The 120,000-nt window shown below is 44.1% G+C and overlaps 1 protein-coding gene across 2 annotated transcripts; it reads right to left on the bottom strand.

The window, feature by feature from the left end:
* Nucleotides 1-33,408: 33,408 nt before the first annotated feature.
* SNX19 (sorting nexin 19) lies at nucleotides 33,409-97,784 on the bottom strand. 2 transcript variants are annotated; one of them, XM_058194534.1, is made up of 11 exons: nucleotides 95,286-97,783; nucleotides 94,493-94,631; nucleotides 91,535-91,635; nucleotides 89,664-89,783; nucleotides 87,336-87,466; nucleotides 84,023-84,110; nucleotides 83,747-83,924; nucleotides 80,492-80,621; nucleotides 43,648-43,832; nucleotides 40,102-40,189; nucleotides 33,409-34,418 (listed from the first exon to the last, which is right to left on the bottom strand). In XM_058194534.1, the coding sequence occupies exons 1-11, from the start codon at nucleotides 96,942-96,944 to the stop codon at nucleotides 34,283-34,285; spliced, it is 2,955 nt and encodes a 984-aa protein (XP_058050517.1). In that variant the 5' UTR covers nucleotides 96,945-97,783; the 3' UTR covers nucleotides 33,409-34,282. The 2 variants fall into 2 exon arrangements, 1 of the variants encoding a protein (XP_058050517.1); XR_009156491.1 differs by having other exon boundaries at nucleotides 34,368-34,418; nucleotides 43,644-43,832; nucleotides 95,286-97,784.
* Between the last annotated feature and the right edge of the window lie 22,216 nt (nucleotides 97,785-120,000).

Genomic DNA, 120,000 nt, shown 5'->3' with positions numbered 1-120,000 from the left:
TTCTTTGTGGCAACCCCTGAGATATTGGAACACTGCTATCATGTCTCCCCTAGTCCTTCTTTTTATTCAACTTTTCGTTGAATTTTTATTTCAACTTTTATTCAACATTTCGTCGCGAACTAAAAACACATCTTTTTATCCGCGCGGGGCTGGCTCAAATTAGTTTTAAGGGAAATTTTATTAATTTTAAATGGGGTTTTTAGTATGGAAAATTTTAATTTCAGGCTAATTTAATAAGTTTTTAAATGGTATTTTAATTTGTATATTGTGTTGTTCTTATACATATAGTCCTTAGAAAATATAAAAATTAAATAAAATAAATAAATAAATAAACTAGACATACCCAGTTCCTGCAACCGTTCTTCATATGTTTTAGCCTCCAGTCCCCTAATCATCTTTGTTGCTCTTCTCTGCACTCTTTCTAGAGTCGCAGTATCTTTTTTATATAGTCAGTATATAATCAGTATTGTTAAGTAAATGAAATACCAAGACCACACGGTGTTTATTAAGAAATGTAATTAATGAATAAAATTTGGTAGAAGAAGTTTCTCCTAGTTGTTACGGCTACAGAAACTTCAAGGTAAACGGTTAAATCAAACATTAATTTCTAGACTGAAGGTTTTATTTTGTCTGACTCGTACATGCTGTAAAGCTGTAATGGTGGGACTCAGACCAGAACTAAATTAGATTCCATTTTATTTGCTCATAATTCAATAAAGTTAGTTAACATGATTATTCCCCCGTTGCGGGTTTCGTAATTTTCCTCTTTTGTCACATGAAATGTGACAATTCAGGAATATATTTCTGAGGCTTTGTGGGGTGTCTGCATGCAATCATTAAAAAGCTCAAAAGAATCAAGCAATTTGGTTCTTGCGCAACCACTGGAAAACATGACTGCTTGTCCCAGAACCACTATCAATCAAACGCTACTTTTAAACAAGCCAGGTTTTTCTTCGGGTTGGGTTCTAAATCCTGCAGTTTAGTGTTTTATAATTATTATTTGTGTGTGTCTGTGTCTGTGTGTGTGTGTGTTAGCTGCTAGATAGATATTTATTTTAACTGGAAAACTGTTCGGAGTCACATCTTTATATTTATCCCTAGCCCACTCCCCAAATTTGGCCTAACAATTTTTTTTGATCTTTTCCCTTTTCCAGATCCTTGTAATGGGAAGTAAGCAAAAGACTTCTTTTTATGATAATCCACCTGCCCTTGGCAGATCAAACCATGGACCCTGCAATGTTGATCAGCAACTTTTTACTTTCACTTTCTCCACATACGGTGACATAGAGCGAATTATGTACTGGATGACTATAGCCCCATTACTTGTCTTTTTCTCCTCCTCCTCCTCCTCCTCCTCCTCTTCTTTTTCCACTCCTCTTCTTCTTTTTCTTCCTCCTCTTCTTCTTCCTCTTCCTCCTCTTTTTCCTCCTCCTCCTCCTCCTCCTCCTCCTCCCCCTCCTCCTCCTCCTCCTCCTCCTCCTCTACCACACTTTGTCCTTCCCCTTCTCCTCCTCTCTCTTCCTCCACTTTCTTCTTCTTCTTCTTCTTCTTCTTCTTCTTCTTCTTCTTCTTCTTCTTCTTCTTCTTCTTCTTCTTCTTCTTCTTCTTCTCCTCCTCCTCCTCCTCCTCATCCTCCTCCTCCTCTTCTTTTCCTCCTCCTCTTCTTCTTCCTCCTCTTCTTCTTCCTCTTCCTCCTTTTCTTCTTTTTCCTCCTCCTCCTCCTGTTCTTGTCCTTTGTCCTTCTCCTTCTCCTCCTCTCTCCACCTCCACTTTTTTCTTCTTCTTCTTCTTCTTCTTCTTCTTCTTCTTCTTCTTCTTCTTCTTCTTCTTCTTCTTCTTCTTCTTCTTCTTCTTCTTCTTCTTCTTCTTCTTCCTCCTCCTCCTCCTCCTCCTCCTCCTCCTCCTCCTCCTCCTCCTCTAGTTAATCTAGCTGTAATTGCCAGCTTTTGTTCTTTGGTCCCCTAGATTTCCACAGCCTCCAGGCTCAAAGATTTGGCTTAGCAAGGAGACAATTTCTTACGCTTGGTTCCTTTATTGTTTCTGGGTGAAATCCAGTGTCAAGTGAGTGGAAGACTGCTTACAGGACGGAATGCTTCTCCCTCCTTCCTCTCCATCAGCTCGCACTACAGGGCCTCCAAATCTCTGGGACAATTTGTTGTAGGTGAAAATATTAGCAGTGTACAGACATTCATTGGTAAAGCACAGAAGAAAAAAGAAAGGAAGGAAGGAAGGAAGGAAGGAAGGAAGGAAGGAAGGAAGGAAGGAAGGAATCAAAGTACAATTTTATGATTGCTAACTTGAAGACAGTAACAGAGTTGGAAGGGACCTTGGAGGTCATCTAGTCCAACCCCCCAAGCCACGCCCACAGAACTGGTAGTAAAAAAAATGTGAAACCCACCACTGGATCACACAGGGCTGACTGATCACCAGCCAAAGAGATCTCTTGAGTGATCATGACCTGATGTGTGCCTAGTTGCTCATAAATAAGAAAAATATCCCGCCCCCTCTTCAAGCATGCACAAACACGCTCATAAATAAGAAAAATATCCTCCCCCCTCCCCATCTTTAAGCATGTTTAAGCACAAATTATCTCTCCCCCCTCTTCTATTTGTTTTGGCGGTCCAGGGTTTTGGCTGTCGACTTTGTCCAAAAGATATCGGAACCGCGATAACTGGAAGACAGCTGTTGAAGGCCAGCATATTTCAATGTGAGGAACAGCTGTTCGGATCCGAGGAATAAGGGTACCGTGTCCATTCCATTCCCTCTTCAAACACAGTGCAAAAGGAGATTTTACATGGAGAGTTTATTTCTTGGGTGACACAGGATAGATATTTGCAAAAAACAAACAAACCCCAAAACTCCTACTCTTCCTTCTTTCCGCTTGAATAAGATAGAGGCAAAAGGTTTCCATTGATTAGGCTTGTAATAGGAAAAATAGACATGGGAATAACTGTCTTGTTTGATTCATCTGCAAATGTTTTAATCTGGACAGTCAGTCACCGAAGACATGTTTAGATGCAACAAAAGATGGCCTTAATTCAATCGCAGCTGAATAATCCTTTTACCTATGGACTTGTCAGCATATTTTTCGGACTATAAGACGTTCTGGACTATAAGACACACCTACCTTTTTTTGGTGAGGAAAAGAAGAAAAAGAAATCTGCCTCTGCCATCCAGCAATTTTGCCTCCTTGCAGCAAACAGCCTGCTTTAGTTTCACTTTCATTTTCAGCATAGCTTGATTAGCACAAGAAAAAAAAAATCTGCTCCCAGCAATTTACCTCTGTGCAGCAATAGGCCATGGCGATCCCTGTAGCCTGAAACAGCTGAGAGTTGGGAGGCCAATCAACTTGTGCTAATCAGGCTGTGCTGTAGCTGAAATGGGCTGTTTCTTCTTGCGGCTTGCTGCAAGGAGGTAAATTGCTGGAAGGAGAGGCCAAAGGGTGTGGGCCAGTGGGTGGGTGAGGCTACATTCCATGTATTTAATCAGAATAGAGGTGAAGATGCACCTAAATTTTCACCCTCTTTTAGGGGGGGGGGAAAGGTGCATTTTATACTGCAAAAAATACGGTAATTTTCCCTGCCTTCTAACCACCATTTATTTTTTTCCTTTCTAGAACTTCTTTGCTTTTTTGCTGCTATTATTATACAAAATGACAGCATACACAGCAAACGAGATAACTATGCTGGATTTCGTATCAAAGATCACTAGTCGAACACTTCCCAAGCATTTAGGACTGCGTGATGTATCGGCAAATTATGCGAGCAGATCCCAGTAAGGTGGCCTTCTGCAGCTGACCAATGGTGATCTTGTCAGCGCCAATCGCTTTTAAGTGCTTTCCTAGGTCTTTAGGCACAGCTCCCAGTGTGCCGAGTACCACTGGAACCACCTGCACTGGTTTATGCCAGAGTCTCTGCAATTCAATTCTCAAATCTTGATATCTGGTGACTTTTTCAAGTTGTTTATCATCAATTCTGCTGTCACCAGGTATAGCAATGTCGAATATCCACACTTTTTTCTTTTCCACAATTTATTTATTTATTTATTTATTTTATTTAATTTTTATACCGCCCTTCTCCCGAAGGACTCAGGGCGGTGTACAGGCAAAAATAAAACAATACAATATACAGATTAAAATACCATTTAAAAAACTTATTTAAATTAGCCTAAGATTAAAAAATTTCCATACTAAAAACCCCATTTAAAATTAATAAAATTTCCCCTTAAAACTAATTTAAGCCAGCCCCGCGTGGATAAAAAGATGTGTTTTTAGTTCGCGACGAAATGTCCGAAGGTCAGGTATTTGACGTAAACAATCGTGATATCCGGGGTATTGTGTTCCAAAACTTTTATCAGTCTGTATTCGGAAATCCCACAGTAGTTTTGCATGCTCATTTTCAACCACTTTTTCAGGCTTATGATCCCACCAGTTCTTTGCTACAGGCAGATGGTAGTTGTGACACAAGTTCCAGTGGACCATCTGAGCGACTGTGTTGGGACGTTGTTTGTAGTCGGTCTGAGCTATTGTCTTACAACAGCTCAGTATGTGATCAATGGTTTCATCTGCTTCTTTGCAGAGTCTGCATTTGGGATCATCAGCTGATGATGATGATGGTGATGATGGTGATGATTGCCGTGCGCTGTTCTCTGCATCAGGAGTTTATACAGTTGTTCTCTTTTGAAAAGAAGGTTGCATTAATTGATTGCAGCAACGTTCAAGGAGCTGAGGTTCTTAAGAGACAATCAATGGAAACCGTGCTTCAACTTGGGTGGGTTCCAGATGTAAGGAACTCAACTCCTCCAATTCTCAGCGCTGGCTCTGTTGGATGGATGGATCCTTTGATATGATGCATGGTTCACAGTTCACACATTTTGAGCACATCCAAGGTAGGTGAGGCTGATTTTTTTTTTTACAAAATTTTTTATTTTCCATAATAGTTCCCACAGTTTAACCAGTGTACAATACAATCACTTATACAACAATCGATCCTATACTCAAATTATGCTCAATCTGGGCTGCTCGACCGCCACTCCCTCCCTTAATCCTTTCTACCCTTCTCATCCTTTCAACTTTCCCCACCATCCTTCTCCTTACTTTTCTATTTCCCCTCCTCTTCCCCACTTCTCACTACCATCCTTTCTAACCCTCTATCTTCTCCTCCTTCTTCTCCTCCTATCCTTTCTTCTCCCTCCCTTCTTTCCTACCTACCTACCTACCTACCTACTTTCTTCCTTCTTTACTCCTCTTTCCTTACCCTTTCCCTTCAGTAGTGGTTACCGAGCAGCCCTGACTTTACACCATTCCAGCTTGTTTAATTCTACCATTATTTCTGTACAATGGCAGTCAATCAATTTATAATCTTCCCCTCCCCCCTCCCCCATTTCCCCCCCTCCCCCCCCCGAGACTTCCCAGAACAGAATAAAGGGTATTGTAACTAACAAACATAATCTAAAATATAACATAGAACATATTCCATTTCACACCATTACACCATCACACTATCGATTCCCTTCTTTCTTAAACTCTAATACATGTAAATTCCTAACTTCACTCAAAAACTAATTGATATTTTTTAATCTGATACCTATTTTGAATATAATCAATCCACTTTTTCCATTCCAAAATATATTTTTCTTGTGTACAATCTTTCAAATAGGCAGAAATTTTTGCCATTTCTGCTAAATTTGATACTTTACTAATCCATTCTCCAATTGTCAGTAAGTCTTCTTTCTTCCAATATTGTGCAATCAATAGTCTTGCCGCAGTTATTAAATTCAAAATCAGTTTTGTCTCTATAACAGTGCACTCTGGAGTTATTCCTAATAAAAAGAACTGTGGAACAAACTTGATCTTCTTTTTCAAAATGTTCTGCATAATCCACCATATTTTAATCCAAAAGGCTTTAACTTTTTTGCAAGTCCACCATATATGATAATAGGTAGCATCCTCACAATCACATCTCCAACATTTTGCTTTCACATTTGGATACATACATGACAGTTTTTTAGGATCTAAATGCCATCTATAAAACATTTTATAAAAATTTTCTCTTAAATTTTGTGCTTGCGTGAATTTAACATTCCTCACCCAAATTTTTCCCCATGTTTCTAACATTATAGGTTGTTGAAAATTTTGTGCCCATTTTACCATACAATCTTTAACCAACTCCATTTCTGAATCAATTTCTACTAATACATTATATAATCTCTTTATATGCTGTTGACCTTGATCTTTTATTTGTTTTACCAAATTATCATCACTTTGCCTAATACCAATTTTCTGATCTATTTTCCATCTAGATTGCAATTGTCCATACTGGAACCATGTATAATCTCTCCCTTCATCCCTCAATTTATCCCTAGATTTTAGCTGTAATTCCCCTTTTTCCATAGTCAAAAGCTCTTTGTAAGTGATAACCTCCATTTTTTGTAATATATTTATATTCTCTATCATATGTCTGGGGATGGTCCATATTGGTATCTTTCCATCTAACTTATATTGATATTTTTTCCAAACCTTCAACAACGCACTTCTGACCATATTAATATGGTGAGGCTGATTTTTGAAGTGCAATCCATTAAGTAAATGTGAAGCTAATAAAATTCAGTCGCCATCAGAAGTAGGTGCTTTGTTTTTTTTTTAAATCCGCCTTTCTGCCTTGCATGGCAAGGGTTTGTTGCCTGTGATTGGTCAAGTGTATACTAGACTGTGAGTTCTAGTCCTGCCTTCGACATGAAAACCAGCTGGGTGACTCAGGAGTGGGGAGGGAATGGAGATTTTGCAATATCCTTCCCTCAGGAGTGGGAAGGGAATGGAGATTTTGCAATATCCTTCCCTCAGGAGTGGGGAGAGAATGGAGATTTTGCAATATCCTTCCCTCAGGAGTGGGGAGAGAATGGAGATTTTGCAGTATCCTTCCCTCAGGAGTGGGGAGGGAATGGAGATTTTGCAATAGCCTTCCCTCAGGAGTTGGAAGGAATGGAGATTTTGCAATATCCTTCCCTCAGGAGTGGGGAGGGAATGGAGATTTTACAATATCCTTCCCTCAGGAGTGTGGAGAGAATGGAGATTTTGCAGTATCCTTCCCTCAGGAGTGGGAAGGGAATGGAGATTTTGCAATATCCTTCCCTCAGGAGTGGGGAGGGAATGGAGATTTTGCAATAGCCTTCCCTCAGAAGTGTGGAGAGAATGGAGATTTTGCAGTATCCTTCCCTCAGGAGTGGGGAGGGAATGGAGATTTTGCAATATCCTTCCTTCAGGAGTGGGGAGGGAACGGAGATTTTGCAGTATCCTTCCCTCAGGAGTGGGAAGGGAATGGGGATTTTGCAATAGCCTTCCCCCAGGAGTGGGGAGGGAATGGGGGTTTTGCAGTATCCTTCCCCTGGAGTGGGAAGGGAATGGGGATTTTGCAATAGCCTTCCCTCAGGAGTGGGGAGGGAATGGGGATTTTGCAGTATCCTTCCCCTGCTATGCCCACCAAGCCACGTCCACAGAACTGGTAGTAAAAAAAAAATTGAATGTCACCACTGGGTGCATTATGTCAATTCCTGGCTTCCATTTATCCATTTCATCTTGCATTGTCTTGTCATTAAGTTGGTTTGATCACGGCTGGCTAAAGATTAACCACTAACCTATTCCTCGAAAAGAACGGGTGCAACGAATGTGACTCCACAAAATATTAAAACTTGGGTTGTTGTTGAACTTTACCAGCTGTGTGTCTGTTTTCCATGAAGCTCAGGGTGACACCACAAAGGGTTCACTAACCCAAAAGGAAAAAAAAAAAAATTCCAGTTTCACAGTTGCGGCAAAATATGGGCGTGTTTATCATACAGATGTGAGGTGCGAGTCGGAATTTTTGTGCATCGTGAGCGCTTGCAAACATATTTATGCACTGTTCGTTTTTGCAACCTTTGACAAGGCTGTTTCTATTTATTTATTTATTTATTTTATTTTGTCACAACAATATATGTAGGTATCATACAAAAGATTATATAGTATATAAACACATATATGAGTAAATATAAGGAGGTATAAACATATATATAGGAAGAAGAAAAGAAAAACAATAGGACAGGAACGGTAGGCATGTTTGTGCGCTTATGCACGCCCCTTATGGTCCTCTTAGGAATGCGGTGAGGTCAATAGTAGAAAGTTTTTGGATAAAACTTTTAGGATTGTGGGAAGAGACAACAGAGTCAGGTAAAGTATTCCAAGCACTGATGATTCTGTTACAGAAGTCATATTTTCTGCAATCTAGATTAAAGCGGTTGACATTAAGTTTAAATCTATTAGTTGCTCTAGTATTATTGCAATTAAAGCTGAAGTAGTCTTTAACAGGAAGGACATTACAATAGATGATTCTGTGAGTTAAGCTTAGGTCATGTCGAAGGCGATGGAATTCCAAGTTTTCTAAGCCTAGGATTTCAAGTCTGGTGGGATAGGATATTTTATTGTTTTCAGAGGAATGGAGAACTCTTCTTGTAAAATATTTCTGGACACGTTCAATTGTATTGATGTCAGAGATGTGGTGAGGGTTCCAAACAGGCGAGCTGTATTCTAGAATTGGTCTAGCAAATGTTTTATATGCTCTGGTTAGTAGTGTGGTGTTTTTGGAAAAGAAGCTACGCAAAATTAGGTTTACAACTCTTAGAGCCTTTTTTTGCTATGTAGTTGCAGTGGGCTTTGGCACTTAGATCATTTGACATGAAAACTCCAAGGTCTTTGACGGGATGGGGGTCGTTTGTAAGGTAATGTCCATCTAGTATGTACTTAGTGTTTGGGTTTTTTTTTCCTATATGTAAGACTGAGCATTTGCTGGTTGAAATTTGGAGCTGCCAATTTTTAGACCAAGCGGTTAGATGATCAAGGTTGTTTTGAATGATAGAAGTATTGTCTGTGGTGTTCTAGGGTTGCTGTTTTCTCCCCCCAGACAAGCCAGGCCTTCGAGATATGCGAATCATTCCTGCTGGGGCCGGCTGAATCTTGTCTTTTGATTCCCCCTTTCTCCCAACCGCCCACGTTTTAGCAGCCCACTCATCCTTCCTGGCAGCGTGCGAGATAAATCGCCCGGGCATGTCATAGTGGGCAGTCACTGGCATTGCATAAAAGCCTTGGAGAGTGTTGGAGATTGGAACACAGCCTGTTCACACCAACCTCTCTACTCAAGGCACACCTTCAAAGCAAATTCCGGACCACCACGGCTTGAAACCTGCTAAGGAGACGACTGAAGTCGAGCCTTGCCCATTTCAACCTTGCCACTAGCTGGATGGGTGGCTGCCATATTTTTCTCCAGCTACTCCATGTGACTTCTTGAAAACATATTAGTACAATGTAATAGGAGAGGCTAAAGTGATGCTTATTATTTATAAGCTTGCATCCACCTTTATCACTTTATCAGTAACTGAAGTGGCAAACTTATACCATACTCCCTCCTCCTCCTATTTTTTCCACAACAACAACAACAACAAACCTATAAAATGAGTTGGACTGAGAGAAGTGACTGGCCCAAAGTCATCCAGCTGGCTTTCATTGCTAAGGCGGTACTAGAACTCACAGTCTAGTGCGGATAAGGTCAAAGTCAGAGGAGGGTTTCAGCAGGTTCTGACCAGTTCTAGAGAACCTGTAGCGGAAATTTTGAGTGGTTCGGAGAACCAGTAAATACCACCTCTGACTGGCCCTGCACCCATCTATTCTCTGCCTCCCAAGTTCCAGCTGATTGGGAGGAGATGGAGATTTTTCAGTATTCTTCCCCTGCCATGCCCATCAAGCTACGCCCACCAAGCCATGTCACCCCCACCAAGCCACACCCACAGAACCAGTAGTAAAAAAATTTGAAACCCACCACTGGTCAAAGTTAACCGGATGGCTTTCATGCTTAAGATGGGACTAGAACTCACCATCTCCTGGTTTCTAGGACAGCACCTGAACCACTACACCAAACTGCTCAGAGCTGAATTAATGGAATGTGTCACATATCGAAACTCTGGCATGCCTCCTGCCAGAAAACATTACATGGTATTCTCATAGGTTATATTCCCAGCCCTCAACTTACAACTATTTGTTTGGTGACCATTCAAAGTCATAACAGCACTGAAAAATGTGACTTTTCTCACACTTATGACCGATGCAGCATTCCCATGAGATCGAAACACTTGTCGACTGGCATGAGTTCATGGTGTCTATGACAATTCGTCACAGCCAACTCACCACAGCCAAATCATCATGGCCAACTCACTATGGCCAACTCATTATGGCCAACTCACCACAGCCAAATCATCATGGCCAGTTCACCACAGTCAACTTACCATGGCCAACTCATTGTGGGACAACTCACCATGGCCAATTCATTGTGGGACAACTTGCCAATTCACCACAGTCAACTTGCCATGGCCAAATTGCTGTGGGCCAAATCGCTGCAGGACAAGAGTTACATTAACATTAAAGAAATGGTGGAATAGAATCATTAAAGAATGGATGGAAAAGGAGGGACAGAATGAAATGTGAATGACAAAAATTAAAGTAGGCCATGGCGAGTTGTCCCACAATGAGTTGGCTGTGGTGAATTGGCCAACAATGGCTTTGGCCATGGTGAGTTGGCCATGGCGAGTTGTCCCACAATGTGTTAGCCATGGCAAGTTGGCCCACCATGGGTTGGCCATGGCGAGTTGGCCCACAATGAGTTGTCTGTGGTGAGTTGGCTGTAGTGAGATGTCCCATTCCTGTGTTTATGATAGTTACAGTGTCTGGCAATTGCCATTTGTGACCTTCCCAGCTGGCTTCTGCCGAGTAAAGTCAATGGAGGGAAGCTGGATTCTGATTAACAGCCACGTAACTCACTTTAACAACTGCCATGATTCGTAAATTGAGGACTACCTGCATGCATACCGATTTCAGAAAGAGGCCTGCTCTGACTTCAATAAGAGCAGCCCAGTGAAATAAATCAAGTAACACCACTGGAAATGGAGGAACATGAAGCAGAACAACATGAGTGCCAGTGTGGTTAAGATCCCAATCTCAAAAAAGAAACTAGATACTCCGAGTTAAAAGACCGTTTTGGCTGCCCTTAAAGCATCACTGAAAAGAGGAGACTGGGAAGTGTTTATTAGCGGGCATAATCTTAATCAAGTAACACTCAGAGAAATATAAAGAAACCTTTTTCTCCGCGAGCACAGCCTTCAAAGCCAAATAAAGAAGGAAATGGAACTTCTTTCAAGATTCTTGAAGGTCACTGTTTGGGGTTCTAAAAATACCCTTAATTCTTGAGAAGCTGCCAAACATTTCAAGTATGAAGTGGAAAGAGTCATCAGATGTTTTCTCTCTCGCAACGGACACAACCTGTGGCTGGAGAAAAAGAAATTCCCATCATGCATCATGGATACCTGCCCAAGGCTATGTGATTTGGAAGCTTTCAGCGATCCTGTTTGAACCTCCCAGAAGTGTGCAGAAAGACGAAAAAATCTTCCCTAATTTTGAGGCGGTGGTTCTGGAGGAATCAAAGCTGAATGTAGGACCTTGAGCAGTGGTGGGTTTCACATTATTGTTCTGTCTCCTTCCCCACTTCAGACCCACGAGCTGGCCTTCAGCCAGTGGATTCATGGCTCTTATCAGTCCTGGCAGAGAAATCGCAGCTGCCTGCCAAAGTTCAAACAAATGACTCACGTAGAAGACTTTCAGCTCTTTTTGAAACGGTTCAGCTAAACTTTTGCTTCCCATGGAGTGAGAGCAGTCCCAAAGCTCCTTATATATCCTGTGGGGTGAGGCTCCTGCCCCACCCTTCCTTTTGATGATGCAGCCTCTCTAATCTTCTGAAGCGCGGGTCAAGCCAAGCTTGATTATTATTATTATCAGCTGGGTCTGAAGGCATAGCCTGGGGAAGGGAGGAATCAGGGGATGACGGCCTCATTACGTCCTCAGATTGGTCTGGTTCTGGCTCCTGGAGCTGAGCCAAAGGAATCGGTGCTCCCGAGGTAAGCCTTACCGGCCCTTCCTCCTCACTCTCAGAGTCACTTTCGGGCATGGGGCCAGATTCGGGGGCTGGAGTCACAACAATTATGTTACTACTGGTTCGCCCTGTGCGCACAGGCAATGTGATGAAGCTCCCACAACTTCCAAAAGCAACTTCTGTTCCACTGGTTGATTGCTCTCACTGTCAGGAAATTCCTCCTTAATTTCTAGGTCGAATCTCTCCTTGTTCAGTTTCCAGCCATTATTCCTTGTCCGGCCTTTAGGTGCCTTGGAAAATAGTTTGACCTCTTTCTGTCTGTGGCAGCCCCTCAAATATTGGAAGACTGCTATCTTATCTCCCCTGGTCCTTCTCTTCACTAGACTAGCCATGCCCAGTTCCTTCAACTGTTCATCATATGTTTTAGCCTCCAGTCCCCTAATCATCCTGGCTGCTCTTCTCTGCACTTTTTCTAGAGTCTCAACATCTTTTTTATAGTGTGGTGACCAAAACTGGATGCAGTACTTTAGGTGTGGTCTTACTAAGGCTTTATAGAGTGGTATTAGTATCTCACTTGATCTTGATTGTATCTCTCTGTTAGTTTCCTATCTATCTCCAGGATGTGGGCCTATCCTGGTAAAGTGCCACCTGAACGAGCTCTTTTGCAAAATATTAGGTTTCATACTCAACCTCTGCGGAAATGATTTGTGCTTCCTTGTGTGAAAATTAATAATGACAATCTCTCTGAGTTCACCCCACGTTGCCGAGCTAAAACAAAACAAGCCATATGAGGAAGTCCTTTTATTTTCCATCTCCCTCCTTCCCCCACCGATCTTCCGATATAGCAACCCTTTGTGTGTGTGTGTTTGTGTATTCTACAAAAGCACAACTGAAAGCAGGGGAAAAGAACAGAACTTGATCCGAGAGGTGTGTGCAACTAATCGCCGTACTAATTTTCTCTGGCACGGAAGGATGTTCAGCCAAAGGATTTTTTATTTATTTATTTATTTTGTAATTCAGGCGTGCAATTCTATGGGTAATTTAAGCTTTGAGGAAATGGTCAAAAGAGGAATCAAGATTCCTATCGAGATTTTCCGTTTTCAAAAGATGGGGTTCCTTCAAGCCAAAATCTCCAACAGCCTCCCGGACGTAACAGCCAAAACTCACCTAGCCCGCAGTGGGAGTAGCTAAACTTTTTTTTTTTTTAATTTGAATTTATATCCCGCCCTTCTCCGAAGACTCAGGGCGGCTTACATTGTGTAAGGCAATAGTCTCATCCTATTTGTATATTTATATACAAAGTCAACTTATTGCCCCACCCCCCAAACAATCTGGGTCCTCATTTTACCTACCTTATAAAGGATGGAAGGCTGAGTCAACCTTGGGCCTGGTGAGACTCGAGCCTGCAGTAATTGTAATTGCAGGCAGCTGTGTGTTAATAACAGGCTGCATTAGCCTGGTGAGCCACTTCCCAGCCCTTAACTTTAACTTAATTTTACCCACCAAACACCAAACATCCCAGAGAGAAACAAGTGAGCCACCAGACGAACGAGAATTTAGAGCAATTTTTAAAAATGAAATACCAGGGAAGTGCCTATTACAGATCCTTTCCAAGGAGAAGATCTCAGTGTCAGTCTCCATGGGTAGCAAGCGATAGGTCATCTCTGCCAAAGATCCCCCACAGTTGTTGCCAATCAGATAAACACTTCTAGAGGGACTCCTCAGGGTGCCGTCCGCCAAACAATGTCGGCTGGCAGCCCCCAGAAGTAGGACTTTCTCTGTGGGGGCTCCCACCCTTTGGAACGAGCTTCCCCCAGGACTTCGTCAACTTCCGGACCTTCGAACCTTCCGCCGTGAGCTGAAGACATATTTGTTTATCCGCGCAGGTCCGGCATAGGGTTTTAGATATCGTTTGGTTTTAATTGAAGGGCCGTGATAGCTCAGGCTGTTAGAAGCCTGTTATTAGAACACAGCAGCCTGCAATTACTGCAGGTTCAAGTCCCACCAGGCCCGAGGTTGACTCAGCCTTCCATCCTTTATAAGGTAGGTAAAATGAGGACCCAGATTGTTGGGGGGGGCAATAAGTTGACTTTGTAAATATACAAATAGAATGAGACTATTGCCTTATACACTGTAAGCCGCCCTGAGTCTTCGGAGAAGGGCGGGATATAAATGTAAATAAATAAAAAAAAATTATAGTGGGTTTTATTCTTTTAGTGATATTTTAACTTGGGCCAAATTGAATCAGTTTTTTTTAAGTCGTATTTTATTCTGTATTTATTTTGTTTGCTCTTTTATTTGGCTGTAAACCGCCCTGAGTCCTTCGGGAGAAGGGCGGTATAAAAATTTGATTAATAAATAAATAAATAAATAAATAAATAAATAGTCAAGGAGAATATTTGTAGCTCAGGGTTGAAATGAGAGGGTCCTTGCTGCTCCCTGAGGTTGGTTGTTTTCTTGCAGACATTTCAATACCCAAACTAGGGAACATCATCAGTGTTAGGAGGAGGAGGGGAGGAGGAGGGGGACTGTGGGGTTTTTGATGCTCTCCGAGCTTGGTTGTTTTCTTGCAGACGCTTCATTACTCAAACTAGGTAACAACTTCAGTGCACGGATGATGTTACCTAGTTTGGTAATGAAACATCTGCAGGAACACAACCAAGCTCAGAGGGCACCAGGGGGCCCTTCAAATATTACTACATTAGTCCTATGGATAAGTTTTTCCATTTTTTTTTCCTTTTAAATCTGCAAGGTTCTCTGGGAGTTATAGAGTTATTTCTGTGGCACTGCTTTTGGGCCATCGGATGGCATGGTTGAAGAGAGCAGATTTTAACCATCGTAATGTCTTCGATGGCTCAGTGGTTAAAGACGTTGAGCTTGCCAGCTGGAAAGCTGACAGCCCGGGTTCGAGACCCAAGCACCTTTCAACAGGGTGAGCACCCATTCTTGCCCCAGCTCCAGAGGTGGTATTCAGCCAGTTCAGACCTGTTCACCCAAACCGGTAGGGGAAATGGCAGGTGTGCCCGCCCCAGCTCTATGCCATCCTATTCAGGCACATTTTTGAGGCCGGCCCTATGCACAGAAGGCTGGGCACATGCATGGATGTGGGCGTGCGCGCACTCACATTGTAAACCAGTAGGGAAAGTAAGTGAATACCACCCCTGCCCAGCCGTTCGAAAGCATGCAAATGCAAGTAGATCAATAGGTACCACTTCGCTGGGAAAGCAACAGCCTTCCTTGCACCTTTGGCATATAGTCATGCTGGCCACATGACCATGGAAAATGTTTTCAGACAACATTGGCTCCTTTGGCTAGGAAACAGAGGTGGGCATTGTCCCCCAGAGTCAGACACAACTGGAAAAAGGGGAAACCTTTACTTTTACCTTTAATGTCCTTGCTGTGTCTCGTCCGATCTCACCACAGCCGGGGCCTTCTTATCTGCTTCTGAACATGGAGGAATGTCCTAGTATGCCTCCCGGCCCCAGCCCTGGCTCCATGCCCAGACAGTCTGAAGAGGAGGAAGTATCTCCAGCCCCCAGCTCTGGCTCCATGCCCAGGCAAACGGAGCAACTAGACCCCTCCCCCTCCTCCACAGCATGTGAGCCTGAGGGAGGTCAATTGCCAACAGCTGCAGACTGGAGTGACCCTCGCGTCAGAAGACTTGATAGACGGAGGCAACAGAAGGAAGGGAGGGGCAGGCCTGGATAAGTGCTGAGTCATGGAGCCACACCCCATGGCCTATATAAAGGATCTGCTTTCTGGCATTCTCTGAGTCAGGCAAAGTCTAAACATACCTTGCTGAAGTCACTTTCTGGTCTCCTGCCTGCCTTGAGGACTTTGCTAGGACTTTGGCAGAGCTGCAGAGGCACGCCTGATTCGGATTTCCCTGACCCGGCCGTCAGCGGAGGAGTGGGATACGACAGTCCTCAAATATAGTCTCACATCCCTTGCCATATCAAAAGGAGGTGAGAACTCAAGTGTTCAGAGATCTCAGGCAGGTGCAGAGATTGTATCTTAATGCATGGCCCACCTTTTCATTTAAGAACTTTCTTGAGTCCCATCCATCTTCTTCCTTTAGATGTTTCTTAGATTTACCTTCTCCCCAAAATGGCAAAATTAAGTCGGGGTACTGATACTTGAAACTGCAAACAAAAGCTACCATGTTTCTCCCAAAACACGACCCACCCCAATAATAAGCCCAAGCTAATTTTGGGGGAGATGGGGCTAATATTACCCCTACCCTGAAAATAAGCTTGGGGAATGGGTGTGGCCAGCATGAGTGGTGGTGGTGGCACGGGTGTGCGGGGGGTGGGGGGTGGGAGCAACTGTCCGGCTGCAGCTCCAGTCCGCTGGTCCCTTGGGGCAGTGCAAATACCGCTTTTGCCCTTCTCTTTCTGAGCGCAGCGCTTCTGCTTTTTGGGCCGTTTCCACAAAGTCAACAGCTCTGCGGCCAGCTGCTTTGCTTTTTGCTTCTTTTGGGGAGGCACACGGGAGGCTTTTTGGCGAATGGGAGGAAAATGGGGATTTTCCTGCCTGTCATCTATTCCTCAGGCTAAGTGCAGACTGAGAGAAGGATGGCAGGCAGAAAAATTCCCTCTCCCCATTTTCCTCCCGTTCGCCAAAAAACCTCCATCCTGAACGCTGAAGGTTCAGAATGGATGCGACGGTGCGTCCATGGCCTGCCGCGCCTCAAAAAAAGTAAGACCGCCTCAAAAATAAGCCCAAGTGTTTATTTTCCAAGTCTAAAAGAAAATAAGACTCTGTCTTATTTTCTGAGAAACATGGTACTCGTAACGCATGTTCTTTGCATGCAGAATTCCTTGCCTATAGAACAAATAGTGAAGCACGGCTGGGAAGCATGTTTAGCCAAGAATCGATGAGACTGGTGAGATACGAAGTGCAAAAAAATCAAGAGGGCTTCAGATTCCGGGTTTATTACTAATCGTATTTCTTTTTCACCTTACCATTGCTGGAAGGCAAGGCAGTTCAGTGTTTAGGGATGCCCTGCTGTGCTATCATGTCTCAATCCAAACAACGTGGTAAGCCATAATGTGGTTTCCTTGGTTTGGACTTCATACCCTGTGTGAGCCCAGCCAAGGGTGTTAAGCCAACAAACAATGGTTAAACAAATAATGGCTTAGCTTGATGTGCGTAAGCCCATCCAAGCTAAAAATTGTGGAGGTCAAAACTGTCAGATCTGAGAATTAGTCATTCCAGGATAGACAAATATGTGGATAAAAGGATTTTTTTTAAAAAAAAAATGCTTGGACTAAAGAGCAAAAAAATATATACCCTTCTATTTAAAGTTGGCCCGTTTTCTCACCAGAGAAAAGAAAAGCTCTAAAGCAGGGATGTACAACCTTGGTAACTTTAAGACTTGTGGACTTCATCTTCCAGAATCCCACAGCCGGCATATTTTAAATTGGATATGTCTAGTTTGATGAAAAGAAGGACTAAGGGTGACATGATAGCAGTCTTCCAATATCTCAGGGGCTGCCACAAAGAAGAGGGAGTCAAGCTATTCTCCAAAGCACCTGAAGGCAGGACAAGAAGCAATGGATGGAAACTAATCAGGGAGAGAAGCAACCTAGAACTAAGGAGAAATTTCCTGCCAGTGTGAACAATTAGTCAGTGGGACAACTTTCCTCCAGAAATTGTGAATGCTTCAACACTGAAAGTTTTTAAGAAGATGTTGGATAACCATTTGTCTGAAGTGGTGTAAGGTTTTCCTGCCTAAGCAGGGGGTTGGGCTAAAAGACCTCTAACCGTAACCCTTCAAGGTCCCTTCCAACTCTCTATTCTAATTCTAATTCTAGAATAAGGAGAAATTTCCTGACAGTTAGAACAATTAATGAGTGGAGAAACTTGCCTCCAGAAGTTGTGAATGCTCCAACATTGGAAGTTTTTAAGAAGATGTTGGATAACTATTTGTCTGAAGGGGTGTAGGGTTTTTTGTCTAAGCAGAGGGTTGGACTAGAAGACCTCCAAGATCCCTTCCAACTCTGTTATTCTATCTTCTAAAGAAAGATGTCACCACGGTGTGAGTCTCTTTAATTCCTTAACTTTACTCCCGAACAGAATTAGCTCCGGTCTAACAGAAAGAGCAACTCTGAATGTCCAGGATCAATCAAACATCTAGATCAGGACGAGCATCTTTTAAAAACAAGGAAGAAGTGTTTGGCTGCTTTGCAAATCTGTATTCCCATGTACAAAGAAGTCTGTAGAATGGATTCTTCCTGGGCGGTCTAACATTGACATCAAACGTGCACATCCCATCCCTTGGAGGCTGGAATTGACAAGAAAAACGAGAAGGAGCAGAGATCAGCAATTACTGCCAACAGCTGAAGGCAGGTGCTCTTTCTTCGCTGGCAAGACAGTTTCTGGAGATGAATAATCGGTGCATCACATTCCAGGAAAGGAACACAAAATGCACACAGGCTGTTACTGCTATTAGGGGTAAGGAACAAATAAACCCAAACACCTCCGTAAGCTTTAAAGCTTTACAAAGCGGTCCATGCAAAGTTCATTCTGCCTTTGGGAAATCTGCAATCTTGGGCAATAGCATTTAGGGAGGTATTTGGGCTCCTTTAGCCCTACATCAGTGGTGGCATTCAGCCAGTTTGGAATGGTTTGAACAAACCGATAGCAAAGATCGCGGGTGGGCCTGCCCACCTGCCCTGCTGGTATGCTGTCCTATTTAGCCACATTTTTGAGGCCGGGCGCATGTGCGGAGGGCATGCACGTGAGCAAAATGTATGTCGTGTCCCCCTCCCCCTCCGACGACCGGGTCTAGGAAGTCCGTATCAGGCGTGGCAACGAAGCCTCTGCAGCTTTGCCAAATTTCTTCGAGGTTTCTCAGGGCAGGCAGGAGTCCAAGTTGTGACTTCAGCAAACTAGATGAGACTTTGCTTGACTCAAGGTTGGAATGCCACAAACAGGTCCTTTATATAGGCTGTGGGGTGTGGCTCCATGACTCAGCATTTATCCAGGCCTGCCCCTCCCTTCCTTCTGCTGGCGTCACCTCTCAGATCTCCGGAAGCGAGGATCCTCCCACTTTGAATTGTCTTCTGCTGTTTGAGAAAGGGAGGGGTCAGAAGGAGTAGGCCCGAGTAATTCCAATCCGTGGCTGACTTCCTCTGATGGCTGAGCTAAAGGAACACACGCCGTATGAGTGAGGTTTGGTTGTTCATTCCTGACATTCTGTCCGGGCATGGTGGCAGGGCCGGAGGCTGGAGGCATGACAGGCCATTCATCTTCATTATCAGACTCTGAGTCTGATAGCAGGCCCGGGAGGAGTCGGGAGGGGCCCGGCTGAGGAGAGGAGGGAGGACGAGGCACAACACTGTATGTGTGGAAGGCCGGGTGCATACACGGAAGGCACGCGTGCAGCGAGCAGGTGCAGAAGTTGTGCGCAAAGCAAGAGTGCATGTGCACGAGGCAAACAGGTGGTAAAATTAAGAGAAACCCACTTCTGCAATACGCATGTTCATCGCAGCTGGAACACGAACCCCAAGCCAAAATGTGGCATAAAACACAATGCCAAGGAAAACCAATTTGTATGACAGTTGTTACGTCAGTCCTGGGGAGTCATGGGGAGTTGTGCGGTGGCCTAGAGGCAGAGCTCTCACCTCACAATCAGGAGGCTGTGAGTTCGATCCTAGGTAGAGGAAGATATTTCTCTCTCTGAGCACACTGAGAATATATTTGCTGAACAAAACTTTGCGTTGCTGACAGGAAAGGCATCCGGCCAATAAATACTCAGCTCCATTCAGTTGTCCAGACTCCACCCCACAAAAGATTATGGGGTCGTTAAAAGAGGATGATTGTTAAGTCAGTCACAGCAGTCGTTCAGTAAGTCACAAGGTCGTAAGTCTGAATCCAGCTTACCCAATGAACATTTTTAGTTGGGAAAAGGCAAAGTTATATAGGTAAACGTAAAGGTTCCTCTCACACATCTGTGCTAGTCATTCCCGACTCTAGGGGGCGGTACTCATTTCTGTTTCAAAGCCGAAGAGCCAGCACCGTCCGAGGACGTCTCCATGGTCATGTGACCGGCATGACTCAACGCCAAAGGCTCACGGAACGCTGTTACCTTCCCACCAAAGGTGGTCCCTATTTTTCTACCTGCATTTTTTACGTACTTTCGAACTGCTAGGTTGGCAGAAGCTGGGACAAGTCACAGAAGCTCACCCCGTTACACGGCACTAGGGATTCAAACCGCTGAACTGCCAACCTTTCGATCGACAAGCTCAGCGACTTAGCCACTGAGCCACCGCACCCCCTCTGTTATTAAAGTTATATATTAATATATATTATATAATACATTAATATATATTATATATTAATTAAAGTTATATATTAATGTATAAAAGCAAAAAGTTGAGGTTGGAGTGTTTTTGTTTTGTACTGTGCTAAGCAGAGTGAGAAGTCAGTGCCTTTTTTGTTTCTTTTCCTCTTGTATCTCTCATCCCCTTTTCCCCGCTCCTTTTCCTTCCCTTAATTTCCTATTTTTATTTATTTTTCTTTGTATTTTATATAATAAAACAAAGAAATATTTGCACCATAAAAAAAAGAGGCAAAAGGCAAAAATGAAAAAAACCCACAAAACGCACTCCATGTGACCATGGAATACTGCAACCAATCGTAAATGGGTCAGAAGTTGTGGGAGCTTCATCACTGGAGGCTTTCAAGAAGAGACTGCCATTTGTCAGAAATGGTGTAGGGTCTCCTGCTTGGGCGGGGGGTTGAACTAGATGACCTACAAGCAGTGGTGGGATTCAGCCAGTTCGCACCACTTCGGGAGAACCAGTTGTTAACTTTCTGAGCAGTTTGGTAAACTGGTTGTTGGAAGAAATTGTTAGGGCACAGAACCGGTTGTTAAATTACTTGAATCCCACCACTGCCTACAAGGTCCCTTCCAACTCTGTTAATCTGTAATCCGTAAGTGCGAGCAGGTTACCAAATGCCAAAATGCGGTCACTTGACCGCAGGAGACGTGTGATGCTTAAACTAAGGAAATTTATTCAAGTCCATCGTAACTTTAAACGTTCTGGGCCAACTCAGGAAGCTCAAACTACCCAAGGAGCTGCTGATCCAGTTCTACAGAGGAATGATTGAGTCTATCATTTGCACCTCTATAATTGTCTGGTTTGGTTCTGCAACAAGACAGACACAGACTTCAGAAGATAATTAGAACTGCAGAAAAAACAATGGCTACCAACCTGCCTTCCATTGAGGACCTGTATACTGCACGAGTCAAAAAGAGGGCTGTGAAATATTTACAGACCGCTCGCATCCTGGACATGAACTGTTTCAACTCCTACTCTCAAAACAATGCTACAGAGCACTGAACACCAGAAGAACTAGACACAAGAGCAGTTTCTTCCCGAACGCCATCACTCTGCTAAACAAATAATTCCCTCAACGCTGTCAAACTATTCACTGAATCTGCAGTACTATTAATCTTCTCAACATTCCCACCACCCATCTCTTTCCACTTATGACTGTATGACTGTAACTTTGTTGCTTGTATCTTTACGATTTATATTGATATTGTTTCCAGATTGCTTATTTGTACCCTATCACTATCATTAAGTGTTGTACCTTAGAATTCTTGTTGAACGTATCTTTTCTTTTATGTACACTGAGAGCATACGCATCAAGACAAGTTCCTTGTGTGTCCAATCACACTTGGCCAATAAAAAATTCTATTCTATTCTATTTAAGTGACCAGTTGTAAATCAAGGACTTACAGTTACAGCCCAGTGATTGTAAGTAACTAATAGTTACAGCCCAGTGAAAAGCTGTGTGTTTTTCTTGGTTGTTTACTCTTGAAAGACCTTTATGTACTGATGCGACATGTGAATAACAGTACTGAGAATTGTGTAACATTTTTGTTTGTTTTGAATAAACCAGGTTAAAACATATTGAAGACCATCAACATCAAGGGAGCTTGAAAGTTGCGGTGGGAAAAAAGATAGACGTATATTAAAACCAGGAAAAGATGTGGAAAAAGCCATCTTGACTGACTGATGATGATGATGATGATAAAATGATCCTAAACAGCATGACTGTTCTAATAGATGAGGAAAGATCGCCCCCTTGTGGTTATATCTACTGTCTGGCGCTTTTGCATAAGAAGTCAAAGTGCTCCCTCTAGTGGTTCACATTGGGAAGAGCGGACAATGATTTTTTTTCCCCCCTACCCAAGAGAAATTATTTCTGCCCTACGTCTATTTTCATTTAACTCCCTGCAAAGGTCTTGAGGTCCAACCCATAAGAAGGAGAAGGCGCCTTTAGGAAGCTAGCTTGATTTGGTTTTGAAAGTCTCATGTTGGACACTCAAAACACCAACTAACATGGAACGTGAGCAGAAGTCGTATTCAGCCGGTTCGGACCGGTTCGCCAAAACCGGTAGCGGAAATCAATCACAGGTGGTGGGTCCACCCACCCACTTGCCCTGGCTCTATGCCATCCTATTTAGACATGTTTTTGAGGCTGGGCTCATGCGTGGAAGGCACACGCATGGGCAAAGCTTCCATGCATGTTGGGAGCATGCGTGGAGAGCAGGTGCGCGCACACGAACTGGGCGAACCGGTAGTAACATAATGTGAAGCCCATCCCTGAACGTAAGCCTGCTTCATTATTAAAGGCACGGTTCCCATCGCAAGGAATTGAGGGAACAGGAATGTCCTCTGATTACTTGTTTCCCTGCGAGAAGAGAGGTTTATTTTCCATTGTAGAGATCATTTACTATAAAAGGAAGGCTTTTTCCATCTCTTTGGTCCTCTTATGGTTCGTTTATTTGGTACCAGGTATTGCTCAAGAGAACAGCAGATGGAGAATCGACTAAACCTTTCTCTCTCCGGTTGGTTTCAGCTTTATTGTCTTGCTTCACTTGCAAGTTTGATTATTTTTGTAAAATATCCCTCCTCCTCCTCCTCCTCCTCCTGCTGCTTTTAAAATACTTTAGAAGAAAATTAGCGTGGTCTTTTTCAAGGTCCAGGAAATACAGTCAATCCTTGTGGAATTCATCTCATTGTTGACTATAAGTACCATTAGTGGGGTTTGGGCATCAGACTAAGCCATTAACATGGTTTATAACCCACAAGGATTCTAGACAGCATATTAAACCCAAATCAAAACACTCTCTTGGTGGATTAAATATGAGGTATGACACATGATTCCGTAAACCAGGACTTAATCTTAGATTCACTGGTTCCCTTTCTTTCATCCTTCCATGCGATTTTTTTTTTCCCTAGCTCCTTTTGGCTCGTCTTGGTCCAGGGAAATTGCTAAAATGTTCGTCCAGTTGTAAAATATTTACAAAACATTTCCAGGGATTAAGCAAATAAATCCTGAAACCAGCAAGGGTGAAATTATTTAGGAATAGCTTTATAGAGATCTCCTCTCTCTTGCTGTCTCTTTCTCTCTCTCCCTCTCTCTTTTTCCCTCCCGCTGTCTTTTCTCTCTCTCTCTCTCTCTCTTCCTCTCCCTCCCTCTCCCGCTCTCCTCCTCCTCCCTTCCTCTCTCTCTTTCCCTCCTTCCCTTTCTCTCTCTTCATCTCCCTCCCTCTCCCTCTGTCCGCCTCCTCCCTCCCTCTCCCTCTCTCTTTTCCCTTCTTCCCTCTGTCTTTCTCTCCCTTTCCCTCCTTCCCTTTCTCTCTCTCTCTTCCTCCCTCTCCCTCTGTCTTCCTCCTCCCTTCCTCTTTCTCTCTCTCTCTTTCCTTCCTCCCCCCTCTCTTTCTTTCTCTCTCTCTCTTTCCTGGCCTTTGGTAATGTCTGTGTTTGTGTGTGTGTATCCCTTATACTTAATTGCGGAGGTGGGTAAGGTCTGACCAACTGGTATTAGCATTTTGCATTTTGTTCATCTGATGGGTGAGCTATCAACCATGAAAGTGTATGCCAGAATTAATCAGATCATCTTTAAGATGGCACAAAACTCTCTTGCAATTGAGCAAGATAATTAATCCTCTGGCATCTGATGAAGACATAAAAAAAAAAGTCCAAATAATTGAGCACAAATTGCTCAGACAGGATTTTAAATCAAAAGGCCCTTCTTTTGATATCCCTCTGAGATGAAAACAATGTCATACCATCCCAACATGTGGGTCACCTGTTCCTAACCCCCCTGCCAGCAAAGGGGGGAAAAAAAGTCCTGCAGAATTCAGCATCTGCAAAAAAGGAAATGAATAATACAGTTTCCCCGAAAATAAAACCTATCCTGAAAATAAGCACTAGCATGTTTTTATGTATGCGCTTCATATAAGCCAGGGGTGAAATGCTCCCGGTTCGGACCAGATCGCTCGATCCGGTAGTGATGGCGGCGGGTGGTTCAGAGAACTGGTAGCAAAAATCCCTGTGTTCCCCACGCCCCCACCCCAGCTGAACTATGCGATCACTAGAGGGTTTTTTTTTCTTTTAAAAGCATTTTTTCTTCAGCTGAAAAAATGCTTTTAAAACTACAAAAAAAAAAAAAAAAGCCTGCGCAGGTCAGCTGGGATCTTCAGAACCCTTTAAAAGCATTTTTTCTACAACCTCTTTGGCCAAAGAGATTGTTTAAAAAATGCTTTTAAAAGGTTCTGGCGATCAGGCAACTCAGCTGGGATTTGTTTAGCTACCACTCTGCTAAACAAATAATTTCCTCAACACTGTCAAACTATTTACTAAATCTGCACTACTATTAATCTTCTCATCGTTCCCATCACCCATCTGCTTCCACTTATGACTGTATGACTGTAACTTTGTTGTTTGTATCCTTACGGTTTATATTGATATTGATTGTTTCCTGATTGCTTATTTTTACCCTATGACTACCATTAAGTGTTGTATCTTATGATTCTTGATGAATGTAATAATAATAATAATATCAGAGTTGGAAGGGACCTTGGAGGTCTTCTAGTCCAACCCCCTGCCCAGGTAGGAAACCCTACACCATTTCAGACAAATGGCTATCCAACATTTTCTTAAAAATTTCCAGTGTTGGAGCATTTACAACTTCTGCAGGCAAGTTGTTCCATTGATTAATTGTTCTAACTGTCAGGAAATTTCTCCTTAGTTCTAAGTTGCTTCTCTCCTTGATTAGTTTCCACCCATTGCTTCTTGTTCTACCCTCAGATGCATTGGAGAATAGCTTGACTCCCTCTTCTTTGTGGCAACCCCTGAGATATTGGAACACTGCTATGTATCTTTTCTTTTATGTACACATATTCCTTGTGTGTCCAATCACACTTGCCCAATTAAAAATTCTATTCTATTCTATTCTATTCTATTCTATTCTATTCTATTCTATTCTATTCTATTCTATTCTATAGTCTGGGAAACACCACCGAAAATTGCTTTCTGGGTGCATCTACTCATCATAAAAATAGAAAAGGAAAAAAAGTATATAGAGAGGCAATCTTGTGTTGCTCAAACTTTTAAATTGGAAGGACTACAACACAGCTCTATCGTATGTCTCATTATTGTCTGATTTACTCCAGTGTGGTCTCTATCAGTAGAATCCTACTGTTAGGTACCAAGTAATGCACCCATTATAAATCAAACTCCATTTACAGCATATTATTTCCAAAATCCCCATCACACTTTTTTTTGGTATCTTAATTTCATTTATTTTCATAATTAAACCTAATTGCCACTTCATACTTCATCTGCTGTTCCATTTTACAATATACATCATCATATTTAGTTTTTACATGCACAATGTAAATGAGGAAACAAAATAATTAATTGATGCTATAATGGAAGTTAGGAAGTGAGGGTGGATAGTGATATTGCTATCACTATCATTATTATTATTTATATATTATTATTAATAATAATAATTATATTATTATTGTTATTAATAACAACAACAACAACAACAGAGTTGGAAGGGACCTTGGAGGCCTTCTAGTCCAACCCCCTGCCCAGGCAGGAAACCCTACACCATCTCAGACAGATGGTTATCCAACATTTTCTTAAAAATTTCCAGTGTTGGAGCATTCACAACTTCTGCAGGCAAGGCAATTAAGAAGAGATAAAGTGTGGAAGATCAATCAAGTTATAGGGTTTCAATGTAAGGATTGAAGTTTATTGTTTGTAACCAAAAACTGTGATGGGGATTACAAGAAATATACTTTATAAATGGAGAAACAAGATAATTAATTGAAGCAATGCTAAGAAATTAGGATTTGAAGGGTGGATGGTGATACTGTTTATACATTATGCATTAAGAAGAGTTTGAGATAAAAAAAAGTAGAGAAAAAGAATATCATGGCAGAAAAGGAAATATGTAAATCGTATTTGGAAAAAGCAAAAAAGAAGATTGGAATAGATCATAAAAATTAACATATAATTATGTCATAAGTCGTAAAAGATGTTCATAAAATATGTATGTAAAAGAAAAGTTTAATAAAACTTGTCTTAAAAACTCCCAAAACAAATTGAACTCCGAGGCATTGTCTTTCCTCAAAGAACAAATTTATTTAGATACATTAACTTGGCACTAACTGGTGAAAAGCCAGTACTGAAGTTCCTGGGCTTTTCACCCCAATATTAGTTTCAGTTTCTTAAGTTCCCAAAACGAACTGTCCCATTGTCCAACCAAGATGGGAACTGTTTGCTTGGAGTTCACTGCTCCTCCTCCGGTCAACCAGCCATTGGAATGTGGTTGACTCATCGGCTAGGAATGACGTTTTGACTGAAGGCTCCATCCTCCTTCAACTTCAAAATGTGTCAAACTGAATTCATGTCAGAATACCCAATGATACAAACAATCCCACACCCCAATCAAATTCAGGCTTGACACCTACTGCTAAAGAGATCTCAGATCTCATTGGGATGCTAAATTGTGCAGTACCCAACTAACTAGATCACTCTAATTCTTTTCTTTGATTTAAAGCACGGGTATCCAGCCTTGGCAACTTTAAGATCTTTGGACTTCAACTGCCAGAATTCCCTAGCTGGCCAATTTGCTAAGGTTGGATACTCCTGATTAAAAGCTTCCATATTGGAAAGAAATGATCGTTAACTAATGGCACTCTTCTTCTTTTAGCAAACCTTAATTAAGTCCCATTCAAGATGCTCCCTGCTATTCTGAGTCAGCTTCAAATTTTGCTGTAAGACACAACAAAGTTTTACTTCTTGAAATTCTGGAGAAGTCCCTGAGTCTTGGTGGAGAACCAAGAATCATCATGTTTAGTCTGCGCGAAGATTTGATTCAGAGATTCAGTTCAAAAGCAATTTCATCCAAGGCAGGACTCAAATCGACTTTTGGAATTGGATCAATATTTGAGATGCAGAATGGAAGTATTCATGTTGACTGGGCTATCCAGAAGTCTTTTGTGCCTGTGCAAAACTCATTCTTTTATAGAGCCATCTGGATAGTCAAACCAACGCTAGTGTCAGGGTTCCAAGTAACACCCCCAACGAAAGAAAACTCTGAGGCTTTTGTTTCCTCAAAGTTACATTTTATTAGAGATGTCATATTGGCACATCTGGGAAAACCCGAATCTGAAAGCTTCCAGGTTTTCCCAACCCAAAGGAAAGGCCAAGTCCTTGCCCAACACCCACAAGTCCATCACATGGCCCAATCAAAGCACCATCCCAACTGGAGATTGATTCCCAGTTTCCAGCCTTCCAGGTGCAGGGCAAGATGTCCTTGAATTTCTGGGAAAAGAATGTTATTATGACTATATATCACCTTGGCTCCATACAATCCTCCCTCCCAATTTCCCACAGTTGTAAATGTGGCAGGTCTGAAAGCCCAATGCAAAAGATGGCTTCCAGGCCTGCCACAGGATCTCTGTCACAGTTTGATCCAGATTTGAAATAAATGAACCACATCAAAATGAAAATTTGGGTGAAGCGAGCACTCCCTTCTATGCTAATAAACGAGCACAATTAAATATCATGGCAGTCTTGGCCGAAGATCTTAAAATTAGGCAGGATTGAGTCTGATTATTTCTTGAAAAAGAGACTCCAAACCTGTAGGCTAGACTGGATAATTTTCCAAACGTCTCAGAAGAAGTTAAGGACAAACCACTTCCACCTTGCTGCCAAGAAAACTTCATGGACTTTTATCATGAAGTCATCAGGAATCAACCTTGACTTCAAGGAAGTCTTCCTTTTTCTTTCTCAGAAAGTTGACATTTCCAATCAACCCTCTGTTGCTTTCTCCTTTTTTTTTTACACACCATTAACTAAGGCCTTTCCCCACCAAGTGGGGGATCTCCCCACCGATCCCCCCCCACCCCTGGCTCTGCTCCCCCCCCCCCGTTCCAGGATTAGAATTAAAGACATAATATTAGGTCTTTTAACCAGAAGAGGAGGACAATGGGAACAAGAACAAGAGAGAGAGGCCCTTGTCCCAACCCAAACTTCTGCCTGTGGAGAATCTGGAGGCCCCTGTACCCCAGCAACCAGAAGGTGCAAGCTGGTTATGTGTTTTTTCTAGGTAGGCCGTAGCGACTTATGGTGACATTTTGTATTTCAGATTAGACAGACAGATTTAAAACACATTAAAGTCTTAGGTTCTGTGGTTGCTGGGGAGACACATACTTCATCCAGCCGCAGGGCTGAAGGCAACCTGCTGGATCTATGAAAACAGTCCCTCAGTGGGGCCTTAATAGTCAATTCTTTTTTTTTTCCAGATTAAGGTTATTAAGGCGGACTCCCCTACTATCTCTATAATATCCCAGTTTTCTCACACGGGAGCCCAGACCTGACAAGAGAGTGAAGTCTACCCCTTCGATTATCTCTACTGGAGAAGGGAACTCCTAGCTGGCTTTTGTGCTTGGTTGATTTTTCATTATAAATATCCCACCCACCCCCTCATAATGTGAACATGCGAATGAGTAGAAGAGGATGGGGGGGGGGAGGAGGAGATGATTGAAGCCCACACAGGGAGGGGAAAAAAAAGCCCTTGTCAAAATCCATCACGGCAAAAACCTTCGTTTCTATGGCTGAGGTACAGAAAAGGTGCCCATCACTTTGGCTATCTTCTGCTTTATCTTCACCTTGGTCATTCTGGAAATCTGAGCGAGTCAGCATGTCATGAATCTTAGGATGGGATGCAGACAAACATGTCAAGATTAAGAGCAACCCAAAGGCCGCTTGAAGGAATCAGAAAGGATTCTATACTTCTTGTAGAGTTCCTTGGCAGTTGTTTGAATATCACCATAAGGCATAATTCCGAATTATACCATGAACATAATCAGACCCACTTGATCATCTACTGAATGAATCCACAAATTTTGGAAGTTCCTCTTGTGATATTACGTTTTGCCATCATGTGGAACCCCAAATTCTTGGCCTCTCCCAAATAAATCAAGAATTGGAAGCCAAAGCAAGCTACGGCTTGTTGCTGCAGCACACATTCCTACTTATAAAATAATTGCAAAAATAGCTAAACTACTTTTTAAATTCAGATTTGAATAAAGTTTTCACCAAAATGGGGAAATGATGACCCCGCCGCGCCAGCACAAGGTTTGAAAATGTATTGTGATTTGAGCCATTTCCCCCCTGACATTCTAAGGACAAAATGTGGTATTTATTACCAGACGAGATAAGCTACAATGTGTAGTTCAATGTGGAACAATTCTTTAGCTTTAACCACTATTCCTGACAGCCATCATCTGGGCAAGCAGGCCACAGGACTGAGCAAACAGCACCTTCTTTCTTTTCTATGTCATGAGTAGCTGGGCTGTGAATCAATTCTTTCTGTTGTGAATGCTTTTTAAGTTTTCCAACCCGATCTAAAATCTGCTTTCATTCTGAAAACATATGTTTTCCTCATGTTTTGGGAAATATGCTTCAGAGGTCCTGGCTGATGCTGAAGCCTCATTTCTGGAAGTGAATATGAAATTCTGCACCATCAGTGTACCAACAGAGTCACGTAGGCTTGTAAATATTAAATTTGAAGGCAAGTTCACCGGCCAGAAGTTGAGAATAGAGAATAGTAGAGTTGGAATCAATCACCAACTCTATTAGCAACATATTTGCTTCAAATATGATTTTGCTAAGCGATGAGATAGAGAATAGCCAAGAAAAGACACATCTTTAGCACTGACCCCTCTTAACCTTGAGGATCCAATACTTTAGTAGCAGTGATGAGATCCTCCCGGTTGAACAACCGGTTCGGTGATCGCGCGCGTGCACAGTTTGAAGAAATCTACATTTCCTGGTTTCTTCGGAGGAGTAACACAGCTGATTCGCGCGGCAATCCGCTCTACCACGCAAATCAGCTGAGAAGATAGATAGGAAAATAGCATGGGTGGGTCCATCTGATCGTCGGAACAAACCGGTTCACTCCCAGCTGATCATTGGAGCTACCGGTTCGCCTGAACCGGTAGAATCCTACCCCTGTGTAGTAGCTTTCCTCAAACTGATAGCACCAGATGAGTCGATGGTGAAGCATCAGGCATTGTGTGCATCTAGGAATACCGAAGAGAAAAGCTAGAAATATGGACAGGACACGTATAGAATCTTCTAAATCGACCGAGAGACTTCTCCAGGCTTTTTCCACAAAGCAGAAAGCTGACCTTCCTAAAAGATCACCCTTCCTAATTTCATCAACTGTTAAGTAAAATGCAGGGGGAGCAACTGTTCAGCGGTAACAGACACTGAGCTTATCAGCTGCAAAGGTTCCAGACCTGAAGACTGTGCAACAGGATGTTCCTTGCTCCAGCTCCTGCCCATTTAATAATTTAATAAATAAATAAATAAATAAATAAACTTAGCAATTCAAAAGTATGCAAATGCGAATAGATAAATAGGTACCACGGTATGAGCCATGGTGGCGCAGTGGTTAGAGTGCAGTACTGCAGGCTACTTCTGCTGACTGCCGGCTGCCTGAAATTTGGCAGTTCGAATCTCACCAGGCTCAAGGTTGACTCAGCCTTCTATCCTTCCGAGGTGGGCGAAATGAGGACCCAGATTGCTGCGGGCAATGTGCTGACTCTGTAAACTGCTTAGGGAGGGCTGTAAAAGCACCATGAAGCAGTATATAAGTCTAAGTGCTATTGTTACTGTTATTGTTACCACTTTGGTGGGAAGGTTAGTGTTCCATGCATATTTGGCATATAGCCATGCTCCCTACATGACAACGGAAATGATTTCGGACAATCCTGGCTCCCTCGACCAAGAAACAGAGATGAGCACCGTGCCCTCGTGTTGGACACAACTGGACAGGAAAACATTTACCTTCCTAAAGTAAGACGCTTATTTGAAATGTTTACTCTGGATCCTACAGTTGCACACATTTATCAACTGCTGAATACTTGTCACCTCCAGTCCCCTCATCTGCACTTCTATAACTGTCTGGTTTGGTTCTGCAACCCAACAAGATAGACACAAGACTTCAGAGGATAATTAGAACTGCAGAAAAAACAATGGCTACCAACCTGCCTTCCATTGAGGACCTGTATACTGCACGAGTCAAAAAGAGGGTTGTGAAAATATTTACAGATCCCTCACATCCTGGACATAAACTGTTTCAACTCCTACCCTCAAAAAGACGCTACAGAGCACTGCACACCAGAACAACTAGACACAAGAAGTTTCTTCCCGAACGCCATCACTCTGCTAAACAAATAACTCCCTCAACTATCAAACTAGTTACTAACTAGTTAGTAGTGCAGATGTCAAACTAGTTACTAAGTAGTTAGTAGTGCAGATGACTACTAATAGTAGACATCTGCACTACTATTAATCTTCTCATCGTTCCCATCACCCATCTCCTTCCACTTATGACTGTATGATTGGAAATTTGTTGCTTGTATCCTTAGGATTTATATTGATATTGTTTCCCGATTGCTTATTTGTACCGTATGACTATCATTAAGTGTTGAAAGTGTTGTACCTTGATGAATGTATCTTTTCTTTTATGTACACTGAGAGCATATGAACCAAGACAAATTCCTTGTGTGTCCAATCACATTTGGCCAATAAAAAATTCTATTCTATTCTATTCAATTCATCATCTTGGTTGCTCTTCTCTGCACTCTTTCTAGAGTCTCATGAAATAAGTTAGATTTATTTTATTTTATTTTATTTTATTTGAATTTATATCCGGCCCTTCTCCGAAGACTCAGGGCGGCTTACATTGTGTAAGGCAATAGTCTCATCCTATTTGTATATTTATATACAAAGTCAACTTATTGCCCCCCTCCCCCAATAATCTGGGTCTTCATTTTACCTACCTTATAAAGGATGGAAGGCTGAGTCAACCTTGGACCTGGTGGGACTCAAACCTGCAGTAATTGTAACTGCAGGCAGCTGTGTGTTAATAACAGGCTGTATTAGCCTGGTGAGCCACTTCCCAGCCCAGATGAAATAAGTCTTTCTCCCAGATCTAAACAAGTACATAAAAGAACTAAATCAGGGATAGTGTGAATAGAGAATTTTAAAATGTTCCAAAATAAAGGAAAATTGAGTTGCATTAACATGCATCGGAGATGATGTTGCAGAGGGGGGGGGGAAATTCCATATTCAGAAAGCGTTATTTCTTTTTCTTTTTTTACCATACAAACACATTTCTGTGATCTTTGTTTTAAGATAACTATATTTCCTGAGCTCTCTAAAGGTCCAGGAGGTACTTTCAGCACTTGGGAAAAAAATGTGTATACTTCACTAAGTCTTTTCTTTGCTTTGCAAAGGGTCTTAAAGATCTTAAATTTGAAGGACTTTGAACCTCATTGCTTCCGAATCCTTCAGAATTATTCACCCAGTACACCTCTTGACCATTTGATCCACAAATATCTTAAGAACAGGAAGGAAACCCTGTGTCAAGTGATATTTAGCTTAAAAAAAAAACCTCGGCTTTGAAAAGAAGAGAGGAACAAAGAACTCCTTGGAGGCCAATTTTGCTCTAGTAATTCTCAACTTCAGCTGCAGAAGTGCACGAAGGTCAAGGCTCAAGGCTGGATATTATGAGAAACCTTGTTTTAAACCATGATGGCTGGGCTCACCTATTAATGCTAATGCTTTAATTGTATATATTTTGTTTTATCGTTGGCTGTGCACCGCCCTGAGTCCTTCGGGAGAAGGGCGGTATAAAAATTTAATAAATAAATAAATAAATCGTCATTTGTAGTTTTAAAAATGACAATGCTTAGGCTCTTACGTTAACTCAAAAAAAAAATTAAAAAAAAATCGAAGAATCTAAATTTTAGTTTCATGTGTTTAACGAACTCAAGGCAACATAGGGAGTGAACTTTCTTGGACATTTCTTATTTGCAACCAGGCCATTCCTTGTGGGTCAGTAGTGGGTCGTGACCCGGGATTGGGGACCTCTGACCTGCATGGCTGAGAATCTCCATAGACATTAACTCCTAAGTGTTTTTCTATCTTTCCAAACATGAACGTATCTTTTCTTTTATGTACACTGAGAGCATATGCACCAAGACAAATTCCTTGTGTGTCCAATCACACTTGGCCAATAAAAAATTCTATTCTATTCTATGTCAACAGAAAATTAGCTCAAGATATAGCCAAATAACAACTTTAATTTTGACGTGTATTCAATTCAGGGGCTCCCTCCCCTGCAAACATACTTAAATGTAGGCTGACAAACAAAGGAAGCACTCCACCCTTGGTTAGAGGCATCTATATATGGCTGATGTAGACTCATCCAATTTGGTTTGGCCTTTGCAGCAAGTCCATCATCGAAGAATGCAAACCATCCCAGTGATCTAAATGAGTAATAGCATCCTAGATGGTTAAACAAATAGCTATAAACTTCTTCAAAGCAGCTGATGAACAGCAAAAGTTGGGTTCTGTCGTCTCTTCGGACAACAAGTTGACTTGAGCCAATTGCATCAATTTTGGAAAGCAGTCAAACCCTTTGCTTGGTAGTTCTAAAATTCCAGGAATACTGTTAGGTTTCAAGGACAAATACATGATGTACGGAATAAGAAGCAAAAACAGGGATTAATTTGTCGTTTGCTGCTTATTGGAGTGGTTTTGTTGGGAAAGAAAAACAGAGAGGTCCTATTATGGAATGCCCATATAAAGTACTTTTGGGAGCACCAAAGCTTCCGGTAAATTAAAACAAAACATGCAGAAAGCAAAATTACATCTATCCAGGAATGTAGCTTATGTCTTATCCTATTCTGCAGATTATTCACATTTAAGAGGTTATTTCTTCTCATTCTGAACTCCTTGGCAATTCTTCCAGGTTCTTGAACCGAGACTATTTTATGGTGCAGAAACAGCTCTGGAACATCCTTTTACAGTAGTCACTGGACTCTACCAGAAGTCTATCTATTGGTCCTTCTTCAACAGATCCTGGATCAGACCAACAGCAATGTATCGTATGAGCTCATGTCTAGTGGGGGGTTCTCTTTGCCTCACAGTTATGGATTAACGCGTTGAAGTACTAGCTCTCTCAGGGGCTCCATAGACTGAAGTCATTACTGATGTTGTTTGGGGCGCCTCCATCGGGGAATCGGGGATCAAAAACTCCAACAGGATGTCCATGAGCGAGTAAACGATGTGCCTGAAAAGAAAGACGGATTTTGAATCAATGTGACAGCAGATTCCAATATCCAAGGAGATGAACACTCTAGTATCGTGATGGCGAACCTATGGCATGCGTAGCCATATCAGTGGGCACCCCAGCTCAGCACCACAGGGCATGTGCATGCCAGCCAGCTGATTTTCGGGCCTTCTGGGCCCGACCAGTAGGGAAACAGGCTGTTTCCTGACTCTGGAGGGCCTGTGGGGGGAATGGGGATGGCCTGTTTTTCTCTCTCCCCAGGCTCCAGAGCCTTTCTATGCATCTAGGGAGGGTGAAAACAGCCTTCCCCGGGCCCGCTGGAGGCCCAAAACGGCCCGTTTCCCAACTTCCGGTTGGACAGGAAGTGACATTTTTTGCTGTCCCCAGCCTCCAGAGAAGCTCTGGAGGCTGGGGACAGCAAAAAAGTCATTTCCTGTCCAATGGGAAGTTGGGAAATGGGCCATTTTGGGCCTATGGAGGGCCTCCGAGGGGTTGGGGAAGGCTGTTTATGCCGTCCCCAGATGCACAGGGAAGACCTGGAGTCAGGTGAGAAAGAAAAATGGGCCTACTGGGCCATTGTGTGCCAGGAGCGAGGGGGAGGAGGGAGGGCAGTTGGCCATGTATGCGCAGGGCGGGGAGCATAGAATTAGGGGTGTGGGCACGCACGTGCGCGAACCTTACTCCCACCCTCCCATCCTGGCACGCGATGGCAAAAAGGTTAGCCATCACTGCTCTAGTACCATGACGGCGAACCTATGGCACAATGCCCGAGGTGGCACGCAGAGCCATCTTTCCAGGCACGCGAGCTGTTGCCAACTCACCTGCAGCTGTGCATGCGCATGTGCCCCAGCGGGTGTTCAGGGCCTCGGTGTGCACGTGTGCACCATCTGCACATGCACACAGGTTTTGTGCGGCTCTCCCTGTGCGCTGTGCATGCAGTCACATGTGCAACGCAGGCATCTGCGCACGCACGGGCTGTGCGCAAGTACTCGTGCAATTCCGGGGACCCAGCTGGCCTTCGGCGCTGTCCTGCACATGTGTGTGCACGAGTACTTGCACACAGCACATGCATGCACAGATGCCATTTGCGTGAGCATTGCATGCGGAAAAAACCACACACGTGTGCAGATGGTGTGATTGCGCATTCAGTGCACGACGGAGCCGCACAAAAGTCACACGCATGTGCAGATGGTGTGGTTGTGTGTGCAGCGCACAGGGGCGTGCACGAAAGCCGTGCGCATGTGCAGACGGTGCAGTTGTGCATGCAGCGCACGGGGAGGAGCGCGCGATAGCGCGGATCTCACGCGCGTGCGCGAAGTGCCTACCTGTTCGGCACTTGGTGAGTACAAGGTTCGCCACGGCTACTCTAATAGTAGAAATGGTTTAACGGTGCGGTTTGTTGAATAATAAAGTCAAGACATCATGCAGTAAACCTATGTAGTTTTCTTGGCAGCCATACGGAGGTTGTCTCCTTCCACAATGGTTTCGGTTTCCTATCTAAAGACTAACTCCAAGGAATAAATAGATCTCAACTCGCTTTGCTTTTTCAAGACCGGCCAAAGCCTGCTAGATACTGCCAACCGTTTATATGAGCCCCCGCTAATCTCATGCATAACGAGATGTTAGGATTTTAACACATTGTATTAACAGCCAGCGTCAAGCTGGGGAGTGATATTTTAAAGTGTCACTTTATTTAGACCGAGCAGAATCACGACGGGAAAAGAACTTACCGACGGGAGAAAAATATGGGATGGCTTAAACAGGAAGCCCACCCTCTGTAGCTCTTCCTTATCCTACTAAAAACTAGCATTCCGTTTTATCTCTCAAGATCCTGTGCTAGAGGTAGTCCTCACCTTCTGAACAATTTGTTTAGCGACTGTTCGAAAGTAAGGTGGCACTGGACCAACGATGGGTCCTTGCACTTATAACCATCCAAGCTTCCCATGATCAAAAAAATCAGATACTTGGCAAATGGCATTGGGTTTATAAGGGTTGCAGCATCTCAGGGTCATGTATTGACCCATTTTCCAAAGGACCAGAAGTCAAGACAAGAACCCATGGATGGAAACTGATCAAAGAGAGAGGGCATTAAAACTAGACATTTCCCAATGGTGAGAACGGTCAACCAGTGGAATGGCTTGCCTCCAGAGATGATGGGTGCCCCATCACTAGGGGTTTAGACCCCAGAAAGAGTTTGGACAGCCATTTATCTGAATACGCGCCTCGAGCAGGCGCGTATAGATGTGCCTGCTCGAGCAGAGGAGCAGACAGTTGGTCTATATGACTCCTAAAGCAGGGGTGAAATCCAGCAGATTCTGGAGAACTGGTAGTGGAAATTTTGAGCAGTTCAGAGGACCGGCAAATAGCACCTCTGGCTGGCCCCAGAGTGGGGAGGGAATGGGGATTTTGGAATATCCTTCCCCCAGGAGTGGGGAGGGAATGGAGATTTTGCAATATCCTTCCCCCAGGAGTGGAGAGGGAATGGAGATTTTGCAATATCCTTTCCCCAGGAGTGGGGATGGAATGGAGATTTTGTGATATCCTTCCCCCAGGAGTGGGGAGAGAATGGGGATTTTGCTATATCCTTCCCCCAGAAGTGGGGAGGGAATGGGGATTTTGCAATATCCTTCCCCCAGGAGTGGGGAGGGAATGGAGATTTTGCAATATCCTTCCCCCAGGAGTGGGGAGGGAATGGGGATTTTGCAATATCCTTCCCCCAGGAGTGGGGAGGGAATGGAGATTTTGCAATATCCTTCCCCCAGGAGTGGGGAGGGAATGGAGATTTTGCAATATCCTTCCCCCAGGAGTGGGGAGGGAATGGGGATTTTGCAATATCCTTCCCCCAGGAGTGGGGAGGGAATGGAGATTTTGCAATATCCTTTCCCAGGAGTGGGGATGGAATGGAGATTTTGTGATATCCTTCTCCCAGGAGTGGGAGGAATGGAGATTTTGCAATATCCTCCCCAGCAGTGGGGAGGAATGGGATTTTGTGATATCCTTCCCTCAGGAGTGGGGAGGGAATGGAGATTTTGTAATATCCTTCCCCAGGAGTGGGAGAGAATGGGATTTTGCAATATCCTTCCCCAGCAGTGGGAGGGAATGGAGATTTTATATATCCTTCCCCAGGAGTGGGGATGGAATGGAGATTTTGTGATATCCTTCTCCCAGGAGTGGGGAGGGAATGGAGATTTTGCAATATCCCTCCCCCAGCAGTGGGGAGGGAATGGGGATTTTGTGATATCCTTCCCCCAGGAGTGGGGAGGGAATGGAGATTTTGCAATATCCTTCCCCCAGGAGTGGGGAGAGAATGGGGATTTTGTGATATCCTTCCCCCAGCAGTGGGGAGGGAATGGAGATTTTATATATCCTTTCCCAGGAGTGGGGATGGAATGGAGATTTTGTGATATCCTTCTCCCAGGAGTGGGGAGGAAATGGAGATTTTGCAATATCCTTCCTCCAGGAGTGGGGAGGGAATGGAGATTTTGTGATATCCTTCCCCCAGGAGTGGGGAGGGAATGGAAATTTTGCAATATCCTTCCCCCAGGAGTGGGGAGAGAATGGGGATTTTGTGATATCCTTCCCCCAGCAGTGGGGAGGGAATGGAGATTTTGCGATATCCTTTCCCCAGGAGTGGGGATGGACTGGAGATTTTGTGATATCCTTCTCCCAGGAGTGGGGAGGGAATGGAGATTTTGCAATATCCCTCCCCCAGCAGTGGGGAGGGAATGGGGATTTTGCAATATCCTTCCCCCAGGAGTGGGGAGGAAATGGAGATTTTGCAATATCCTTCCTCCAGGAGTGGGGAGAGAATGGGGATTTTGCAATATCCTTCCCCCAGCAGTGGGGAGGGAATGGAGATTTTGCGATATCCTTTCCCCAGGAGTGGGGATGGAATGGAGATTTTGCAGTATCCTTCTCCCAGGAGTGGGGAGGGAATGGAGATTTTGCAATATCCCTCCCCCAGCAGTGGGGAGGGAATGGGGATTTTGCAATATCCTTCCCCCAGGAGTGGGGAGGGAATGGAGATTTTGCAATATCCTTCCCCCAGGAGTGGGGAGAGAATGGGGATTTTGCAATATCCTTCCCCCAGCAGTGGGGAGGGAATGGAGATTTTGCGATATCCTTTCCCCAGGAGTGGGGATGGAATGGAGATTTTGTGATATCCTTCTCCCAGGAGTGGGGAGGGAATGGAGATTTTGCAATATCCCTCCCCCAGCAGTGGGGAGGGAATGGGGATTTTGCAATATCCTTCCCCCAGGAGTGGGGAGGGAATGGAGATTTTGCAATATCCTTCCCCCAGGAGTGGGGAGAGAATGGGGATTTTGCAATATCCTTCCCCCAGCAGTGGGGAGGGAATGGAGATTTTGCGATATCCTTTCCCCAGGAGTGGGGATGGAATGGAGATTTTGTGATATCCTTCTCCCAGGAGTGGGGAGGGAATGGAGATTTTGCAATATCCCTCCCCCAGCAGTGGGGAGGGAATGGGGATTTTGCAATATCCTTCCCCCAGGAGTGGGGAGGAAATGGAGATTTTGCAATATCCTTCCTCCAGGAGTGGGAGAGAATGGGATTTTGCAATATCCTTCCCCAGCAGTGGGGAGGGAATGGAGATTTTGCGATATCCTTTCCCCAGGAGTGGGGATGGAATGGAGATTTTGCAGTATCCTTCTCCCAGGAGTGGGGAGGGAATGGAGATTTTGCAATATCCCTCCCCCAGCAGTGGGGAGGGAATGAGATTTTGCAATATCCTTCCCCAGGAGTGGGGAGGAATGGAGATTTTGCAATATCCTTCCCCAGGAGTGGGGAGAGAATGGGGATTTTGCAGTATCCTTCCCCCAGGAGTGGGGAGAGAATGGGGATTTTGCAATATCCTTCCCCCAGGAGTGGGGAGAGAATGGGGATTTTGCAATATCCTTCCCCCAGGAGTGGGGAGAGAATGGGGATTTTGCAATATCCTTCCCCCAGAAGTGGGGAGGGAATGGGGATTTTGCAATATCCTTCCCCCAGCAGGGGGGAGGGAATGGAGATTTTGCAATATCCTTCCCCCAGAAATGGGGAGAGAATGGGGATTTTGCAATATCCTTTCCCCAGGAGTGGGGATGGACTGGAGATTTTGTGATATCCTTCCCCCAGAAGTGGGGAGGGAATGGAGATTTTGTGATATCCTTCTCCCAGGAGTGGGGAGGGAATGGAGATTTTGCAATATCCCTCCCCCAGCAGTGGGGAGGGAATGGGGATTTTGCGATATCCTTCCCCCAGGAGTGGGGAGGGAATGGAGATTTTGCAATATCCTTTCCCCAGAAGTGGGGAGGGAATGGAGATTTTGCAGTACCCTTTCCCTGCCACGCCCACCAAGCCATGCCCGCAGAACTGGTAGTAAAAGAATTTGGATTTGACCACTGCCCTAAAGTCCCTTCCAACCTTGTTATCCTACGTATGATCTATGTTCAATGCGGTCACAACCTTCCCAGTTGTGGGAAGCAAAGTCAACGACGGAAGCCAAATGACTGTAGTAAAAAGGTGGAAAAATCAACACGCTTAGCCACCGCATGGCTTACGGATGACAGTTCTGGCCCCAATTGGGGTCTTAAGTTGAGGACTACTTGTATTTTATGCAATTTGCTCTGCCCGGTGTAAACGTGGATTCATTTTCCTCTCTTGGTTGTCATACGGCGAAAGTTACCTGTTGATGCTTGGATGCTGCATGGATTCTAAAACAAGGCTCCAGCTTTGTTGACATTTATTGATGCCTAGGAATTCTTGGAGTGAGTCTGCGGGAATCAAGAGACTAGTATGAATTCACAAGAAAAGCATGGTAGCAGTATAATGCAACAACAGGGCACCTCAAAGGCACTTTTTCAAGAGGCAACGGGACTTCTTGTTTTTCTTTGAGAAGAGAACAAACCCATCAGGACAAGATTCAGCAGTCCACCTGCATGGAAGAGACAACTCTTTTGAAGACACATCTTGGACGGAGAAGACCGCTGGTTTGGAAGAGGGGTCAAAGAGGCCATCTAGGTCAAAATTATTTATTTTTATTTATTTATTATTTAGACTTTTATACCGCCCTTCTCCCGAAGGACTCAGGGCGGTGTACAGCCAAATTAAAAATATACAATATACAATATTAAAACAACAAATTAAAATAACATATTATATAATGGCCGAAAAATTTAAAAGTTTAAATGTAAAACCGTCAAATTGACCCCAATAAAACACAGTACTCCAATTTAAAATTATTAAAATTCAAATTTCAGAATTTCAAAAATTAAAAGTTAAAAATTAAGCCTGTCCCGCTTGGATGAACAAGTACGTTTTCAATTCACGGCGAAAGGTCCGAAGGTCAGGTAGTTGACGCAAACCAGGGGGAAGTTTGTTCCAGAGGGTAGGTGCTCCTACAGAGAAGGCCCTTCCCCTGGGGGCCGCCAGCCGACATTGCTTGGCGGACGGCACCCTGAGAAGACCCTCTCTGTGTGAGCGTACGGGTCGGTGGGAGGCATAGGGTAACAGCAGGCGGTCCTGTAAGTACCCGGGCCCTAAGCCATGGAGCGCTTTAAAGGTGGTAAAATTGAACAGCCCTCTCTCAACAGAGGGGGAGGGATACGACATCATCTATCTCCAGTCCTTTCAGCAAGTTCCAAGAAGGCTCCACACCCATTTGCACCACTCAGGTGACCCTGAGGATACAGATAAACCTCCAAGTGGCCTCAATGACTCTCTAAAAAGGATGCAAATGATCAGCTGTCTGCAAGGAGTATAAACCCTTCCGTTCTCCCACCATCCAGTCAGAGCTGAAGAAGCTTCTTGGATGAGAAGCGAAACATCTTCATAGAAAAACCAGGAAGCCCAGTTGCCTCTTGAAAAAGCACATTTCCGGTGGCAAAAAAATTCTGGGCAAATATCAAAAAATGGCTAGAAAAAAATAACAGAACAACCGAATGAAAGCAAGCCGGAAACATTTTCACTAGGAATCTTTACGAGAACATACATCAAAGAAATTAAATATCTGATTTTATACATTATAACAGCTGCACGAATAACACATGCACATTGGAAACAGGAAAAGACACCAACAGATGAAGAAGTGATAGGGAAAGTTTTAGAATGTGGCGAAATGGACAAGTTAACAAAAGAAGGGCCTCTGGTGGCTCAGGCTGGTAAGACAGTCTGTTATAAACACAGCTGCTTGCAATTACTGCAGGTTCAAGTCCCACCAGGCCCAAGGTTGACTCAGTCTTCCATCCTTTATAAGGTAGGTAAAATGAGGACCCAGATTGTTGGGGGCAATAAGTTGACTTTGTATATAATATACAAATGGATGAAGACTATTGCTTAACACAGTGTAAGCCGTCCTTAGTCTTCGGAGAAGGGCGGGATATAAATGCAAATAATAATAATAAAAACAGAAATTAAAGAGAAAGAAGAGACAGATTATTATATAATCTGGAACAAACGTAATGAATGACTTGAGACTAGAAATAAAGGGAAAAAATAAAGGGGAGAAATTAGAAATGTACAATATGTAAATAATAAAGGTATAAGAATCTAGAAAAGTAAAGCTATTAGTGTTAGATAAGTTAATGTAAATAAGGAAAATGGGATAAGAAAGAAAATAAAATAATAAATGAGATATGGGGGGGGGAAAAGTATAAAAGCGAAAAAAGACCGCTAAGAAACGTTGTTTAAAAATAAGAGATATTTATATTATATGTTGTGTGTTTGTTAGATTGTGTATCACAATAAAACAATAAAAAAATTCAAAAAAAGAAAGAAAGAAAGAAAGAAAGAAAGAAAGAAAGAAAGAAAGAAAGAAAGAAAGAAAGAAAGAAGGAAGAAAAAGCACCTTTTGGACAACCATGACTTAGATGACTGAGAATCCCCTAGACAACAGATATTTAGGGAAAATATCCCTGTTTTGATATCAATGATTAATTCCGCTTTCTCCGGAACAGAGCCCGTGTTAATGGAACAAGCCGTTCTTTGCTTATTTAGGGTTTTAGGAAGAGATTCAAAACGTAATTTTTCACCAGGCCTTTTAATGTTTTGGAACATCGATGTTTAATGTTTGTTTCTTGTGACTTTCCTTTTTATGTTCTTTTTTTTTTTTTAAAGTGTGCTGTGTACGGTATGTCTTTTCAACGTACAAGTAAATAAAATGTGTTTTTTTTATAAAAAAAATGTTTAGAGATCCAGAAATTGACAGGACACCTTCTGTATCGGAGTATACAGTTTTCAAACCAAGAGCTTCATTTTTGATGGGCATGATTATGGTTTATTATTATTAGCATGCTGGATTAACAAAAAAAGTGATGGGAACAAAACGTAGCCAAGAAAGAGGCCCATTTGGGAGCAATTTTGCATGTTCGTGAATGATAGGATTTCTATCATCTTGTTCAGCTCTATTTCTCTTCTCAGTTAAGGTGTGTTAGCTCTTGGAGATTGCTTAGATCAGGAAACAGACACTAGAAGACTAGAATTAAGCTGAACTGAGATACTCTCCAACAGACAAAAATTGGGACTGAAAGGAAGGGTTCTTGGTGCTCTCTGAGCTTGGTGGTCTTCTTGCAGATGTTTCATGACCCAACTAGGTAACACCATCAGTGTTAGCTCTATTATGGTGCTTTTTCAAGAGGCAATTGGACTTTCTGGTTTTTCTTTGAATACATTTTGCTTCTCATCCATGAATAACAACAACAGCAACATCATCCTTCTCCTCCTCCTCCTCCTCTACCACACTTTGTCCTTCTTTTCCTCCTCCTCTTCTCCTCCTCTCTTTCTCCTCCTCCCTCCCTCCCTTCTTTTCTTCTTCATTTCCACCTCCTCCTCTTCCCAAATCCCACTCCTGTCTAGCACTAATGATGTTAACCTAGTTGAGTAATGAACTGTCTGTAAGAAAACCACCAAACTCAGAAAGCACCAAGGACCCAAGCTACACATATTCCTCCACCCCTCTTCCTCTCCTCCTTCCTCCGATGACTGAGAATCCCCACAGACACATACAGTAGCTCTATTATATCTTTTATTTTATCTTGCAAGTCCGATTATCTTTTTCTCCCACTCCTCAATCACTCAGGGAAAAGCCAGATTGTGTCTCTTCCTAAAACTACCACCTTTCCCAGGGATCAGGGAATGGCTTTAAGATTGTCCCTCCAGGCCATTCCCTGACTCTCTACAAAGAGGAAAACCTTGTAGAGGTTTGGGTTAGGATTAAGGTCTGGACTTTACCAACCAGGCAGTATTGCCATGAGAATCTGCAGGGCCTGTTCCTTAGTCTCAGCCTTCTGCTCTTCCGTCCGGAGTGGTTTGGGCATCCCGGGCAAGACTCCGCCAGGCCAAATGGATTCCTGGAGCAGCCGAAGATATTGCACCCAGTACTGGGTGCAGGTCAAGTTGTCTACTTGGACTTCAACCCACCTGTAGGGGAAAAAAAATACAAAGAAGGTAAAGTATTGTAGGAACAAGTGTTGTTCCTTTCAGGTAAAGGTAAATGTTCCCCACGCACATACGTGCTAGTCGTTCCCGACTCTAGGGGGCGGTGCTCATCTCCGTTTCAAAGCCGAAGAGCCAGCGCTGTCCGAAGATGTCTCCTTGGTCATGTGGCCAGCATGACTCAACGCCAAAGGCGCACTGAACGCTGTTACCTTCCCACCAAGTCCCTATTTTTCTACTTGCATTTTTTACGTGCTTTCAAACTGCTAGGTTGGCAGAAGCTGGGACAAGTAACGGGAGCTCACCCCGTTACATGGCACTAGGGGTTCGAACCGCTGACCTGCCGACCTTTCAATCGACAAGCTCAGCGTCTTAGCCACTGAGCCATTGCATCCCCTTCCTTTCAGGTATGTGAGTCCAAACCTATAGAACAATTGCTTTGGTACTACTGCTGCTTGAAACACACACAAACACACTAAACACACACACACACACACACACACACACAAACACACTGCCCTGGAAGCTTCAAAGTAACTGAAAGCAGAACAAGAACCAATGGATGGAAACTAATCAAGGTTATAAATGAAATTTCCTCAACAATTTAATCAATGGAACTGCCTGCCTCCAGAAGTTGTTGTGGGTTCGCCAAAACTGGTGGTTTTTAAGAAGAGATTGGACAACCGTTTCATAATAACAGAGTTGGAAGGGACCTTGGAGGTCTTCTAGTCCAACCCCCTGCCCAGGCAGGAAACCCTACACCATTTCAGACAAATGGTTATCCAACATTTTCTTAAAAATGTCCTGTTTCGGAGCATTCACTATTTTTGCAGGCAAGTTGTTCCATTTATTAATTGTTCTAACTGTCATTTGTCTGAAATGTTATATGCTCAAGCAGGTATCAGCTTTGGAAGCCACATTAACCTCAGAAGCTTCCACGCCGCCACTTTCTTGCGCTTGGGAAAGTAGGAGGGGTGATTTCGTAGAGAGATTTTTGTTAGACATAATAGCATTCTTCTTTTCGGTCAAGCTCATGTTGTTCCTGCATCTGGAGGAGGAGTGGTGTCTCAAGTTGGGACAGATGGTGATTGGGCCATGTGATGGACTGATGGGTGCAGGGGCTGAATTTGGGGTTTTGATTTATTGAGGGAAAACCCGAAACTCTCAGGTTTGGGTTTTCCCAGATGTGCCAGTATACCTATTCCAGTAAATGAAAAGGGCCTCTTGTGGCTCAACAGACAAATGCAGTCTGTTTTTAAGACAGCTGCCTGCAATTACTGCAGGTTCTAGTCCCACTAGGCCCAAGGTTGACTCAGCCTTCCATCCTTTATAAGGTAGGTAAAATGAGGACCCAGATTGTTGGGGGCAATAAGTTGACTTTGTATATAAATATACAAATAGGATGAAGACTATTGCTAACATAGTGTAAGCCGCCCTAAGTCTTCGGAGAAGGGTGGGGTATAAATGCGAATTTTAAAAAAAAATGAAGATGTTGAGATGATACTTGTCTCTGAGTTTTTAATTGGAGTTGGGGTGTTCTAGAAGGCTGATAGCAGGGAGCTGGAGTAGAAGACCGCCAAGGTCCCTTCCAACTCTGTTATTCTCTTTTAACATGTGTCTATAGCCACTCCTGATGCATTAAGTTAGCACGGTTGCAGGGGTGAAATCCAGCAGGTTCTGAAGAACTGGTAGCGGAAATTTTGAGCAGTTCGGAGAAATACCACTTCTGGCTGGCCCCAGAGTGGGGTGGGAATGGAGATTTTGCAATATCCTTCCCCCAGGAGTGGGGAGGGAATGGAGATTTTGCAGTATCCTTCCCCTGGAGTGGGGTGGGAATGGAGATTTTGCAATATCCTTCCTCCAGGGTTGGGGAGGGAATAGGGATTTTGCAATATCCTTTCCCTGGAGTGGGGTGGGAATGGAGATTTTGCAATATCCTTCCTCCAGGGTTGGGGAGGGAATAGGGATTTTGCAATATCCTTCCGCCAGGAGTGGGGGGGAATGGAGAATTTGCAGTATCCTTCCCCTGGAATGGGGAGGGAATGGAGATTTTGCTACATCCTTCCCCCAGGAATGGAGATTTTGCAGTATCCTTCCCCTGGAGTGGGGTGGGAATGGAGATTTTGCAGTATCCTTCCCCTGGAGTGGGGTGGGAATGGAGATTTTGCAGTATCCTTTCCCTGGAGTGGGGTGGGAATGGATATTTTGCAGTATCCTTTCCCTGGAGTGGGGAGGGAATGGAGATTTTGCTACATCCTTCCCCTGCCACACCCACCAAGCCACACCACTCCGACCAAGCCACCCCCACGGAACCGGTAGTAAACAAAAACTGGATTTCACAACTGCACAGTTGCCTCCGTACCTAATAACAGACACCTCACAGACAATAAACAAACCCCAAGGAAGAAGATAAGATGACCCAGATATAGGAGGACTGACTTTGGAGATGCTTGAGAAAGTATTTTCGGAACAACCAGGCGAGCAAAAATACACCGATTGTGTCTATAAAAAGAGAAGCCAAGACCCCACCCTCCCTTGAGTCATGTCTCGTCCATCAAAACAGAACATGACCACATTGGATCTGAGCAATTCTGAACCAGATAGCCCTGAAACAAAAACGAAGGGCAGAAAAGCAGTATTTTAAACGTCTAGTGGCATGCCATCAATCAATCAATTTTGATACGCTAAATCTACCCAAACGATGACATGTTGACAATGGCTCACTAAAGTATTTATAATGCAAACAGTTAAAGCATGGCATGTAAATAAACAAAATCATGAATCCTAAGTATAGTGTGACTAAGAGATGAAAACACTGACAAGCCAAAAGCCAAAATAATGAAATAATAAGGATGGGCAGAATAGCTATCTCCAGAAAGACATTAAAAACAGGCCCAATCATGACCCGGGGGGGGGGGGGCTCTATTCGATTAAAACTGGTCCTGAGTTTAGGCTTAGCTCTCTGGGTGTAGGACAACTTGCCACAGCTGTTGTGACTCGTCCTCCCTCCTCTCCTCAGCCGGACCCCTCCCATCTCCAACCGGGCCTTTTATCAGACTCCGAGTCTGATAATGAAGATGAACGGCCTGTCATGACTCCAGCCCCCGGCCCTGGCCCCATGCCCGGAGAGGATTCAAGGAGTGAAAGGAGAAGCCCAATAAACCTCACTCATACAGCGTGTATTCCTTTGGTTCAGCCTTCAGAGCAGGAAGCCAGCCAGATGGTAGAATTACCCGGGCCTACTCCCTCTGACCCCTCCCTTTCCCAGACGCTGACAGCAGATCCAGCTGAAGACAATTCAGAGTGGGAGGACCTTCGCTTCCGGAGATCTGAGAGGCGATGCCAGCAGAAGGAAGGGTGGGGCAGGCCTGGATAAATGCTGAGTCATGGAGCCACACCCCACAGCCTATATAAAGGACCTGCTTTTGGCATTCCAACCTTGAGTCAAGCAAAGTCTTATCTAGTTTGCTGATATCGGACCCTATCGCTGAAGTCACAACTTGGACTCCTGCCTGCCCTGATAAACCTCAAAGGCACTTGGCAAGCTGCAGAGGCTTCATTGCCAAGTTTGTTACGGACTTCCTTGACTCGTTTGTCGGAGTGGGGGTGGGACACGACAACAGCCAACTCACATCATGGCCAACTCGCCACAGCCAACTCAACTTTCAGAGTCGGTTTTCACCAGTTGTGCCAATATGAGGTATCCAATAAATTGTTCTTTGAGGAATCTATCTGCCTCAGAGTTCTGCTTTTTTCACTGAGCCACAGTGACGCAGTGGTTAGAGTGCACTTTTGGGACAATTACTCTAGATCCGTGATGGCGAACCTATGGCGCGCGTGCCATAGGTGCCTCTCTGTGGGCACACGAGCCGTTGCCCCAGCTCAGCTGCGCATGCGCACGCACCTCCCGCCAGCCAGCTGGTCTTTGGGTCTCTGCCGTGCATGCATGGGGGGGTGTCATGCACACATGTGCCGGGGGTTGGGCGCATGCACGGGACCATGCATGCATTGCATTTTGGGGGTGTGCGCACGTACATTTGCATGCACATGCGCACACTTTGGGTACTTAGCCCGGAAAAGGTTAGCCGTCACTGCTCTAGATGTAAAGTCAGTTGCTTTTGGCTCTGGATTCACTTTAACCGAAGGGAAAAATAGATTCAGGGGTAAGTCTTGTATCCTTTCTTCCAGGTCTAAGCTGGCAAAGCCATCGCATTTCTCCTTCCACTTTGGGGATCACAAAAGGTTGAAGATCTGCTAAACAAACACTTCAATGTCCTGTCTTCCAGCCAGAGTACAGGACACAATGTTCATGGTTTATACCATTGTAAACTTCTGCGGGGCAAAAGACAAGAACAATTCACGTAAAAATATTGGGCAGTTCTCTGCAGGTCTTGGCTGGCTCTCTTGAAAAGTTCAGCGTCCTTCATATATACTGATTTATAAACTGCTTAATTTGGGGAGTGCTTTTATTTGTCTCCCTTGAAAAACACTTACCAACTCGGTTCGACTGCGTTTTATTACTCTGGGCAGGGTCTGCTATAGCTCCCAATTTTTCCAGCCAGAGTCAAAACGCAGGAATTAATATCGGGGAAATTAGCACAGAGGGATGCCGACTGTGGATGATCCTGCTTAATAAAATAAATGCAAAGGAAATGAAGTTAATAGATTTTATAGAAATGGGAGTCCTCGGGATTTCCTGTGGAAAGAAGAGCTGTTTTGTGTACGGGTTGTCCTCGACATGACTGCAATTGGGCCTGGACGTTGTCATGGTTGATACGTGAATCACATGGTCCTTAATTGAATCCGCCTCCCCCCCATTGATTTTGTGTCAGCGTTCTAAATAATGCGCCCATAGAAATAGCACTTAGACTTATATACCACTTCACAGAGCTTTCTAGCCCTCTCTAAGCAGTTTACAGAGTCTGCCTCTTGCCCCCAACAATCTGGGTCCTCATTTTACCCGCCTCGGAAGGATGGAAGGCTTAGTCGACCTTGAGCCTGGTGAGATTCGAACTGCCAAATTGCAGGCAGCCGGCAGTCAGCAGAAGTAGCCTGCAGTACAGCATTTTCAAGAAGCAAATTGGACTTTTTGGTTTTCCTTGGAAGACGTTTCCCTTCTCATCAAAGGTGGGCTTCACATAACTTAACAACCGGTTCGCCCAGAATCGAAAATGTGGGTGTGCGCGCCTTGAGCACATGTACACTGTGTTAAAAACACAGCAATTGTATAGGATGGGATAGCGTCGCTCTCTCGCGCATCTTGCGCATATGCACACTGCGTCAGAAATAAGCCGATTGTATAAGACGGGATAGCGTCGGGGTGGGCCCAGCCGCTAGCCTTAACTACCAATTCGTCCAAACTGGTCCGAACCAGCTGAATCCCATCCCTGCTTCTCATCCAAGAAGCTTCTTCAGCTCTTGGAGAATTGAGGTGAAGAATACTGAGCTTGAAGAAGCTTCTTGGATGAGAAGTGAAACGTCTTCAAAGAAAAACCAGAGAGTCCAGTTGCCTCTTGAAAAAGCATCTTTAAGACAACCATGACCTGGATGACTGAGAATCTCCCTAGACATCTAGAGTAATTCTTGTAAAGCAGGATGATGGGACAGGGATGGAGTTGTGGAACCGAACCCCAGGCCTTCCATAAAGTTCACGTTTCATCGGCCACAGAATTGGCAATAAGTTGGCGAGATAGGTGTTCAATGATAGGAGGAGGAGGTTCCGTTTCTTAGATCACCTTTGATTTGATTCATAAGGCTCTAATGGAGCAAACCCATCATATCACAATAACAACAAAACTCCTGGCACCTAACTTGTCCTCCATTAAGAAGATTTGATCTCTTGGCTTCCATGCTCAATCAGCAACCCTTTCTTTTCTGCACAGCTCCTTCTAATAACATTGCCCAATTTTGGAAGCATGTCCTCAACTTTCAACATTTCGTTTAGTGACTTACACTAAACTTACTTCGAAGTTACAACAACGCTGAAAAAAGTGACCTATGACCATTTTTCACACGTATGAAAAACCGCAGCATCCCCATGTTCACGTGATCAAAATTCAGTGGCTTGGCAACTGACTCATATTTATGACTGCTGTTGTGTTCCCGGGGTCGTGTGATCATCTTTTGTAACCTTCTGTTGTGGTCCATCAGCAGCCTACGGAGCTGGCAACGGAATCGGACAGCGATGAGGCTGAGGTGAGGCCAGGGCCATCGGGAAGTGAGGAGCGGACTCCAGAGCTTCCAGAGACTGATAGTAGTGAGGCAGAGGAACAGGAGGAGCCTGTTCCTAATGCACGCATGAGAAGGGCTGCCAGGAGGCAAGAGCAGCTCAAGCAAAGGACAACTCGGGAGTACGGCCAAGAGATGATTGGCCCCTCCCATAAGACTTAATAACAGACCAGCACCGATGTTTCAGCTTGCCGGAAAACAAAGTTGTAGCTGCGTAATCTGCTTCATGTATGTCTATATTTTTGTGGCTTCTGGACATTTGCCAGGAAGGGCCTTTGGCTATTTGTCTAATTGGACTAAAGTTTGTGCTAACTGAAGAATTTGTGTTTGGGAGGCATTTGTTTTACTTTGAGTTGAACAACGCTGGGAATGAAGTACCGTATATACTCGAGTATAAGCCGAGTTTTTCAGCACGTTTTTTGTGCTGAAAAACGTCCCCTCGGCTTATACTCGAGTATATACGGCTTATACTCGAGTTTTGTTTTTTTCTTCTTTTTTTCACATTATACCGGATGGTGCAAACTTGGCGGGCTTTTGCATTAGCGCGGGGAAGCCCTGCCGGTGCAGTGAGAGGGCGGGGCGGGGGAGCCGCCAGCCTTCTCGGCTGAGGGAGGGAGGCTTTCCCTGACCGGTAGCTGCCTCATTTCCCTCCCTCGGCTTATACTCGAGTCCCCAGTTTACCCCAGTTTTTTGGGGTAAAATTGGGGACCTCGGCTTATACTCGGATCGGCTTATATTCGAGTATATACGGTAATTCTCAGCTGTTCGAATAAAGTTTATTTTTGCATGGACTGAGTTTGTTGCTACCTACTTGGGTCTGGGTCACAACACAAATAGGGAAGATGGATTCACTTAACATCCTTTATAAGGTAGGTAAAATGAGGACCCAGATTGTTGGGGGCAATAAGTTGACTTTGTATATAATATACAAATGGATGAAGACTATTGCTTGACATAGTGTAAGCTGCCCTGAGTCTTTGGAGAAGGGCGGGATATAAATGCAAATTAAAAAAAAAAAAACCGGGCTACTAATATAACAACTGCAGTGATTCACTTAACAACTGGGACAAGAAAGGTCGTAAAATGGAGCAAAATTCACTTAAGAAACGTTTCACTTAGCAACAGAAATTTTCGGGCTCCACTGTGGTCGTAAGTCGGGGACTACCTGCATAGGGAAAACGTCTATCATGGTGTTGTCACCTTGTCACAAGAGATGCGTGAGAACTGCGGATTTAAGTCTACGATGACATAATTCAAAATGCAGAAAGAGAGCCTCCAATTTTTCCATCCAAAATCCTAGTCCTCGGCAATAAACTCATCTTTGCTGCCTCGCAGTGTTATCCACAGTAACTTAGTTCTCACCCATCCTCAGCTCTCCAAAGTTATGCAACCCAGCTTTGTTTGCAACTGTTCCACAGAACACAAACAACGAATCGAATTTATAATAAGCAAACTTAAAAGGAGATCTCGCCCAAGGCAGATGGACGGTTTCTGCTCATTAAGACTTTCTCACCATATTTAGCAAACCACGAGTGCGTCTGAGGGCAAGGAAAACAAAACAGCATCTATTTAGCCATAACCCCGTCATCTTGCAAAAACTCTTAGGAGTTTACACTGCTTGATAGCTATGTGTAAAAAGCTTTTAGATCCCTTGGCTTAGATCTCTCAGTAGAACATTCCTTAATCTTCTCTTTGACGGATACTGAAAACTTGGGTTTTATTTTAACACAACATACCTTTCATAGTTTATGGGTTTTATTTTTACTAAAAAAAAAAAAAGCATGCAGGCATATGTGTGTTTCTTGAAGACTTCTGTCATGGGTCCAGGAAATGTTTCCAATAAATTAAAGACCCTTCATTAATTTGGGTCCAGATCAGGAATGAAATGCTCCCGGTTCGGACCGGATCACCCGATCTGGTAGCGATGGTGGCGGGTGGTTCGGAGAACTGGTAGCAAAAATCCTTGCCCTCCTGCTATGCCCAGCTGAGCCACGCGATCATCAGAGGGTTTTTTTAATTACTTTTAAAAGCATTTTTTTCTTCGGCTGAAAAATGCTTTTAAAAGTGAAAAAAAAAAAGCCTCCGACGATCGCGCGGCTCAGCTGGGATCATCAGAACCTTTTAAAAGCATTTCTTTACAACCTCTTTGGCTGAAGAGGTTGTAAAAAATGCTTTTAAAAGATTCTGACGACCAGGCAACTCAGCTGGGATTGCCCGAGCCTTTTAAAAGCATTTTTTTTTTACAAAAATGCTTTTAAAAGTAAAAAAAGTAAAAAAAAAATTGGCCACACCCACCCAGTCACATTATCCTTCCCCCACCAAGCCACACCCACAGAACTGGTAGTAACTAATTTTATATTTTACCACTGGTCCAGATCACAAGTCCTGCAAAATGAAAGGCAGGACTGAAGAGGCCAGAACCAACCAGTCTTAGCCCTAGTTAGCCAGAGAGATGGACAGCGACTTTGTCCTTAAAAAAAAAAAAAAAAGTAAAAATATCACAGATCACTGCAAGTTCATTCTTCCACACTAGAAGCCAATTAACTTTGCAGACTAATTCCCCCCTCCCCAAAAAAGATGGTCCTTTTACAGATTCCTTTGTTAAAAATCAGCAGAGAGGAACTGTTAGATGCTGCAGTGTGATATCAGATGTGTTTCGGGACCTTGTACGAAGAGGCCACGCTGCTTTTGAAAAAAACTTTGGTTTTTAAAAACCCAGGGATTTCAATTAGAATACAGAATAACAAAAGTTGAAAGGGACCTTAGAGGTCTTGTAGTCCAAATTCCTGCTCGAGCAGGAGACCCTTCTGGACAAATCCTCCCGACCCCCCACAATTAGTAGTATAAATTGGGAATTGTATTGTCTTGTATTTTCTGTTATGTATTGCACCAGTAGAGGCTAAACCAATTTCATAATATACATGATGTATAATGACAATAAAGGCTATTATTATTATCTCTTTTATTCATTAAACATGAATCTCAGTCAACTGAACATTTAAAAATGTGTCACAAATACGAGTGACTGGTGCTAATGGTTGATACAGGTTGCTGCCAGCATCCTAGGTATCAACCAAGTATCTTCTTAAAATATATGATGTACTGAGTAGCACATTTTTTTGCAGTTCTGCTGGTCGTATTATTATTATCTTTTTTATTCATTAAACATGAAACTCAGTCACCTAGACATTTAAAAATGTGTCACAAATACCATTGACTGGTGCTAATTGCTGATATGGGTTGTTATTATTGTTATTGTTATTATTATTTACTTTATTCATTAAACTTGAAACTCAGTCAACTGAACATTCAAAAAGGCATCACAAATACCATTGACTGGTGCTGATGGTTGATACGGGTTGCTGCCAGCATCCTAGCTATCAACCAAGTACCTTCTTAAGATGTACAATGTTCCGAGTAGCACAGTTTTTTGCAGTTCCGCTGGTGTTATTGCAGGAAGCTACAATTTGTTGATGTATCTTATACAATTCTTGGACATGGTACCAAGTGCCCCGATAACAATGGGTATCACTGTTACGTGTTTCATCTATAGCCGTGTAGTTTTGATGGCCAGGTTGCGATATTTCATGATTTTTTCCAGTTCTTTTTCTTCGACTCTGGCATCTCTTGGTACCACGATGTCAATAAATTGTACGTTTTGGTTTTTGATAACTGTGATATCTGGCGTGTTGTGTTCCAAGTGATGATCCGTCTGTATTCAAAAGTCCAAAAGATCTTCACCTTCTCATTTTCTATAATTTTTTCCACTTTATGTTCCCATGACTTTTTGGATACAGGCAAGTCGTATTTTTTACATAATGACCAGTGGATTAATTTAGCAACTTGGTCGTGTCTAGCTTTGTAATCAGTTTGTGCGATTTTGCTGCATTCACATATTAAATGTGAAACATTCGACTTTGCCGTTGCGAAGTCGGCAGTTTGGATTGTCGGTGGATTTTTGTATCTGCTTTCATGGCATTAGTTTGTAGTGCTTGTTCTTGAGCAAGTATTAAACCTTCCGTTTCTTTCTTGATGGTTCCCATCTTAAGCCATGCCCACGTAAAGTTGTCATCACATTTTCCTTCAATGTTTTTCAAGTGCTGTCCATGCAAAGTTTTGGTTTTCCATCTATTTAATCTGTCATCCAGCTGTTTTTTCCTTATATTCTGCCTTTGTTTCTGTTGTTTGTATGTTCTCAGTTTTCAGAGCCTGCAGCAATTTTTCTGTACTTTGGTTCACATAATCATTTAAACTTTGTTTTTCTTCTTCTACAGTTTGATGGATTTGCAATAGCCCTCTGCCCCCTATTTTTCTTGGCAGGTACAACCGGTCGATGTCACTTCGTGGATGTAAAGCGTGGTACATATTCAAAAGTTTGCAAGTTTTCCAGTTCCAGTTGTTGTTGCTGTTGTTGTTGTTGTTATTATTATTATTATTATTTTTACACAAAATGACAGTATACACAGCAAACGAGATAACTATGCTGGATTTTGTATCACAGATCATTAGTCGAACACTTCCCAAGCGTTTAGGACTGCGTGATGTATCTGCGTGATGATGATGAAGATGATGATTGACTGGCCAGTCTCTTCTTAAAAACCTCCAGTGTTGGAACACCCACAATTTGGGGAGGGAAGCCGTTCCACTGATTAATTGTTCTCACTGTCAGGACATTTCTCCTTAGTTCAAAGTTGATTCTGTCCTTGATTAGTTTCCATCCATTGCTTCTTGTGCTTTGGAGCAGGGGTCCCCAACCTTTCGGACCTCAGGGACCACTAAATTCATAATTTTAAATCCCACGGACCACTAATATGATCTGCCTAATGACCAGCTGGGTGGGTGTGGCTAGGTGATCATGTGACTGGGTGGGCGTGACCAACCCAATGTCACTCACATCGAGGGGCACCTCTACTCACCCCTCTCCTGCCAGCCACTCCTCGCCTGCCCACCTGGGCTCCTTAGGGCCCCAACAAAAAGCGGTTGTTGTAGGGCCCTCTGGTGGCTCAGACTGCTAAGACAGTCTGTTATTAACAGCAGCTGCTTGCAATTACTGCAGGTTCAAGTCCCACCAGGCCCAAGGTTGACTCAGCCTTCCATCCTTTATAAAGTAGGTAAAGTGAGGACCCAAATTGTTGGGGGCAATAAGTTGACTTTGTATATAATATACAAATGGATGAAGACTATTGCTTAACATAGTGTAAGCCGTCCTGAGTCTTCGGAGAAGGGCGGGATATAAATGCAAAAAAAAAAATTAAAAAAAATAAGCAGCCACCATGAGAAAGAGTTGGCAAAACAGCTCAGTTCAAATTGGATCTGGCGGAGAAGGAGGCTCAGCAGAAGCACCTCCCTGAGGACTAGGAGCATAGGCTTTCCAAGCAGAGGGAAGACCTGCGGGAGCACAAGGCCAGGTACCGGCGCCTGGAGGCTCAATGGGCTGAGATGGTCAGCCAGTTCCAAGCCATGATGCAGTCCCACTGGAACAAGGTCCTCCGGCTCTTCACCACCAGCAGCATTTCCCTCCAGCCTTCGCCCAAAGCCTTGCACCAGGAAGCCGAAGCAGACCCCAAGTCAGAATTTCTGCCCTCCTCCGACCCACACAAAAAGATCCCAAAGGATCTGCAGCAACACAAATGTTCATTGCATGTATACAGCCCAGGGGGCGTAGTTTGAGGACCCCTGATTTAGTGCAATATATAAAAAAATGCAATTAATTTTTCTGTGGACCACCAAAATTTTCTCAGGGACCACCAGTGGTCCACGGACCACCAGTTGGTGACCACTGCTTTGGAGAATAGGCTAACCCCCCCACCCCCAGCTCCTTGTGACAGCCCTTCAAATATTGGAAGGCTGCTATCCTGTCACTCCTGCTCTTTCTCTTTGTTATGAGACATTTTTTTTTATTATTTGCATTTATATCCCGCCCTTCTCCGAAGACTCAGGGCGGCTTACACTCTGTCAAGCAATCGTCTTCATCCATTTGTATATTATATACAAAGTCAACTTTTATTGCCCACAACAATCTGGGTCCTCATTTTACCTACCTTATAAAGGATGGAAGGCCGAATCAAACTTGGGCCTGGTGGGACTTGAACCTGCAGTAATTGCAAGCAGCTGCTAATAACAGACTGCATTAGTCTGTTGAGCCACAAAGGACATATTCAGTTCATCACATTTTAACCTCCTTAAAAATTAAACAATGCCTTTAAAAATAACAATCTAAACAAAGCCTGCAATGAACATTTTAACGAGCAATGTACCCACACTATTCTAGCTGTGTTTATTTTACCGTTTAATTGATTTATCTGTTACGAAAAGGAGCATCACGCAAATAGCGGGTCAGCTGGCTTGAAGGATTTCCCCCTTTCCCACCACCAAGATTACAGACATCCCACTCATAATCCAGGTCTCTTGCATCTGGGCTAAACAAGGGAAGAGCTAACAGGCTTGTTTTGGAAACGAGGTATCTTCGGTCTTGGAACTGCCTGCTGCTAAACTCCCTCCAGAAATGATTTAAGGGGAGGCCAGGAGATAAACCTCAACAACTGTTTACATGTGGGGCTACTCATCTGTCTTAAATAAAACTCTTTTTACTACGGTTTCACAACCCGCTCCATCTGTGGCAAGCAGAAACACCTCTGGCTATCGATTGCTTGTGCACCTGCCAATGTGACGCAGGCTGTCCTTTAATACCACGTAACCTGAAGAAAGGGAGCCAAGACAGATGTTCTTGTACACAGTGCAGAGAAGATCTCCATGCCCAGAACATGTGAACTTCTGGAATGACGGCAGAAGGCTTTGGCCACGACAGTGGACAGGTTACATCTGGCATTGCACAGGAGCCAGGCTGACCCGGTGGAACTTCAGCACTGACGTCCTTGGATTATGGTCCCTGGGAGAGGTAGCTGGAGACGCCAACAGTGTAGGAATTTGAACAGAAGATGTCCAAAGTTCAGATGTTTCACCTCCATTCCCCTTCCCCCTTAATCTTCTGGTGCTCAGAAGAAGAGAACAACAGTTCTCCTGGTCAACCCAATTCTGGCTTTGGAGAGCCACATTCTATGAAAACTCCAGTTCAAAATGGAAAGAGTGCAGAGAAGAGCGGTGAAGGTGATTAGGGGACTGGAGGCTAAAACATATGAAGAACAGTTGCAGGAACTGGGTATGTCTAGTTTAATGAAAAGAAGGACTAGGGGAGACATGATAGCAGTCTTCCAATATCTCAGGGGTTGCCACAAAGAAGAGGGAGTCAAACTATTCTCCAAAGCACCTGAGGGTAGAACAAGAAGCAATGGGTGGAAACTAATCAAGGAGAGAAGCAACTTAGAACTAAGGAGAAATTTCCTGACAGTGAGAACAATTAATAAGTGGAAGAACTTGCATCCAGAAATTGTGAATGTTCCAACACTGGAAGTTTTTAAGAAGATGTTGGATAACCATTTGTTCGAAGTGGTGTAGGGTTTCCTGCCTAAGCAGGGGGTTGGACTAGAAGACCTCCAAAGTCCCTTCTCTATTCTATTCTATTCTATTCTATTCTATTCTATTCTATTCTATTCTACTCTACTCTACTCTACTCTACTCTACTCTACTCTACTCTACTCTACTCTACTCTACTCCACTCCACTCCACTCCACTCCACTCTAAGTTTTGGGAGCTTCATCACTGGAGGCTTTCAAGAAGAGACTGGACTGCCATCTGTCAGAAATGGTGTAGGGTCTCCTGCTTGGGTGGCGGGGTTGGACTAGATGACCCACAAGGTCCCTTCCAACTCAGAAAACTTAACCCGTACATTTAATAGATTAACAATCTATTAAATATACAGGTTAAGCTTTCTGACCGTGTCCCTTGCTTGGGTTAAATCATGTTCTTCCTAGATTTCAGATCTCACTAGGGAGATCCGGACAAAAATTCAATGATCAAAAATTCAACAATAACTAAGAAAGAGGACAAGAGCTTCCTTACTGTGCGTGCTTGAGAAATGACAAGAGAGAAGAGGGGAGATGAAGAGTGGGAACACCAGGTATTTTCCAGTTTCACTTAAAGCCAGTGTCAGCCTCCACTCCAAACTTCGTATCTCTTTGTACTCCTTATATTCAGTTGTTAGATAGAATGGGATTGTATTTCTAATGTAAATAGCTATTGGATTCAAGTTAAGTAGAGAGGGGCCTTTAAGAGTGTCGGTCTGACATAATTAAGGTGGGAGGGGAGATTAATGTTTTGAATTCAACAGGAATGTTTGAGCCCGAACTCTAACGGACATTGCATTCCTGATTTGATTGACAACCAGAGACCTGCGGAAGAAGATTACCACGGGACCAGACCTGATGACCTTTTGGGAAAGAGGAGGGAGGAATAGGGTGATACAGACTGTCAGCCATGTTCTGTCTCAGATTCAACTTAGAACTGCTGCTATCCAGATGTAACTAGTAAAAGTACTTTTCTTTATTTGCAAATGAAGTCAAGGTGTATTCTTTCCTAGATATAATCAGAGGCAGCCTGACAGCCAGATTCTTTGAGAAATGGAGCATCCATCAGGAGACAGAATGGCGCCATTGATCTGAACGCATCACTCTCAAGTTTTATCCCACAGACTTTGGCATCTGTGCGACAGGAGCCTTAAAAAAAAAACCCCAAAACCTTGGCATGGCCCAAGTGTTGGAAGGATGCTTTGTCAAAGCTTGCCAGCATCTTGGAAAATGTCAACGTCTCTTCATTTTTGGGCTGCCAGTGCCTTTGGCCTAAGGCTACAAGTCGCCAGATTCATTTAACAACCGTGTCACTAAGTTAAAACAAACGCAGTGGCAAGGAATAGGGCAAAACTCACAGAACAAATGTCTCAGCAACAGAACTTTTGGGCTCAGTTGCGGTCTTAAGTCAAGGAATAGAATAGAAAAAGGCTGGAAGGGACCTTGGAGGTCTTCTAGTCCAGCCCCCTGCTCAAGCAGGAGAACCTATATCTTTTCAGATAAGTGACTGTCCAGTCTCTTCTTAAAAACCTCCAGTGATGGAGCGCCCATGATTTCTGAAGGCAAGTTGTTCCACTGGTTAATTGTCCTCACTGTTAGGAAGTTTCTCCTTAATTCCAAGTTGCTTCTCTCTTTGATTAGTTTCCAACCATTGTTTCTTGTCCTGCCCTCGGGTGCTTTGGAGAATAATTTGACCTCCCTCTTATTTGAGGCAGACCTTCAAATGCTGGAATACTGCTATCATGTCCCCACTAATTCTTCTTTTCTTTAGACCAGCCAGACCCAAATTGTGCAGCCGTTCTTCATACGGTTTAGTTTCCAGGCCTTGCTCTTCTCTGAACTTTTTCTAAAAGTCTCAACATCTTTTCTGTAGCATGGTGACCAAAATTGGTTGTAGTGTTCCAAGTGTGGTCTTATTTTATAAAACGGTACTAATACTTCACATGAGGATGATCTGTATTTTTGTTTTTTTGTTTTGGTTTGCTTCACCAACTGCAATCCTTAAATGGATGCAACTTTTCTTGAGGAGTGAGATTTTTCAGAGCAGAAGTTCAGACCGTTCAACATGGAGACGCCATTTCGTTTCCCCTCTGGTTTCGGTGCGAAATCTTCCCACTCATATTCTCATTCAGCAAGTATCAGCAGGAAACCGACCCTGCCTTCCCTCAGTGAAGGGTTCCTGGGTTGAGAGCTAATTAAACCGGCCACCCAACTTGGCTTTAACTAGCCTCACCAGTCTTCCCCCCACTACGTCCAAGCAATCTTGAGACTCTGCAAGGAGTTGGGGAAGGGGGTTGCAATTGGACAGGGTGGAGCAGTGGCCATGGCGATGCAGGAGTTGCCGTGGTAACTGGGAGCTCAATTGTTCTCGGTGACTTCGCCTCGGTGGGAAATGACCTCCATTGTAGCAAGGCCAAAGAACGGATTAAGGAGGTGCTGGGAATGAACAGCTGCAAAAGGAAAGAGCTTGAATGGAGTAACCCAACATCTAATGACTGATGAAAATGGAGGGTCTTAATCATCCAGGTCATGGTTGTGCCAAAGGTGCCTTTCCAAAAGGCAACTGGACTTTATTGGTTTTCTTTTTTTTGAAAATATTTTTCTTCTCCTCATCCAAGAAACTTCTTCAGTTCTAATTTAACTGGTGGGGAATGGAAGGATTTGTATTCTTCGTAGTCTGTACTACCACCTCTTACAATACTAGACAACACAATATCAACAGTAGAGTCCTTCAAGTTTCTAGATTCTGTCATATCTCAAGACTTAAAATGGACACCTAACATCAAAATCGTCGTCAAAAAAAGCTCAACGAAGAATGTTCTTTCCGTGCCAACTCAGGAAGCTCAAAACTGCCCAAGGAGCTGCTGATACAGTTCTACAGAGAAATTATTGAGTCTGTCATTTGCACCTCTGTAACTGTCTGGTTTGGTTCTGTAACCCAACAAAACAGACACAGACTTCAGAGGATAATTAGAGCTGCAGAAAAAACCATGGCTACCAACCTGCCTTCCATTGAGGACCTATATACTACACGAGTCAAAAAGAGGGCTGAGAAAATATCTACAGACCCCTCACATCCTGGACATAAATTGTTTCAACTTTTATCCTCAAAAGGATGCTATAGAGCACTGCACACCAAAACAACTAGACACAAGGACAGTTTTTTCCCCAAATGCTAAACAACTAATTCCCACAACACTGTCAAATAATTTACTAAGACTGTATTGCTATTATTCTTCTCTTCCTTACTAGTATCTATTTCTTCCCACTTATTACTATAACCATGTTGCTCGTATCTTTCAATTTATATTGTTTTTATTTCCTAGTATGATTTGAAAGCTTATTAGTAACCTTGGCTGTCACTAAGTGTTGTATCTTTTTATTCTTGATGAATGTATTTTATTCTCCTCATGTACACTGACAGCATATACACCAAAGACAAATTCCTTGTGTGTCCAATCACACTTGGCCAATAAAAAATTCTGTTCTATTCTAATTCTAATTCTTATTCTATTCCATTCCATTCCATTCTCTATTCTATTCTATTCTGTTCTGTTCTATTCTTATTCTACTCTATTCTATTTCCATTCCATTCTAATTCTAATTCTAATTCTTATTCTTATTTTTATTCTATTCCATTCCATTCCATTTTCTATTCTGTTCTGTTCTGTTCCATTCCATTCTTATTCCGTTCCGTTCCATTCCATTCCAAAGGTGGTCCCTATTTTTCTACTTGCATTTTTAATGTGCTTTTGAACTGCTAGGTTGGCGGAAGCTGGGACAAATCATGGGAGCTCACCTGGTTACGCGGCACTAGGGATTCGAACTGCTGACCTTTTGATCGACAAGCTCAGTGTCTTAGCCATTGAGCCACTGCGTCCTAGGTACCTAGACCCAATTTGAGAACTTGTGTTCATATGCATCAGCCAACCAATGTTGCAATGAGCTCCCAATAATCCCAGAAATTAAAAGCATGTGAAAGAAGTAGATATTAGACATTACTATTCTGCAACTATTTTCAAGTTGAATTCAATGAAATCAAGTCTAACTTGGCTATAGACGTGGTCTTTTTTTACAACTTCTGGAGTGCACCTTTGGCAGGCTACCCAAGGACCACAAGCGGCCCCCGGCCCAGAAACAGCTGTGCTCCCCTCTCTATCACCCTGCCTAAATCCCCAGCCTTCAGTTGTTTCTAACCCTCTTCTTTCCTTCCTTCCGCAAAGTCCCAGCGCTGTGCTATTGTGTATTAGAATATCTGCCTTAGCATCAAGCAACAGTCTCGAACAAATGTTTCTCGGTTTCCTGCCAATTATCTGCAGAATGTGTGCCTATAATCTAATAAAAATTACCCTATAAAATTACAACGTAACTTGACCCACTTCCCCTTCTAGCAATCCACTTAATTATTAGGCGCAAGTAAATTGGACTGATTTATTAAGGCTACGTTCGATCTGAAGGCTTCGTATGGTTTGGATCAATCGGCCTAACATTTTCCACCTGCAAGGTGTATTTGAGCCAAGTCCTGGAACTGTAAGTTTCTCCTTGAAAGTAGCAAAGCTCCTCAGGTATCATCCGTTTTTGGCTCATAGACTGGGTTTCTATGTCAGATATAATATTCCTTTTCACATTTGCCTTGCAGAGTTCCAATCCTGAAACTATTTTATTTCCTGCTCCAATGGTCGTATCGAGAAGCAATCCTTGTCTGTCATATGTTGTGTTGGTGAGGACAACTTTTTCCAGCCCAATGCTCTTTGAAGGAGCTGAAACACGTCTGCCTAGGACAGTTCTATGTACCTAGAACCAGATCTAGAACAGTTGCTTAAGCATCATTGCTCTAACGGCACCAGATTAGTAATTATTGTGGCCAGCCAGCAGAGCTGGCGGCAGATTCAGACAGTGAGGAGGTTGGGGAGGAACATGGGCCAGTCCTGGAATCTGGGGAAGGCTCTGATGAGGACTCTGCATCGGAGGCAGAGTGGGGGCCAGGGCCATCTGACAGTTATTAGCTGCCTTTGGAGTCAGACATCAGTGAGGCAGATGAACAGCTGGAGCCTGTTCCTAGTGTGCCAGACGAAGGGAACAGCTAAAGAACAAGGGTCGACTTGGGAGTAAGGCCACAGGTGGACGATAATTGGCCTGTCCCAGAGGGAATAAAAGAGGAGCGAAAAGGGAGTGGAGTTTGCCGGAGACAATTAGTTCATTCTTGCATTCTTGCCAAATATTGCGACATCTGAAAGATATCGGCCTGGCCACACTCCAAGCCTGATAAAGGTCGGTAAATGTGAACTATCTTGAAAGACTGTGGGAGAGGAAAGGCTTTGCTGGAGAGGAATTCACTGTCAATTAAATAAAGGGGGTTTATCGGGACGAGGACTCGGCTTCGTGCTGCTGGGGAAGCCTAGGTCAGAAGAGTAATCTGGTATAATTAAGAACCCAATCGGCCTTTGAATTACAAATCTTTCTTTTCTTTCAGTAAGACGGTAAGAGCAATACGCTTAGGGCAGTCCAAGCTTGGCAACTTTTAAGATTGGTGGACTGCAACTCTACAAGCCAAGAATTCTGGGAGTTGGAAGTCCTCAGGCCTTAAAGTTGCAAAAGTTCTTTTCGGCAAGACGGTAGAAAACAACCCTGTAAGACCAGATTGTCCAACCTTGGTAACTGTAAGCCTCGTGGAGTTCAATTCTGCAAGCTGCCAAGAATTCTGGGAGTTGAAGTCCATAGCTCTTAAAGTTGGCAAGGTTTTTTTCAACAGGATGGTGAGAACAACCTTCGAAGACCAGGGTTGTTGTGACCGAGGCCCAAGTAGTGATTACTAAACACAATTCAGTCCTCAACAAACTTATTTTATTAAAACAGCTGAGAATTAATTCATTCTCAGCTTCGTCCAAAACAAAATTCTTCATAACCAGTCCGGCCTTATCATCAACCTTTGATGTCTTTGGAAACCTGCCAAAGGGTTTTCTTGGCAAAAATCCCGCAAAGTTCAAGAGATGCTGACAAGAAGCAGGGAAATCAAAGTTGCTTTCCTACAAAGAACCCAACGGCTCATTGCTGCTCTTTTAAGCCATATGGAAGTGGCTAATAATCTTCTGGCCTTACTCCTGAGTCGTCCTTTTAGCTTCAGCTACTCTTGCCTTCTGGCAGCTCTTCGCATGCATGCACTAGGAGCAGGCTCCTCCTGTTCCTCTGCCTCTCTGCTGTCCGCCTCTGGCGGCTCCGGAGTCTGCGCATGGCTCCCAGATGGCCCTGGCCTCCGATGCAGAGCCCTCATCCGGGCCTTCCCCTGACTCCAGGACTGGCCCATGGTCCTCCCCACCTCCTCACTGTCCGATTCCACTGCCAGGTCTGCAGGCTGCTGGTGGACCACAACAAGGGTGTCTAATTTGGTAACTTTGAGCCTTTTGGCCTTCAACTCTACAAGTTGCAAAGAATTCTGGGAGCTGAAGTCCACAGGTTTAAAGTTGCCAAAGTTGGACGCCCCTGTTCTAAGATATTATTTTCATGAAGCCAATATACAGATGAAATGCTCTCCCACACTGCCCTCATCCCTAATTTCCCATGGTTAATGACATCCCTAATTTCCCATGTCATTAACCTGCTATGCAACCTAACAAAACAAACAAACAAAAATCCTATCTTTTATATAACCTGTAGGGCAAGGTTTTCCTAACCTTGACCATTTCAAGATGTGTGGACTTCAACTCCCAGAACTTGCAAACCAGTGTGAAATCCACACATCTCAAAATGATCAAGGTTGGGCAACACAATCGTTGGCTAATCAAGCAATTTCTGTATTTGTTCCATGAGTCCTTCCCAACCCCTCTAAAGACAAGTATTTATAGTCCAATTGCAAGTTCCTTATCTTGAAAACAGTGGGATGCGATGGCTCAGAGGCTAAGATGCTGAGCTTGTCGATCGAAAGGTCGGCAGTTCAGCGGTTTGAATCCCTAGTGCCGCGTAACGGGGTGAGCTCCCGTTACTTGTCCCAGCTTCTGCCAACCTAGCAGTTTGAAAGCATGTAAAAAATGCAAGTAGAAAAATAGGGACTACCTTTAGTGGGAAGGTAACAGCGTTCTGCGCCCCTTTGGTATTTGGTCATGCCGGCCACATGACCATGGAGAGGTCTTCAGACAGCGCTGGCTCTTTGGCTTTGAAACAGAGATGAGCACCTCCACTAGAGTTGGGAACGACTAGCACGTATGTGCGAGGGGAACCTTTACTTTTTATCTTGAAAACAAGTTTGGGCAATACTAGAAAAGAGAGAAGCATTTTTTTTTACTTTTATCCTGGAAAAAATATAGGTGATGGAATAGACCAGCAGCTCATTCGAGAGCTACATCCGTACTTCAATTCTCTTGTCTGAATTGCACTGCTCTTAAACATGCCAGCTTATTCTGATTTACAACAGGACAAGTGGTGCCCTCTGGTGTCTACAAGCACGAATTTCTACACCACTGGAAAACCACAGGCTGCTAAACTAGGGGTGAAATGCTACCGGTTCAGACCGGTTCAGCCGAACCGGTAGGGATGGCGGCGAGTGGTTCGGAGAACCGGTAGCGATGGTAGCGCAAGGCTCCGCCCACCCACCCAGTTGTCTTTACTTTCTGGTTTTAACCAGGAAGTAACCTGTTTTTTACCCTCTGCGCATGCGCAGAAGGGTTTGCGCATGCATAGAGGGTCAATGCGCGCATGCAATGCTCACACGCAGCGTGCACTTTCGAACTGGTAGGGAAAGTAAGTAGATTTCACCCTGTGCTAAACCCATTTTTACTTTTTCCCCCCTAAAGCCAGGACCATTTTCTTAATTTGTTTTATGAACCGTGGAGATCGAAAATGGCAGATGCCACCTCCCGAAGCATAAAGATTTTAAGATGGCAAATGCCGTCTACCGACTTGGAAATAACACCTTCCCAATTCCCTAAAACTGCAAGAGCAGTTGAATCTCAGGAATTCACACTCGGTAGCCTTAATTCTATTTGGGGAGATGGTCGCATTTTCTTGGTGGCCTATGGGCACCACATGATGGATCCCAGCTCAGACGCTGCTCTTAAAAAGATGTCAGGGACGAGATACGGCTGCATAAAATGAAAGGTTGGGCAACGATTGTTTAAAATTGCTCTCCCTGGCACATTAGGAGTGAGAGAGAGAGAGAGAGCTTTGGGAATGGCAACCTGAAGTAGAAATTTCTGAGTGGGAGGGTTATTTTTCTAAACTTACATATCTCGCTGAACAAACCAGCTCCATTGCAAATTATTATTATTTTTTCCCCACCGATTGGTATCGTAAAGGTGAAAATGGTAATTTTTACAAGCAGGTCTATAAAGAGAAGATGTGGTCGTGGATGGTGGTAGGGAAAGGGCAGGCTATGTAATACCCAGAGCTGCTGTTTTATATAATATAACAACAGAGTTGGAAGGGACCTTGGAGGCCTTCTAGTCTGACCCCCTGCCCAGGCAGGAAACCCTACACCATCTCAGTCAGATGGTTATCCAACATTTTCTTAAAAACTTCCAGTATTGGAACATTCACAACTTCTGCAGGCAAGTCATTCCACTTATTAATTGTTCTGTCTGTCAGGAAATTTCTCCTTAGTTCTAAGTTGCTTCTCTTCTTGATTAGTTTCTACCCATTGCTTCTTGTTCTACCCTCAGGTGCTTTGGAGAACAGCCCGACTCCCTCTTCTTTGTGGCAGCCACTGAGATATTGGAACACAGCTATCATGTCTCCCCTAGTCCTTCTTTTTATTAAACTAGACATACCCAGTTCCTGCAACCGTTCTTCATATGTTTTAGCCTCCAGTCCCCCCTAATCATCTTTGTTGCTCTTCTCTGCACTCTTTCTAGAGTCTCTTACCCTGGCTTTACCCAGGAAATCGGAAGAACCATATAGGTGGGTGTAATTTTGGAGAAAAGAAGGCATGGGGTTTTTTTCCCCCCTAAAAATAATTTTCTGGGGTGGTTTCAAGTCCCCCCACTCACCCTTGGAGACTCTCGGGCCATGTCTCTGCAGTTTCTTTGGCAAGATTTTTTTAAAAAGTGTCTTGCTTTGAGGTGGATGACTGGCCTGAAGTCACCCAGATGGCTTCGTGCCAAAGCAGGACTAGAACTCAAGAGTCTTCAGGTATCTAGCCTGGTGCCTTAACCACCATCCAATCAGAGTGAGAATAGAGCTGGAAGGGACCTTGGAGGTCTTCTAGTCCAACCCCCTGCTCAAGCAGGAGACTCTGTACCATTTCACACAAGGGGCTGTCCAGTCCCTTCTTAAAAACTTCCAGTGATGGAGTACCCACGATTTCTGGAGGCAAGCTGTTCCACTGGTTAATTGTTCTCACTATTAGGAAGATTAACAGATTAACAGAGTTGGAAGGGACCTAATAGGTCATCTAGTCCAACCCCCTGCTGAAGCAGGAGACCCTATGCCATTTCTGACAAACAGCGGTCCAATCTTTTCTTGAAAGTCTCAAGGTTGCTACTCTCCTTGATCAGTTTCCATCCACTGCTTCTTGTTCTACCCTCAGGTGCTTTGGAGAACAGCCCGACTCCCTCTTCTTTGTGGCAGCCCCTGAGATATTGGAACACTGCTATCATGTCTCCCCTAGTTCTTCTTTTCATTAAACTAGGCATACCGAGTTTTATTGCTGTTGGGGCGGGGGTGGGGGGGGACAGTGAGGAGCTGGGCACTACAGTTTGCCAGGCAAAAATGACAACTTTGTCTGCAAAACTGTGCATCCGCGTCACATCAAATGGTGCCTGGGAGAAAACAAGCAAGGCCCGATTCAGCGCCTGGATTAAAGGGCGCTCAGCTTCCTATCTCAAGTTTAAGGATGTTTCTGGTTTATTTGAAATCCTGTTTGGAAATGGGACGCTGACCCTTTAAAACGCACCCTTCCAACCTCCCGTTCCTACAACTCCCCCCCACCCGCCCTCAAAGAGGCTTCTCTGCTTGAACCCTGCTCAAATTTCTAAGTGCAGACAGCTCGGATGTGTCCAGACATATTCTCTTTATCTCTGGATTAACAGTTTGCATAGTTCCAGGATCTCAGATGTCTCTTGGGAAGTCCAGGGAAAGGGACAGGCGAAGGGGTGTCGCGTATTAAAAAGTGGAGCCCGAATTGGAATAGCTCAGAACTGGATCCAAGAGTCTTCCCCCCCCCCCCCGCCCACTGGCACCACCCAGATATTCCGAACTACCAGTCCCCATCATTCTTAGCCACGTTGACTAAGAATGATGGGGAGTGTAGTCCAGCATATGGAGCTCGAGGCTGGGAGAGACTGATGTAGCTTGCTTAAAGGCTGTGTTTATTCTATTTTATCAACTTATTTATCGGACTTGGTTTCAGACAGCTACAAGTATCAACATTAGCGTAAACATCCCGCCAATTTCAGTGGGACATGGTGGCTCATGGGCTAAGACGCTGAGCTTGTCGATCAAAAGGTCGGCAGTTCAGCGGCTCGAATCCCAAGTGCCACGTAACAGGGTGAGCTCCCATGACTTGTCTCAGCTTCTGCCAACCTAGCAGTTCGAAAGCACGTAAAAAATGCAAGTAGGAAAATAGGGACCACCTTTGGTGGGAAGGTAACAGCGTTCCGTGTGCCTTTGGTGTTGAGACATGCCGGCCACATGAAGACGTCTTTGAACAGCGCTGGCTCTTCAGCTTTGAAACAGAGATGAGCACCGCCCCCTAGAGTCGGGAACGACTAGCACATATGTGCGAGGGGAACCTTTACCTTTTATGCCAATTTTTTCTCGTTTGCAAGCAGAAACCAAAGCCAATCACCCAAAAGAAATTGGCAAAAGGAGAAGGTCAGTATGAGTGAGACAACTACAAGGAGGAAGAACTGTCTACTTTTAATTCTGGAAGCCATCAAAGGGTCTTCTGGGAATGTGATGCTCTAGAAAGAAGAACATAATTCTGGACTTTTTCTCCAAGTTCTCTCCGAAAATCAACACCTTTTGTATATTCCTAAAAGTCGACACATTGAAGACACATTGAAGACACCGCCTTCCTGCCAAATGATGATAAGTTCTCAAGACCTTTGTGACCATAACTACCACATCTACCTGTTTTTCTCCACATTGGAACTGGCAATCGGGACAATCCTGTCTGCTGTTCCCAGGACTACACAGAAAAGGTAAAGGTAAAAAATGAATAAAATAAAATAAAATGGAAGCCCATTGGTTTCCATCAAACCACATCAATGGTTTTCAAGCCATTTATTTTCATGTTCCCATAACTAAGTCCGCCTTCTCTCCCCTTCCTGCCCAATTCTCGATCATTGATTAAACTCTGAGCAAAGTCTTCAAAAATGAGATTAATTCTAGATGTTTTGGAATTTTTTGCTTCTAGGAAGTCTATTTTAAGGCAGGGGTCTCCAACCTTGGCCACTTTAAGCCTGCAGGACCTCAACTCCCAGAAAGCAAAGCTGGCTGGGGAATTCTGGGAGTTGAAGTCCACCAGGCTTAGAGTAGACCAGGTTAGAAACCCCCGTTTTAAGGGATGAGATCTCAGCAGCAGTTACTCCCTAAGACTGAGAAGTTCCTGGCCAAGCAGTGGAGATGCCTTTCCTCTTGTGGAAGACGTCAAAGGCTGTGATTCTCAGCTCCCAACCCAACTTCCTGCGCATCAAACAAACATCTTCTTTCTCACAGGTTTACACATCGTTTAACTTGTGCCTCTTCCCTTCCACAACAGATCTCAACAGACAAAAACCTTTTAGCCTTTCCTTGAAAGCTATCAAGAGCTTTCCTTGGGAAACCTAGAACCTGGTTCGGGTGGATGTTACAATCGGCAAGCTGCCTTGCTGGGTTGAGGACCAGAATACTACCCGAATTTTCGTGTTTTCCCGAAAATAAGACCCTGTCTTATATTTTTTTGAACCTTCAAAATAAGCGCTTGGCCTTATTGCCATGCGCTCAAAAGCCCGATTGGGCTTATTATCAGGGGGATGTCTTATTTTGGGGGAAACAGGGTAGACTTATTATTCTCCTTGTGCAGGCATCAACCGACACATCACTGTTCTTCCTTTTTCGGTGCTGTGTCCCATTTCCTAGAATCAAGGAGCTGGAAGACCTGCGAGGGTCATCATCTCGCCAAGCCCTCTGCGAATGCGTAGAAAATACCGATTAAGCTTTCTTAGAAAGGTGACGGTTCAGCCCAGCCCAACCCAGCCCAGCCCTCTTCTCAAAAACCTCCAAGAACTGAAAACCCCCAGCGATCTGCCAAAGGGGGAGGATTTTAGGGCTGAACACCGCGAAGAATGGCAGACAGACTACAGACTACCTCATGTTTTGGGGCTGCTGGGATCTATATTTTTATCTCCCAGCTGACTCAGAGGCTTACAAGAGATAGTTGGGATGCTTACAGCCCGCTCACCTGACGGTGCTCCGAATGCCTTTAATAGCCAGGAAATGCTTTGGCTTAGTCTTTAGCAAACAAGTATCAAAAGACCCCGATATGCCGTTCCCCCAAAGGGCCTAGATTGTTCACCAATGACAGCCAAGATCTTAATCTATCCCCAGACAGACATGCGTTCCTCGCATTCCGTCAAACCTCAGTGTGACCCAGAAAAAGAAGCCAGGACCAAGCTGTGTTAGATGCAACAGATGAGATTACCCCTGGGATTCGGGGGTTTTTTAATAGCTGCCATCTCCCAAGGATTCAGCGCATATCTACGGAGCGTCCCCCTACTGTGGCTACCCTCATTGTGCCAAAAAAGCGAAGAGGTACATTAAAAATTCCACAAGGGTGGGGGGAAGGAAGGGCTGGGGACCCCCTCTGTCCACTGCTGCTCTTCCAAAGTCAGGCATTTCCTAGCAAGGACAGCAGTTTGGACCAAAAGGGATTGTTTACAGACTGAGCCCAAGAGCGCCCACCCAGGCTGACAAATCTTTTCTTAGCTGCCGATGATCTCATCTCTTGGCTGGCTGTTTCCAACCATCTCTTTACCATCATTAGCCACCACAGAAAGGATCGCTCTTGCGTTACGTAAGGGGGGGTGGGGGTGGGGCAGGCCTGCCTTTTCGGAGAAGGGGATACGCCTTCCTTCCCCTAGCAAGGCCTTTTTCGGTCATCTGCTTTTTTCCTCCCTCCTCTGGACGTTGCCACAGTATCAGGTCATTGGGAGCGATTTAGAACAGGCTTCAATCAGCCAGTTGAGTCTTTCCCAGCCATGGAAAAGGAGGCTTAAGGGCCGCCATGTCATCGGCGGGGCGGTTTTAAGGTGAAGGGCACCCTTGTTTGATAGATGTCACTTCTCAAAAAGCACCTGAGGGCAGGACAAGAAGCAATGGGTAGGAACTCATCAAGGAGAGAAGCAACTTTGTACATAATATACAAATGGATGAAGACTATTGCTTAACACAGTGTAAGCCGCCCTGAGTCTTCGGAGAAGGGCGGGATATAAATTCAAATAAATTAAAAAACAAACAAACTTAGAACTAAGGAGAATTTTCCTGACAGTTAGAACAATTAATCAGTGGAACAACTTGCCTCCAGAAGTTGTGAATGGAAATTTTTAAGAAGATGTTGGATAACCATTTGTCTGAAGTGGTGTAGGGTTTCCTGCCTAAGCAGGGGGTTGGACTAGAAGACCTCCAAGGTCCCTTCCAACTGTGTTATTCTATTCTATTCTATTCTATTCTATTCTATTCTATTCTATTCTATTCTACTCTATTCTAGTTCTAGTTCTATTGACATTGAGACTAATCAGTGGAACAACTTGCCTCCAGAAGTTGTGAATGATCCAACACTGGAAGTTTTTGAGAAGAGATTGGATAACTATTTGTCTGAAGTGGTGTAGGGTTTCCTGCCTGAGCAGGGGGTTGGACTAGAAGACCTCCAAGGTCCCTTTCCACTCTGCTATTCTATTCTATTCTATTCTATTCTATTCTATTCTATTCTATTCTATTCTATTCTAAAGTTGTGGGAGCTTCATCACTGGAGGCTTTCAAGAAGAGACTGGACTGCCATCTGTCAGAAATGGTGTAGGGTCTCCTGCTTGGGTGGGAGGTTGGACTAGAAGACCTCCAAGGTCCCTTCCAACTCTATTATTCTATTCTATTCTATTCTATTCTATTCTATTCTATTCTATTCTATTCTATTCTATTCACATTGAGAACAATTGATCAGTGGAACAACTTGCCTCCAGAAGTTGTGAATGCTCCAACACTGGAAGTTTTTAAGAAGAGATTGAACATCCATTTGTCTGAAGTGGTGTAGGGTTTCCTGCCTAAGTAGGGGGTTGGACTAGAAGACCTCCAAGGTACCTTCCAATTCTGTTATTCTATATTGAAGGACTGGGTTCAGAACAAGGGCTAACTTCTAGGGCGGACTTTCTCTATCCCAATGGGTTTTTTTTAATACTCAAGATATAAAGAATTGGCTCTTTACAATTCCCTTCTGGCTAGGAGTTTTTACAAGAAGCTGCTCCAGCTCTCTCATCGTGCCTGGAATTCAAGTCGATTGCAACCTAGCTATAAATCTGTTTCCTCCTATTTTTTTTTTTTTTTTTTGAGTGAGAAGATCCAGGATAGCATTAGCTCTCTCAAAATCTGACATTATTGCCAGGGGACCCTGAATTTGAGGCTTTTTTTTTTTTTTTTTACAAAGAACAGCCATAAAAGAAAGAGTAGCAGCAATAATTACGGCTACTAGAACGTGGCCAAATAACCCAAGCCAAGATGCTTGGTGCTTGTTGAGTTATGACAGTTTCCAGGGGAAAAGAAAGATGTTGCTTCAGTTAAGATCTAGGCATGCACTACAGAACCCACCGTGCCAAAAGGAAAACTGAGTTCAAGTCCTGGCAACGTCATAGCCAGAGTATTATCTGGGAAGAAGCACAGAAGTACTTTATAACTTCTTAATAATAGTAATAACATAGTTGGAAGGGACCTTGGAGGTCTACTAGTCCAACCCCCAGCCCAGGCAGGAAACCCTACACCATTTCAGACAAATGGTTATCCAACATCTTCTTAAAAATTTCCAGTATTGGAACATTCACAACTTCTGCAGGCAAATTGTTCCACTGATTAATTGTTCTGTCTGTCAGGAAATTTCTCCTTAGTTCTAAGTTGCATCTCTCCTTGATCAGTTTCCACCCATTGCTTCTTGTTCTACCCTCAGGTGCTTTGGAGAATAGTTTGACTCCCTCTTCTTTGTGGCAACCCCTGAGATATTGGAATACTGCTATCATGTCTCCCCTTGTCCTTCTTTTCATTAAACTAGATATACCGAGTTCCTGCAACCATTTTTCATATGTTTTAGCCTCCAGTCCCCTAATCATCTTTGTTGCTCTTCTCTGCACTCTTTCTAGAGTCTCAGCATCTTTTTTACATCGTGGCGACCAAAACTGAATGCAATATTCCAAGTGTGGCCTTACCAAGGCATTATAAAGTGCCTAAGTCACTTTTTTTTCACTTAAGTGACCCTTCGAACAGTCACTAAATGAATTGGTTGTAAATTGAGGACTACCTGTACGGGATACAGACTCAGCCCCAAAAGAATGGTCAAATCCAAGCCCAAAATGCCCTGTGATTATTTACATATGATGTTTTTTTTTTAAAAGCAGGGGTCTCCAACCTTGGTAACCTTAAGCCTGGGGGACTTCAACTCCCAGAATTCCCCAGCCTGCTTTGCTGGCTGGGGAATTCTGGGAGTTGAAGTCCCGCAGGCTTAAAGTTGCCAAGGTTGGAGACCCTTGTTTTAAAGGGACATAAGTCAATGCTTTTTCAGGAGTTGCCTTTTGAAACTTTTCCCCGCTGATGTTCTCTGTGGCCATTTTTCTTCTTCTCCTATATCGTCTATCAAGACCATGTTGGTCCCACAGAGTGAAAAAAAAAACTAGTAAAAGACAGAGTAGAAACTATTATTTGATTGGGACTTTATGATACAACTGGTTAGAAAAATAGAAGTAAAAATTAAGGATGTTAAAGTAAGGTAAGATGTGATAAAAATGAATATACATTATGTAACTATAACAAGCACGCAGTGTAAACACTAAGATACCTTATTAAGAGTTACTAATTATAATGTATACAAGAAAAATGGAAATAACCTGTATGTACATATGAGGTACATACCTCATATGGGCATACATATGACACGGTGGCTCAGTGGCTAAGAAGCTGAGCTTGTTGATCGAAAGGTCGGCAGTTCAGCGGTTCGAATCCCTAGTGCCATGTAACGGGGTGAGCTCCAGGGACTTGTCCCAGCTTCTACCAACCTAGCAGTTCGAAAGCAAGTAAAAAATGCAAGTAGAAAAATAGGGACCACCTTTTGTGGGAAGGAAACAGCGTTCCGTGCGCCTTTGGCATTGAGTCATGCCAGCCACATGACCACGGAGGCATCTTCAGACAGCGCTGGCTCTTTGGCTTTGAAACGGAGATGAGCACCGCCCCCTAGAGTCAGGAATGACTACCACATATGTGCGAGGGTTACCGAAGTGCGGTAAAGATGGATATTGTCATAGAAAACGGAAAAAGTGTTTAATATTTTTTTTTTTTTTTTAAAGTGGAAAAAAAACCTAGAACGCAGTCCCTGATCACTTACTGAGGTCTAATAAACGACATCTTGTGAATCCCGATGTACTTCCAACTGCGCTGCGTTGACCCTAACCATAGCTAAACCTGGATGGAAGAATTTGCTTCTAAGACGTAGGAATTTGATCCCCGAACTTTTTATCTGAGTCCAGAGCAGCTTGTTCCATCAGGATCGGCCTGTTTTGACCCAACCTTCGTAAGTAAGTAGAAGTAAGCTGCTTACTTGCGAGTAAAACAAACCCCTTTTTCAAAGCAGGGCAGAAACAGTCTTTTATGCACATGGATAAACAAAAACCAAACGTAATTAGTCCCGACAAACCTGGTTCTGGCCAAGGAATCCGAATTGCTTGCATACTAGAAAATGAACGGTTGTTTGCGACAAACGGCCATTCCCAAACCCCTAGTACCGTGATGGGGAACCTATGGCAGGCTGAGCCTTCTCTGCGGGCACACGAGCCGTCGCCCAGCTCAGCTCCACCACGCATGCGTGGGGAGTCGCACATGCATGCACGGGGGAGGAGGGGCTGGTCAGGCGGGGGGGGGGGCACCCCCTTGCGCTCCTCCCGCTTTTGGCACGTGACGTCAAAAAGGTTAGCCATCACTGCCCTAGTATTTATTTCCTAGCCAGGGAGGGGTCTACATCTGCTTTTCCCCGAGAGCCAGCTTATTGTTTTCCTTTGCTCTCCTCTCCTCTCTAAACATACGCGCATCTGGGATGGGCCCCATCTGTTCCTCACCCAACTCAGGCCCTGAAGGCAGCTGCCTCTCCACCTGGGGGAGGACGGAAGGCCCTGACCCTGGCTCTGTTTCTGATGCTGTTTCCTTATCAGAGCCTTCCAAAGGCTCCGAAGCCGGCCTAGCCCCCCACACACCTCCTCTTCGTCTGACTCTGCTGCTAGCTCAGTTGGCAGCCGACGGGCCACAACATGGCCTTCTCCGGAACATCTCGGCTGAGCCAGTTCATTCTCTTCCCTTTATAAAGTCCTGTTCTGTCCCCCCTCGCCTCCGTCCGAGCGATGACTTAATTAGCTGGCATTATCAGCTCTGGCAGCAAACTAGCGAGCATCTGCCAAGTGACTGTTATCTCCCTTGATGCCGATGAGTCGCCCAGGAACAAACAGTACTTCAGCTCTAGTCAAGCAGTTGATTTGCCTGCTACGAAGAGGCACAGCAGCCCTCGCTGGTTTTATATCCTGTGGGGTGTGGCTCCATGACTCAGCACTTCCTAGGCCTGCCCCACCCCTGCTTCTGTTGTTCCCGCCTCTCCTGCCTACGAAACCTAGGGTCCAGCCAGGCCTGACTGCCATCAGCTGGGTCTGGAGGTGTGGCCTGGGGGGGGAAAGAGTCAGGGGACGGAGGCCTCGTTATCTCCTCTACCTGGCCTGCCTCTGGATCCTGGAGCTGAGCCAGGGAAGCCGGTGCTTCCGAGGTAAGTCCTGATGGCCCTTCCCCCTCACTTTCCAAGTCACTTTCTGGCAGGGGGCCCGGCTCAGGGGGCACAGACACAATAAGTAACTGGCTGACCAACCGCACTCAACGTGTAGTCCTCAATGGAACTACATCCACATGAAGGGAAGTATGCAGTGGAGTACCCCAAGGCTCTGTTTTAGGCCCAGTACTCTTCAACTTCTTCATCAATGACTTGGACGAGGGGATAGATGGGGAACTCATCAAATTTGCAGATGACACCAAGCTGGCAGGAATAGCCAACACTCCAGAAGATAGGCTCAAGTTACAGAAAGATCTTGACAGACTTGAACATTGGGCGCTATCTAACAAAATGAAATTCAACAGTGAAAAAAGTAAGGTTCTATATTTAGGCAAGAAAAACAAAATGCACAGGTACCGGATATTTGGTACCTTGCTCAATAGTAGTAACTGTGAGAGGGATCTTGGAGTCCTAGTGGACAACCATTTAGATATGAGCCAGCAGTGTGCAGCAGCTGTTAAAAAAGCCAACACAGTTCTGGGCTGCATAAACAGAGGGATAGAATCAAGATCACGTGAAGTGTTAATACCACTTTATAATGCCTTGGTAAGGCCACACTTGGAATATTGCATCCAGTTTTGGTCGCCACGATGTAAAAAAGATGTTGAGACTCTAGAAAGAGTGCAGAGAAGAGCAACAAAGATGATTAGGGGACTGGAGGCTAAAACATATGAAGAACGGTTGCAGGAACTGGGTATGTCTAGTTTAACAAAAAGAAGGACTAGGGGAGACATGACAGTTGTGTTCCAATATCTCAGGGGCTGCCACAAAGAAGAGGGAGTCGGGCTGTTCTCCAAAGCACCTGAGGGTAGGACAAGAAGCAGTGGTTGGAAACTAATCAAGGAGAGAAGCAACTTAGAACTAAGGAGAAATTTCCTGACAGTTAGAACAATTAATCAGTGGAACGACTTGCCTGCAGAAGTTGTGAATGCTCCAACACTGGAAATTTTTAAGAAAATGTTGGATAACCATCTGACTGAGATGGTGTAGGGTTTCCTGCCTGGGCAGGGGGTTGGACTAGAAGGCCTCCAAGGTCCCTTCCAACTCTGATGTTATGTTATGTTATGTTAAGTCCCATTTCATAAGACAGGTTCACAAGAATCAGCAACCAGGATTCCATCCTTTCCTGAAAGTCCACACCGCAGACGTTTTGAAGGCCCGGTGAATGCAATCCAATTTTTTGGCAAAATGCAAGGAAAGTGGCAGAGCGAGGCGTTAAGCGTGATTCAAACAAGCCAACATCAGCAGAGATTTAATGCTTCCCCACTGCTTTCTGCCCTACCACCATCTTGCCCTACTAGGGATTCTGGGTTTCAAAGTACTCCTTGACTTTATCACACGGTTCATTTAGAGACCATTCGAAGTTACGACGGCGCTGCAAAAAGTCACTTATGAATGCATTTTTGCAATTACACGTGGTCACATGACCAAAATTCAGCCGCTTGTCACCTGGCTTGTATGAATTCATACGGCGGCAATATCCCAGGGTCACGTGACCCTCTTTTGTGACCTTCTGATGAGCAAAGTCAAGGGGGAAGCCAGATTCTCTTAACAATTGTGTCAAGAAAGGCCATCAAAAGGACCAAATCCACTTAACAAACGTCTTCTTTGCGATGGAAATCTTACGCTATCCTGGATCCACAAGGACAAAGTGAGTGAGAATTTCTACTTCCCTGGATCCACAATTAGAACAGAGTAGAGTACAGTAGAGTAGAGTAGAATAACAGAATTGGAAGGGACCTTGGAGGTCTTCTAGTCCAACCCCCTGCCCAGGCAGGAAACCCTACACCACTTCAGACAAATGGTTATCCAACATTTTCTTTAAAACATCCAGTGTTGGAGCATTCACAACTTCTGCAGGCAAGTTGTTCCACTGATTAATTGTTCTAACTGTCAGGAAATTTCTCCTTAGTTCTAAGTTGCTTCTCTCCTTGATTAGTTTCCACCTGTTGCTTCTTGTCCTGCCCTCAGGTGCTTTATTTTTATTTATTTATTTTATTTTTCATATTTATATATGAAATATCAGTCCTCCTGAGAGAGGCGGTACGCTTGATATATATACGGAGGGCTCTCCGGACATCTAGGGTATGCCAGGACCTTTCCAGCCGGTGTACCGGATCTGGAGAAAAGTCGGGAAGAATGAGCTCTTGTGATCTATGGAACAGTGAGTTATTCTCTTTAGAGAATAGCTTGACTCCCTCTTCTTTGTGGCAGCCCCTGAGATATTGGAAGATTGCTATCATGTCACCCCTAGTCCTTCTTTTCATTAAAGTAGACATACCCAATTCCAGCAAAAGAGGAGACGTGTGAGTGTGTGTGTGTGAGAGAGAGAGACTTAGTGGATGGTCACTTGAATATGAGCCAGCAGTGTGCCATAGGAGCCAAAAAAGCTAATACAACCCTTGGTTGTATAAAGAGAGGCAAAGAATCAAGATCACGTGAAGTATTAGTACCGCTTTATAAAACCCTAGTAAGACCATTCCTAGAATACTGCAACCAAGATTGGTCACCATACTACAAAAAAGATTGTTGAGACTTTTGGAAAAAGTTCCGAGAAGAGCAACTAAGATGATCAAAGGCCTGGAAACTAAAATGTATGAAGAACGGCTGCACCATTTGGGTTTGGCTAGTCTAAAGAAAAGAAGAATTAGGGGGGACATGATAGCGGTGTTCCACCATTTGAGGGTCTGCCACAAAGAAGAGGGGGTCAAATTATTCTCCAAAGCACCTGAGGGCAGGACAAGAAACAATGGTTGGAAACTAACCAAGAAGAGAAGCAACCTGGAATTAAGGAGAAACTTTCTAACAGGGAGGACAATTAACCAGTGAAACAGAAGCTGCCTTCAGAAGTTGTGAGTCTTCATCACTGGAGGTTTTTAAGAAGAGACTGGACAATCACTTGTCTGAAATGGTAATAGGTTCTCCTGCTTGAGCAGGGGGCTGGACTAGAAGACCTCCAAGGTCCCTTCCAGCTGTATTCTACTCTATATACTAGGATGGGACATTAAGCCCTTCCATTTTGCACACTACTTCTCCTGATCTTGTGATCTGCGACAGCTGAACTCGGGACCAAAATCCCGGGTCTCAAAACTCCCATTTTCGTTTTAAGTTGCAACGCTGTACGGGCAATGTTTGCAAGTCAGCTCGGTTGGGACTCGCTTCCACCTCATCCGCTTCTCTCCGAAGAAGCATACATCTTTATCAGCACTGCCCCAGGCTTGGTGACAGTCCAGCATTTGAGTGAGGTATGACATTCCCCTGAATGTCCTCGTGCCTCGAAGCATCTTCCGTCCAAGGGTATCGGCTTCCCGCTTGTTCGCTCCATTTTTAAAAGCTCATTTTCAGAAGCGCGCTCATTCTTCCTGACCTGCTTATCTTTAAAAAGAAAATCAGCAGGCTTGTACCTATTAGCATTCCCTTGACCTCAACATTTTTTGGCAACCTTTGCTTCAAATAGCTCAAATAAGCTAGACTGTGAATATGATGTCCTTCGTACCCCAGACAGCTGTCCTTCGGGACTGCCGGGTATACGGGAAAGGAGGGGAGCGGGGAGATAAACAGACCATCAGCAAAAATTCAACATTCGCATCGCTATTGAGCTGGTTATTTAATAAATACAAAATTCTGTTAAGTGTATTTAAGTACATTTCAATGGGTGACGTTCATTCAGAATTTAGAATAACAGAGTTGGAAGGGACCATGGAGGTCATCTAGTCCAACCCCCTGCTTAGGCAGGAAAAACTACACCACTTCAGACAAATGGTTATCCAACCTCTTCTTAAAAACTTCCAATGTTGGAGAATTCAAAACTTCTGGAAGCAAGTTGTTCCACTGATTAATTGTTCTATCTGTCAGGAAATTTCTCCTTAGTTCTAAGTTGCTTCTCTCCTTGATGAGTTTCCACCCATTGCTTCTTGTCCTACCCTCAGGTGCTTTGGAGAATAGTTTGACTCCCTCTTCTTTGTGGCAACCCCTGAGATATTGGAACACTGCTATCATGTCCCCCCCAAGTCCTTCTTTTTATTAAACTAGACATACCCAGTTCCTGCAACCGTTCTTCATATGTTTTAGCCTCCAGTCCCCTAATCACCTTTGTTGCTCTTCTCTGCACTCTTTCTAGAGTCTCAACATATTTTTTGCATCGTGGCGACCAAAATTGGATGCAGGATTCCAAGTGTGGCCTTACCAAGGCCTTATAAAGTGGTATTAACACATCATGTGATTTTGATTCTATCCCTCTGTTTATGCAGCCCAGAACTGTGTTGGCTTTTTTGGCAGCTGCTGCACACTGCTGGCTCATATCTAAATGGTTATCCACTAGGACTCCAACATCCCTCTCACAGTTACTAGTATTGAGCGAGGTACCACATATACTGTACCTGTGCATTTTGTTTTTCTTGCCTAAATGTAGAACCTTACTTTTCTCACCACTAAATTTTATTTTGTTAGATAGCACCCAATGTTCTAGTCTGTCAAGATCCTTCTGTATTGTAAGCCTATCTTCTGGAGTGTTGTCTATTCCTGCCAGCTTGGTGTCATCTGCAAATTTGATGAGTTCCCCATCTATCCCCTTGTCCAAGTTGTGGATGAAGATGTTGAAGAGTACTGGGCCTAAAACAGAGCCTCGGAGTGCTCCACTATATACTTCCCTCCATGTAGATGTAGATTCTGGACAGTGTTTTGGGCTCTTGTTTACAACTTCATTTAGGAGCAAGAAAGAATCAGAAAACCATTGAAAGGCCATCTCTGGAAAACCTCCAAATGCTTAATTATCTGGGAAGGCAGGTGATAATTTAAGAAAACGACCTTTCCGGTTGACTCCTCCAATTTCTGGAATCAACTCAAAACCACGGTTTGCTTGATTACTCATACCAAGAGCAAGAGCCAAGTTCCAGTTGTGTTATTCTGGTTGCACACTAAAACCTTACCTTTGGATCAATGTCCCGAAGAGCAGGTGTAGGATCTTCTGCATGTTCTCTGACCAAAGCCAACTCCACTGGTCTACCATGATCAGACAAAGAAGATCCAGAACCACATCTGCCAGCAAAGTCTCTTGTCCTGCAAACATAAGAAGATTTTACACCAGGTCTACAACTTCACTATTGTCCATACATGTAAGAGCACCTTCATGTTTTTTTCCTAACTCCAGTTGAGATACTAGAGATCACATCACCATGAATAGTATATGCACTTAACCATTAAGTTTGGTGTACTAGTGGAGGTATTAGGCTAGAAACCGGGAGACTGTGAGTTCTAGTCCTGCTTTGGGCACTAAAGCCACCTGGGTGACTTCGGCCCAGTCATCAAGAGACTGTGAATTCTAGTCTCACCTTAGGCACAAAAGCAGACTGGATGATTCAGGGCCAGTCACAGGAAACCTTTGAATTCTAGTTTAAGGCAAGAAAGCTGGCTGGTGACTTTGAACCAATCACCAGGAGACAGTGAGTTCTAGACCCAGCTTAGGCACAAAAGCAGGCTGGGTAACTTTGTGTCAATCACCAGGAATTTGTGAATTCTAGTTCTGCCTTAGGCATGAAAGCTGCACGGGTGACTTTTGGACGAATCACCAGGAGACAGTGAATTCTAGTCCCACCTTGGGCACAAAAGCAGGCTGGGTGGCTTTGAGCCAGTCCCTCCCTCTCATCCCAAACCGTCTCCCAAGGTTGTTGTTGTGGGGAAGGTAGGAGGAGGAAGGAGTGTCAGGCCTATTCACCACCTTCAGTTATTTATAAAAATCATAAAGGCGGGATTTAAAAAGTCTAAAAATAGCTTTTTATCCCTCCTTAAAAGAAAAAAAGACGTGCCAACTCTTCTTGGCTTATTCCAGATTAGGCCACGAGATTACCATAGGATTACTGTTCCTTCTTAAAGGCAGTTAAACAAATTAGTTCAGGAAGCGAGGGAGAAACAGATAATCAAAGTAGTTAATTTGCAGAATGAAAACAAAACAATAAGGAGAATCCAGACTTCATTCAGCCTTACGAACATGGCTTTTTCCCCACCCCGATTGTGCTAGTATTGTAGCCGCCACGATAATCGTGGCTTAATGACCGTATCAGGAAAAGCTGAGATAGAGGTCATTAAGCAAGGGGATCATGAGTGTCTCACACGTAACTATCATCGGAATGAGTGACTGCAACGGCCAGGCTCCATTCCAGTTGCAACTTGAGGATGACCTGCGGCCAACCTTGGCTCATGTCAAAACCGAGCTGCTTCGACTTTAATCATTACTTAGATGCGGGAACCATCTAAGAACTGCGGCACGCTGCAATGTGAGAAGCCACAAGCATTCAGGAGATCAGGAAGTGCCTGCTTTGATTTCCAGGCCTGCTATAAAGAGATGCTGCCTCATCTGTAGAGATGACGTCCCGAGCTAATCCTTACGCAACCTCAGCTTTCGTGCCTCTTTTACCTTTTCCCAGCCCGTAATATGCGCTGCGTGTCGCAGGCAATCGTTTTGCGCTGCAAAACTGCCTTCCAAGAGGAATTTGGTGGCTAGGGAAAACCGGTGGTGGGATTCCAGTAATTTAACAACTGGTTCTCCACCCTAATGATTTCTTCCAACAACCAGTTTGTCAAACTGCTCAGAAAGTTAGCTACCGGTTCTCCCGAACTGGTGCGCACTGGCTGAATACCACCACTGGGGAAAACGCGTTTAATAGATTGCAAGCTGGCCCTTAATTCAGTATTGCTTTAAATCCTCAGTAACTTTCATGAGGAATTATTTCAAATCCATGCTATGCTGCTGCCACCTTGTGGCCGATTCCCAGTTTGACTACGGAGGCCATTTCTACTTCAAAAGCTTCTCTTTATTGCCTTCGTAATTGAGGACGTTTCGTGACAGGATAGGCAAAAGCAAGGGTGAAATGCTACCGGATAGGACCGGTTCGAGTGAACCGGTAGTAATAAATGCTACCAGTTCAGAGGAATCGGTATTTCCAACGATCAGCTGTGCAGCGGGATTTGTATTAAATCAAATGGCACAGTTGTTCCCTTCCTCTCGCTGTTCTACTTATCTTCTTAAGCCTCCTTTTTCAGCGCTGCGCAGTAGCGCTTGCAGTGTGCCTGCGCACAAAGTGCGTGTTTGGCATCCATCGCGCATGCATTATTATTATTATTATTATTATTATTTATTATTATTAATTAGATTTCTATACCGCCCTTCTCCCGAAGGACTCAGCCAAAATAAAAACAAACAATACAATATGCAATTAAAACAAGAATTAAAAAACTTATTACACAATTGGCCTAAGACTTTAAAACATTTAAAATTCTAAAAACCCATTAAAATTCATAATATAAAGTTAAAAACCAACAAAATTTAAGCCAGCCCCACGCGAATAAATAAATGTGTTTTCAATTCGCGGCGGAAGGTCCGAAGGTCAGGTATTTGGCGTAAACCAGGGGGAAGTTCGTTCCAGAGGGTAGGAGCCCCCACAGAGAAGGATCTTCCCCTGGGGGCCGCCAGCCGACATTGTTTGGCGGGACGGCATCCTGAGAAGTCTCTCTCTGTGTGAGCGTACGGGTCGGTGGGAGGCATGAGGTAACAGTAGGCGGTCCCGTAAGTACCTGGTAGCAGACCTCGGAGGATTTCACCTTTATACAGGTTGAGCTGTCGATCAACCTGTATAAAGTCAGTGCTGTCTCCTTCAGAGAAGTCCAATGATTTGGCGTTGATGAGCCCATCTGGAACTGTCAATATGTGTGGTACACTTTTACAGAATGGCTGCCACAAGGGTTTCGTTCTGCCAGGTCTCAAAATGTTTGCCACGGTGGGTTTCAGTTTAATTCCCCACCTGAGCGTTTTTCAGGTCTGTAGGATAGCAGCGCTCAACCTTCTTTAACCTGTGCCTCTAACTACAGGTAGGATGTTAATGGTGGAGCTGAAGTTTGCAATTTCTAACCTGGGTTGAGCAAGGTTGGAGAACATCTGCACACCAGTGGTGGTATTCAATTGTTCTATCCGGTTCGTGCGAACCGGTAGTGCCAGGTGTGGGAGACTCCGCCCACCCACCTGGACGTCATCACATCCTGTTTTTGACGTTCTGCGAATGCCCGCTCGCATTTGCGAACCGGTAGCGAAGGTAAGTGTATACCATCCCTGCTACACACCCTATGGAAAAGCAGAATATGAAGCAAACAGGAGCAGAAGGAAGCAAATTTTGGAGCTGAAGAGAACATACCAGAGTTTGTGTCTTCATCTGATGTTTGCTGCAGCACCTCTACGGGCTTTGGGTTCAAATCTGAGGGAGATTCTTCATCACCCTCTCTTTCTGGACCTTCGCAGGACATGGACTCCAGGAACCTCTCCTGCTTCTGAATAAAGGACTCCATTCTTGCCAAGGAGAGGACTTCAGAGGCCTAAACGAAGAGGAGGATGGGAACAAAATGGGAAAAGGTTTCTTTCTGCTAACTTATTGGAAGCATTCCTTCATTTCTCAGATTGAAGACAGACTTACGTTCGTGCCCTCCCTGAAAGAATACAAAATCTTCTCTGGTGTTCCGACCACATTTAGCATTTTGCCAGACGTAAATTTCAGCTTCGACCTGTGAAAAAGAGAGGCAGGAAAACACAGTATTTATTCATTCATTTAATCCGGCATTTCTCTGAGGAGCTACATCACTCCCGTGGATACGTTGCTTCCAATGGCTGGCTGCTCGACAACAATTCTGTGATTATCAGCAGCTGCAAAACAACAATAACAACAACAACAACCCATGTCAATAGTTATAACTTTGTCAACAAGTGAGAGAAAACGCACAATGTTGTGGCTTCTCCAATTCTTTCCAAACCTGTTTACAAGAAGTTGCTATAGGAGGCATCTGTATTTTCTTCTGGCTAACTTAATAATAGGTTGTGTTGAATTTATGTTTTACCAACAAAGAAATAAAGGGAGATTAGTATAGATCTATTTCAAGCGATTTAGCAATTATCAGCTAGTCATACCCTTCTGGGATTTGAACCTGGACTACTTGCATATTAAAGGTAAAGGTTCCCCTTGCACCTATGTGCTAGTGTTCCCAACTCTAGGGGGTGGTGCTCATCTCCGTTTCAAAGCTGAAGAGCCAGCACTGCCCGAAGATGTTTCTGTGGTCATGTGGCTGGCATAACTAAAGGCCAAAGGCGCACGGAATGATGTTACCTTCCCACCAAGTTAGCTTCCAAAGCTTGGATTCATTGAATGCGTTTACCAAAAATGAAAATATTGCAGAATGTACAGCCTCGTTACATCACTAAGCTCTTTGCAGCCAACAAGCCCAGTGTTTAGAATTAGAATTAGGAATAGAATAGAATAGAATAGAATAGAATAGAATAGAATAGAATAGAATAGAATAAGAATTAGAATTAGAATTAGAATTAGAATTAGAATTAGAATTAGAATTAGAATAGAATTAGAATTAGGAATAGAAATAGAAATTAGAATTAGGAATAGAATAGAAGTAGAATTAGGAGTAGAAATTAGAATTAGAATTAGAATTAGAATTAGAATAGAATAGAATGTAGTGTAGTGTAGTGTAGTGTGTTGAGTTGAGGAGAAGAGAAGAGAAGAGAAGAGAAGAGAAGAGAAGAGAAGAGAAGAGAAGAGAAGGAATGGAATGGAATGGAATAAAATAGAGTAAAAATTAGAATTAGAACTAGGAATAGAATAGAATAGAATAGAATAGAATAGAATAGAATTAGAATTAGAATTAGAATTAGAATTAGAATTAGAATTAGAATTAGGAATGGAATGGAATGGAATGGCATGGAATAGAATAGAATAGAATAGAATAGAATAGAAGACTTGGAAGGGACCTTGGAGGTCTTGTAGTCCAGCCCTCTGCTCAAGCAGGAGAACCTATAGTAATTCAGACAAGTGACTGTCCAATCTCTTCTTAAAAACCTCCATTAATGGAGCACCCATGTTTTCTGGAGGTTAGCTGTTCCACTGGTAAATTGTCCTAGCATATGGTTTATTTGTATTTTTGAAAACTTGTGTAGTTCCTACAAACAAAGAGATCTCAACAGCTAACCCGCTTTCCAACCATTCAAACAAACGATTTGCAGGCTTATTTCTGTTCCTGTTCCAGCTGTACCCGATCGTTTGGGGGGAAGCACCCTTCCTATGGACCATTTTAAAGTAAAACCCTGAGCAGGAAGCAAATCGAAAAGAATCCACTGGGACCCTAAACCACGTTCACAGAATCAAACCCGAACCACGATTTGCAAACATCCTCTCTCTTAATATTTGATGGGATTACTTAGACAAAGCAAAAGCGGTCTGTTCACCGCTTAGGAATGTCACGTCCAGCCAAGATTTTAAAAATACAATGATCTTCTAACCTCCATTCGATCACTTTACTGAAATCAGATCTCTTTCGGGAGGGGTGGGGTGGGGGGAGAAATATAGATAAGAATCCGAACATTACAATTCTTTCAGGGGCAGCAAAAGTTTAGTAGTCAACTCAATGATGCCAACACCGTTAGCAATAACCACCGCTAAAGACCCAGAATAATTAAACAGCTATTTCTGAAGGACCATATGAAATACCGTTATTTGTTGGAATATAAGACGCACCTTAGTTTTTGGGGAGGAAAATAGGGGGGGAAAAAATTCTGTCTTCCAGGTATTCATCTGGCTAGCGTCCTTAGCCTGATCAGCTTCAGCGTATTAGTTCACTGGTTTTGAGTGCCCGTGCCAGGGGTGAAATTCACTTACCTTTGCTACTGGTTTGCAAATGTGAGTGTATGCACCTCCTGCACGCACGCGCAGAGCCTTCTCCACGTGCGCAGAGGGTCAAGAATGGGACGTGATGACGTCCGGGCAGGTGGACGGAGCCTACCACCGCTACCAAATCGCACAATCCGGATAGAACCGGCAGAATTTCACTGCTATACTCACACGCGGCTGGTTGAGGCTTAAAAACAGCTTCTAAAGCACAGCTGATCGTCAGAGAGAGAAGCAATGAGAAAAGCAGGCAAAGCGCGGAAGATCGCTTCACTCGCTAGCGCCTGGTTAGGGCTGAAAAAAAAGCTTCGAAAGCACAGCTGATCGTCGGAGGGAGCTCCAGTGAAGCTCGGAAGGGATAAGAGTAGGCAGCAGCTGTTCCGGGTAGCCATTTTGGACACCACGCGTCGCATTTTAAGCCTCCAAGCGTGATGTGTTTTTGGCCGGCGATTGGCAGCAATGTGCTTTGGCGATCCCCGCAGCCTTGAAGGGATCTCAAACGGAGCGTTTGGAGGCTGAAAACGCAACACACAGCACCCAAAAATGCAAGCCGTTGTCTGTGGCAATCTCTGCAGCCAGGAAGAGGACAAACGGAGGCCGAAGGATGGGGGCCGCAGGGTGGGCGGGGCTACATTTGGTGTATAAGACACACCCCAATTTTCAGCCTCTTTTAGGTGGGGGGGGAAGTATACAGTATTTCTCCCCTATCTTTTTTTTAACAGATGTTCTTTTAACAGATTAACAGAGTTGGAAGGGACATTGTGGGTCATCTAGTCCAACCCCCTGCCCAAGCAGGAGACCCTACATCTGCCTCCACCTAGGATCGAACTCACAACCTCCTGATTGTGAGGCAAGAAATCCACCTCTAATTTCTGAAAAAAATACCAGCAGAACTAGACTCTTGTTCAAGACATGAACTTGCACAGATTAACTTTTGCAGGTCGTGGAGAATTTATTCCCTAAGTGAACCAGTAAAGATATTCATGGCAGTTATGACTTCAGGCTGCAGAAAGGAGTTGCTACTATGGATTTATACATTTGAGCTCAACGGGAAGAGTCTTACTTATTGGATTTCTTTCCATCCGTTGGCTGTTTCCCATCCACTTCGGTCTCACTGAGTTCTTCTGTAGGACTTTGTGGCTCAGGTCTGGGAAATGCCGTTTTTAAGGTATCCACAATGGCATTCATTACAATCTGCAATAAAAAGGAAATATCCACTGACATAAATGACAATATAGAAGTGGTGCGGTGTAGCCTAGAGGTAGAGCTCTCGCTTCACAATCAGGAGGCTGTGAGTTCGATCCCAAGTAGGGGCAGATATTTCTCTCTCTAAGCACATTGAGAATTTATCTGCTGAACGAAACTCCGCACTGACAACAAGAAGGGCATCTGGCCAGTAAAACACTCTGCTAGCTCCATTCAGCTGCCCAGACTCCACCCCGCAAGGGATTATGGGGTCGTTAAATGATGATGATAAAAGACAATATAGGACGGTAGTCCTCAACCTACGACCACAATTGAGCCCCAAATTTGTTCATTGTTAAATTAACAAAATTGTTAAAATTCACTTAGCATTTTAGGAGTTTTATTGCCAGTGGTTAAGTGAATAACTGCAGTTGTTAGGTTAGCAACATGGTTAACCTGGCTTCCCCATTGACTTTGCTAGTTAGAAGGTCAAGAAAGGGGATAGACGCTGCGACCGTCATAAATATGCAACCCTCAGTTGCCTCGTGTCTGAAACAGTCGTGAGTCACTTTTTTCAGTGCCGTTGTTAACTCTGAACGGTCACTAAACAGCACTAGCAATAGCCTTATATACTACTTTACAGTGCTTTACAGCCCTCTCTAGAATAGAATAGAATAGAATTTTATTGGCCAAGTGTGATTGGACACACAAGGAATTTGTCTTGGTGCATACGCTCTGTGTACATAAAAGAAAAGATACCTTCATCAAGGTACAACATTTACAACACAATTGATGGTCAATATATCAATATAAATCATAAGGATTGCCAGCAACAAGTTATAGTCATACAGTCATAAGTGGAAAGAGATTGGTGATGGGAACTATGAGACGATTAATAGTAGTGCAGATTCAGTAAATAGTCTGACAGTGTTGAGGGAATTATTTGTTTAGCAGAGTGATGGCCTTCGGGAAAAAACTGTCCTTGTGTCTAGTTGTTCTGGTGTGCAGTGCTCTATAGCATTGTTTTGAGGGTAGGAGTTGAAACACTTTATGTCCAGGATGCGAGGGATCTGCAAATATTTTCACGGCCCTCTTCTTGATTCGTGCAGTATACAGGTCCTCAATGGAAGGCAGGTTGGTAGCAATTATTTTTTCTGCAGTTCTAATTATCCTCTGAAGTCTGTGTTTTTCTTGTTGGGTTGCAGAACCGAACCAGACAGTTATAGAGGTGCAAATGACAGACTCAATAATTCCTCTGTAGAATAAACGGTTTTTCTAAACGGTTTTTACAGAGTCAGCATATTTCTCGCAACAATCTGGGTCCTCATTTTACCCACTTCAGAAGGATGGAAGGCTGAGTCAACCTTGAGCCGGTCAAGATCAAACTTCCGGGGGGCCGGGGTCACTTGTCGAGACTCTGTTTTCGGCTGCAACAGCTCCTGCAGCCCTCTGCCAGCGAAAATGGACCTTGGGGAGACTGTGCTTGGCCAGCGTCAGCTCCGTTTTCAGCCACGATAGCCTCCTGCAGCCCTCTGCCAGTGAAAACGGAACTTCCTGAGCTCCGTTTTCGCTGGCAGAACAGTGCAGAGGACGTCATGGCCAAAAACGGAACCCAGGAGGGCTGTGTGCGGCCCTCCCGAACTCCGTTTTCACTGGCAGAGACACTGCAGGCTGATCCTTCATTTTTTCCAGAGCGGCCCCATGGGCCAGATCTATGCACCCCGTGGGCCAGATATGGCTGTGAGGCCTTGAGTTTGACCTATACCCTTGATGTATAGGAATGCTGTGTTAGGCCTGGAAGCCATCTTTTGCATTGGGCCTTCCGGCCTGCCAAATTTACTACTGTGGGAAACTGGGAGCGGGGATTGTATGGAGCCGGGGTGATATGTAGTCATAACAACATTCCTTTCTCAGAGAGTCAAGGACATCTTGTCCTATACCTGGACGGATGAAATTGGGAGGCATCTCCAGTTGGGACGATGCTTTGATTGGACCGTGTGATGGACATGTGGGTGCTGGGCAGGGACTTGAATTTTCCTTTGGGTGGGGAAAACCCGGAAGCTTTCAGATTCAGGTTGTCCCAGATGTGCCAATATGACATCTCTAATAAAATGGAACTTTGAGGAAACTCAAGCCTCAAAGTTTTCTTTCGTTGGGAGTGTTACTTGGAACCCTGACATGTTGTTGACAACATCTAACGCATTACCTTATCAATCCTGGAGACCACAAATGGCTTTTTGACGAAGGCAATCCTTGCGTCCGTGTTCAAGGCGAGGAATTCTTGCATTTCTTCACTATTGGTGATCTCAGGAATTGCGCACAGTTGCTGCAACAGGCAAGGAGAGAAGCAGTGAAGCCAAGAAACATTCCCACCAGAGGCTTAGGGGAGGGGTTGGGTCATCATTAAGAGCAGAGCGCTGTATTCAACATTTTGAGGCGAGGGGATGGATTGCTGAATTGGACAAGGGAGGGAGGATCCCACCTGCTATTCCTTTTATTTTTATGACCTATTGGGCATTTTTACGCGAGTTTTTAAAAATGACGATAAAACTAGGCCAGATTTAGAGTGCAAGTACTGCAGGCTACTTCTGCTGACTGCCGACTGCCAGCAGTTTGGCAGATCGAATCTCACCAGGCTCAAGGTTGACTCGGCCTTCCATCCTTCTGAGGTGGGTAAAATGAGGACCCAGATTGTCGGGGGCAAGAGGCTGACTCTGTAAATCACTTAGAGAGGGCTGTAAAAGCACTGTAAAACAGTATGTAAGTCTAACAGTATGTAGCTCTCTACATGGGGCTCCCCTTGAACTACATAACAGTATGTAGCTCTCTACATGGGGCTCCCCTTGAAGAGCACCAGGAGGCTCCAGCTAGTCCAGAATGCGGCTGCGCGGGTGATAGAGGGAGCACAGCGTTGCTCTCATATAACACCCATCCTGCGCGGCCTGCACTGGCTGCCGGTAGCCTTCCGGGCGCATTTCAAGGTGCTGGTTACCACCTTTAAAGCGCTCCATGGCTTAGGACCGGGCTATTTACGAGACCACCTTCTGCCGCCGACAGCCTCCCAACGACCTGTGCGCTCCCACAGAGCGAGCCTCCTCAGGGTGCCGTCGACCAAACAATGTAGGTTGGCGGCCCCCAGGGGGAGAGCCTTCTCTGTGGCAGCACCGGCCCTTTGGAACGAGCTACCTCCGGGGCTACGCCAACTCCCCGACCTCCGGGCCTTCAAACGTGAACTGAAGACCTTATTATTTCATCGCGCGGGACTAGCTTAAGAAACATTTTAGCGAAATTTTAATGGGTTTTAAATCGGTCTTTGACCGTTTTAGTGATTCGGCCATGAAATATTTGTTTTTAATTGTTTTTTAATATTGTTATTTATTATAGAATAGAATTTTTATTGGCCAAGTGTGATTGGACACACAAGGAATTTGTCTTGGTGCATATGCTCTCAGTGTACATAAAAGAAAAGATACGTTCATCAAGGTACAACATTTACAACACAATTGATGGTCAATATATCAATATAAATCATAAGGATTGCCAGAAATAGAAATTCTATTCTATTCTATTCTATTCTATTCTATTCTATTCTATTCTATTCTATTCTATTCTATTCTATTCTTTATTATATTTATATTTGTATTGGTGTGTGTATTTTAATATGGCTGTAAACCGCCCTGAGTCCTTCGGGAGATGGTGCGGTATAGAAATGTAATTATAAAAATAAATAAATAAATAAATAAATAAATAAATAAATAAGTGCTATTGCTAAATGCTAAAGAAGGAAGGGAGAAAGTGGGAAGGGAGGGAGGGAGGCCCAGGGTGGCGCAGTGGTGAGACTGCAATACTGTAGGTTATTTCTACTGCCTGCCGGCTGCCTGCAGTTCGAGTCTCACTGGCTCAAGGTTGACTCAGCCTTCCATCCTTCCGAGGTGGGTAAAATGAGGACCCAGATTGTTGGGGCCAATATGCTGACTCTGTAAACCCCTTAGAGAGGGCTGTAAAAGCACTGTGAAGCAGTATGTAAGTCTAAGTGCTATTGCTATTGCTAAATGAGTAGCAGGAAGAAATCCTGACCTTCAAGAACGATTCCAAGAGACTTTTTCTGGCTTCAACTTTCTCTGTGTCCATGTTTCCAAACGGAAGATCCGGAAATAGCTTTTTGGGACCTTTTATGTCTGTCGTGGGTTTTTTTAAAACAAACAAACAAACAAACAAACAAACAAGAGTAATTTTATTGCAACGTTAATCATACTAGCTTATCACTCATGAGTAACATATTGAGAGGTTTTCAAACGGTTTGCAATAAAACCCAGCATCTTTCAGTCAGTTTTTGCATCACGCTAGGTCAGAGGGTTTCTCAAATTTGGCAACTTGAAAAGATGTGGACTTCAACTCCCAGAATTTCCCTGGCTGGCTGGGGAATTCTGGGAGTTCAAGTCCGCACGTCTTCAAGCTGCTAAGGTTGACAAACCTTGTGCTAGGCCGTAATATGATTTGTTGTATGAGAGGTGGTTTTCTGCTGTCTATGTTCTATTAATTTGACCCACGTGAGTTGTAAATCACGTCCAGAGGATTTGTGAGCAGAGTGGATAAAAACCGATGATTTTTTTTCAAAAAAATCATTTTTTAAAAAATTTAAATCAGATTTTATTTTTATCATGTTTATTCTCATAAAATGCTTTTGGCGTACAAAAAAAAAATCTATCTAAAGATAGTTTTCTATTGAAGACACATTCATAATTTAGTTTAATCAGCATGAAATGGAGCTTAGTGATGTAACACGAGGTTGTATATTCTGCAAGTTTGGGGAAACTCATTCAATGAATCCAAGCTCTGCAAGCCGAGATAACGTGCACTGCATCGATGCATTCGCACCAATTTCACAGTAACCGTGAGATCAATCATAAAACGAAGTGTAGGAATATTCCTTTATCCCCTTGTTTTGCAAATCTATGTACGCGACAAACTCTATGATTGTTTGAAGAGAAAGGCATCTGTACCACCAGGCTCTAAGTGTGAGGAGGAAGGGCAAGCGGTAAAAATGAAAGTGAAACCTTTTAAGCAGCTTATAAATATAATATTAAAGAGCACCTGTCATTTCAGATCCATCATGGCAGCGCCTGTTAGCGGGCATCCATTCACTTACTGCCTGCCACATCACTCACTTTGTTGTGTCACTGCCACATCACCAGTCGTCCCTTTAAAGCAGTGGTTCTCAACCTTTATAGTGCTGCGACCCCTTTAATACAATTCCCCACGATATGGCGACCCCAACCGTAAAATTATTTTCGTTTTGAATTTATCGCGCCTGAAGCCGTATTGGCTAGCGATCTGAACTGCTTGCGATTGCCTTGAGGACGGAGGCATTAAAGCGGAGACTCCTCCCCTATTAAGGTTATCGCGCCTGAAGCCTGATTAGGCTAGCGATTGGGAGTGATTGCAGCTGGCTCAAGAGGGAGACATCAGAGCAAAGATTTCTCTCTTTTTTAATTCATCGCGCCTGAAGCCGAATTCGGCTAGCGATTTGAAGAGCCTGCAGCTGGCTTGTGGAGTCAACCATTCTTAGACTCGCAAGTATACTTCCCATATTTCCGATGGTCTTAGGCGACCCCTGGCAAATTGTCATTCAACTCCCAACGGGGTCGTGACCCACAGGTTGAGAACCGCTGCTTTAAAGTGACTGGGACTGTCGGTGAGTCAACAGCGGGTCAGAGAAGGATGTGGGGCAGAGATGACAGTTGCTCTTTAAAAATTATGTTTTAAATTAAGTTGATTTAAACCAAGCCTTTCTACTAGTGATTTAAATCGGGGCTCTCCAACCTTGGTCCCTTTAAGACTTGTGGACTTCAACTCCCAGAGTCCCTCAGCCAGCAAAGCTGGGAGTTGAAGTCCACAAGTCTTAAAGGGAGCAAGGTTGGAGACCCCTGATTTAAATCACAATTTAAATCTTGATTTAAATCAAATCCACTCTGGCTGTGAGAACCTGGCCAATTAGGCCAAATGTCAGAAACGGGGACACGGCGTAGCACATCATGAGAGAAAAGTCAACATTATAGGCAGTCCTCGATTTACAACAGTTTGTTTAGTGATCGTTCGAAGTTACGACGTCAGTGGAAAAAAAAATCATTATTTACAACCCTTTCAGCATCCCCGCGGTCATGCGGGGTTTAAAATCCAGATGTCTGGCAACTGACTCATATTTATGACGGTTGCAGCGTCCTGGGATCAGGTGATCTCATTTTGAGACCTTCTGACAAGCCGAGTCAATGAGGAAGCCAAGATTCACTTAACAGCCATGTGACTAACTTAAGAACGGCAACGATTCGCTTAAGAGATATGGCAAGAAAGGTCGTAAAAGAGGGAAAACTCACCTAAATGTCTCGCTTAGCGACAAAAAGTTGGGCTTAATTGTGGTCATAAATCGAGGACTACCTGTACTGGATTAAGTGCCGCAGAGAACTGTGCTTCGAACTAAAACAGAGCTTGTGAAAAGAGATTATGGGTCAGGCACAGAGCTAGTCAAACTATGCCTTTATCTGCTTTTATTTCACTTTTCTGGCAATAAGTTTGTTCCTCAAAGCTGTCTATGCCATGGACAATATATCCAGAGATTTTACAAATAGTTCATTTAATCTGTCGTCCCCTACTTAACCATAATGTGTGTCACAATATAAATCATGTGTATTTTAATACACATTTTATATGTTGTTTTATGCACCCTGTTGCATTTGCTACGCCATACGGAATAAATAAATAATCAACCATAATTGCCAGCGGAGAGAAAAGGGGAAGAAAAAAACCCCCTCACGAATGCCCACATTCTACATCAGAGGTCTTCAACCTTGGCAACTTTTAAGATTTGTGGACTTCAACTCCCAGAATTCCTCAGCTTTGCTGGCTGAGGAATTCTGGGAGTTGTAGTTCACAAGTCTTAAAGTTGCCACGATTGGAGACCCCTGTTCTACATTAACTTAATTAACTCCCACTTTGCCTATAACAAGATTCCACAGAAAAGAAAATTCAAGGACTAACTTTTTATGAATTTCCGTAGATCTGGTTTCTCTTCCAGCCGGGTTTGCAGATTCAAGAACTCGCGGTATCTTCGGTTCACTGTATGGTATGCGACTTGCTGGAGGCTGTTAGTGCTGTCACTGTCTAATGTTGTCTCATACTATGGGGGCAAGAAGAAGAAGAAAAATACCACCATCAGTGAGGAAAAAGCTGACTTGTTTGCCAAACTAAACCATGAATAACGGTCTAAAGCTTGTCTTGACTTCAAGAGATGGTCTGACTCTGTTGGCAATTCGGAACGATCAATGAAAAGTAACGATGAAAAGTAACATGGTTGGTTGAAAGGAAGAAGAATGGAATGAGAAGAAGGGAGGCAAGGAAGGAAGGAAGGAAGGAAGGAAGGAAGGAAGGAAGGAAGATGGGAATGAGAAGGAGGGAGGGAGGAGATGGGAAGAGAAGGAGGGAGACACGGAAGGAAGGAAGAAAGGAAGGAAGGAGAAGGAGGAAGGAGATGGGAAGGAGGAGGGGGGGGGAAGGAGAGGGGAAGGAGAAGGAAGGGTGGGAAGGAAGATGGGACTGAGAAGGAGGGAGGGAGGGAGGAGATGGGAATGAGAAGAATGGAGGCAGGGAAGAAAGAAAGGAAGGAAGGAGAAGAAGGAAGGAGATGGGGATGAGAAGGAGGGAGGGAGGGAGATGGGAAGGAGAAGGAGGGAGGAAGGAAAGAAGATGGGAAGGAGAAGGAGGGAGGGAGGGAGATGGGAAGGAGAAGGAGGGAGGGAGGGAGGAAGGGAGGGAGGAAGGAGGCATGGATTACCTTCACAGTGTACAAGGTGTAAGGATGGAACCCTGTTCCACTGTGCTCTCGAGCCGTGATTGTTCCTGTAATACGCAGGTTCTGGATGACGACAGGACCATCAGGACTGAGTGGCTCAAAGCTGAAAGTGCCCATTGGGGCAGTGGGGGAGGAAGAAAGCAAGCTGGGCAGCTGGGCCAGATCCTGAGGGCTGTTTGCCAAGCTCCCCGGTGGCTCCAACTCTTTCCCCAAGTAGGATGGCCTTCTCAAGAAGATCTTCTCTGGGTCCTCCAGAAGATCAGTCAAGGAAGCGAAGGTGTCTTCAGCCACGGGCTCTATGTGGATGTCAGGACACGGCCCGAGGGAGGTGGCCTGCAGGTTGGCTTCAGAGGGGAAGCCCTCAGCAATATCCTCCGCACCCCTGTCTTTCTCTCCCAAGCTGTCTTCTGGATACACGTCAAGAGGCCCTTCCAAATCAAGGAGGGAGCTAGCAAAGAGTTCTTCTGCAGACACGACGATCAAGGAGCCGGAGTCTTTCCCCGCATCAGACATGGGAGACTCGACTTCCAAGTCTCCACTGGGGAAGAAGGACCCAAGGCTACCTGGGTGAAGCAGGGGCGCAGCCATGCTCCCGTCATCCTTCTCATTCACGGGAGTGCTCAGCGCTCGGTCAACGGGCTCCTTCCCCTCTATCAGGAAGTCCTCCAAGCTATCTACTACGTTCCTGTGGAAAGCTTCGGAATCCCTCCGTAGGGTTTTATCGCCCTCGATAGCCATTTCCGGCTGAAGGTCTGGAGGCAATACACCCATCATCACGGGTTGGCTTGAGGAGGCGGCCAATTCTTCCGGGGAAGTCTCCGCGATCTTGGCAGTGCTGGCGGCCTTCCTGGAGCAAAGGTCAATCAACAGCTGGTTGAGCCAGTCGGGGTCCGCCATTTTGTTGATCATGGGCATCAACACGTTGCAAGTCACCAGCTCCACTACCACAAAGCGCCCAGTCCTGCTTTCCAGATGGGGCTCGGGCACCAAGACCCGTAGCAGCAAGTCCACCACGCGCCTGGTATATTCCGCTTGATGCGTAGGACTCTGAAGAGCCAAATGAGGTTCTGAGAATTCACAGTAGGCTTGCCACAGTCTACTGGCCTCTTCAGAAGGTTCTCCGTGGTTTTCCGCCTCCTTCCATTGCTCCTGGACCTTCTTGTAGGCCTGAAGGTGGCACCCGGCCAGGAGGAGCACCTTTCGGGTCAAGGCCTTCTTGTCTACCAGTTGCATCCTCTTCTGGAGCTCCAAAGCCAACCCCATCATGGCTTTCTCCACCTCCTTCTCAAAGTTCTGCTCGCGGCTTACCCCCCGGTACCAAGACGAGACGAAATCCCGAATGATCTTTTGGATAATATTCCGGATCTCTTCCTCCAACTCCTTCTCCGACTCGGGATTTGGAGGGCAGCCTTCCAGGGGAAGAAACCTCTCCAGGTGAATTCTGTGGTTGGTGCCAACCACCACCTGAGAGCCCAACCAAGCCCCCAGTAAGGCCAGCAACCCCGATAAGATGCAGAGCAACCAGACGTTGACCAGTAAGTGGACCACCAGCAACCAGCCCACCAGAGCCCCTAAGGCCATCATCTTCCTACTGCCGGCCAGGTCGCCTAGGCCCACACCTTGTTCCGGCATCCTCAGCATCTTTGGTCCCTAACCTTAATGACCGCTCTCTCGTGCTTTTGAACTAAATCACAGGGCTGCTCCCCATAGGTGGGAGTTTGCACGCAGGGATGCGCTGCTAAAACATCCCATCCAGTTCTCTCGCTCTACAAGGGGGGGGGGGGCTCTTCGGTTTGCACGCCGGGGTTGGGTTCTTCTTGCACCGTGCAATTTTGCAAGGGCTGGGTTCAAATCCACCGCCACCAGCTAGCTCCCTACACCAGGCTGCCTTGGCAATCGCAGGCCAAAAACCAAAAGGCCAAAAAAATGCACAGGAAAAACCAAAGGCCCGGGAGGGGGTGGAGTCGTTCCAGGCCACTCTCAGCACTTTGCAAATCCTTCTCGAGTTTTGTTTTTGGTTTGTTTTGGGAAGGCAGCGATGCAAAAAAAAAAAAATGCAAAATGCAAAAAAATAATAATAATAATAATAATAATAGTAATAATAAAAGCCGGGGGAGGGAAGGAGGGGAATTCAGCAAAAAAATAAAATAAAAAATAAAATAAATTTTAAATTAAAAAGTCGACTCGCCGAGCGGCTCAACTCGGCGTCCCGTTTGCAAAGCGAGGAGAAGGAAAGTGTGTGGGGGGGGGAGTTTGAGGCTTTGGTGACGTTTGCAGCCGCTCCTCCCACGCGCGTGGGGCTGCCCCCCCCCCCGCCGCTCGCGCTGCGTCATCGCATTCCCGGGTCTCTGTCTCGCGCGCATGCGCACGCAGGGTCCTGCAAAAAAAGCTCTTCTTTTGCAATCTCCGGCTGGGCTCTTTTTTTTTGCAAACCTGCCGCATTTTTGGGAGGGTTTTTTTTTGCTGGAGCTTTGCAAAGCTTTTTTTTTTTTTTTGCCTTCGCCTGGCCGGCCCCTTTCCCCGGTTGCTAAAGAGCTACCAAGAGGGAAGCGTAACCCGGGCGCGTCGGGGAATGGCAGTGCCATCTGGCGATCGAGGCTCCGAGCCGCCGAAGGAGCCCAGGGCCGCCGCGGCGTTGGGCTTGTGATGCTCCCGCCGCTGTTCTGGGTTTCTTCGGCCTTCTGAGCTCCTAAAAAAAAAAAAGGGTGGGGGGAATGAGATTTTAACGTTCAACCCAAAGAGGCAAGTTGACTTTCTTGGGTTGGTTGTTTTTTTTCTTTTCTTTCTCCTTTTAAAACGTTTCGCTTTCTCCTGCAGGAAGCTTCTTCAGTTCTGAGAAGCGTCTTGGATGAGAAGAGAATAAAGAGATAGAATTGGAGTGGAATGGAATAGAATAGGATAGAATAGAATAGAATAGAATAGAATAAACATAGATAGAATAGAATAAATATTGGAGAATAAAATAGATTAAATAGATAATAGAATAGAATAGAATAGAATAGAATAGACAGAGATAGGATAGGATAGGATAGGATAGGATAGGATAGGATAGGATAGGATAGGATAGGATAGGATAGAATAAATATTGGCGAATAGAATAGAATAAACAGATAGAATAGAATAGAATAAATATTGGCGAATAAAGTAGAATAAACAGATTAGACTAGAATAAATAGAGATAGAATAGAATAGATATTGGAGAATAGAATAGGATAAACAGAGAATAGAATAAACAATAGAATAGAATAGAATAGAATAGAATAGAATAGAATAAATATTGGAGAATAAAATAAACAGACAGAATAGAATAGAATAGAATAGAATAGATATTGAAGAATAGAATGGAATGGAATAGAATAGAATAAACTTTCTGCTCATGTTCTGCTGAAATTGGTTTTATTTTTTAATTTTATTTATTTATTTGTTGAGTACGTATTAGTTAATATATATATAAGTATAAGCCTGAATTGAATACATAAAATGAATACAATTAAAGGGTACATTAGGACAGGGACGGTAGGCACACTGGTGCTCTTATGCACACCCCTTACAGACCTCTTAGGAATGGGGTCAGGTCAACAGTAGCCAGTCTAAGGTTAAAATTTGGGGGGTTTGGGGAAGAAACCACAGAGTCAGGTAGTGCATTCCAGGCATTGACCATTCTGTTGCTGAAGTCATATATTCTGCAATTGAGTTTCGTGCAGTTTACCTTAAGTTTGTCACTATTGTGTGCTCGTGTATTGTTGCGGTTGGAGCTGAAGTAGTCATTGACAGGTAGGACGTTATAGCAGATGATTTTATGAGCTATGCTTAGGTCATACCGAAGGTGGCATAGTTTTAAATTTTCTACGCCCAAAATTGGGAATCTGGTGGCATAAGGTATTTTGTTGCAAGCGGAGGAGTGGAGGACTCTTCTTGTGAAATATTTCTGGACACATTCAATTGTATTAATGTCCGATAAGCAGTGCGGGTTCCAGAGCTGTATTCGAAAATTGGTCTAGCAAATGTTTTGTATGCTCTGGTTAGTAGTGTAATACTACCAGAGAAGAAGCTACGCAAAATTAGGTTTACAACTCTTAATGCCTTTTTGGTGATGTTGTTACAGTGGACTTTTCAACTGTTTCAACTCCTACCCTCAAAACGACGCTATAGAGCACTGCACACCAGAACAACTTGACACAAGAACAATTTTTTCCCAAATGCCATCACTCTGCTAAACAAATAATTCCCTCAACACTGTCAAACTATTCACTAAGTCTTACTATTATTATTAGTCTTCTCATCTTTCCCATCACCCATGTCCTTCCACTTATGACTGTATGACTGTAACTTTGTTGCTTGTATCCTTACGATTTATATTGATATTGTTTCCTGATTGCTTATTTGTACTCTATGATTATCATTAAGTGTTGTAAGTGTTGTACCTTGATGAAGATATCTTTTGTTTTATGTACTCTGAGAGCATATGCACCAAGACAAATTCCTTGTGTGTCCAATCACACTTGGCCAATAAAAAATTCTATTCTATTCTATTCCATTCTATTCTATTCTATTCTATTCTTTTATGTACACTGAGAGCATATACACCAAGACAAATTCCTTGTGTGTCCAATCACACTTGGCCAATAAAAAAGTCTATTCTCTTCTGTTCTGTTCTGTTCTATTCTATTCTATTCTATTCTATTCTATTCTTTTATGTACACTGAGAGCATATACACCAAGACAAATTCCTTGTGTGTCCAATCACACTTGGCCAATAAAAAAGTCTATTCTGTTCTGTTCTGTTCTGTTCTGTTCTGTTCTATTCTATTCTATTCTATTCTATTCTATTCTATTCTATTCTATTCTATTTTTTTATGTACACTGAGAGCATATACACCAAGACAAATTCCTTGTGTGTCCAATCACACTTGGCCAATAAAAAATTCTATTCTATTCTGTTCTATTCTATTCTATTCTACTCTACTCTACTCTACTCTACTCTACTCTACTCTATTCTTTGGCACTTATATCATTCGATATGAGTACTCTGAGGTCCTTGACAGAATGAGGTTTCTCAGCAGTTCTGTTCCAGCAGATGTCCTGGTTATGAACAGGACTTTTAGGGGAATCCCAAGTTTTGCAGAAATACAGAAAAAAACTTTGAAATCCATCCCCATTTGATCATCAATTTAAAATACCTTCAAACATGGATTGAAACTGTCATCAAAGATGAAAGTTGGGAAGGTGGTAGCTAGAGCTTTAAATAGTTCACACTGTCATCTTTGTTTCTGTGGGTTCAACTTTAATCTACCTGGTTTGTCAACTATGGATCTCCATGTGTTATATGGGTGGTCCTCAGGCTTAACATTTTTATTGGGTTATAAAATAAAATAAGATACAAAATAGGAAAGTAAATAGGAAAACGGTGCGGGAGGAAGAGGGGGAAGAGGAGTGAGGGAGGATAAGAAAAGAAAAGAAAAAGAAACATTATTATTATTATTATTATTATTATTATTATTATTATTATTATTATTATTATTATTATTATTATTTTATTAGATTTATTAGACATTGACTTCCAACTCTCTCTGTTGCAGTAAAATAAGGCATTAGCCACGGTGGCACCGTGGTTAGAGTGCAGTACTGCAGGCTACTTCTGCTGACTGCCGGCTGCCTGCAATTTGGCAGTTTGAATCTCACCAGGCTCAAAGTTTACTCAGCCTTCCCTCCTTCCGAGGTGGATAAAATGAGGACCCAGATTGTTGAGGGCAATATGCTGACTCTGTAAACAGCTTAGAGAGGGCTGTAAGAGCACTCTGAAGCAGTAGATAAGTGCTATTGCTCTTCCTTTTCCCTTTCCTTCCTTCCTTCCTTCCTTCCTTCCATCCATCCATGGTGCAAACTGGTTAGAATGCAACATTTCAGGCTAACTGCCCTCTGCCAGGAGTTCAATCCTGACCGGCTCAAGGTTGACTCAGCCTTCCATCCTTCCGAGGTGGGTAAAATGAGGACCCAGATTGTTGAGGGCAATATGCTGACTCTGTAAATAGCTTAGAGAGGGCTGTAAGAGCACTCTGAAGCAGTAGATAAGTGCTATTGCTCTTCCTTTTCCCTTTCCTTCCTTCCTTCCTTCCTTCCTTCCATCCATCCATGGTGCAAACTGGTTAGAATGCAACATTTCAGGCTAACTGCCCTCTGCCAGGAGTTCAATCCTGACCGGCTCAAGGTTGACTCAGCCTTCCATCCTTCCAAGGTGGGTAAAATGAGGACCCAGATTGTTGGGGGCCATAGGCTGACTCTGTAAACTGCTTAGAGAGGGCTGTAGAAGCACTGTGAAGCGGTATATAAATCTAAGTGCTCTTCCTTCCTTCCTTCCTTCCCTTCATAGTGGTTAGAATGCAATATTGCAGGCTAATTCTGCCCACTGCCAGGAGTTCGATCTTGATTGGTTCAAGGTTGACTCAGCCTTCCATCCTTCCAAGGTGGCTAAAATGAGGACCCAGATGGTCGGGGGCAAGAGGCTGACCCTGTTAACCACTTAGAGAGGGCTGTAAAAGCCCTGTGAAGTGGTATATAAGTCTCAGTGCTATTGCTATTAACTTCAATTACAGCTTTTTTCTTTTTCCTAATAATATGAACAAGCCATTTCTGTAAAGATCTATCAATCTAACTGGTAAAACCCAAAATCAAAGTTTAATTCTTTTCCACTTCAAGCACAAAGTCCAGAAGCGGTCGCCATGTGGAAATAAAAGTATTTGTATTCTTTTCTTTAATTAAAATAATATGGGTAGTCCTCAGTGGGGTAACTGGATGATCCCACTCCCTCCTAGCACTGATGATGGTAGCTAGTTGGGTAGTGAAATTTCTGCAAGGAAGCAACCAAGCTCAGAGAGCACCAAAGACCCCAGAGTCTTTTTCTTTCTCCCCCTCCTTCTCCTCCCCCCTCCTCTTCCTCCTCCCTCCCTTCTCCTTCCACCCCACTCCCTTTTAACACTGAAGATATTACCTAGTTGGGCAATGAAACGTTTGCAAGCAAACAACCAAGCTCAGAGAATGCCAAAGATCCCCCCCCCAGTTCTACCCCAGCTACAAATATTCACTTCAGTTAACTCAGGATATGTTTCCTTTTTTTTTTCTGTGTGGCCTCCTTTCCAATTATTCTTCACTTTTTCAAGCTTGGATAAGGTCACTTCAAAACGTCCCACTTCAAAACGTGCTCTCCAGCATCTGGATGCCTCTCTCTATTTGAACGCCAGAAATAAAATCTCACTGTTCACATCACAACTTAAAGCTGACAAAACTCCCTTAAGGATCTCTAGTGATCTACCTGACCAGTAAAATTCCCAAGCGGGGACTTCTGCAGATCTCTTAGGGACCTTATTAAGAGCCTTCCTTTCTTCCTTTTTTTTTTTACAGTTATTAGCAGTGGTAGAAACACATTGTGCAATCTTATATGGAAATTCCCTTGCGTTTTATTTCCCGACAGGTGATGGTTAAACTGGGCATCATTCTCCAAAAAAGAAAATAAAAAAAGGAAGTGCCGTTCCCATAAGAGAGGATACTGTAGCAAGCCCAATAATAAGCACCCTTCTGAAAGTGATCTGTACATACATTTGGGAGTGAAAATTGAGATGCTGCTGGGGAAAAAAAAGGAAGAGGATTTTCTTTGCTGGTCCATAAAAGATTCCCCAGGTGTTTTCTTTTTTCATTTCATTTTTTAGGCTTGGTGGAACAGGTATTAAAGACGCAAGGTTTCTGCACGGTGGCATGCAGGGAGAGAGAAACGTGGCTGAAAACCCCAGGAAAAGGCTCGCGTCTGATAATGGAAGATCAGAGGTTTGTCTAGGTTTGCCTTCCCTTCCAAGGAAGGGCTTCCTGTTTTTTTATGTTAAGCTGTTGGATAGTTTGATTTTGACCTAGCGTGCTGGGTGAAGGGTAAGCCACAAGCTATAGATTGGGTAATGAAAACCCAGCCTATAATGTTTTAAGCAAATCATAGCATAATCCAGTGTAGATTAGCAGTTTTGAGTATTTAGAGAGTTTAACTGGGTGCATCTGGACTGAATAGACATTTGCAAATGTGATCTCTCTTTCTCTCTCTCTCTTTCTCTCCATCCATCCATCCATCATCTATCTATCTATTGGCAGGCTTGAAGGCCCACATTGGGGGTGTTACTTGGAATCCTGACATTTATCATCTATCCATCTATCTATAATCTGTCTGTCGGTCCATCCATATTATCTATCTATCCATCTACCTATCATCTATCCGTCTGTCTGTCTATCAGTCTGTCTGTCTAGCTATCTATCCATCTCTATCATCTATCCATCCATCTATCTATCATCTATCTATCTATCTATCTATCTATCTATCTATCTATCTATCTATCTATCTATCTATCGTCTGTCTGTCTATCTATCTATCTATCTAGATATATCCATCCTTCTGTCTGTCTGTCTAGCTATCTATCCAACTATTCCATCTCTATCATCTATCCATCCATCTATCATCTATCTGTCTGTCTGTCTGCCTGCCTGCCTGCCTATCCATCCATCCATCCATCCATCCATCCATCCATCCATCCATCCATCCATCCATCCATCCATCCATCCTATATCCATCCATCTATCATCTATCCATCAATCCATCTATTTATCATCTATCTATCTATCTATCTATCTATCTATCTATCTATCTATCCATCCATCCATCCATCCATCCATCCATCTATCTATTGTCTGCCTGCCTACCTGCCTATCTCTCTCTCTCTCTCTCTCTCTCTCTCTCTCTCTCTCTCTCTCTCTCTCTCTATCTATCTATCTATCTATCTATCTCTTGCCTTTATTATTTTTTATAAATAACTCAAGATGGTGAACATACCTAATGCTCCTTCCTTTACCTATTTTCTCCACAAGAATAGTTTTGTGAGAGGATTAGATTAAGAGAGACAGGCTCTCAAATCACCCAGCTGGCTTTTACTCCTAGAGCGGGACTAGGATTCACCATCTCCTGGTGACTGGCCCAAAGTCACCCAGCCACCTTTCTTGCCTAAGGTGGGACTAGAACTCACAGTCTCCTGGCTTCTATCCCGAGATGAGACGAGATGAGGTGGCATGGCTACAAACTACCTCCAGGTGTGTTAGCCACCTGCAGATCATCTCTTTGTTTTTCCACCTCTGTCTTAGAGTGAAAAATTAGAACCCATTTCATTTCCTTCCTCTGATCGGTAGAAGACCAAATCAATTCTAATTAAGGAAAGGACCAGCCTAGAACTAAGAATAAATTTCCTGATAGAACAATTAATCAGTAGAACGACTTTCCTCCAGAAGTTGTGGATGTGCCATCCCTGGAGGTTTTAAGAAGAAATTGGGACAGCTACTTGTCTGAAATGGGGTAGGACAAGGGTCAGCAACTCTGGAGCCAACATGTGGCTCTTTCACCCCTCTGCTGCGGTTCCCTGTCACTCAAAATATGCATCACAACCACCAATGTGCGACACGATTTATTGAGCTTTTCAACCCCCAGTAAGCCAACCATGGATAAATCCAAGAAAAGAAAAGTTTCAGAAGAAAACAGAAGGTTTAATTCAACTACATAGGCTAGTTTTGTGGCCGCTCAAGGAATAGTCAGGCACGGGAAGGGTTTTGTGGCTCCCGGTGTTTTCTTTTCTGTGGGAAACGGGTCCAAATGGCTCTTTGAGTGCTTAAGGTTGCAGACCTCTGGATCCTGTAGGATCTCCTGCTTGAGCAGTGGACTGGACTTAGAAGACCTCCAAGGTCCCTTTCAACTATGATATTCTGTTATTCTCTTCAATGTCTTTTAACAATCGCTTTCATTTCTTCAGTTGCCAACATTTGTTGGGTTTTAACAGCAGCATCACAAGAAGCTTGGCGGTGTCCGTGGTCAAACTCCTTTTTTTTCCTTTCCAGACAGGGTTAATGCTACTCACGTTGGGAGTGTGAAAATACCACTCACTCCTCTCCCAGTAGCATTTACTCTTACTGAAACTAGCCACTACAATGCCCAGCACTCTGAGCAGGGATCAGTTGGAGAAGCTGCGTTCAGTAAGTAACTGTGAGAGGGATCTTGGAGTCCTAGTGGACAACCATTTAGATATGAGCCAGCAGTGTGCAGCAGCTGCCAAAAAAGCCAACACAGTTCTGGGCTGCATAAACAGAGGGATAGAATCAAGAACATGTGAAGTGTTAATACCACTTTATAATGCCTTGGGAAGGCCACACTTGGAATATTGTATTCAGTTTTGGTTGCCACAATGTAAAAAAGATGTTGAGACTCTAGAAAGAGTGCAGAGAAGAGCAACAAAGATGATTAGGGAACTGGAGGCTAAAACATGAAGAACAGTTGCTGGAATTGGGTATGTCTAGTTTAATGAAAAGAAGGACTAGGGGAGATCTGTTAGCAGTGTTCCAATATCTCAGGGGTTGCCACAAAGAAGATGGAGTCAAACTATTCTCCAAAGCACCTGAGGGTAGAACAAGAAGCAATGGGTGGAAACTAATTAAGGAGAGAAGCAACGTAGAACTAAGGAGAAATTTCCTGACAGAACAATCAACAAGTGGAACAACTTGCCTGCAGAAGTTGTGAATGCTCCAACACTGGAAATTTTAAAGAAAATGTTGGATAGCCATTTGTCTGAAATGGTGTAAGGTTTCCTGCCTGGGCAGGGGGGTTGGACTAGAACAGGGGTCTTCAACCTTGGTCCCTTTAAGACTTCTGGACTTCAACTCCCAGAGTTCCTGAGCCAGCTTTGCTGACTGAGGGACTCTGGGAATTGAAGTCCACAAGTCTTAAAGGGACCAAGGTTGGAGACCCCTGGACTAGAAGACCTCCAAGGTACCTTCCAACTCTGTTATTATGCTATGTTAAGTATAAAATGTAGGTAGTCCTTGACTTACAACAGTTCATTAGTGACCGTTCAAAGTTACGGGCAGCCCTTGTGGAATCTCCCTGGTCACAGGATCAAAATGCAGACACCTCGGCAATCGCTTCATATTTATGACGGCTACAGCATCCCGGAGTCATGCGATCCTTTTTACGACTTGCTGACAAGCAAAATCAAATGGGGGAAGCCAGATTCATTTAAAGCCATGTTACCATGTTTCCCCGAAAATAAGACCCTGTCTTTTTCTTTTCTTTTTCTTTTGAACCCCGAAATAAGTGCTTGGCCTTATTTTCGGGGAGGTCTTATTATTTTGGAGTGTGTGGAGCAAGATGGGGCTGCTCTTGCCGTCTTACCTGATTTCCAGCTCTGCGTTTAAATATGTACGGGGAGGGCTTATTTTCGGAGGGGGGGAGGCTTATTTTAGCGCATGCACTCAAAAGCCTGATTGAGCTTATTATCAGGGGAGGTCAGTCCTAGAGGAGATCAACCCTGACTGCTCTTTAGAAGGCCAGATCCTGAAGATGAAACTGAAATACTTTGGCCACCTAATGAGAAGGAAGGACCCACTGGAGAAGAGTCTAATGCTGGGAACGATGGAGGGCAAAAGAAGAAGGGGACGGCAGAGAACGAGGTGGCTGAATGGAGTCACTGAAGCAGTCAGTGTGAGCTTAAATGGACTCCAAAGGATAGTAGAGGACAGGAAGGCCTGGAGGAATATTGTCCATGTGGTCGTAATGGGTCAGACACGACTTCGCAACTAACAACAACAACAATAATCAGGGGAGGTCTTATTTTCAGGGAAACAGGGTATTAACTGAACAACTGCAGGGTTTTGCTTAACAACTGTGGCAAGAAAAGTTATAAAAGGGGACAAAACCCACTTAACAAACACCTCACTTAGCAGCAGAAATTTTGGGCTCCATTCTGGTCATAAGGCGAAGACTTATACAGGACTCTGGTTTCCCCTGTTGCTTTCTTCATTTCCACACTGCAAAGACTGTGTCATTGGTAGATGCACATTTTAATCAGATCTATTCCCAAACCACAATCATTTGACTAGGACGTTTAATATATATATTAATATATGTATGTATGTATGTATGTAATGTGTGTGTGTGTGTGTATTGAGTGATCTTTATGTTCAAGACCCGATCTGTGAAATCAGGAGCGTGTTTTAATTTTTTTTTTTCCTGCAGTTCTGTAATTACTCCGGTGATTACGAAACAGAGGAAAATATACCTTGGTGATATGTAAGATACAGCATATCTTGGAGAAAGTTGACACCGTTAGAAGCTCTCCGCGTGGATTTGAGCCTCGCCAAGAATGCTGGATGGGTAAATTTCCTTAGCTATCATATGTTGGGGAGTTTTTGTTTTTTTAAAGACAATTTTTGAGAAGAGGTAAGCTGTTATCTCTTCCCCTCCCTCTTGCTCCCTCCCTCTCTCTCCCTCCCACTCTCCCTCCCTCCATCTCCCTCCCCCTCTCTCTCCCTCCCTCCGTCTCCCTCCCTCTGTCTCCCTCCCTCCCTCTCTCTCTCTCTCCCTCCCTCTCTCTCTCTCTCCTTCTCCCTCTCTCCCTCCCTCCTTCCTCTCCCTCCTCTGTCTCCTTCCTTCTCTCTCTCTCCCTCCCTCCTTCTCTCTCTCCCTCCCTCCCTCCTTCTCCTTCTCTCCCCCTCCCTCCTTTTCTCTCCTCCCTCTCTCTCCTTCCTTCCTTCCTCCTCCTCCTTCTCTCCTCCCTCCATCTCCTCTCCTCTCTCCCTCCCTCCATCTCCCTCCCTCTGTCTCCTCCTCCTCCTCTCTCTCTCCTCCCCTTTCTCTCTCCTTCTCCCTCTCTCTCCCTCCCTCCCTCTCTCTCTCCCTCCCTCTGTCTCCCTTCCTCCCCCCCTCTCTCCCTCCCTCTGTCTCCCTCCTCTCTCCCTCCCTCCTTCCCTCTCCCTCTCTCCTTCCCTCCCTCCCTCCCTCCCTCCTTCTCTCTCTCTTTAATACAATGTCTGAGCAACCATTTCTTATGCTAAAAGTGATTTTTCAACCCGAGACTCCGGCAAGATGTGGAAAGAAATGACAAGGTATCTGAAATGTCGTTTTGAGGCTGACACCTGAAGTGACAAATGACTTCATTTTGCGCTGAGGAGGACAGCTGGGTGTTTTAAATTGCACAGTGCAAGGGAAGACAAAAATTGTTGGAGAAGAAGATGGTGGCTTAGGTAATGGAACGTGTGTGTATATGTGTGTGTATTTTCTTACCAGGATGAATCGGGGATCCTGCTGTGAGCTATTGATTGTACACTGCCTGGAAAGGAGACCAATTAAAAAGAGATTAATTCAAAACCGTTACAAGCTGTGAATTTGGCAGCCCTTTATGAATGTAGCGATGGGCAGTGGTGTTATTATTATTATTTATTTTGGTACGGACGGCATGAAGTGGGAACGACAGGTGAGTGGGTGACACTGAGAAAGAATGAGCAGAGTTAGGCTTCGTTCTTGATTAAACTCCAGGTGCCCATCAACCAGAGTCACTCCCAATGGAGAGAGTCAGTTTAGTCTAGTGGTTAAGGCACCAGGCTAGAAAGTGGGAGACCGTGAGTTCAAGTCCCACCTTAGCCACGAAAGCCAGTTGGGTGACTTTGAGCCAGCCACTTCCCTCTTAGCCCAGCCCACCTCACAGGATTTGTCGCCGTGGGGAAAATAGGGGGAGGAAAATGTTTGGACCACCTTCGAGTTATTTGTAAATAAATAAATAAATAATTAAGGCGGGAGACACATCAATCAATCAACCAACCAACAGTGTATTTCAAAAAGGCTAAAAGAAGCATGCAGAATAGGCTTCAATGGAATGGAATGGAATGGAATGGAATGGAATGGAATGGAATAGAATAGAATAGAATAGAATAGAATAGATGAAGGGAAGGGAAGGGAAGGGAAGGGAAGGGAAGGGAATAGAATAGAATAGAATAAGAGCTGGAAGGGATCTTGGAGCTGAGATACAGATCAGTCGCTGCTCTCTTGCACATTTAAGAAATGGAGAATTGGACTTGTTGCAAAGCATGAAAGCAGAGGTGGGATTTGCCTACCTTCCCTACCGGTTCGCAAATGTGAGCGCATGTTCCACCTCTGCACATGCGCACGGCCTTCTGCTCATGCGCAGTAGTCGTGCGTTACATCTGGGCGGGTGGGCGGAGCCTCCTGCAGTAGCCGCTACCGGTTCGTGTGATCCGGAGAGAACCGTCTGAATCCCACCACGGATTGAAAGAGTTTAAAGATTTTTGAGGGGGCGGGGGGCGATGGCTCAGTGGTTAAAGATGCTGAATTTTGAAACTTTGAACTTTGAAAGAGCTGGAAAGCTGACAGCCTGGGTTTGAGACCTCAGCAGCGCGCAATGGGGTGAGCTCCTGTTCTTTGCTCCACCTCCTGCCCACCTAGCGGTTCGAAAGCATGCAAATTTATTTTATTTTATTTATTTATATTATTTGTTAACAAGTACAAGAAAACAAGAGCAGAATAGACATAGACATGGACACATGAAAAAAAATGGGCACAAAAAAAGGATATAAATTGGCAAAACATAGCCATAAACACATAGAAATATTACATATAATTGGGAAGAGTAGGACAGAGGCGGTAGGCACGCTGGTGCACTTATGCACGCCCCCTTAGGGACCTCAAGCAACATGAAAGATCCACGGTAGACAGTTTAAGGTAAAAAGTATGGGGATTAGCGAGACTAACAACAGGATCAGGTAAAGTGTTCCAGACATTTACTACTCTATTGCAGAAGTCTTATTTCCTACAATTAAGATTAGAGCGAATTACATTGAGTTTAAATCTATTGCTAACCCTTGTGTTATTATGGTTGAAATTAAAGTACTCATTTACAGGCAGAATGTTTTGGTAAATAATCTTATGAACTAAGCATAGGTCGGAACGTAAACGGCATAGTTCGAGGCTATCTAGACCTAAAATTCCAACCTTGGTGGTATAAGGAATTTTATTCCGAGCAGAAGATTTGAGTACTCTTTTAGTAAAATATCTCTGGACCTGCTCTAATGTATTGATGTCTGAAATACAGTGGGGGTTCCAGGCAGGTGAGCAGTAATAAAGTATAACCATTTGTCTGAAGTGGTGTAGGGTTTCCTGCCTGAGTAGGTGGTTGGACTAGAACAGGGGTCTCCAACCTTGGTCCCTTTAAGACTTGTGGACTTCAACTCCAGAGTTCCTCAGCCAGCTTTGCTGGCTGAAGGACTCTTGGAGTTGAAGTCCACAAGTTTTAAAGGGACCAAGGTTGGAGACCCCTGGACTAGAAGACCTCCAAGGTCCTTTCCAACTCTTATTCTATTCTATTCTATTCTATTCTATTCTATTCTATTCTATTCTATTCTATTCCATTCCATTCCATTCCATTCCATCCCATCCCATCCCATCCCATCCCATCCCATCCCCTTCCCTTCCCTTCCCTTCCCTTCCCTTCCCTCTATCTATTCTATTCTATTCTATTCCATTCCATTCCATTCCATTGCATCTATTCTATTCCCTTCCCTTCCATTCCATTCCATTCCATTCCATTCCATGAGCAAAAGACCCTTGAAGGCCCTTGAACTTCTACCTTTAAAATATATAAAGACAAAGGCTAAGAAATCCGAGAAGTCCAGCAGCCAAGCGAAGTTGATTCCGTAACAGAGATTAAATCTCGGCTCGTCCTAAATTCTCACAGGTAAAAAGTGGCTTTTGTTACAACCTGTCCTTATCTCAAAAGTGTCTTCTTCATAGGAGCACTGATTGATTCTCGAAAGTTGGCTCATCACGCCACGCTGACAGGCTGACACCAAAGCCTCAGGCTGACAAATCACTGTCGCCCAAGATAAGGCGGTGATTAAAAATAATAATGAGGGTGGTGATGAATTTGGGTATTCATGAAAAGAGAGATTTCTCCCGGAACGCAAGGGAAACTGAAAAGGGATCAAGTGGGAAACGAGGGGCTAAAATAACAGCGACTTGCTTCAAGATGAAACGCAAATCAACAAATCCCAGGCATGGTTAATAGTAAATGGGAATGGAAGCTGGCAATCAATTTTGGATGCAGAATTAATGGCTGTTTAAATATTTATGCTCTTAGTTAAGTGTAACTAAAACTGTCAGGCCGTAGAAGAGAATTGGGCAAACGGCACAAAAGAAGAACTTTCTGGGAAGTTTAGAAGGCTGCAGATGGATGCAAAGCTTTAATAACAGTGGACCGTTTTCAGTGAAGAATTTACGATGAAGACATATCAGAAGGTTCATTCTGTTGGTGCTCCAGATCCTGGACGGACTTTCTAATAGCTTTCTGGATGATATTTAACCTAAAAAAGCCCCATATGGCTTGGCTCTAGGACCCGAATAACTGTTCTCCAGCCAAGATTGACTTCTTTGGTCTTCACATTACAGGAGGAAATAGAAATAGGAATTGCGTGGCCAGTGAACCGGTGCAAACTGTTTCAGATTTCACCACTGCCCCATGGGCTGGATCCGGCCCCCCGGGCCTTGAGTTTAACACACCTGTTCTATACCATTCCAGGGAAGTGGCTGTCCAGTCTCTTCTTAAAAACTTCCAGTGATGGACCACCCACAACTTCTGAAGGCAAACCATTCCATGATTAATTGTCCTCACTGTTAGGAAATTTCTCCTTAGTTCTAAGTTGAATCTTTCCTTGACCAGCTTCTGTCCATTGTTTCTAGTCTTGCCTTCGGGTGCTTTGGAAAATAGCCTCTTCTTTGTGGCAGCCATTCAAATATTGGAACACTGCTATCATATCACCTGTGGTCCTTCTTTTCACTAGATTAGTCATACCCATTTTATTTGTGTGTGTGTGTATTTCTGCTGTGGATGTTGAATTGTATCACTCTTGCATCCATTGGTGGTCAACTGCTGGTGGATTGAGATAGGGTTTATTTATTTATTTATTTATTTTTATACTTTTATACCGCACCATCTCCCGTAGGACTCAGGCCGGTTCACAGGCATATTAAAATACAACAATAATAAATAAGCAATTTAAAACCCAATTAAAACAAAATATTTCAATCGCCAAATGACTAAAACGGTAAAAACCGGTTAAAACCCATTAAAATTAACTAAAATATTTTATTCTTAGGCTAGTCCAGCTCGTTGAAATAATAAAGTCTTCAGTTCATGCCTGAAGGTCCGGAGGTCTTGGAGTTGCTGTAACCCTGGAGGAAGCTCGTTCCACAGGGCCAGTGCTGCCACAGAGAAGGTCCTCCCCCTGGGGGTCGCCAACCTGCACTGCTTGGTCGACGGCACCCGGAGGAGGCCCGCTCTGTGGGAGCGCACCGGTCGTTGGGAGGCTATCGGCGGCAGGAGGCGGTCTCATAGATACCCCGGTCCTAAGCCAGGGTTCAAATGGAATTAATGAATGCTCCTCGAGACAATTGGGACCAGGGGTGGGCTGCTGGGGGTTTGTAGGGGTTCCAGAGAAACTCTAGCTAAGATTCTGTGCAGTTCGGAGAACTCCCAAATTCCACTCCTGGCTGGTCCCACCCATCCCACCCTGCCCTTCCCAGGAGTCCCCACACAACCTGTTTTGAATGCAGGTAACTGCAGGGTGCGGGGGGAGGCTCAGGGAGGGAAAAAAAGGGGCCTACCGGACGTTCAGGAAAAGCCTCTGGAGCCCAGGGAGGGCAAACCCTCCCTGCCGTGGTGCCACGCCCACCCAGCAACCAGGCAGAAAACCCCTTGCTAAAATTTTTGAAGCCCAGCCTGATTGGGAACTTTGGGACTAACTCTCTGCCACCTACTTCGCCTTTTAAAGCCTAGAAACCTGTTATATGAATTGTGCGTCCCAAGCCTTATCCTCACTTCTTTTCTCAGACTGAGTTTCCTCATTACTGATTACATCAACTTATTTATCTATTTGCAGAGGATTATCAAATACTCCTTTGCCAGAAAGGGGGAAAGTTGTTATTTATTTATTTATTTATTATTTATTTAATCACATTTTTATACCGCCCTATCTACCGAGGGAGATGTTATTTGCAAACAAACATTTCTAGGCATTCAGCAGCCGGCTGAGCCTACTGTTTTTATTTTAAAGGGCTCTATTAATCCAGAAAATTATCTCTGGCTTTTTTCTTCTTCTTTTATTTATTTATTTATTTGTCAAACACAACATTATCTGTAAGTGTAAGAATGAAATAGCCAATAAATAACTTCTTCTTTTCTTTTTTTTAAATCTTCACTTTTTTTTTTTTTTTGCCTTAAAAAAATGTTTGTTCCTTTCCCCACAAAATCGATAACTAAAGCTGGGCACGACAACGGCAGCTTTGTCTCCGCCATCTTGGCTTCCGGAGTGCTTCTCCCAGCTCTGGTTTTGTTTTTATTTTTGTCAGCAATGAAGCTGTTTGTTATTCATTAGTCAAGTGAATGGAGAATTATGCAGATCATAATAGCAGCGGGGACCTAACCACATTTTGTCAATTGGCTCCTCCTTGACTAATCCCCTCTCATAGAGGGTTTATGGTTTAATAAACTGCATCCCCAGCCTTTGGAAAGTGGAGCCTTGCTGAGTTAAAAAGCAGCGGAGACACAACAACGCGGCAATGTGGAAAATACAATTCTCATTAGATTTGGGGTTCGATTTATTTATAGTTTTAAAATGAAGGCGCCTGCTGATTGTTTTGCTTTTATTGCAATTTCATCAACTCATGATGAGGGTGAGTTGCATGTTCAGAGTTTGGAATCTCTTTCTCTCTTTCTCCTTCCCTCCCTCCTTCCCTCCCTCTCTCTCTCTCTCTCTGCACGCGTGCTGGGGATCAACAGTTTGTTGTCCAGCTTGCTTTTGGAAATGCTGCTGTGCTACAGGATGCTTCAGATTGTGTTCGGATCTGATCCGTAATCTCTAAGCATGTGTCGTGTCCCACTCCTCCGCTGACAGCCGGGTCAGGGAAATCCGAATCAGGCGTGCTTCTGCAGCTCTGCCAAAGTCCTAGCAAAGTTCTCAAGGCAGGCAGGAGACCAGAAAGTGACTTCAGCAATCCAATTTAGACTTTGCCTGACTCAGAGAATGCCAGAAAGCAGATCCTTTATATAGGCCATGGGGTGTGGCTCCATGACTCAGCACTTATCCAGGCCTGCCCCTCCCTTCCTTCTGTTGACGCCGCTTATCAATTCTCCTAAAGCGAGGGTCACTCCAGTCTGCAGCTGTTGGTAATTGACCTTCCTCAGGCTCACATGCTGTGGGGGAGGGGGAGGGGTCTAGTTGCTCTGTTTGCCTGGGCATGGAGCCAGGGCTGGGGGCTGGAGGCGCTTCTTCTTCCTCAGCCTGTCTGGGCATGGAGCCAGGGCTGGGGCCGGGAGGCATGCTAGGACATTCCTCAGCATTCGGAAGCAGATAAGATGGGCCCAGCTGCGGGGAAAGCGGACGAGGCACAACAGCATGGATCACTTTAAGAAAATGTTACATGGAATCCATCACCGGCTTTTTTCGTAGAAATTGTAGCAGCTTGTAGGTTCCTAGTTTAATGTTTCTCTTTCATTTCCTGTTCCGACTGAAGCCACGATTGGGCCAGTAGTAGCTGATCACTTTCGCAACTGCTGTTCTTAAAGTTACCTAGTCTGATTGGATAAAAACTTCTTAACACTGCAGTTTTATTGCAACCAAGAAATGGTCTGGGGCAGGGGTGAAATCCAGCAGGTTCTGACCGGTTCTGGAGAACCGGTAGCGGAAATTTTGAGTAGTTTGGAGAGCCGGCAAATGCCACCGCTGGCTGGCCCCAGAGTTGTTTTTTTTGTTGTTGTTTACATTTATATCCCGCCCTTCTCCGAAGACTCAGGGCGGCTTACAGTGTGTAAGGCAATAGTCTCATTCTATTTGTATATTTACAAAGTCAACTTATTGCCCCCCCAACAATCTGGGTCCTCATTTTACCTACCTTATAAAGGATGGAAGGCTGAGTCAACCTTGGACCTGGTGGGACTAGAACCTGCAGTAATTGCAGGCAGCTGTGTTTAATAACAGGCTTCTTACAGCCTGAGCCACCCCGCAGCCCTGAGTGGGGAGGGAATGGACATTTTGCAATATCCTTCCCCCAGGAGTGGGGAGGGAATGGACATTTTGCAATATCCTTCCCCCAGGAGTGGGGAGGGAATGGACATTTTGCAATATCCTTCCCCCAGGAGTGGGGAGGGAATGGACATTTTGCAGTATCCTTCCCCTGCCATTCCTACCAAGCCACGCCCACCAAGCCACACCACACCCACCAAACCACACCCACAGAACTGGTAGTAAAAAAATTTCGATTTCACCACTGGTTTGGGAATTTTCTGTTCTGGTTGTCCAGATAACTCGTCCAGCCATGGAAAATTGCAGGCTGATACGAAGGAATTGAGATTTCTTTATGGTCTGACTATCTTATTTATCCCCCCCTTCTCTCTGAAATTTATTCACCCTCCATTTTACCTCAAGGTAATTCTGGGCAGCTTACAATCATAAAAGATAAAGACTATAAAAACTAAAAAAACATAAGTTAGTATAAAAAAAATATCAAACACTGTACTGCCATGAAAAGATGACGAGGGCTAATCTAAGTTCAGATGATACCATGTACAGTATATATAGGTTTGGTAGGCCCTATGAAAGTCCCAAGCTAAAAATGTGATGGGAACGTTAACACTTGTTTATTGTAAAAATGTTATCACTCAAGTTAAGCTTGCCTTAATCCAAATTTCACTATCATCTATTCTGGTGTTTCCAACTGATGTGCTTCAGAAATGTTGGCGCTACAGTTCCTGAATAATTACCGTATTTTCTGGTGTATAAGATAAACCTTTTCCCCCCAAAAAAGAGGGTGATACATTATACTCCAAATATAGCCCTGCCCAGCTTCTAAAACGGAGATTTCAGAGGCTGAAAAAAGCATCAGAAACGAAGCTTCAGAAAAGAAGCCCCCAAACACCTTCCAAAAAAAAGCCTCCAAACAGAGCTTCAGAAAAGAAGCCCCCAAACAGAACTTCAGAAAAGAAGCCCCCAAACAGAGTTTCAGAAAAGAAGCCCCAAACGGAGCTTCAGAAAAAAAGCCCCCAAATATTGTTTTGGAGGCTTTCAGAGGCAGAAAAAAGTTTTTTTCTGAAACACAGTTTCAGAGGCAGAAAAAAAAAGCCAAAAAAAGCAAGGCACAGAGCTCACAACCAAGGAACCTTTTGCTAAAATTCACCTCTGGGAACAACTGGTTGGGGGTATTCCGGGAGGCCGATCCACCTGCCAATCAGCTTTTTTCTTGTTTTCCTCTCCAAAAACTAAGGCACGTCTTATACTCCAGTGCGTCTTATACTCCAAAAAATATGGTATATTACCTGAACCCAGAGATGGGCTGCACATACGTTAACAATCAGTTCGCTGGAAATGTGAGTGCGTGCTCACATTCCTCGCTTTTGCACGGCTTCAAAAACACAGCAAATCTTCTCGGGCAGCCGCAGTGAATAGAGCAGGTGAGGCGCAGCAATCAGCTGGGCTTTGTGGGCGGGTGTTGTGTCTCGTCCGATCTCACCACAGCCGGGGCCTTCTTATCTGCTTCCGAACACGGAGGAATGTCCTAGTATGCCTCCCGGCCCCTGCCCTGGCACCATGCCCAGACAGGCTGAAGAGGAGGAAGTATCTCCAGCCCCCAGCTCTGGCTCCATGCCCAGGCAAACAGAGCAACTAGACCCCTCCCCCTCCTCCACAGCATGTGAGCCTGAGGGAGGTCAATTGCCAACAGCTGCAGACTGGAGTGACCCTCGCGTCAGAAGACTTGATAGATGGAGGCAACAGAAGGAAGGGAGGGGCAGGCCTGGATAAGTGCTGAGTCATGGAGCCACACCCCATGGCCTATATAAAGGATCTGCTTTCTGGCATTCTCTGAGTCAGGCAAAGTCTAAACATATCTTGCTGAAGTCACTTTCTGGTCTCCTGCCTGCCCTGAGGACTTTGCTAGGACTTTGGCAGAGCTGCAGAGGCACGCCTGATTCGGATTTCCCTGACCCGGCCGTCAGCGGAGGAGTGGGACACGACAGCGGGGAACAAAGCCAAAGAGTGAGATAAATAGGACAGGCTAGTGCCGGGATAGGTGGGCGGGCCCAGACAGTGGTCGGAACCTCCGGTTCACCTGAATCGGTCTGAACCAGCAGCAGCCCACCTCTGCCTGAATCATCTGGGAGTCTAAAGTTTCTGGAATCCCAAGACCACCATAGTCAGCTTAACTAATTATTTAAGTTGTAGCTATTTACATAGAACTGGACTGCAGCTCCAAAGATCACCATTGGCAACTGAGACAGGCATTTGAGGATAAACGGAGAACCCAAAGATACTTTTCAAAAGGCAACTGGACTTTCTTGTTTCTTTTTTCCCCCCTTGAAATTGTTTCGCTTCTCATCCGAGAAGCTTCTTCAGTTCTGATTGAACGGTGGGGGCTGAATGGTCAGAACTGAAGAAGCTTCTCGGATGAGAAGCGAAACCTTTTTATGGAAAAAACAACAACCAAAAAACCAAAGTCCAGTTGACTTTTGAAACGCACCTTCGGGACAACCGTGACTTGGATGATTGAGAATCTCCATAAGCAAATACCGTACTTTTCAGAATATAAGACACACTTTTTTCCCTCCTAAAAGAGGGTGAAAATTTGGGTCCGTCTTATACACCGAATGTAGCCCCACCCACCCACCAGTCCCCACCCTTTGGCCATTTTCTGTCTCCGCGCATCGTATTTTCGGCCTCTGCATGCTGTTTTAGACCTGTTCCAGGTTGCGAGGATCACCACAGCACATTGCCACCTCCATGCCTTAACATTTTTGGCCTCTGCACATCGCATTTTCGGCCCCTGAATGCTTCGTTTTAGACCCATTCCAGGCTAAGGGGATCGCCACAGCACATTGCCGCAGATCGCTGCCTCCGTGCATCGTGTTTTCAGCCTTGAATGCGCGTTGCGTATTCCGCCTCCGTATGCCCCATTTTTGGCCTCCAGGCGTTGTGTTTTCAGGTGGTTTTAGGCGGTGGGGATCTGGAGCCGTCCAAAAACACCATGCACAGAGGCCAAAACCGGGCGTGTGGAGGCCGAAAACGCAACGTGCGGAGGTGGCGATTGGCGGTGATGTGCTGTGGTGATCCCTGCAGCCTGGAACAGCTGATTGGGGGTATTCCGAGAAGCCAATCCATCCGCCAATCAGCTGCTCATGCTGAACCAGGCTGCGACAATATGCTGAAGCTGACCAGGCTGTTTGCTATTTGCAAAGACGCTAGCCAGATGAATACCGATGGATGCTGGTAGGCAGAGGCAGAATTTTTTTTCTTGTTTTCCTCCCCAAAAATCTAATGTGCGTCTACTACTATGGAGTGTCTTATGTTCCGAAAAATATGGCAAACCACAGCATGCCCATCTTAAGGAGACATCACAATAACCCAACTTGGAAATTGGGTCCCAGAAATTGAGAACGCATTCTTTGAGCAGTGATATCCATTCAGAGACTCTATTACAGTGGGACCAGAAGAAAGCATGTCTCACTTCTCTTGTTTTTGCATTGTATTACGGTGTCACATCTATGCAGATTTCCGTTTTCCGAACATAGCTAATGCCTCATTAGTAAATAAATTTGCTGCATGTGGAGTAATGACGCGTGCGAATTGAAAGCATTCATACCACAGAGGCTCCCTAAACATCCAATGTGCAAAAACTGGAATAGCCACCGTGATGGATGTGGCATGCAAAAATATCCAATAATTGAAGGTGGTTTCAACAGAAGATTCAATTAATGCTCTCTCTCTCTCTCTCTCTCTCTCTCGCTCGCTCTCTCTCTCTCTTTTTATTTGCAGACGCTCCAGAGAACTGCTGCATTGTCTCCGGGGAATCTTACGTTCCCATACATCAAACCGACAAAAATGAACTGCTTTATGGTCTTCTAATTGAAAATGGGTGTGCTAATAGTATAAAGATCTTCATGGGGTGGCAGAAATGGTGGTACATAGTAAAAGAGGAATGGAAGATTGCTATCGCTGCTATCTACGTTTGTTCCATCGGAAGGAAATTGGTGGTGAAATCCAATTTTTTTACTACCGGTTCTGGTTTGGTGGGTGTGTCGGGAAGGATACTGCAAAATCTCCATTCCCTGCCCACTCCAGGGGAAGGATCCTGCAAAATCCCCATTCCCACCCCACTCCTGGGGGAAGGATCCTGCAAAATCCCCATTCCCACCCCACTTCTGGCTGAAGGATCCTGCAAAATCCCCATTCCCACCCAATTCCTTGGGGCAAGGATACTGCAAAATCTCCATTCCCACCCCACTCCAGGGAAGGATATTGCAAAATCTCCATTCTCACCCCACTCTGGGGCCAGCCAGAGGTGGTATTTGCCGATTCTCCGAACTACTCAAAATTTCCGCTACCGGTTCTCCAGAACGTGCTGGATTTCACCCCTGAAGGAAATGTTTTTGTGAGGGTTGATTTGGAAGCTGGTATGTTCTTAGTCTGAATGAACTTTGATGAATATTGAGGAGGATAGGAGGAGAGAGGGAGGGAGGGAGGGAGGGAGGGAGGAAAACTATAATTCCAGTTGAGTGAACCATTCAACTATAGAATCAGAAAGATGGAGATGTTCTAGCTAGGACTGGCCATATCATTGGCAAACTGACACTGTCACCTTAGGCTACAGAGACTGAGGAAGAACAGTAGGGCAATTGAGTATGTATCCTCCTTTCAGACACGGTCTCCAGATGTGGTAGAAGACATTTGCCCTATCTTATGAACTGAAGTAACATTCCAAAGCCACCCTGGTTGCCACATCAGATTTTAGCAGGTC

Source organism: Ahaetulla prasina, chromosome 9 (genome assembly GCF_028640845.1).
Source record: "Ahaetulla prasina isolate Xishuangbanna chromosome 9, ASM2864084v1, whole genome shotgun sequence".
NCBI lineage: Eukaryota > Metazoa > Chordata > Lepidosauria > Squamata > Colubridae > Ahaetulla > Ahaetulla prasina.
The sequence above is the reverse complement of the archived record's forward strand: the minus strand, read 5'-3'. Positions and strand labels throughout refer to the sequence as shown.

Bases quoted from the DNA above. Each gene is read 5' to 3' on its own strand.
- SNX19 (XM_058194534.1), bottom strand. From the start codon at position 96,944: ATGCTGAGGATGCCGGAACAAGGTGTGGGCCTAGGCGACCTGGCCGGC. The intron at 89,784-91,534 runs GTCAGGATTTCT...TGCCTGTTGCAG, and splicing joins TCTTGGAATCGTTCTTGAAG to CAACTGTGCGCAATTCCTGA. The intron at 83,925-84,022 runs GTAAGTCTGTCT...CTCTTCGTTTAG, and splicing joins CTTTCAGGGAGGGCACGAAC to GCCTCTGAAGTCCTCTCCTT.